We start from the raw sequence: 102452 nt of genomic DNA, 5'->3' as shown, positions 1-102452 counted from the left end.
CCCAACAGGGATCCAAACCCAGTTCTGTTGAATTGAAATCTGGTGCGCTGACCACACAGGATGTGCAAATTTGTAACACATGACATTTTTTGGCGGTTTAAACCGTGCTTTAAACTGTCACGTCAAAAACCTCAAATATTGCTTTACAATATAAAAATTCCAATCAAAAACACACACATTGATTGGATATAATATTAAAAGAGACTATGCTATAGAAATAAATACTTAATATGTTTGTAAAACAGGTTTCTACTTTCTACAGAACTGTTTTGTACACTATACAGTCGGCCTCACTTATCACAAATATACAAAGATATTACGAATTTTCACATACAACTGAGTTTTTCCTTTTCTCTGGAATTTTGTTTTGATTATGTATGCTTATCAAGTAGATATGGATATAACAAATATTTTTGCTGTTTTCTCTGACTTTGTTAAAAACGAGTCTGTCAAAAAGAAAATATAATAATAAAATAGATATTTTATACTCACTAATTATAGTTAAAAATATAACACTTTAATCAACATAAAAGTTTTTCTTTTTTCTTTTGCTGTTTAGTATATGTCAGGTTAAAAAACTATTCAACAACATTGACAATAAGTTTTTGACTGTGTTAACCCATTAAAGACAACTTTGATTTTTAGAAAGAATAAAAACACTGAGGGGAACCACTCCCACCAAATTTAATTGGCAAAGGAAAAAATTAAAATTTCGAATGACAAATTTTCTTACCAACCGGCATCCATGGGTTAATACTGGTTAGTTTCTGAGGTCGAAACCTTACTTATACACCATACCCATTACACATATTTTGAATAAACAGCTTCATTTTGCTTAGTAAATTGAACATAGATAACCAGTAGTTTAGATAAAATTAACCATAAAATTATGTATTATCTGTTCTAGACTCATATGTTAAAAAATTTGAAATTGCAAATTATAATTAATATTTTGTTTTAGTTATTGAATAAATCAGTGTTTGAAAATAAAACATGCTAATATGCAAAAAAGTAAGTTTTTCATCATGTTATACACCTATTGTGTTCAAAACGTTATCCAAAAAGTATTTGTTTAGGTTTTTGATGGTTCAAACCAGTTCTGGGCATCGAAAACTCAACCCTACAAACAGCTGAGCGGAAAGATGTCTTCACACAGCAATCAATGACCATGACTTCGACTCAATCTGTGTGGCACACTGTGTCCAATACTCTTGTTAGGTTTGCTGCACAGAAACCGTAGTATATCCCTGTAGGGAATTAAGGATAATTATACCTTTGCAAATGTGAGTTGTAGGGAAAGTTGTGCATTTACATACTAAAATTTGCATTAATGTGTGAGAAATACGGGTTATACCAGACATTTTATGAACTTTTGTGCTCCACAGACCCATTGTACGAGTTTGATGAGGACCACAGGACTCTTCTCTTATATTCAGTATGTAATATAAATAGGAGTTAATTTTTTTCTTATCCAGTCTCACAGACCACAACAGGATCCAGAACACTTTTAATTTGCAATGTAAATCTTTCAATGCTACACATCAAAAATTGCAGCACTTTGTACCTTGAGTCTAGCATTTTATGCTACTGATTGAAGATAGATTGTGGAAGGTGTAAATGGCAGTATTTCAGACACATGATTCACAGGCCTCTAACATGTTAAAACATGAAGAGAGAACGTAGGCTTTTATGGCCAGAGTATACAGGGATATTCAAACTTTTCTGGCTGTTGTGTCACGATCAAGACTTTTCATAAATAATCATTTTGTCCACTACTGTGGTGGACATCATCAGTGCAGGTGACGGCAAGCAAAGAGACCAAACGAAAGTATGTTAAAAATGGCACACACATACACGTTTTGCAGCATGTACCAATTTGTTAGACCCCCTAGAGAAACCTGTGCAAGGTGTGTGTATGGCGGGTTTAGTAGTAGTAGCAGCAGCTATGCTACAGAGAGAGAGTAAATGTGATAAGTTGGTAATTATGCATTATTGCCAGTTGTTATAATCAATCCTTTCAGTAATCTTGATAAATTTCATTGTATTTATCACTTATCTGTGATCATGCGTAATTCCCAAATGGAGTTGGTAAGTTTGATAAATGTGAAGAATTCACATGGAAATATCACTTTGATTTAAACACTCAATAGTTTTGCCTATACATGATGCATGCACTGCATGTATTTTGCCGTAAAAATTAAAATAAGTGTGAAGGGGATAGAAAAATATATTTTTTTACCGGCCTTGTTAATGATGGCTTTTTTTTTCACATTTATCAATATTTGCGAACATAACAAACATTACAGAACAAATTCATCATCCAGGACTGAAATTCATGCATAATGTTCGGAAAATGTAGATAATTGATTGATGATTCACCATATTTACCAATACGAGCCGGGGATTATATTTAATCGTGGTAGATATAATGGATCTGCAATATTCATCAAACAAAACTGATTGGTGATTATATATAATCACTACATATTTACCACATTTACGGCATAACAGCTGCACTGGGCTGGTGCAATATTTACTGAATTTTAATGAATTATGTATGATTAGTCATGAGGTGTAAAAAAATGAAGTAATGTTTCGATGCAAAATACTCAATGTGTACTGAAATGAATGTGTGAAAACTGTTTTCGAGAATTAACTTCTTGTTACTTATCAAAGCCCAATGATAATAATCTATGCTCCACGCCAACATTTGAAATCAATTACATCACCTAGAATTCCACAATTTTTTCAAAATGATGACAATTACGCCTATCTGTATTCTTTTCTATGTGTTATTTCATGATTGACGATTTTGAGTATTCTTGTACATGTCTGTTTCTGTACTCTTGTGCACGATGGAATCTTTGTGGCGTTGATATTGTACCTCATTTTGCCATATTGGCAATGAATTATATTATGATGAGGATAAAAAGTTTCTCGGAATGAATATAGGTTCAATTTAATAATGAATTCTCAATAGATGCGAGGTGAGATATTTTTATATGTCTATGGAAACTGATGCATTTAAATGAATTGTAGTTAGCTCTGAAGCAGATATTCGAATGTATTTAGTCTTTTTTTTTTTCATGTATTTGTCCTGTATTTATGTGAAAGTCATTATTTAAATATTATGAAGGGTGTTCAAAATGTTTTTAGATATTGTATCGTCAGGCTGATTTCGTGTTCTGTTTTCTTAAATTATGGAACTCTTTATAAATATGTACACATTTTTTTTTCATTCAGCTGCACCATGTTGTGAAACACACTAAACACTAGTCTTTCGGAATGGCATTCAGTACATAGTCATTTTCGCAGATGGCATGATACTTCCAACTTGAAAAAATTCAAGCATTTACCATTTTCACTTCAAAACATAGAAGAAGGATGGCAGCACCAGCAAGAAAACAAAACAAGCGTAACTATGACAACTTGAATATATTAGGTGCCTCACATTCTGGCATATACCAGTTTGTTCGAAATTCCTCAGAGGAATGTGTAGAGGTATATATATTTAAGTAGCGGTAGTATATAGTCATAGTTTTATGTCTCAATTGCTATATATGAGTCTGGAAATCTGATTTGTCCTATTTTGTTCTTAAAATAAGTCTTGAACTTGAAAAATTAGACACATACCCACGTCAATATTCCTTTAGGAACCCTCTAACGTGTATATGAAGCTGTAAAAAGTCCTTGGGGGCGGGGCAGGTAAGACGTGCGTAGTAAGTTTGGTGAAGTGAAATTACAACTGGTTTTTTCCTCAGAAGTCCCATTATCTCGGGAATAGTGTAAGCTGTTGTGATGAAAGAGCAGGAGTTGAGAGTTTCCATTCTTCAGACCACCTTTCTTGTATCAAATAGCTGTTACTGTAAGTTGTTTTACGTGTTATATCCCACTAGATATCATGCTGCCTTTACAGGTGAAATAAGCTGTAATCTTTTCTTTCTTATGCTTCTTGAGAGTGAAATTTGTGCCCCCCTCTAGTCCGGCGCATCAGACCCGCCTGCACTTCCCTAGTTGCGGCCCTGTTTATAGGGATACGCAAGGCCTTATACGCATTTCCAGGGGTTACGTAGATGAAACATTCAAGGGATAAGGAATCAGTGTCGTGAAGCAGTTGTTCCCAACCCCCCTTTCCACGCTTCAAGTACACCTTGGCGTAGGGAGCTTACTTACCCTCCTAGAACTCCGTAGAAGGATCACGTACTTCTACGTACCTTTGAATTTGTATGAGACTTACGTACCCTCAGAAATGCCTATGAAACTTGCGTACCCTTAGAAATGCATAAGCGGTATGTGTCCCCTATAAATATGTGGGGGCAGGAGCGTCGGAAGTGTTTCGAAACTGGGTGCTCGTCTTTAGTTTTATATCGGATATTGTAATTTCTGGATCAATTCTGGGGTGCTCGGATCCATGTCACAAATTACCGTGGGTGCTTGAGCACCCCCGGCTCCGACGCCACTGTGTGGGAGAGGGACTTTTGTATATTCTTGAAATTGGGTGGACGGCCTGTTTACTTCCTAGAAATGCCTAGAGAACTTTCCCTTCCAACCAAGCTATGTATAGGATACTGGTTTACCCCTGAAAATGAGCGCTAGGTGTACTTGCTCACAGAAATGCATAGAAGGCTCTCCCACTAGAAGTGCGTGTCAAATAGGCATACTCCTAGATACAATGCAATAATTTTCCAGCTAGTCAAAGTCAACGGGTGGCGCCGACGTATACTTTGAGCGGGAATTGCGATAGCGGGCAGGGGTTCAAAATTATGCTCCAATCTGGTTTGTTGCTAGAACGGTTGTGAATTGAATTCAGCACGCGTAAAAAATTGTGCCAATATTTTAGCCTCGTCTGAACACCTTTTGAACACCCTACCTTCCGAAAAGATTTCTACTTTTGTGTCCGCGCATTTGTGACTATGATTATTATAATTATTACGTATAAAAAGTAACAGAAAAATAAAACATTAGTTTTTAAAAGAATGGTATGTTTTAACAAATTGTCAGTATTTTCAGAAAGAATTGGGAATGTAGTGCCATCTATATGCTTGTTTGTGAAACTCTTATTTTAAACCTCAACTACAGGGGGTCTTCAACCTTTCAGATACGGTACACAGTGGTCCATATAGAAAATTTAGCGGGAAAAACAAGTTTTCTCAAAAAGAGAAGTACGAATGAATAATGATAGCGATCGGTAATTTTTTTAAATCATTTTAACGCGATTGCCACATTTTCTACTTTGCCGACAGGTAGCGCTAACGCTCTTCCTTCGGCCGCCACTTCAGTGTTTGTGAAGATGTCGACTGCACAACAGAAATCATTTTGTGTTCTAAGCTTCGTGAAGTGTAAGTCAAACAACTAACTGTTCATCGTGCTTTTCGTCGACAATACCCTGGTGTTGAACTTTCTTCAGAAGGCGTTGTCGATTAGGCGATGGTATAAACCAGCGGTTCTCAACCGGTGCTCCGCGGAGCCCTTGGGGCTCCTTGTGCGCTCCCCAGGGGCTCCGCGGCCGCTCGAAGAAAATAACATAAAAAAAAAACAGTCATTTGAAAAAATAATTATGATTACTTTAGAATAATAAAAATAAACCAGTAATTTTGCTGAATAAGTAAAAAATAGGTCTTTGGGGCTCCGCCATAGAAATTATATGCCAAAAAGGGCTCCGCGAGTCAAAACAGGTTGAGAACCGCTGGTATAAACAATTCCGAGACTTTCCAGGTTGTCTGTAAAGGGAAATTCCCTGGCCGTCTCCGCACGTCAGACGAAAATGTGGAGCGAATCCCGCAGAGTTTTGCACGTGTAGTCCACAGAAATCCTGTCACAGTGGATGCAAACATGCTCGCAAAAGTTTGGGACGAATTTGACTACCGTATAGACATATTCCGTGCATCCCAAGGTGGACATATTGAGCACCTTTAATTTGGTTTGTAAAAAAACTTCATGATTAGCTATGAAATTAATCCTTAATCTCAAATCGGGTGATTCTTTTTGAAACACCCTGTATATCTCTCATATTCAGAACGAACTAATTGGAATGAACATTGATACCAAAGTGTTTTTGACAGAATCCCACAGAGAAAATATTTTTTTTTTCGAAGCACTAATATTTGTATGCATAAACCAAGCTTTTTCCTAAGCACAACACTTCCAAAATGAACTGGAAAATCGCAAAATATATATTTTGCATTGGATTGGCGATCAGATATTTCAAGTTACAATTGAATTTCAGACAAAAAATAAGAGAAACCACCAATTATTTAAAATTATACAATGTGCTTAGCAAACGGGGGTATAGCATTATACTGGTGAACCGTTGATCCTAGAGGTATACTTCCAATTAGAAAAAGTATCCGAATAACCTTCTTTGTACTCAGATATGTCATCCATGTCTTCAAGGCGTTATATAGTTGTTAAAATAAAGAGCTTAACTTTTCATACAGTCCCTGCGTGCCCTGAAACTCAATTGAAAAGTTGCCCTGTCTCTCCTGATGCCAAAAAAAAAAAAAAAAAAAAAAAAATCCATGTTTCTAAATGCAATAATGTAATGTTGATCAACGTATTTGATAAACAGTTTTGTTGATTTTTCTCAAAATCAAGCCCAATCCAGCACTAGCACTATGCAAGCCATACGAAAGGTGATTTTAACGACTTTACGATCAAAGGACGTAATATTGCGTGCAAACGCCAGTGGAATAAATTCAAAAACAAGTTCACTCTGTTTTCTTTCCTCTCTCCTGATCATCCCGAAGCTTTGTTGCAACCTTACAATTTTTTTTTTCCTTTTACTTTTTTTTTTTTGTATACCCTGATAGTGATTTTTTCCCCTCATATATGATGTATCTTTCTTATAATAGTGAAAGAGAATATGGGTAGGGTGAGGGTGAAAAAGAAATCTAACTTTGTACCTACATTCTTATCGCCTTTATCTATTATACTGTCTTACTCTTTCATTTTTTTTCCCCTTCCCTTTTTCTGACGTGCGGTTAGGTTAGGACAAGGTTATTATATTTATTACCGATTCGTCAAATAGAAAACATCCGAATTTCTTGCCAATCAGCTTGCAAGCGAAGGGGGTTAAGAATTTATTACAAGAAAAGAGGTGGCAATGGATCACAAAACGCGTTCATCCACACGTAAAACATCCGAAAACATCCAGGTTCACGGGTGGAACAAACTTTTTTCGTACGTCACTTTTTATGCTTTAAACTACTCAAAAGAAGAAGAGAAAAAAAAAGCAAAACATCAAGTAATATTTTAAGAAACACTTTATTCTACGAAGAGCTGCGAAAGCAACGAATCGAAAGGAAAAGAAACCTAAAAACGAATGGCAAAAAGAATTTTGTGGTTTTAACTTAAAAACAACAACCGCGTAATAAGCTACGAGAAAGTAAGTTTTTTACCGCGTTAAAGGGAAAATCCCATTTGAGTGAGTTATCATCACCCTACTTCACCCCTCCCGATGCAAACAAATATCATGAAATAAGCACCCAGATTGATATGGGTTTTTCTCCCGGTACGCAAACCATTTTTGATTTTTTTTTTTCCCCAGCTAATTTCGCGATTTGGACCACTGTGCGGCGTGCCAAATCGAAACTTCCCGCGGGACACTAACTTATGTAATTAGTGACATCTTAATAAAAGGTGGGTCAATGGGGCTCCGCGTTATATATAAACAGGGACAAAAATAATTGGAGACTTTTATTTATTCTTTGAAATTCAAGATTTACAGAAAACTGGATGTTGTGAAGATATTTAAGTTTTGGGATGTTGACTTTTTTTTAAGGAAGGGGGAAAACTCCTCTGCCTCTACCGGGAGTCGAACCCGGGCATATACACGCTCCAATGAAGAAAGATCTCTATCTCCTCTGTAGCTTAGTGGTCATTGCGAGGATCCGGGTTCGAACCTCACCGGCACCACAGTGGTGGTCGGCTGAAGTTGGTTTTCTGTGGTTCCCAACTTCAAGGCGCGAATGCGAGTCGATCTCCCCGTTAAACAGTCTCGCCACATAGAGCAGCAGGCCTACAACGTTACAGATATTCAATCATTACACTTCACTCACTCTTTGAAGTATAGATGGCAGCACTGAAATATCAGATACAACACTAGCTACACTCTCAGACTGTTAGGTACACTCATTTTGTTCCAGACTCTGCCACGAAGCTAGGCTGGAATAGATCTCGGCAACGGGATGAGTCCGGTGGCAGAGCCCCTGGCATTCATTCATTCATGCAGCTTAGTGGTGAGAGCACTCGTCCGTCAAGTGAGGGACCCGGGTTCGACTCCAGAGATGAGTTTTTCCTTCCTCTTAAAAAATTAACATCTTCACAACATCCAGTTTTCTGTAAATCTTTCATTAACAAGTGGAGAGCGACATCATGTTTCATATATTCTGAAATTATCTCTTTTATTAATAATCAATTCTGATTAGTTCTGAGATGTGATTTCTTTTTACTGAATTCTGAGAAAGTTTCTGAATAATCAGTGATTAAATTCATTTATCGATTCTGAGATTAATTTTAATCTAAAATCACTTTTTATAAATGATTCTTTAATTATTTTATTTCGGTAATTCCGAAATTATTTTCTTTCTCTCAGTGCATATTGAAATCATTTCTTCTTTCAATATTCGTTCCTTCATCGATTGTGAAATAATTTTTATCAGAAATTATGAAATTATTTCTCAATTTTTTTTAAACTAATGCTGAAATTATTGTTTTAAAAATTAATGAAATAATTTCTTTCTAAAAGATTCGTTAATCAGGGGGGGTTTGAAATGCATACTTTTATTATACGGGGGGGGGGGATTATAATTTGGCCGTAAAGAGGAGTGACCGCGTCTGAAGAGTGTCCGTTAAGAGGGGTTTTACTGAACATTGTGAATGTGTGCATTTCGTTCCCATATACATGTAAATATTTTGAAAGAATTGAAGGAATCGGAAAATTCGGATGCGGTTTGCGAAAATGTTATTCTCACTAAGGGGGATGTTATTTTATTATTATTTTTTTTTTTATTGAGGGAAAGAAATTAGTTCAAATTTTCGTCGATAGAGCGTTAAAGTACCCATCATTTTCAGCGATTGGCGATTTTTCAGCAATTTTAGTGATAGTTGGCAACTTTACTGGCCTTGGACAGTTTTTTCGTCAAGCTTACTTACATTGACAATTTATTTTGGCAGTATCGTGTATTTTTATGAAAGAAATATGATCACAGTCTAGGTATTTACTGCAAAACCCCACTTTTGCGGGCACCGGTGGGACAAAAAACTTCGTCCGTAAAACAGCGGGGTGATCGTTAATCGGAGGTTTGAAATGTATACTTTTATTATACAGGAGGAAATTATATATAATTTGGCTGTAAAAGAGGGTTGTCCGTTAAGAGGGGTTTTACTGCTTCGTGTTGCGTGTATCGATACATTTCTACTGGAACAACTTTCGCGGGCAGGAGGTTGTGCACCCGTGAAATTGAAAGATACTAGTACGAAACTATAAAACCTCTCTTAACAGACACCCCTCAGATGCGGTGACCCTTCTCTTACGGCCAAATTATAATTTCCCCGTACGATAAAATTATGCGTTTTAAACCCGTGATTAAAATTAAAGGTCACCCCTCCCCCTTTTACGGACGAATTTTTATGTGCCCAACCGGTGTCCGCAAAAGAGAGGTTTTGCTGTATATGAACGTGGTTTGCATAAAATTTATTCTTTTGAAATGGGATTCTTTTTTTTTTGGTACAGAAAAAAAAACCCTCAGACAAAATTTTTGTCGATAGAGGGCGCTGCACGGATATTCGCCAAAAATGATTGTATCGGAACCTTTCCTCGATCTCTTCTGTGCCCGCAACGTTTATCAAACTTCACCAACAGTGCTTTATATACCAATTTCAACATCTCGATGAAAAATGGAAAAAAAATCCTATATAAGCACCATCTATTCCGTTGAAACCATAATGATGGGGTCTCTGAGCACTAGGTTTTCGGGGCACTAGGCTTCAACCTATTTCGAGCTGCGAGTATACTGTGCATGCTCATCTAAGTAGAAGCACGGATACGTGATAACTTTGACATACCGTAAGCCCAAACTCTAATCAACATAGGCATTGTTCCATGAATGGGAGTTTTTAATTGGTGTCTCGATCGAAATTTGGAAAAGAGACATCGAGCATTTTCAAGAGCTTTACTGAGCTTATCGTGCTGTTTACGAGCGACCTGATAAAGATTCCCGATTTGGGTTAGACGTGATTATGTAGTCGTAGTGTTGGCTTTTTAGCAGCTACATTAAACGTGCAAAGAAAACACCTTCGATAACATCGGCAAGTTTCGAGTCCTCTCTTTTGCGGACACCGGTGGAACAAAAAAATTCGTCCGTAAAAGAGGGCATGACCATTTATTAGGGGAAAGAAATGCATACTTTTATTATACGGGAGGGGGAATTATAACTTGGTCGTAAAAGAGGATTGTCCGTTTTAAGAGGGTTTTACTGTATTTAAAACCGTTTTCCCTTATCGGCTATTTTGGACAACCAAAATCGATCACAACCATCGAACACTCTTGAGTGCATCACTGATCTTGAGCAACTGATTGAAGCTGCTGGTGTAATGCGTACTAAAAACGGCTATGCGTAATGTGTAGTGATGTATATTGGCAACTTCTTAGCAACAATATCCTACTTGCAAAGAAAACATATTCAGTAAAACGGACGAGTGTCGCATCAAGCAGCTTATGAGTGTTTCCACCGAGCACCACAGTCAGCAACAGGGTGAAGTGGATTGATCCAAGTCCTGCGTTAATGCGTGTTATTTACGATGGTTCCTGAGCATTTTAGCAGGGGCTCTGGAACTATGCGCCGCGTTCAGTGCCGTCTTAACGCATGGGCCCACCCGGGCACGACCCGGAGGCCCCAAGAGAAGAGGGGGGACTCAGAAAAATAGCGAGTGGTTGAAATTTTTTGAGAATTTGCCAAGTAAGGCCTCAGAAAAATCACTTGGCCCGGGGGCCCATGATGCTCTCCATCCCAGCTCCTCGTACAATAAATTGTTTCTTGAAATGACACTTTGCTTTTTTTTTGAGTAACTTTGAGCACAAAAAGTGATTTATGAAAAAAAAGTCCGTCTTTGTCTCACCGTGTAAATTCTTTTCACATGTTTTACATGTCGTGGGTGAGCGTGTGTGTGTTGTATGATCTATTGCCGTCTCATTTCTTGTAATAAAATTTCAAAATTACATTACGTATGACTCGCATAGTACTAGTGATGTGGATTTGGCTTGATTTTGAGAAAATCAACAGATCTGTTTATCGTTACATTGATCAACAGCTCTCACCTACACAAAATTTAAACAATCCCTTGAACTTAGAACCACTAAATTTAGTATTTTGTTAGGGTATACTAACATTTCATCAGTTACCTTTTAGAAAATTGAAAATCATCTAACAAGACCCTAACGTGCTTCCTAGAAAGGAATTCGTCGTGATCACAAGTAAAAATCGATAGACCATGAATCAAGAGCCTTAACTAGAATTTTTGCCACCCGGAGCAAATATTGCTGTGCCGCCCCCACACCTTCAAAATTACATAATTTTGGAACGGTGTTCTTCGTTCCCACCTAAAACTGCCACCCCCCCCCCCTGAATTTTACCGTCCGGAGCAGTTGCACCCCCCCCCCCACCCCTCTAATTTCGGCCCTGATGAATCCACCAACGATATTCACGAAAGCCAACAAAGATCAGGGCACAACTCGGAGAACTTTCCAAAACATTGGCTTGAAGAACATGAACCTTGAAGTAGAAAGTCTTTTGGAGAAGCCGAGCACGAGCAAGCTTTGCTACGCAGTACTACAGGCATCTTCAACCCGTTGCTCGCGAGCACCAAATTTTGATAACCTTTTGATATTAGCATTCAAAATGATAATAATGACTTCAAACATTGTATATTAGGGTTTTTAAAAATTTGCTTCCCATGTTTTTATGTTGCAATTGTACAAGTCCAAGGCCTTTGAAAGCTACATGTAATTCAAATGAAGAAACAAAAATATAATCAAATATTATTATAAAGTTCAAAAGATAATTGAAATTATCTGTCTCGAGTTGGCTTTCAATCAACCCAATAAAAATTAACTAACGTACGGGATTTAACTGAAATGAATCCAAGAAAAATGTTGTCAGTGGGAGTTACCTCATAAGCAAATGAAAAGTTTTTTATTTTTAATGTTTGAATGGTTTAGACCATAGTTTCCCAACCTTTTTTTGTCCCATCGCCCCCTTCAGAATTTTTTTTCTCCCAGCGCCCCCCAACGCAATCTAACCCATAGAGTCCTACGTTGTATCCGTAGCTTCTACCGCCCCCCCCCCTGGAACATTCCATCGCCCCCAAGGGAGCGTTAACGCCCACGTTGGGAATCACTGGTTTAGACGAAGCGAGCCAATAAATAAACAGATAGTAATGAAAATAATCGAAAATATAAGTTTGTAAATGATTCAGTAAAAAATGGGCAGTACGTCGATTTTGTGAAAACTACCGTAAATTAACATGGTGGCAAAACGGGCGCACTCGATTCCGTAGAGGAATGACGTCACGCTTAACGTCAGCTGTTACCGACTACAGCCATTGCCATCTATTTTGTCGCACCACGGTCATTTTCTGCACACGAGGGCTAATTAGACCGGGACCTACAATTTATTGCCGATTCCGAACGGCAGGGTGGTTTTTTCATACTCGTCGAAGGGTTGGTGCACTAACCCCTCGATGGGGAGACTCCCTGCGGTAGCAATTTTTTTCTGCGATAATGTCGCCGTTTCTGTTGTATTAGTGTGTCAGAAAAGTTTTTCTGACAATGACGTACCGGGTATCGAACTCTCGACACCTCTAAACATCCTTTGGTGCTTTAGGCGAGTATCTTATCGACCTGGGCTACCGCAACCCCATCGCCACCTATAGCTGGAGGAGTTGTTCCAGAGCCTTACGAGACAGCCCTTGTTGTATGGCCTTGATGTGAAGTAGCCGCGAGGAACCAGTGGTTGAAGAAACACTTCCTTCCACAATTCTGATTGATATAAGCATCTAACAAATCCCAATCAATGGAATAAATAGTAAAATATATATGAAGCCAAAAGAAATCCAAATCCAAAAAAAAAACACGGTGTGTGTGTGTGTGTTGGGGGGGGGGGGGGTCACAACTCATTAAAAACTCATAAAAACTTCCAGAACGCGCAATTCATTCACTTGCCGTGAATCAACCCTGAACGACTTTTGAGTGTCTTTCATACACACACACACACACACATACTCCCGAAAACGACCGTGATTCCATTTTTCTACCTCTCATTTATGAGATTTTTCCGTGACCTAAAAAGAAAACGGTCAACAATAAGTATCTCGGGATCCCGGGATCGGGATTCGTCTAAAAAAATCGAATTGCATCTCTCAGCACGTCGTCCAATCAGGTAATCGTTACGAGAGAAATACAATTTCTCTCTACCTCGTCTAGTTTTCTCTCTAAAAATAAGCAGGTACTCTGCGATAGCTTCTTTGTCTTTTTTGCAACCTCTCGGCTAATAACGGTTTATAGACAAAAAGAAAAAAAAAGCGGGGTGGGGGGGCTTGTCAGCGCCCTCTATAGTAATAAGTGGAAGCAAGATAGATGGATAGATGTATGACGCAATCATTCAGCTGTAGTTCGGCCGAGTGCACGGACCATCGACCTAATCTCTCTCTCTTTCTTGTTTTTGTTCTGTGTCCGTGTGTGTGTGTGTCCACCATCTCTCTCTCTCCACGTTGTTAATGACCGAAGGATTTTGTGCAAACAGTCACTGGTGGCAAACTAGAGAGTGATGTAGTACCACGTTTCCAGATAGACGTTGCTTTGATTGGGAGGACACCGGATAAGAGATAAAAAGGTACGTTATTTCAATGTACCGTGTGTCACAATGATATGAACACCGCTGTTTTCTTCTGTTGTAATCAAAGAAATAATTGTCTTCAACTTTTGCATTAATATGTTTTTTCAAGATCTAGCAAGTCTTCTAGCAGGTCATCTAGCAAGGCAACGATAGTGAAAATTAGTGTAGATATTTGCGCAACTTTTTTGAAGTAAAAATAATTCAATTTGACTCTATATGCAATCCATTGTATATTTGAATGTACATGGAATTTTCAAAAAAAACCCGGCTGGCCAAACGCGGTCCGCCATGGAGTTCCACCCGGACCGCGAAAGCCGCTCCGGTAGAAAAGTATCAGTACACACACAACACGATAAATGCCTAGGCTGACCTTATTTCCTTCATAAAAAAATACTGAAAATCGGGATCTATAAGGGATATCGCCAGTTAAAGCCAAAAAAAAAAAACTGTCAAAGGAAATAAAAGTTGGCAATTACAGCCGGAAAAATTGTTAAAGGCGATGTCAATAATAATCTAAAAAAAATTGCCAAAAGTTGTGAATTACCAGCAAAAAAATAGCCAAACGCAACTAAAGTTGTCAGTTACAGCCGAAAAATTTGTCAAAAGCAAGTCGAGTTGTCAATAATAACCTAAAATATTGCCAAAGGTAAGTAAAGTTGTCAATTGCATTCAAAAAAAATTGTCAAAGGCTAGCAAAGTCGTTAATTACAGGAAAAAATTCGTCAAAAGCAAGTAAAGTTGCCAACCATCGCTGAAATTACTAAAAAACCGTCAATGGCGGGAAAACAAAGAGCTACTGCAATGGATCGAAGTATAATTCACGCGACAAATTTGCGATGTGAATGTATTCATATGACCATAATTATCATGGCATAATATTATGTCGTTATGAAAGTAATCTTAATTCTTCATTTCCAAAATTTAAGGAAGATTCGTTGAAACTAAAGGAAAAAACGGGACATTTCACATAAAAAAAGTTGGGAACGGCCAAAATTACGGGTCTTATAGTCACCCCCCTATACGTAGAAATACTGCATATCTGGCCCGCGAACTGAAAATGTTGGTAATTTCAGTACAAAATACGAGTCCAAATACAGGGTGTTCTGTTAATAGACTGACAAGCTCAGACGGTTGTTTGTAGGCATAATAGGAACAAAAATTGCAATGGAAACATGGGGTCGCAAACCACGTTCAGAGGGTGAACATCGCGAAAAACCCATGCAGGTTTCGACGTCACGCTGGAGCAACAAAAAGTACAATAATAACTGCAAAAAGATTTATTTTATTAATTATTACAAGAGTTGTTGGAAGTGTCGGCCGCTGACGTCAATGCACAGTCTACAACGACTTAAAAACGATTCCCGGACACGATCGAAGATACCAGGTAATACTTTTGACGTCTGCCGTAGCGACGACAATCCACACAATGAGATCCTCCGGTGTGTCCACAGCCGTCGCATAAACGCTATTGCTTCTTGCTCGACCGCAAATCAGATTCATATCAGCGTATTCTTCGTTCGTGTAGACCAATGATTCCCAACGTGGGCATTAACGCCCCCTTGGGGGCGATGGAATATTCCAGGGGGGCGGTAGAATCTACGGGTATAACATAGGTGTACACCATATAACTCTGGTGTATATAGGCCATAGTTTCTTAACCTTTTCCCCCCCACCCCCATCGCCCCCTTCTTCAGAAATTTTTTCTCCCATCGCCTCCCAACGCAATCTAACCCATAGGATCCTATGCTATACCCGTAGCTTCTACCACCCCCCCCCCGGAACATTCCATCGCCCCCAACGGGGTGTTAACGCCCACGTTGGGAATCACTGGTGTGGGCCATCACGATACTCATTGAAACAGACAACCAACTGCTACACGTGCTTACTACCGCAATGGCGTTAATTTACGTCGCCCGCAAAGCGTGACCCTACCTCCCATGCGCATGCGTTTCGCGACCCTGCTTACGTCAGATACGGTGAGCGAACCCACGAAGGCATTCAGCGATCAACTGACATCCATCTTTCGTCTCCTCTGGACTCAGAGCGTGCATGCGTTTTTCGCGATTTGAACTCTCTCAACGTGGTTTGCGACACCATTGTTCCAGTGCATTTTTTGTTCCTCTTGATGCCTACTAACAACAACCGTCTGTAATGGCAATAATTTTATATCTAGAAAGAGTTGATTTCCTGTAGGTGTCATTTTTAAGAGCTGCTGAAATTTTACGCGTTTCAGAGATTTATAAAATTGCAAAAAAATTATACAGATGGGATTGAAAATAAAATTCAAGGTAACAAATACTCAACTTTGCAAAACAAGATTTCATCTGTTTAATAAGTAACATTAAAATCAAGGCAAAGTGTATATTTTACCCTTAATTAATCATTTTATCTAATTAAAAAAAGACGCATTAATTAAATTGCTACTGTTTCAATCAAATATACAGGGTGTCCTGTAAGTGCTGATGCGGCCTTTATCTCATCAACCGTTCGTCGTAGAGGTATGATTCCAGTTTATAAAATGCTCAACAAGCGTTCAAAATGTTCCTTGTACCAGTTTTGAGAGTGAAAATACAGTGTGTAAAAAAAAAATTATATGGTTCCCTCCCTTGTCTCCTGACCAATTAGAAAGTTGTTATCCTGTCTCTCCTGATGCCGACAACAACAGAAAAAAATTCCAAGTTTCCAAGTGCAATATTCGCTGAGATATTCGAATTCAAAAATGGGAGAAAAGTTGGGAGTAGACAGCCGTTAGTTTTTGCTGTCCTTTCATAACCTTCCTCCGATTTATGAATTCAAAAATGTCTTAGCGAATATTGCACTTGGATACATGGAATTTTTTCTGTTGGCATCAGGAGAGACAGGGCGAAACAACTTTCTAATTTATTTTTATATTTCGATAACTATAAAAGCCCTACCAACATAAATGACGTATCTGAGTTCTTTCTATACACGTTATTTGGATACTTTTTCTTGTAAGTATGCCTCTAAGATCAACGGTTCGCCAATAAAATGCGGCCTGGGAATCACCCTGCATATTCACTCTGTATTACCAATAAAAAAAACTTAGTTATTACAAAACTAAGTTGTTTGGTGTATATAGGGAATATATTTTTGAACACTACACATTCAAGTGTCTTGAAATTTCATGTGTGTCTCAACACTATGGTGTTACATACTTTAACACGAGGATTTGTTATTAAAACTATTTAAAAAAATTTTATGGCACGAAATATGGGGAAATTTTGGTTATTTTTGAAAAAGCTGAATGTTGTTAAAGTTAAAATTCAAGAAAAAAAAAACTAACAATTAAAACCCTAAAAGCTCCTGTAACAAGATACTGAGAGACACAAAGTTTCAAGACATTTGAATGAGTGATGTTCGAAATAAAGGTTCCTTATCTAACAAAAAACTTAGTTTTGAGGGGCAAAAAAAACCATTTTAGTGGGAAAACATTAGCATGCGTAATGCCTGCCAGTAGTTTATACTAAAACATTTTTTAAAAATATCTTTAGTACAGGTAGAACAAAAACTTCAACACAGACGCAGAAAATCTCATAGTATTGAAAAACTGGAAAATGCGTTTTTTTGGAAAATTTGCGTGCACCAACCCTCCTTAAACAGGGAGAAGAATATAACTAAAGACTTTTATTTATTCTGAAATTATTTTTTATTAATTATCAATTCATGATTAGTTCTGAAAATATTTTAACACTAATTCTAAAGAAGGTTTTTGATTAATAATTACAATGATTAATAAGGACAGCGAAAAGGGGGTTCGAATTATGCAAAATTCTAATTATCCCATTAATTTATACTGGATCCGTAAAATGACTACAAATCACTACCACTTAATCATCAATGTTCATATTAGAATAATAAATCGATATCAGCTGCGCTACATTATTGTAACGTTCTGGAATCGGCATTAATGTAGTTTTATTAGAATTTATTAGAACAAACTGTCTGTATTCTAAAGAAATCTGTTTCCAACACTAATTTTGAGGCGTTTCAGCTGAACAATGTTGAAATTGGCATTGTGAATTATCAAGAACGAAAGCCTTAAAGTTTATAAATTGACATTTTGATATACGGATATTCGTTTCTAAATTGCTCACTATTCATCCAAACAATTTTGATGGACCAATTTAGCATGGATAATATTTTTGCGAATTTAGATCGTGGATTTTGCTGGTTACCGGTCACCAAAACCAGTAATTTCTTTTGAATTTAATCAGTCGTTTCAACACAAAAAAAGCAAATTAAATTCCGAAATACAAAGGGTATTGCTTTAAAGCAAGAATTGCCAATTTTTTACAAGTTTTCATAAAACCTGGCTATCTTTAGGACTGGGCGCGACAATTCCTTACGGATGATTCCCACGAAATTGGCTTAAATTGTGTTCTGCGGCAGTTTACATTGAATATATTTGACACAGAACTTGTTTTTTTCTTGCAGTTTCAAATATGTTTTATCAGTAGTTTACAGCCAGATCCAAATATTTTCTCCAGATTTTTTGTTTTTTTTTCTATTCGTGACATTTGGGAAAACACTGGTTGAAATCCTACAACACCAGTTGCCACCTATCAAATTTTGTGTTGAAAAGGTTAAGAAAAATATAGCCTTCGCTTGAACCTCCTTTTTAAATCGATTAGAATCGTAAACTGATTCACAAAATCCGTGGTGTTTGGTCAGGACAGGATAACTCCAAAATCACATTTCTGAGATACAAACATTTTCATTGTCATTTAAAAATCAGAAATAAAGCATACACACAAATGAAAATATCATACGTCAGCATGTTGTTTAGCTGTACGCACGTATTTGTGCATTTATCTCGCTTGTAATTAATTATAATTAGCAAGATTTGATATCTCCTTGAGATGGGAAGCGGGGTGTGTCCGGTCCTTCAATGTTCAATGTGGTAATGTTTCATCTGAAGACCTTGCTTTGAAAGTGCATCTCGAGCTCTAGTGAAACAAAGACAAATTATAAATCTCTTGCAATTCATAAACTAGACGAAAAAGGAGCAAGAAACAAATTGTTTGGAGCAATGTTTCCAAAATTGGGCAATATCGTCCCCTGGTGGGTGATAGAATGGTCCGGGGGGGGGGCGATAGATGCTACGGGTATAACATAGGGTCCTATGCGTTCGCCCGAGTTGGGGGGGGGGGGGGTGAGAGAAAAAAAATTCTGAAGAAGGGGGCAACATGGAACAAAAAAATTTGGGAAACTGGTAACACATCACTCACTTCACTTCTGAAATACAGATGGCAGCACGGAAACAAAAAATCAAACACAACACTACATAGCACTCAGACTGTTATGAACACACACAGTTACACTTCCGGCACAACTCACTAGGTATTAAATCGTCCATAGATGGTGATAGCTTGAGTTGTGCTCGGTTTTAAAGAAAGAAAGCCAATAGCCCTGTGGTGGTCGAGTGGTCTTAGTGACGGACTCGCATGGCAAGTACCCGGGCTCGAACCCCACCGTCGCCACAGTGGTGGTCGCCTGAAGTTGGTTTTCTGTGGTTCCCAATTTCGAAGCACAAATGCGAGCCGATCTCCCCATTGGAATGTCTCGCCACAGAGAGCAACAGGCCTGCACAACAATACACTTATTCAATCATTACACTCCACTCATAGTTATAAAAGACTGGTGGCAGATGGCTGCACTACACATAACAAGCATTACACAGAAACAAACTTCGCGTCACGTTACACTACACGTACATGCAAATTCCAACATGTACCCATTCCTTATAAATTTTCGCAGAGGAATATGGACGAGGTGAAAGTGTGGGTTTAGTGGTAATACTAGTAGCCAATAGCCCTGAATAATGGAAATCGAACAAATTGTGGAATCATTGACTTTCATCAATTCTGAGTTATCATCTATTTGTGTTCAGGGGAATTATTCTTTTCATTTAATCTAAAATTATTTCTTTCATTAATTCTAGAATTAATCGTTTTTCAATGTTTTCAACTGTTTTCTGAGTAGTGTCAATTGTACTGTATGATCAAAGTGTTTAAAACTTTCAACGGGAGGGATAAAATGTACCATGAGTTATATAATACATCGTCAGTCAACTGCTTCGACAGGGGGACACCAGCGTCGTTTAGTAAGGGACAATTCCAGGTTGTGGTGTCGCAGAGTTTTTAGCGCTGTGAATAAATAGAATTTACGAGCCCCGGAGGTGAGCTATTCTAACACGATTGACGCGTTTAAAAAGAATTACGATAGTCATTGTGGGAGGAATCGAGAAGCTACCCATACGTACATAAGAGACAACCATTGGCGTATGTAGGGGAGGGGAGGATTGGGGTTCTAAACTCCCCCCCCCCCCCTGCGCCAAGATTATAGTGTTATTTTGCAGGGGGAAAAGCAAACCCCTCTCCCAGAAGGAAAAGAAAATATGAACCCCCCTTCTCGTGAAAATTCTGCGTACACCTATGGAGAGACAACCATAATCTTTTTTTTTTATGGGTGTTACAGTGTATCGTACAACCTCTGACAAGGTTCGGTGAATAGTCCTGTAACATTAACGTAGATGAAATGTTAACGAAAGTTACCTTACTGTCCTTCGAAATAGTCACCTCCCATTACTATGCACCGCTGAGATCTCCTATACATGTCCTGGAAACAAGTCTTCTTTTGGGATGGAGTTCAAAAGCCTCGTCACGTTTCGTTGGATGTCAGGAATATCGTCAAATCTCTTTTCTCTCAAAGCGAGTTTGAGTCGTGGGAATAGGAAGAAGTCTGGAGGATTGAGATCTGACGAGTATGGTGGATGTTCAATTTGCACCATCCCTTTTTTTGCCCCAGGAACTGTTTGACGATATTGGCTGTATGAGGGCGAGCGTTGTCGTGAACAAGAAACCATGAACCTTGTTGTGCGTACTGAGGTCGTACCCTGCGTAGACGTTTCATGAAACGGGTCAAAATTTCAATGTACCTTGCAGCATTCATCGTCGTTCCCTCAGGTAGAAATTCCTTGTGGATTTTCCTGTTCATTTTCCTGTTCTCAGTTAAGAACCAACGCACTAAACAAGCGCAAGTCTTTCACGGAACACAAACGACGCTCAACTGAACAACGGTGGCGGCAGATGGTCAACACCTGCCGCTACGCATGTGCAGCGTTTTGCTTCGCCAGTGCTGCCAGATCGGCCGTTCTGACTTCATTCACCGAACTTTATTGTCAGAGGTTGTATATTGTTAGTTATTCGTTTTCTTTGTGATGTATATGCTCCTACATTGGGTTACTGTAGTTTAGTTATTCAGTATTTGACATCCATATTCTTATGCATGGCCCCCAAAAAGGGTGGGCTGACAAGGCTCCAGCCCTGGGGCCCGGGACGATTTTCACCATTTTTTTTTTTTTTTTTGCTTTTTCACGCTACAAATTCATCATAACGGGGCCCGTGAAAGTGTGGTCGTGGGGCCCGCAAAGGATTCCAGCCTAGGGGCCCTGTTCTAGGATACGGGGGGGGGGGGTCCATGTTATTATGGGAATATTTTTTCAGCCACCTCGTTGGGCTTTTTGTCTTTGTTGTAGCCTTTGCATTTGTATAATATAACGCCCCCCCCCCCAAAAAAAATATGAAAAATTAATTCACCCCCCCCCCTTTCTTGAAATAGTGACAATAATCACCATAAAATTTATGAATCTATCGATTTTTTTCTTTCACATAAATACGTTTAAAAAGTGACGCGAATAAAATACTTCACATTATCATATAAATCTAGGAAAAATGTTCATTTTATATTCTTCGAATCATCATAAAATAATGATAATTTGTCGCCTTCGATGCATATAATTAAATATTAAAATTGGCGAGTACAGGCGATCGTTGCCCTCCCCCCACACTTATGCGTAATGGTAATGACCTGCTCGTTATCAATAACCTTTAATGGCCGGTTGTCTGGGTCTCCTTTGATGGAGACACTTGAGTCTGTTTTATGGATGCAAATCACGAGCCGCGGCCATAAATTCTAAGCACATTTCATCTTGGTACATTAACTCCGGTAAGTAGATCCGGGCAATTAGAGAGCCATCTGCATAACTAATGAGCATTTCTGTGAAGAGCCCGCTTCCTTTCCCCCCCCCCCTCCCGACAATCTAAAATTTCTCTTATATTCTACGTGTTTTTTCCAAGAGGGATTAGTATACAGTCGAATTCGGTTGTAACGACAACTCGGATTTAACGTTAATCATAATTAATGGTCCGAGTTGATGCCCATACAGAGTAATGCCATTGAACCTTGCCTATGACGTCAGTGTAAACGCAACGACTCGTATATAACGACACATCTTTTGTCCCTGTGGCTTCCGTTTTCATGACGTTTTTCTCAAGAAATTTCTAGAATTAGGGCTCATCGCATTGAGGGAATGTTTGTCTGTTTGTGATACCTAACGTGGGAAGAAAAAGATTTATTACATGTTTTTGGACGCTCCGACTCGTTCATCGGCATGCCCCGTTTTTGGGACATCCCCGTATAGTTTGACTCTTCCCGACTCTTTTCTCCCCCATCTAAATGTCCTGTTTTTGAACGAAAGCAAACTTTGATTCACAATCTTTACTAGAATCAGGGATGAAGATAATCTTCAAAATTTACAAATTGTGTTGCAATGAATATGACTATACATTTCATCCATTTCACATATGTACCATGTTTCTCTTTCTTTTTTTTAAAGTGAAATGCGTTTTAAATCACTGCAGAATTACTATAGCACCGCATTTCTCGCCAAGGGTTATTAGTAAGTACTATTTGGTTATCTCTCACCAATGATTGGCAACATATTTGGCGAGAATTTGAGACATGCATCATATGCGATCTTCATTGGAGATATGCAATATTCATGATCACAATTTCCTTCATGTTTATCGGTCGGATTTCTCAATGATAACAACTTCACGCACGTACAGCATCTGATTATATTTTCCCGGATAATGTCTTACACGAGCACCAGAGATGGCAAACAGGAAACAATTTAAAGGATACCGCAGATTTATTTGATACAATAGCTATTTATACGTATTCATAAGCAGTGATTTGACAACACTAAAAATAGAGAGCCTCTGACATACGGCTTCTGATACGCACTCACGAGAGAGAGCTCTTCTCCCTAAACTCACTTTTCTCGTCTGCCTAGTTCCGCCTTGGCGGCGCTTTTATGCAGGTCAGGAGATGCTTCGAGAACATTCTCCCATATTCTGGTGAGAACCTATCATTTCCTCTGGTGTCATGACGTCGCCAAATTATCGTCGCCGTAGTAAAACGTGCCAAGTTTGTCGTTACTTTGGCGACATTTACAGAGAAACGCGTTGATGACATTGGAAAAGAGAGAGAGAAAAGGATCGATTGTTCTTGCAGCCTTTTTCCAAGAAGGACATACGCTGGCTTACACAACAAATAGGGTCTCTGCTTCCAAAGTTTCAATCTTAGGCCGGGATTAATTACACTATCAAAGTTTGCTAAAAGATCTTTTACAAAACTTCGAAAAACAACCAATAAGCCTATCTGTTACATTCGCTCAAATGTAACCGATAAGTTTATTGGCTGCATTTTTCAAGTTTTATAAAAGACCTTTTCTAAAACTTTTATAGTGTGATACTAGTCTAAGGCCGGGATTACACTATAAAAGTTTGATAAAAGTTCGTTTATAAAACTTGAAAAATGCAACCAATAGGCGGATCAGTTAAGTCGTAATCGAATGTAACAGATGTGTTTATTGGTTACATATTCCAAGTTCTATAAAATAATTTTTATCAAAGTTTTATAGTGTAATACCAGCCTAAGGCCCACTTATATCTTGCTGGCACGTATATTTTATCGTCTCCAGCCACCTTGTCTTTTGATCAAGTTGTTGTAATTGGCATAATGTTAAGGATTGAACCATTAAAGAGATTAAAAAACACTTAATCAGGTAATATAGACACTATATACAGCACCAATTTCCGAGCAGTCTGTGACGGCACTTTATATCAGGGTTTTTCCAACATAAAATTTCTCGCGGAACCCTTGATAGTTATAAGGCTGTTTCGCGGAACCCTTGATAATAATGAGCTTGTTCTACCCAGAAGTCAAACAAATTTTTGAATTTTTTTTCATTATCTAATTTCAAATTTATTTTTCTAAAATTAGTAACGCAATACACAATATCAAAAATAGTCAAATTTCAATATTTGCCGTCAAGAGGACGAAACCTGTACAGAGGGACCAATTATAAAAATTAATTCAAAAGTTATAATAAAATAAATTATTATTATTTTGCATGAATGTTTTTTTTAACAATAAATTATGTTTCACAATGCATTTTACATGGAAATAGTATTTGATGCAAAAAATTTGATATACGAGGCAACCACAATAATAAGGTAATTCACTTATTCTGCGTAGGTAATTCTTATGTTTGAAAATATACATCAACTAGCTATATAATACCCGGCGCTCTCTCTCTCTGAACGGGTTTTCTTCAACGAGGATTTTTTGGATCACGTGATATCTCCCTCTTTCTTTGAGGGACATGCAGACCGGGTCTAAGTTAACCAATATGGCGACTTCCTGCGCGAATCATGAAATAAACAAATCCAGATTTAAAGAAACGTAGAAATTTTTTTTTCCCTTTTCTTAAGGGGTGCTAAATATTTCGATTCCCCCCCGGAACTTCAAGTTATACATTTCTGCCTGTTTCCGTTCCAAAAAATGCTTAATTAAAGCTGTGGAATTTCTTCGATGTACTTTTTACGGACCCATAATTAATTTTAAAACATCCTAAACTATATGAATATATGCAGTTGAATATTAAAAGACAATACGGAGAGTCATTAATTTTCATGCTAGAGAAGATATAAATAAACGGTTGAAATCAATGTTATTGCATGAATATCTAACTCAAAAGTAGGTCCGACTAATTACTTCATATTCAATCTCTAAGAGAACTCGATACTTCAAAAATCGGGAACTCAATACAATTTTTAAAATTATTGATATGACAGAAAACCCCATTAAATTTCCGCATTTCTGCAGTAAAATCGGCAATTTTAACACTGATTTCTATGGGGAATCACCCTTTGCCTGACCCTCAAAGTAATGCTGATGATGATTCCGACGTCTATTCAAAAAGCCCCATTACTGGGAGGATTGAAAAAAAAATCGCAAACCATCGCTAAAACGACGGTAAAATATGGAAATGTTTCTTTAAAATACCGATATAATATATATATGTGATCTCACTCTAGATATATAATTCTTTTCTTTATCTTTGGAACAGGCTCGAGACGAAACCGTCGACGGGTACGTCCCGGGGACGTACGGGGGGAAAAAAATATGCCTCGTCCAATGTCAACGCAGACGAGGAACGAGCACCTGATGAAGAGCAGTGCTACCAGGAGGTTGCACAGAGTCACCGAACCTGTCGAAAAGCTCCGGCTGCTTTGTCTCCAGAGAGGGTCGACGGGCATTTTAGGTCTCGGAAGGTAAGCATGGATATTCGTTGCACAGAAATTCGCACCAATACGATACACGTCAAGATGAACAATTTTTGTGATAGAGCCAATGGTCAACAAACACTTTATCCAGGAAGACGTGCATTTCCCCTTGCCAAAATATGGCAACCTTGTTCACATCACCAATAACGACAAGGAAATTTCGGAGGAGAAGGGTAATTTTAGGACATGCATGCATGCATGCTCAACCCATGACCCGCGAGCCAGATGTGGTCCTCTCAGACATCTGATGTGGCCCACCATTTCAAATCAAATTTTGTGAAAATGAGCTAAGCTACACGGTTTCAGATCACTTGGGTGACCTCGGTGCAGATGATAGGGTGGCATATTTTCAGATCTCTTAAGTAGCCCGCGGCACAGTTCCTGATTACTTTAGGGACCCTCGGTGCAGTTGATACCCATAACATATTCCCACATCACTCAAGTGTCCCACGGCACATTTACAGACCACGTAAGTGGCCCGTGGCATATTTATAGATCATCGAGTGGCGCGTGACACATTTAAAAGTCACTTAAGAGGCGCGGCGTGTTTACAGATCACCTGAGTTACCGGCGGCGTAATCAGAGATCATCGCGGCACAGTTCGGAGCGCTTAAGCGACCCGCGGCACATAATCTGATCACCTGAGAGACCCGTGGCACACTTGCACAGATCACTCAAGCAACCTGCGGTGCTATTCCAGATTTCTTAATCAAGTGACCCGCGGGACGTCTTCAAGCGGTGAAGTGGTCCGCACTCTCCTGAAGGTAGATTGACATCCTTGATTTAGGACGTTTCACCCCCCACCCCCTTTTTTTTTTGGCCCGAGTGGCTCCAATTGCATGCACGTGGGCACGTGCCGACCAAAAAAGTCATTTGCGACCGACCCTTCGGAAAGAATGTTTGCCTTGGCGTAAACTATCGCCCCTCCCCCAAACGGAGTTCTAGGACACTTCGTATAATACATTCTACCTATTATAAAATCTTCTACATTAAAAAAAATCTTGGCAAACCTCCATATACTTTCCCCCCCCCCCGCCTAGAAAAAGCTCTATAACAATTTCCATAATTATCATCGTGGAAATTATCACTGTATGAAAGAGACAGACGCATAGTGCCCGTCTCCGGCCTTGCCACAATTTTAGAGAGAGATACTGGAATACACAACACAAAACGATCCATTTAACCCAGATAACCCAGGGATTATGCGCGACGGTTCGTTTAATCTCGAGCCTATGAAATATATATGAACTGTGTAATCAAGTGTCTAACACATTTTTCGGGAAAAAGTTTTGTTTCTTACAGTGGCGGGGGCGATACGTACGCCACTGTCTGTCTGCGTTTTGTGTGTGTGTGTATATATATATATACCTCCGTCCATCATGACCGGCTGCGGTCAGGGAACTCGGGTTTATCGTGCTAACCACGCCCCCGTGCTTGGCAAGACGCCATTTGTGTCTTTCCAGAATGGACTCTAACCGCTTGAACCCGCTGGTCACTCTCCCGGAACTCTGTATAATGGTAATTTCTCTCTCTCTCTCTTTTTTTTTTTTTTGGTGTATTTCCTATTTAGGGTGTGGTGCGTGGGAATTTTCTTTTTTTCGGTCTGAATCATTAGCATTTTTGTGGAATACTCGCACGCGGATTATACGTGGGAGGGATCGCGCCGAGGAGAGGATTATGCGCCCGTGTGTCTTTTCTTCCGCGTAGCCTTATGCATTTCCTCCAGAAAATGTGGTGTGAAAATGGAAGGTTTAAGAGCCTGGTGGCGTTGTGATCTCTGATAAACACATTCATTATCATGCGAGTAGAGAAATGGAGTCTATGTATATCGAAGTACAATCAGGCGCCATTTTTGTTGCAGGAGTCGATCGATGATGGTGAACCGAATGTTTTGACACTGATGGAGTCGGGTGTTGTTTCTTCGAATAGTTGATCGCTTACTTTACGAGGCCGAGATATCTCGTTCCAGAGAAAATGGAAGAAATACATCAAAGATTTATCCTCTCATCTTCATTGGGGGGGGGGTAACCCCTATAAATTAGGTTGACCATATTTCCTTGACAGCAAATACGCCAAATTGAGGAACCTAAATCGCCAGTTGTCGCCATAAATGGTACAAGATAAGAAAAGTAGCCAATTATTGCTAAGCCGCTGTGGTGGTCGAGTGGTTATAGTGACGGACTCGCGATGCGAGGATCCGGGTTCGAACCCCACAGTGGTGGTCGGCTGGAGTTGGTTTTCTGTGGTTCCCAACTTCAAGGCGCAAATGCGAGCCGATCTCCCCGTTAAAAAGTCTCGCCACAGAGAGCAACAGTCCTACAACGAATAATCATTCAATCATAACACTTCACTCATAGTTTGAAAAACTGGTGGCAGATGGCAGCACTACACATAACAAGCATTACAGAGAAACAAAAAACTTCACGTCAGGTTTCACTACACGTACACGCACATTCCCGCATGTACCGATTCGTTGGGGGTTCCGTGGGGGGTTGAGGGCGGGGTACATGTGTGGTGTAGCAGTAGTAGGTAGGGCTCGTAGGTAGGGTAAAAAAGGGTTCGGGGATCCATGATGTTCTTAAGTCAGCCACCTCGTTGGGCAATTTGCCTGTTGTGGCGTTGTATTTGTATTTGTATTTGTATTGCCAATGGGAAGAAATGAAGCACTTCGGCGAATCACAGTGCAACTCAATCGGTAGTGAATTGCCCATGGCGATAGACCGGAGATGTGCGTTGTCTGAAAGAAATAAAGAAAGTGTTGCCCTCATTATGAATCCTTATCCTCATTATGAATCAGTATCACGTGAGAGCGCGGAAATAGTAATATATAGTCGTAATTATCATAATATAATTTCTAAGGTTGGGAAAAATAATTATATTCGAGGTTTGAGTGTCCTGGGCTGTATGAAGCCTGATCTATCCATTAAAAAGGTATAAATTGCTGCGAATAGCTTAATGAATTGATGAAAATGAAATTATGTAAGAGCTGAGAACAAAATCAGTTCCGACATTTCCCACTAGAGAGCGTTTTCTACGCCAATTGTTGTGGAAATATTAATTTATTATAAATGGTATGCACAAACTGCTCAAGCTTTACGGCAGGATATCGAAGCAATTTAATTATAGGCATGTTACTGACGTATAAAATTCGAATGTTTCGCCTAAAGATAGGTCGGTTTTCATATTTTTGAACAGAAAATTCACAGCAATTTGTGTCAAGCATTTTGACAAGCTGACTTGAACCGAAGTCAACTTAGTTGTACCGAAGAAAGAAAAGCCTCGACACCGATTAATGATATGTAGGATCTCCTTAATCCTTACAGCGGTAATCCCGAGATATCTCGATTTCTTAATATTCACTCAAAACCGCAACCGTCTTGTCAATCAATTGCCAGTGGGCGGAGTCGGATTTTGCTCGAAGTCTGATAACAGAAGGGGGGAGAGAGAGAAACCATGTTTTTCTTTTCCCCTTAGTGGTAGTATAGTATTGTTCCGAATCCGAATAATGTCTCTCCCAAGCACTCGAGATGGCAAAGCACGAAGCAATTTCACGGACAACACAAATTTATTTTACAGAACAGCTATTACACGTATTCACAAGCAACGGTTTCGACGAAAGACGCTAATGAGATAGAGAGAGAGAGAGAGAATGACCCTATAGATAAGAGAAGATCTCACCTTTAGGATAAAATTCTACAAAATACTCATAGTTCTCTTTTGGTGGCGCGACTTTATAGCCACGGGGAAAGTTTCGAAGGAATTGTACCATTTTCTCGGAAAATCAAATCCTTTCCTTTGGCGACACGATATCGCCAACTTAGCGTATCAGACTTGCCAAGTTTGTCGTCGATTTGGCGAGATTTACATTAATGGTTATTTACATACGTAAAATGACGTAATACATGATAAGTAATGAGTATTTACTTAATTTTCGTAACAGTATTATTGTGTACAGCATGAATAACAGAAAACGGCGTTTCTCCCCCCCCCCCACTTCTTCTTTGTTTATTATTATTATTTTGTGTTTTTTTGGTGGGGGGAGTACTTATCAGATCCAATAAAAAAAATATTATTCTCGAAAATAAGTGACAATTTTTGGAAGGTTTGGTGATTTTCAATGCGGATCAGGGAAATTTCAAAAGCCATTGAAAAGGTAAAGACGAGATTATGAATCAGTGTCGACGGACATCTTTTTGATCCAACGTCATCTTCCACAGAGTGACAACGGACTACTTAAAAATATAAGTTGCTAAAAATATAAGGGCTCTTAACCTTTTTCAGACGCAATCCAAAATAAACAACAAGATCAGCTTCACGACCCGTGCAACTGTTCGTTTTTGGCGAAAATCGCGAGTGACGCAATACGTGCATCTATAACAGGACAAAGTATTTGAACGGGGATCCGGACATTTCACCTTGGTACATTTGGCCCCTGGTACGTTTCGCCCCCGAAACTTTTTCACCCGATATTTCACCTGCCCGGAACGTATGAGTGACTAACTATGCGAGTGACCACATAAGTGGATAAGAGACCATATGAGTGACCACATAAGTGGATAAGAGACCATATGAGTGACCACATAAGTGGATAAGAGACCATATGAGTGACCAATTGAGTATGAAATTGACTGTAGGACAATACAAATTGACTGTAGGTGTGAAATCGACTGTAGTGACCGAATGACTGACCACGTGAGTGACCGTATCTGCGAGTGTGCAATTGATTGTATGAGTGAGTGACCACGTGTGTGACGGTATCTGTGAGTGCAATTGACTGTATGAGTGTGTGACCGTATGTCCAAGTGAATGGTGACCATATGAATGTCCAAGTGAGCGATTGACAGTATGACTGGCCAAGTGATTGACTGCATGAGTGACCGAGTTGGATGGCGCTTACGTCATCAACCACCCTATATGAAGATATGAAATATTCCTAATGGCATCTTATTCGGTGCGTCAAAAACGGAGAAAAAAAAACCTTTCGATAGTTATTGGGCACCTGAACTAACATTCTCCCTATTGGTAAGTCCCCTACAGAGCTACTTTAATGATCTTTAGAGATCATCAATGGATCATGTTTCACGGATCCTTCAAGTGTTCTGGAAATGTGTCCAGCCCGCTTAAGTGCTCTGGAACTGTGCAATGCATCACTCAAGTGATTTGTAATTATGCCACGGATCACTTAAGTAATCTGGGAATGTTCCGCGGGTAACTTGAGTGATGTGGAACCACACTGGGGGGGGGGGCGCTTAAGTGCTCTGAAACTGTGCCACATGTCACTCAAGGGATCTCTAAATGTGCCACGAGCCTACTTCAGCGATCTGAAAACGTGCCACGGGCCTACTTCAGCGATCTGAAAACGTGCCACGGACCACTTGAATACTCTAGAATTGTGCCACGGGTCACTTAAGCGATCTGTGAATGTGCCGCTTAGTTCATTTTCCATAAAATTGGGTTTGAGGGAAGCCCCACATCAGATAACCTTCAGGGCCACACATGGTCCGCGGGTCAAGGGTCTACTATATATGGCTTAAAGTGTGGATCACAATGAATTTCTTAAAGAGAAATTTTGAGTTCTTACCCTTCAAATAGCATTGATATTAACAGAAATTGATAGTAATAACATATATAAAGGCATTTTCCTTCGAAATTTTAATTTTTTTTAAATGCTTTTTACAGTAAAAAATATTTTTTTCCGTCTGGGGTGGGGGGGGGGTGAACCCCCAATGCCTCCCCCTCCCGCGTACGTTTCTGATCCCACCAATATGCGTTCGGAGGTGGGAGGCAGCGCTGACGAAATTTTGCTGACAAGGGGGGGGGGGGTCAAAAATGGCTAAAATTTTTCTGAAGCCGGGTTTTCCTAGGAATAGGTGTTTTGCGCCGCGTGAACCGAACAGTATAAGTTCACGTCGGCAGCAACGTGTTACATAATCAAGCTACGCGTTTGTGTTTTCTTAGCGGGGAGCATCAGATCAGCTATATTATAGTATATGGCGTTTGCATCAGCTACTCTGTCGTTTGCATGCTCCGGTTTGAAAGGAAGGGAACGAAAACACACAAGAGTGAAGAGAATATCGACAAAACCGCGCGGCGCACGACGCATTTGGCTCATCCAGAAGCAGTCGGCCCGACATAAAGCGCTGCCGTGAGGCGTATTGCGCTCTGTAGGAAAACAGTGAGTGGACGGCGTGTCGCGCTGGGCGAATCTCGTTGCGCGCGGCACAGGAAACCTGCTCCTAGGAAAAACCCCCCGGCTTAACGTAATACTTGCTGTAAGAGGATTTGTACGACCCATCTAGGACGCGCACCCCCCCCCCCCCCCGCTAATCAAGTTTGGTCGGTATCCATAGTTATAGAACCCCCCTAGACGTTAATGAATGTGAACGACCCATATCACATATCAGAAGCTCCTGCGAATCAGGCTAGGCTTGTGACCTATAGGTTAAAAGCCCCCGACATAAGGTGATAGAGGAAAGAGTTTTTCCCGAAGCAAATATTTGCTCCCAGAGAAGAGAAAAACACACACACACACCTACATAACCATGTACCGCGGTCATATTTCAGTGAAATGGCCGCACACGCCGAGATGAATTCTTCTTTTTATGGCCAAATTACTTCTTGAACTACGTCTTATGTATGAGTAGGAACAAGGAAGGGCTTTTCCTTAATTGAGCCCCAGGATCACGGAAATCGGACATTCGAGTCACGGAAAGTCGTCGTTTGAATGCCCTTTTACATATTCGTGCGCGGAAGGAGGAAAAGAGTCGCTCTTTTATTTTGCGTTTGAGATAAAGGTCGATGGCCTGTGATGTGTGTGTTTGAACAGCAACTGCATCCCATTTCGTATTCTCTCGCGAGAAAAATGATCAGAAATCATTTCTAGAACTCGGAGTGGTGGTCACTTGGTCCTCCGATTAGCCTTTTGATGAAATAAGGACCTATTTTACTCGGGAAGTAGGTGATCTTTTGGTGTCTGGGTCTTGCAAAGGCCTCCCTGGTTAGGCCAACGGCGTTTTCCCGAGAAAAATACGGGGAATTAGAACCTTAACGCTAGAACTACCGCTTTTCAAACTTTGATCTCCATTTGCGACTTTATTTTTCAAATTTTTGGAGCAGAAACAAAAATTTTAAGTCATTGTGTGCATTAATTTCTTTTACAATAACTTCTACCTAGAACTACCGAACGGTCATTTCGACCGCAGTTGAAAATTTCGTTTCTTAACCAGATTTTAAATATACAAGGTGTTTCAAAAAGAATCATCCGATTTTAAAAAAATCATAACTATCCAGCTTTTAATCCGTTTTGATCGAATAACGGATAGGTAGAAAGTGTGAAATCACGAGTTTCACGCAGTTGCCGACAGGTAGCGCTAACGCTCTTCCTTCGGCGGCCACTTCAGTGTTTGTGAAGATGGCGACTGCAAAACAGAAATCGTTTTGTGTTCTAAGCTTAGCGAAGTGCGAGTCCGTAACGAGGTCGACAATAACCTTTGTGTTGAACTTCCTACCGCTCAGAGCATTAGGCGATGGTATAAACAATTCAGAGACACGGGTTGTCTGTCTAATGGGAAATCCCTGGCCGTCCCCTCATTTCAGACGAAAATGTGAAGCGCATCCTACAGAGTTTCGCACGTAGTCCACAAAAATCCGCTCGCAGTGGATGTAAACATGTTCGGAAAAGTTTAAGGCGAATTTGACTACCGTATATAGACATATGCCGTGCATCCCAAGGTGGACATATTGAGCACCTGTGATTCTGGTTTGTAAAAAAACTTCGATTAGCCATGTAATATAAAATCAGTCTTAAGTATTTATATGTGTTCAATATTTTTCATAATATACGCATTTCATATAGATAACAGCCAAAAATATTGTGAGCGGTGTTATTTTATAAGTCATTAAAACAACGTCCATTCTTCATTTAAAACATTCATGTCAACGTCATTGGAAATAAGGGGAAAAAACGGGACATTTTTTATGAAATGGTTGAGACGACCAAAATTACGGGAACGTCCCAGAAAATACACGCAGGCCAACGTACGTATGCAAGTTTCTAGCCCGCGAACGGCAGAATTACCGCATATCTGGTCCGCGAAAATATGAGAAGTCTGAAAATTGCCCCGAAAAAGTTAACAATTATTACTGAGCCATTGAGGAGGATGCAGAGAGTTATAAGAAGCAAAGTAGTAATGCTGTTAAAAAAAACGAGTACGTTCAATGTATAGAGACTGACGGTGAAGTTCGTTATTCTGCATCTAGCATGTACTTGCAGTGAAACCTACTACACGGACTTGAAGCTTGACCCGGAGCTTTTCGAAACCCCAGACTGTCCTCTTTCCGTCACCTTTGAGCGAAGTGTGACGTCAGTGTTATCACTATAGCCAATCATTGTTCCCCATTCTGTTTTATTTAAAGATCCTCCAAGTGATGGGACATCACATGGTGGCAGTCCCTTTGCTTTTTTTAAAATAGAGCCCTCTATTTTTTATAGACACCTTAAGTGAAGCTAAGGCACTTATTAAGGGGGAGCGGATAATTATAAATAGACATGAGAGTGTGTGCTGAGATGATGATGATGATGGCACAAGGCGTCAGGTGCTTCAAGATGCTGAGAGTCATCCGTTCCGAACGACTACTACTACTACCCCTCAATCGTACATTCACGTCGTACACTTCCCATCTGCAGAATTTCTAACGCATCGGTACACGCCGGAATATGCGTTCTGGGGGGTATTTGTGGCCCTAACGTTATTCATGCTGTCATAATTGTGCTTGTTTCATATTCTCACTGGTGCTGCCATCTGTATTGCATGTTTCGAAATAAAGATGGTAGATGCTGGAATTTGCATGCTGTGTCGGCATCGTGCTGTAGGTCTGCCTACTCTCTGCGGAAAGACTTCTTGAAATGGGAGACCGGCTCGCGCTCGCACACCGTCTCGAATGACTGCGTTGTCTGAATGAGTCCATTATCTGTGAGATCAGAGTGCGAAAGAGTCTCAGAATATGGGTTTGAGCATCGGAACCTACACTTTGGTAACGTACGCAGGGATGGAATCAGTGACAGCGAGGCAGAGACTACTGCTACTACTACTCAACCGTACATGCACCTAGTACGCATTCCTCTGCGGAATTTCTAATGAATCGGTACATTCCGAAATATGTGCTCTGAGTGTGTGTGTGGGGTCTCTAATGTATTTATGTTGTCAGAGTAGTGCTCGTTTCGTGTTCTTGCTCGTGCTGCCGTCTGTCTTTTTCGAATCGCAGTCAACTGAATACAACGCGGAGATTAATTTAGGAAGGAGAATTCAACTGCTCTTTGCGGGAATAAATCAAGGTCTGGTACTGGCTTTATACATGAAATGTAATGTGATTTAAAATGTATGAGATCAGTTAATTGTATGTAATTGTAATTGTAATTGTAATCAGTATGAGATCATGTAGGAATTGACAATTTGGAAGTGCCATTGTATGTATTTGTTTGATGTCTATTCGTGCAGGGTCTTCCGGCGGATGGACGACGACGGCAGCGGTTTCCTGTCGATGGATGAATTCAAGAAAGGACTCGCCGACTGCGGCTTCGGCAACAACCTCGACGAACCAGAGGTCGAGGACATGTTCAAAAAGTTCGACGTCGATGAGTCCGGTTCCATAAGCTTCGACGAATTCCTGAACGCTGTCAGGGTACGTTGACACGTGGAATAGTTGCTTGGAGAATTGTTAACGGAATTATTGATTTGATTAGAGTAGGCCTGTATACAGGATGGTAGTAAGGAAGGTCCCCTAGACCACATTTTACTAGTGAACAGCTGATCCTAGAGGCATACCCTTCCCCCACCCCCTCAGTTGGAAAAAGTATCCAAACAGATATGGCATTCATATTGCAAGGCGTTGTACAGCGCCTTATAATATATTAGTTTTTTTTTGCATTAAAATACAAAAACTAACTTTTTATACTGACACACTGTTCTCAAAAACCCAGTTACAAAATTGCTGTCCTGTATCCTCTGGGGCCAACAAAAATTCCACGTTTCCAAGTGCAATATTCGCTGAGATATTCAAATTCAAAAATCGAAGGAAAGTTTGGAAAGAACAGCAAAAACTGACGGGCACAACGTTTCTTTCCCTTATTTATTCTTTCTTTTCCAATTTTTCTCTAATTTTTGAATTCAAATATGTCAGTGAACATTGCACTTGGATGCGTTGGATTTTTTGTTGGCCTCAGAAGAGACAGGACAAAAACTTTGTAATTGAATTTTTGAGGACAGGGTGTCCGTATAAAAAGTCAGTTTTTGTATTTTAATAACTATACAGCACCTTGCAATATGAATGACGTATCTACACGTTATTTGGATACTGTTTCTAATTGGAAGTATGGCTCTAGGATCAATGATTTCCCTGTAAAATATGGCTTAGAGACTTTCCTATAAGTTTCATACTTGAGAAAGCAGTTACGTATTTGTGACCAGGCTATTTTATAAGATTATCTCGCGGCACCCCTGTCAGATCTCGGGACACTTCGGTAGCAATCTATAAAGTGCGATGACACTATTTTCAAGTATCACTGTCGTATTATTAGTTTCAATGTGATTTTGTTCCCAACATATCTCGCGGCTTATCCCATTCTTCGGGAATCAATGCGTGCAAAGCATTTTCAAAATTTTATTGTCGCGGCACCCTTGGGAATGAGACGCGAATTTTGCATATCTCGCGGAACCCCTGCTTACGAGGCTGATAACTAATCTCGCGCCACCCTAGAGCAAGCTACACACAATTTGGAATTCACTGTTTTTATGCTTCATCATGAAACACGTGGGAGTCCTTGGGAACTTTTTGCAGCCGTCTGTGTGAACCGTCTCTGGGGCCAACTCTTAGCGACTTGAGATTATCCTTAGGTTGAGTCTCTGTTTCAGATACAAACCAGAAAAGATATTTAATGAACCTATGAAACGTTACGGAAGTCGTCGACAGAAACGACATAGCTCTAAAGATACTGTGGCACTCACTAGATTCTCTAATTACCAAAAATATTCATTTATACATTTATGCAAAATAATTGAATGAAAATTGAAAAGAGAAGGCAGGCTGCCGCCCAAGGCCGGAGTTCATAATAAAGTTCTTACCTTTCGGGCTGTTATGCTATGTTTCAGGCTTCTTTGAACCGGACGTTTCGTCCACTACTGCGGTGTGGACATCTTCAGTGCAGTTTTCGACAAGCGAGGGGACGAAACGACCTCCTTGGATGACCGTTGTCCACTGCTTAACCATACGTGCACCTCGTTCATATTCCGCTGCGGAACTTCTAACGGATTGGAACACGTTGGAAAGTGCGTGTGCGTGTAGTGAACCTGGAGTGAAGTTCGGAAGGATCAACCTCGTCGTTGTGACTTCGAGCACGTGACGTGTCGATGTTGATTGGACGTGGCGGTTTCTGTTTGGGTGGGTGGGGATCCGAGTCTTCAAATTTTAATGAAGGGTTCGGAATCCGGATGAGTTGATTTTTTTAAACGTCCTGATCTTGGTATATCGAATTGTCGGGTTCAGCGCTTATCTCGCTCGATTGCAGCCCTTCTTCCTTCCCGTTCAAATTATCTTTGTGCTTAACGATCTCAATAGCTTCACGGTTTAGTCGGGAGTAGAAATGTGTTTCCGAAGTGAGGATATCGGTGTCTTGCAAGTCCATGTCATGACCCTTGAGGAAGGCATGTTCAGCGACATCAGATTTTTCTGTGTGCCTCTCAGGCTACAATGGCGTTGACGCTCGGTAAGGCGATCTCTCAAACACCTAATCTGAAGCCGCCACATCTCATAAACATCGACACGTCACTTGCTCGACGTCCTAACGACAAGGCTGATCCTTCCACGTGTCCAGAAAAAGCATCTGTAGATACTGGTCATCCAAGGAGATCGTTTCATCATCCTCGCTTGTCGAAAAGCTGCACTGAAGGTGTCTACCGCAGTAGTGGGCGAAACGTCTGCTTCAAAGAAGCCTGGAGAACAGCATAACAGCCCAAAAAGGTATGAACTTTATCATGAATGAAAATGAATTTAATTTTTTTTTTAAAACAAAGCGTTGCGCAAACGCAACGTCACAGTCAACATGGATTTAAATTTTATCACACTTCTTTCGGATTTGAATCTGATGCAGATTTTCCATCTCTGTCCTGTCGTTAGGCATCAGACATCAGCGTTCCAAAAGACACCTAGAAATCCATCGATTAGCCTGGTGTGACTGCTCAGCACCTCCTAGAGATAGAAGGCCTCTGCACTGTTTGCCATAAACGTCATTCAGACTACCTAGCAAGTTTGCAACATTTTGAAACACAGCATCCTGTTTAGTTTCTTCTTCTTATTTTGTCGTAGAATCTTCCTGATTGGATCACAAATACCGCATAGTGATTGGATGTGGGGCATAGAAATCGCGAATTCTGAGCCAATCATTTCTTTTGCTCACAACGATGATACTGGCACGAGCAGAGAATTTTTTCCCTGAATATTCTGTGGGGGGGAATGGACTACTTGCTGACGTCACGAGCAGCGTATGGAGGCCTTCTATCTCTAGGAGGTGCTGGACTGCTTCCATGCGTACAGGACCAACACCTCCTAGAGATAGGCCTCCGCAGTCTGCTTGTGACGTCAGTAAGTAGTCCATTTTCCCTCAGAATATTCACGGAAAAAAATAAATCATCGGGGCTCAGAATTGGCGATTTCTATACCCCACATCCAATCACCATGCGGTATTTGTGAGCCAATCAGGAAGATTCTACGCTCAAATAAGAAGAAACGAAATAGGATGCTTTGTTTCAAAATGTGGCAAACTTGCTAGGTAGTCTGAATGACGTTTATGGCAAACAGTGAAGAGGCCTTCTATCTCTAGGAGGAAGGCCGGTGCTGACGGGACTCATAGCTATTCTAACTTTTTTCCCTAGATATATTCTCGTATAAATATATAATCGATTTGGTGTATTCATTTTGGAGAATATGTTATGGAGCAGCGTTTCCCAAGCTTTTTTGCTCTTGTGGAACCCCCTTGAAATAATACCCGTGTTTTATACGGAACACGGATGTTGTTTGGACACAGCCTTCTTTACATTCAGAGAAGGGCGGTTTCTAAAACGTTGCCAGAAATATTTGTTTCGCTGCAATTCGTTTCTATTCCACGTAAAACTCTGTGGTAATGTTTTCTAGAACCGTAAGGTTTCGCGGAACCCCCGGTCGGAAAACGCTGATCAAGAGCGTAAAGCTGGTCGTTCATTGGGAAGCCATCACGAGCGAAATTAAAAGTTGCGTGTATGCGCGTGACCATTATAGTAATCTTGCTCATACACGTGACTTGTTCCACGGCTTGTTTTCGCTCGTAGTAGCTTCCAGTGGACGTCCATCCTAAATTTGTGACAGCAGCTGATCCCGTGATTAGTCCATAAATATCCAAGGATAAAACTGTCCATTCGGAATAGTTACTGATAAAAATGGGGGCGTATCACGGAATCAAAACAATCTGCAAACATACCTAGTAGCATATTTGAGGGGGGCGGGGATTAGGCTATAACCCGGGGGGGGGCAAGTTCGGAGGGGCAGAAAATTTTACGAATGGGTTGTAAAGAAAACCAGCAAAATGAGAGAAGTGCAATAAAATCTGTAAGTATTCTTGGGCTCATAGATGGGTATGAAACCATAAGCTAAGAGGTAACCACAACCCAGATAATCTTTGCCTATAGAGCGAGGGACTAAATCAGTGACCAAGCGAGTGACCTAGAGAGTTTGCAAGCACGGGAGCAACCAAAGAATGACTTAGAAAGCGAGGGACCAGGTCAGTGAGTAATTAAAATAATTACCCAGAACGTGTGCGAATGACCTAGAATATGTGCGAGGAGGTGAATGACAAGCAACGAGCGAGAATGTGAATGACAAACAACGAGCAAGAATGTGAATGACCAAAAGAGTGACCTAGGCAGTGTATGTGAGCATGGGACGGACCAAAAGACTGACCTAGAAAGCAAGGTCAGTAAGCGTCTGAAAGAGTGAAAGCCAGGCCTAGAACGTTTGAATGACCAAAAGAGTTACCTAGAGCGTGAGCAAGGATATGAGTAATGAAAAAAGTGTGAATGGCGAAAAGAGCGACTTAAAGGGTGTGTAGACATGGAAGTGATAAGAGTACGCAAGCATGTGGAATCAATGAGTACGCAAGAATGTGTGATCAAAGAGTACGCAAGCATGTAAGTGACCAAAAGAGTGACTTGCAGACACAGGAGAATTTACGGGGGAGGGGGGGGGATAAGCGGGATACAGCAGAACACACAGGTGCGGATCGGAGGAATTAGTGTCAAAAAAAATCTAGACAATAATGTATGCAGGGCGGTGATATTCATGTAGGCCACAGGTGGTAAAACCATAAATCCGCCTCTGGACATGCCTGGAGGTGTTTTTCTGACTAAGGACTGCGATTATAACTTTCCTTGGGGAAGATAGGTGACACTTTCACAAGAACGGGTGTCAGGAACAGAAATGTCAACCAAATCGACACTACCTATCTTACCAGATGCACACTTTCGAGTAATAATTTGACTTTTAACTATTCGTTCGGGAACGTGATTTTTTGTTTCTTCCGCAGCCACGAATGTCACCGAGCAGAGTGAGGATAGTCCAGAAAGCGTTCGACAAGCTGGACAAAACCGGTGACGGTGTCGTCACTTACCACGACCTGAAGGACGTCTACAACGTCACCTACCACCCACTGTACCAGAACGGGCAGTGCACGGAAAAGGAGCTCTTCCTGCGATTCTTGAGAAACTTCGAAGTTTGTGGGAATCCTGACGGAATCGTGAGTCCTCTTTTCACTTTCTATGACTCCATGTGTCGATAATTAAAGTCGATGTGTTCCGAGCTGTCTGAAGCCTAAAATTATGGAACTTCAAGAGGGAGGGGGGGGGGGGATTTTCGAAGCTCCTTCAAAGATCGGAAATCTCAGGAAAGCTTTGGTGTGGAATCACCTTGTTTGTAATACAGTTTCACCAGCCAAACATCTTCTTGTATGTTCAATGTCAAAAACACTCTTGTGGGGGATACATAGGAACCTATCTATTTTTCTCTGTTTCTTTCTCATCCTTTCATAACTTCCTGATGAATAGTTGCGGCTACGCACAGCTCAGAACAAGGGAACTTCAATCATAGGCACCCTGGACGAAATTTTGTATTATATTGTATATATACAGGGTGTCTCAGAATGTCACCACCAAAATGAGAGGAGCAGTGCACGTCAAGACAAACAATTTTTTGCAATGGAACCTAGAGTCGCAAACCACTCTTTATGTTCAGCGTATGTTATCATTGAACCAGTAGCGCCAAAAAAAAAAAGGGGAGGAAGAATCTTTAAAGTGACCCTGGGTCCGAGAGAGGAGAAAGAATATTTTTCCTACAAACAATTCACATAGTACCGTTAGAGGAAGAAATTTCCCTGTCGCAACTCATGATGTGAGAAAGGTTGTCATGTTTCGGTGTCCGTGTCGCTTTGGATTGCGATATTTTGGCGTTAGACGAAGAAATTTGCAGCTCCTCTTGATGCGTGTGAGTAAATTTGCCATGTTTGGCGTTAGAAGAAAAAAAAAAATTCCCCCGTCCCCTCCTCATGATGTGAGCAGGGTTGCCATCCATATTTTTGGCGTCGGAAGAAGAAATTTCCCCGCCACACTTCATGGTGCAGGGTTGCGATATTTTGGCGTTAGAAGAAGAAATTTCTCGCTCCTCACGATGTAAGTGTATGCAAGGTTGCCATACATTTTGACGTTAGAAGAAGAAATTTCCTTATCGCCGCTCATGATGTAAGCAGGGTTGTCATATTTTGGAGACTTCTGAAGTGGGGTAATGCACACAGTATATCCTCAATAAGTGGGTTGCGACTTTGAGTTCTATTGGAAAAAACTGTTTGTCTCGATCATCCCCCCCCCCCCCATCTTTTTGGGCGGTAGAGTTCTGAATCACCCTTTTCTTTCTTCTACCCTTAGGTTACCAGAGACGAGTTTTTAGACTATTACCACGGAGTAAGCGCCAGCATAGACGAGGATGCCTATTTCGACCTGATGGTGCGGCTGGCCTGGAAGCTATGATCAGGTGGAACTCGATACCCAGAACTGTTGGAACATGTTTTACGTGAAAATATTACCCAATAATTATTGTACTTCCTTGTAATGTACATAATATGAAACATATATATTTGACATGAATCAAAATTTTTAAATTTATGAATTATTACGGATTAATATTATATTACATCAGACCCGATGAGCTGAGCGTGTGCATGTGCATCGTTGACGGCTCACATTCACATACATTTTGTAGATTCATTTCCAAATACTTTACGTTAACTATTGTTATTATTAGAGAAATTATTTAATATCTGGTACGTGACTTTTTTTTCGGTGGGGGTTTCTGGTTATGGTTCGTTTCACATGTAAAAGCTACGGTAGGCCACTTGAAGTTGGTTTTCTGTGATTCCCAACTTCGAGGCGCGAATGCCAGGAAGTTTGTGTAGGACACAACATAAATCTATACTCAGTGATACTTTGAAACACGAACTAACCTCAAATTCATAAGCACAAAGCACGAACTACTCATCAGTAAAGCAAAACAAAAATATCGCTTTCTGCGCATGCGTATAATGCTGGACTCTGATCGTTTTCCCATCTGCGGGCTGTGACTAAAATCATTCACCTTCCCCCCCCCATGCCGTATCTTTCTTCCTTTATTGCAGCGGCCTGAAAGCATTTTTGCCTCTGGTGTTTTAAGTGGTCGAAAGGGACGGTACTGAGCTATATACAGAACCGCAAAAAACATTAATTTCGATTTTTTTTTTGGATTGAAACCGTTCTCCCCCAGATCCTTCAATTTGAAACATAGATGGCAGCACTGGAAAAAAAATCAGACACAACACTAGATACGCACTCAGACTGTTATGATCGTGGTTAACTTTGCAGTGAAGGGTAGAGAGTGTATTCTCGCGCCGCAGAATATAGTTCCCGCATATCGGAGGTTGTTGAGAAGCATATATACAGGGTGTTCTGTTGATGGACCGCAAACTCAGAGGGTTATTAGTAGGGATCAAGAGGAACAAAAATTGCAATGGAAACATGGGGCCGCAAATCACGTTGAGAGGATGAAAATCGCGAAAAACGCATGCAGGTTTCGATGTCACGCTGGAACGACAAAAAGTACAATAATAACTACAAAAAGATTTATTTTATTAATTATTGCAAGAGTTGTTGGAAGTGTCGGCCGCTGACGTCATTGTACAGTCTAAAACGCCGTAAAAACGATTCTCGGACGCACTCGAAGATATCAAATATGCTTTTGATGTCTGCCGCAGCGAATGAGATCCTCCGGTGTGTCCACAGGCGTTGCATAAACTAGTGATTTAAGGTGACCCCATAAGAGGACCCATTTGAGGAGTGCGTACACTGCATCACTCCGTGCTAGGTGGAAGGTTCCCGTCTCCCGTAGTAGTCGATCGATCGGGGCGAAGGTAGTATGGTGCAGACAACGCCTCATCGTATGTTGCTGTTGATACATCCGCTATGCTAAGCGTCCATTGCCATCTGCTCGACCGTAAATCAGATGCATATCAGCGTATTCCTCGTTAATTCCACCAACTATGGTGGAATTGTAGGTGATTTCGGCCAGAGGCGTCAATTGGCCGTCGAGGGCCTATTATGCTCTTAAGACGGTCCTGCATCAAAGCAAGGGTGCCGTGGGTGCGAGCGCCTACTAAATTTCGTGGCACGGATTAGAGCACCTTCCCAGAATTGATAGCATTAATTCTATTATTATAATCATACCATACTCTCCTGCACAAAACTCAATCTAAGCACGAATGGGTCTAAAACACTTCTGACATCGTGGTTTCGGGAATATGGAGTACAGCAGGCTGTTTCGAATGATAAAGTTGTTCGATAGCCAATGTGAATGAGTCAACAGTCGCCGCATTCAGAGTTGGAATATTCCATGTGAGAAAGAAAGAGGGAAGGATGAGTACGTTTTATGTGTAGTTGTTTATTTGATAATTTTTCTCTCTTAAATCACTGAAGGTATTAATTAATACCTCTTAAACTGTAAACCACAGTTTCCCAAACTTTTTATTCCATCGCTCCTTCTTCAGAAATCTTTTTCTCTAATCTCCCCCCCCCCCGACTCACGTGAATCATAGGATCCTGTTATACTCGTAGCTTCTATCGGCACCTTTGACTATTCCATCGCCCTCCGGGGGCGATATTGCCCACTTTGGGAAACACTGCTGTAAACTATAAACAAAACATAGTCGAACGGAGCAGATTGACAACACGAGTGCCAGCAAGGAATGTGCGAGAGGGGAAATTGCGTCCCATCAGGGTTTTCTAGTTTCGGTTCTAAATCTCCCCCCCCCCTTGTATGATTACAGTTGTAGTTATGTCTTGCAGTACACTATGAAAAAAAATCTCCTATTCCAAAAATCGATGAGAAATTCTTCAGTTTAGTGTTCTTAGAGAATTTGGACTGTATAATGAAGTACAAAGAGTTTTAGACTTTGACCGAATGTCTAGAGCCAATAGAGCAGGCACGGATTGTATTTACCATTTACCACATTCATTCATTCATTCATTCATTCAAACCAAGCACAACTCCGGTCTATCGCCATAGGCAATTTACTACCATTTACCACAGCAATGCAAGATTCAGCCAAGGGAAAGGAGGTGATACCACGATGATGTCACTCTCCGCTACCCATATCAAGTTTTTTAACAGCTGGCTGATGCGAAGATATATTTAGGAAAGAGAGAAAATTCATCTGTCCTTTCGGGGAATCCAACCCCCGTCCCCTCACTTTCCGGGTGAACGCCCTAGGCCACTAGACTACAAAGGCAACGAATATCTCAAGCTTCCCTTGGAGCTCTTGGGCACTGAACAGGGCAGATGGATTTTCTCTCTTTCCTAAACATATCTTCGCATAGGCCAGCTGTTAGAAATCTTCGGTAAGGGAGATGATGTTGAAAAATATTCTCGACGCTTTTAGGGCGACTTAATGCGTGTCAATTTGAAGCCGATGAAAAGTAAGTCCCTGCTATAAATATAAGGTATATAATCTTTACTTCTCCTCCTCCCCCTCCCCTATTTTTCATCGCTTTTTAATGTACTTCAATTTCTCTGTTTGTTTATTTCCAATGGACAGAAATCGTTTTTGATTTCATAAACAACATTCAAATTTCTGAAAGTATCAACAATAGTTATCTTTTTTTCCTTCAATCATACTTATTACTAAAATTATTATACAATTTTTTACATGCATGTGCCTTTCTTTCAAATGATAATTGCTCGGAATGGGAGTTTATAACGGGAATTGGCCATATACCCCTTACTGAATCCGCGCATCGATACATTGGTTAAGAGGCTTCCGTTACCATGGAAAAGAGTGATGCGACTTCCTCGTTGCAAAGTTAAACACGAACGGACTATAAAGACACACTTTGTTCCAGAATCTGCCTCGAATGCTGGCTGGAAGATATCTCGGTAACGGGATAAGTCCGGTGGCAGAATGCCTAGCGTTCATTCGTTCTATAGGCCGCTTACTGAAGAATATATAATTAACTTGTTTGTAGTATTTCGGCTGATCGCAGGCAAAAAAAAATTTGCAGCCAAATTGTTGAAAAGGTTTGCCAAATCTACCAGATGTTAGGTGACGCAGGCGTACCAGCACGTGTAGTTTGTAAATTTGATCTTACTTTATTCGCCAAATGAAATATTCCATTGGGATTTGCAGGGGCGGCTCGAGCTTACCGACCGCCTGGGTGCGAAGCACCACAGCCGATCTTCCCGCAGAGAGTATCAGGCCTACAACGATATACTATTCAATCATTACACTTCATGCATAGTTAGAAAAATTGATGGCAGATGGCAGCACTACGCATAACAAACATTACCCAGAAACAAACTTCACGGAAGGTTCACTACACGCACACATTCCAACATGTACCAGTTCGTTGGAAGTTCCACAGAGGAATATGGGCGAGGCGCATGACTGGTTTAGTAGTAGCAGTAGTAGCCAAGGAACCTCGAGATAAACCTGATTTTTTTGTTTTCCAGAAGAAAGCCGCACACCATTGTTTACTGTGCAAAATGCCCGTGACCATCCGTCCCGCTTTTGCAGTAGAAAATTTTTTTTTCTGATTTTTTGGTCCAGCACTATTTTAATAATGCCAGATAACTTAATCCTCAAAACAGCACTTATTTTGGTGAGCCATCATTACTTATTTTGTAAAGATTATGTGTGTGTGTGTATGTGACAAGGCTATTTTTATTAATAAATTTATTTTGAAGGTGATACTCCCTCGTGAGAATAACTGTTATGCAAACCGCTAGCAAATATGCCAATTCCTTCAATTTTTTGGAAATTCTGAAGTAAATAATGAATTTATGGGGCACCCGGTTACAAGGGAAATTTATGATTTTGTTTTCTCCTGAAAATCGGGGCTGAAAGGGACCCCAAAAAAATATTTGTAACCCCCCCCCCCCTTTCCTGGACTCGTCCTGCAAGATAGATACGCAAATCGCAAATCACACAGATTCATTTCCCGGGGGGTAATTTAAGGCACAAAAATTCGGGAACCACTGCCATGCGACATTAGAGAATGTGTGTTGAGAAAAATTCTTACGATTTATTTATTTAAATTAAAATAATAAAAACCAATTCTATATATACAGTCGACGTCGCTTAATGTGATCACTTCTCGGAACACGGGGGTTTCCGATAACAATAACCAAACGCGACAGCTATATCCAAAATAGTCCCGTTTGCAAGTACGATGACCATATATCCCGTTTGGTCGAACGAGATGTATGGTAAACGGACACAACTCTGTTTTTCTTTCCTCCATAACTAGTTGCAAAATGTTCAATATCGTTCCATTTTTTTAATTCTAAAACGCAACTTTCTTATTCTGTTATTGCGAGGCGCTGGAATGTCTAATGTTTTTCTAGGAATTACGATATTCTTTTTTGAATTTGCAATATATGCTTCATGGATCCCTTGAGAGAGAGAGAGAGACTCTCAGAAAAGGAAATTTGAATCTCGTCAACTGAAAGAAACTGATCATAGAAACACAACAAAAGTGCCTTCTTTGTCATACATGTTATACAAATACAACGCCACAACAGGCAAAATGCCCAACGAGGTGGATGAGAAAAAGATGCCCATAAAAATATGGATGTCATATATTTCAAAAATATAGCAACCCAATTGAAAATGCAATTAACAAAAATTGTAAACAATATATACACATGATAAAATATTATACAGTGCCCATAAACAATACTTATAAGTATGGATAGCTTCTCGATTTACCCCAGCATGTTTATCGTATTTGCTTTCACTGTGGCAAAAGGCAAAAGCAGCTCCACACGTACATGGATCACAGTAAATGCTACGGGGCCGCTGTGGTGGTCGAGTGGTAATAGTGACGGACTCGCATCGCGAGGATCCGGGTCCAAACCCCTCTGTCACCGCAGTAGGGGTTTCCAACTTTGAGGCGCAAATGTGGGCCGATCTCCCCCGTTAAAAAAGTCTCGCCGCAGAGAGCAACAGGCCTACAACGGTATAATTATTCGTTCATTACACTTCAATCACTATAAGTTGAGAAAAAACTCATTGTTTAAAAAAACATTTATTGCAGATGGCAGCACTACACATGGCAAGCATTACACAGAAACAAACTTCACGAAAGGTTCACTATGCGTGCACACACATTCCAACATGTACCAATTCGTTAGAAGTTCTGCAGAGGAATGTGGATGAGGTGCATATCTGGTTTTGTAGTAGTCGATTACGATATTAATAACGGAAATGTTTGTCGACAAGGGAGGAAGGAAGAAAATATCTTCTTATATAGTCATTCAGGGACCCTAAAATTTCCCTATTCTTATAAAAGGATATCCGAGAGAAACTGCAGTGTGTCTAGCACTAGCGGTTATTATAGGTGTCCATTCCGAGAGAGCATGTGCGTTAGAGACAAATAGATGTTCGAGAGCTGCTATATTTAATTACGGTTGGCAACTGTTGAGCAGTTGGTATGTTGATGGCGTGGAATGGTAGGTGTTCGAAAGGTTCGTGGTTCGAATTCCACTCATATATAACGCTATCTCCCCCCCCCCCCCCGTTTTACCTTACATCTTCAATTTTTTGAATGATTATATTTATTTTTCACTTGCACTCAAAGCTGTTATCAAACGTCCCGACATTCCTGGAGGTGTGTGTGTGTGTGGGGGGGGGGGGGGTCACGATGCGCTTGCTGCGGGGGACGGCGTATCAGACAATCAACAAACGTTTTATTACTTTTCGCATAGTAAAATGAAAGTATTTGAGGTTTTGTGATTGTATTTAATTGGTAATAATTTTGGTAATAATTTTTCTCAAAAATGATTTTTCCTAAACGCTATCGCGAGTGTAAAACACCGAATCCGAATGTCCTCGTCAGTGGTTCCCTCCACTTCTTGAATAAGCATCGTTTTCCCTCCGTGTATTCGGAGGAAAACCCCAAGAATCTCATCCGAAGAAATTAAGTAAGGGGAAGAAAACAATAGAGGGTTTCGAACCACGAACCTTTCTCCGATGTCGTACCAACTGCTCGACAGTTGCTGGTAGCCGTTTATGATTAAATATGATGATGTTCGAAAATATGCATCTATTTGTCTCTAATGCGCATGCGCTCTCAGAATGGACACCTATAGTAATCCCGAGAACAAGACACGCACACGTCAGTTTCACCTCGGATATCCTTTTATAAGCATGGGGGGATGGTAGGGCCCGAGCTTGATAATCATAGGCTGCAGTTTGGTTAAACCTTTAGCTTCATAATGCGCCAAAAAAAAAAAACTTTCTGCGGGAAAAAATTTTATAGCATAATTCTAAAGTCCCGATAACTTCAAACGAATTTCTTCCCATGTTGTGACGTTGGTCTGTTCCGTTCTTTGCGATAAGTGATAACAATACACGAATGAAAACATTATTCGTGATTATAATAAGTGGCGTCGGCTGTATACACACAGGGTGCCCGGCATTTATCTCATCAACCGTTTGTCGTAGAGGTATGATTTTCATTTTAAAAAATGCTCAACGGGCGTTCAAAAATTACCCTGTACCAGTTTTGTGACAGTGAAAATACGGTGCGTAACAAAATATTTTTAAAAAATGTAAATTTTTATGCGGTCCCCCTGTGCTCCAACTTCCAATTAGAAAGTTGTTTCCTCGTCTCTCCTGATGCCAACAGAAAAAATTCCGCGTTTCTAAGTGCTATATTCACAGGGATATTCGAATTCTACAAACTGATGAAACTTGGGGGGAAAACAGCTCTAAGTGTGGGTAAAACGGTTTTTCTCCGCATTTAGAGCTGTTTTTTTCCCCCAAGTTTCCTTAGTTTTTCGAATTCGAATATCCCTGTGAATATAGCACTTAGAAACGCGGAATTTTTTCTGTTGGCATCAGGAGAGACGGGGAAACGACTTTCTAATTGGAAGTTGGAGCACAGGGGGGACTGTATAAAAATTTAGATTTCTTTTAAATTTTATTTTATTACGAACTGTATTTTCACTCTCAAAACTGGTCCAGGGTAATTTTTGAACGCCCGTTGAGCATTTTTTAAAATGAAAATCACACCTCTACGGCAAACGGTTGATGAGATAAAGGCCGTGCTTGCACTTACAGGACACCCTGTATATATTTATATATAAATTGAATATAACTTATACCTATAATTATCATTATATGGAATCAAATAATGCAATTCTGTTGACTCCGCATTTTTTGTTTATAGTATGAGGCTTTCTGGATCACGTGACATTTCCTCTATCTTTGAGGGACATACAAACCATAGACAAGGTAACCAATATGGCGACTTCCTGCGCGACTCATGAAATAACAAATCTAGATTTAAAAAAACGTAGAAATGAATCGGTTTTTTTTTTGTCTTTTTGATGGGGGCTAGATATTTCGAAAATTTTGTTGAAGTTCAAGTTATCGATCTGCCCGTTTTCGCCTCAATGGGTGGCCTCAATGTTTCGAAAATCCAGAATTCAAGTTTTAAAGTTATTGATGCTTCTACAGTAAAATCGGCAATTTTAACATTGATTTCTATGGGGATCATCCAGCACCTCCTAGAGATAGAAGGTCTCTGCACTGTTTGCCATAAACGTCATTCAGACTATCTAGCAAGTTTGCCACATTTTGAAACACAGCATCCTATTTTGTTTCTTCTTATTTTGGCGTAGAATCTTCCTGATTGGCTCACAAATACCGCATAGTGATTGGATGAGGGGCATAGAAATCACCAATTCTGAGTCCGATCTTCTTTTTTTTTTCTCACAGCAAGAGCAGGGAATTTTTTTCCCCTGAATATTTCTGAGGGAAAATGGACTACTTATTAACGTCACAAGCGGACTGCGGAGGCCTTATATCTCTCGGAGGTGCTGGATCATCCTGTCCCTCAAAGTGATGCTGATGATGATTATGACGTCTATTCAAAAAAAAACCCTCATTTTATCTCATGTACGTATAAGAAAAATTCTGATTGATACTGTATAAAATGCAATAAAAATATTTCTTATTTGTTTTTGTATCTTCAATCTCGTTCCCAGTTACTCAGGTTTATCAACCCTATATCTATCTATACACTATCCTAATGCTGAGTGACAAAAATAAAGTAAAAGTTACTCACTCTAGCCTCAACCACAAATCTCACACGCCGAGTCAAAAAGGACAATCGTCGCTAAACACTGCTGTTTCGTTCGACCGATCCCCCTATCCCCGAAGCAATTTGACTGCTGCGACACCACTGAAGGCGTTTGCCGGAGTTTCCCAAACTTTTTGTTCCATCGCCCCCTTTATCAGAAAATTTTTTCCCTCCCCCCCCCCTCCTCAACCCAAGTGAACCCATAGAAGTTAATATGCTAATCCTAACCTATGTTAAATCCATAGTTTCTATGACCTCCCCCCCTGGACCATTCCATCGCCCACCAGGGGGTGATATTGTCCACTTTGGGAAAAGAGTAACATTTTCTCTGTCAGCAAGTGTATATTAAGACTTTTTTTCACTAGGCAGTGTATAAATATTATTAACCTAATAAATATACTGAAATTACTCGAAATATTTATTTAAGATATTACAACCGTGTATAAGACACACGCGAACATAAAGGACCTCCCAAACGTATACATAGAACGGGAAATATCAGAGTCAAGAACTATTCAAGTCATTAGAAACAGGCAAGTCATTAGAAACAGGCAAGTCATTAGAAACACTCGAGTCGTTCGAAACAGGCAAGTCATTATTCTCGAAATTGGACTCTTCCCTGAGGATCGTGATGATCCCCTCCTGCATCTGCTGGATCAATTCGCCTTCCGTTTTGCCCAGGGTCCTTTCGTTAGTGATGGTCACGCTGCACAGGGCCATCAGCTCGTCCAGACCCGGATCTCGTTCCCCTTCCCCGTCGTCCTCGTCCACCCTGGGACCCACTTCGTCTTCGTCCGTCGTGAACTCCACCTTCAAGTCGAATTCGTCGGTGATTTTCTGCAGCTCCTCCTTCTTCCAGAACAGGTTCGGCAGTCTGACGCCGATGGATATCCTCATCGCGGTTCCCAGTTTCTGCGGGCACACCGTCAGGTACCCGAGTCTCTCGTCTCGGCAGAGACGCAGGTGGTACCCGATCTCTTTCAGGGCATCGACCATCCTCTTGTAGACCGTCTGCAGGTTGGCGCCCTTCTCCGTCGCGATTAGGGTCAGGTGGTCGTCGCCGTTGACCCAAGCGACGAAGGTCATTTTCTCGTTGTAGTATACGCCCCTGCCAGTCGGCCAATAGTGGTTGGAGTTTGCCAGTTCGAGATCGATGTCGCCTTCCTGTAACATGAGGCCCTCGTCCAAGAGCCTCTTATAAGTCATTCTACTCATGTCAGAGAGGGGCTCATAGACCCCCTTGATGTCATCGTCTAAATCGCTCAGCTTCTCTTTGATCACTCGTTCGACTTCCAGATAGGTGTCTTCGTTCATCTGAGGCCCGAACGGCATGCCTTTTAGGTTCCGGGAACAGGTGATCTTGGTGGACAAGACATTGACATTTTCCGGATCGACGTCCTTCAGAGATTCGACGTCACCGTAGTTCACTGACGGGTGCTGGTCGGTCGGTTGGAATCCGAAGTGGATCTCGGCGATGACCGGGTCGAAAATGTCCGCGAACACTCTGTAAGAATCGGCGTCGGGAGCGTGGATTCCGATGGTGTCCGGGGACATGAGCTCGATCCCCGACTTGATGACGTCGTACAGCGTGACGCCGTTCTTCGTCTGGCGGTACTTGTACAAGTCGAATATCTCGGGAGTCAAGGTCCGACCCAGGAGGGATTCTTTCCCCACGTAGTGCTGCAGTTTCTTGAAGGCGGCTTCCAGTTTATCGAGCACTTCCTGATTCGTCATCCTGGCGAACTGCTTCTGTTCGCAGATACTTTCTACGTGCCAAAACGACAACATCACGACGACATGAGAATAACAAATGGGTGAGCGGAAATTAACTTACGACTTTCTTAGGGGAGGGGTTTGATCGAGCCTTTGTAACGACTGTCGCAGTATGGAACTTTTACTTGAGTTCTCAGATTGATTTTCCAGTTGCGAAGAACGGTGCTGATCAACTCGTCTCTATCACGAGAAAAACAATAGGAAATCGTCTTATTGTGATCCGTAGGTTGAGTGACCCACACATCCCAGTTTGACCAGGAAGTTCTTGAAAAATCTTCCTCAATGTCCCGGTTGGTTTGCGATACGGCGCTTGCTGGAGGAGGGAGAAGCCTTGCTTTGCAATGCATTCGTATAAAAAAGAAAACAACAGCAAATTTTTCTAGTCAAAGCCGTCTGCACTCGTATTTGTCCTGCCGCTCATGAAACACTCGGTTTCCTTTGATTTCTGAGATTTCAGTAGCTGTCGTCTGCGTCTTTCGAAGGCAACTCCCGTCGCCGTGTAAATTATTATCTGGTGTGACGTCAGTGTCTCCGTGTAATTGTCCTGAAGTGAGTGTATTTTCTGGGTGTTTGTGCGAGCCTCTGGTCCCCCTCTTGAAGATGACCGATGTCGAACGTAAGTCGAATTATTCGAGATCCAATAATACTCTTCTCGTATTTTACTTTTGCCTTAAATATACTGATACGGTAAATCCTCTCATAGCCACGGAGGAAAGAATAACAGGAGGTGACATCAGGAACGAAAATTGAAGCCGTTGTGGCACACCTATGAGCTGACGAGTAAGCCCAAACAAACCGCTCTTTTCCCTATACTTAACATGTGTTTTGCCGGATCGAATTCTTTTAAAATATTAATAACTAAATAAATTTAAGTACCATGACCATTTAATGCGTCTTCAGGTAATCTACATGATCTAATAAAGGGGAAAAATAAAATATTATCCTTATATAAGGGGTTGTTATATTTTTAATTTATTTTTGAAAAAGGGGAAGATCACTTTTCACTCTCGACTCGTCATAAGTTTTTAGTTCAGTGCCTTCAATTTATTTTAAAAATTTGATGCATCACATTAATGTCTATGGGAATATGATTAATTAAAATAATATGAAGCTGCAATAAAATGCAATTTTCATAATTTTTTTCTTTTAACTGTTTATCTTGCGTTTTTGTTTCGTTCATCATTATCATAGATCCGGGACATTTCGAAAGTGTGCCCGTGGGTGCTCGTCTTAAGCTTTACATGAGGAATTTTTTTTTTCAGAACTGATTCAGAAATCAGTTCTGAAAAACAAAAAGAGGTGCTCGAGCACCTTCTGACAGGGCCGTAGCTAGGATTTTTGCCACCCGGGGCAAACAGCATTTTGCCGCTCCCGTGCCTCAAACATGGCCGGAGATACGGGGGGGGGGGGGGGAGGGCAAAGGTGGAGTCGACTGATCTAATGTATATATGATCTGACATCATCATCATCGTGCCCCCCCCAGCAATAATGACCTTGCCCCCCCCCCCCAGACTTCCAGTTCAATCTCCGCCTATGGCCTCAAAGTACTGGAAGTGCTCGAGCGTCCTCCGCCACTGTGTATTTATGGTTTTGCTGCCTGTAGGCTGTGCAAATTTCGCCACCCTTCTTCCGTTCCACTCTCATATTCTTGAATACGTATTACTGAAATATATGCCTCCCATCCGAACTTTCCGCTATGTAGATGTATTGAGAAAAAAATATTAAAAATAAAAAACTTTTTTCACGAGCCGCGATAAGTCATCTCTCTCTGGCCTATAGTATTTAAGAAAATAATCACTTGACTGGATTTTTTTCCTCTTCATTTTGTACCTATTACTTTGCTTTTAAAGTGGTATGTGTACGAAAATTTGACAAAAAAGTTTCGAATTGAATTTGAAATCTAAAATTGTGTCTGTGTTCGAGTTTTTGCCTGGAATGGAGAAATATTTCTACAATATTTTAATATAAACAGCTGAAAAGCGTTATATATGCTAATGTTTTGCATATATAATGTTTTTCGCAAAAAAAGGCAGATTTTTTTTCAAACACCGCTTGTTCAAGTGTCTTTAAACATTGTATTTCTCTCAACACTGAGGTGTTACATACTTTGGCATAATTTTTTTTAAAATTAAAATGCCGAGAAGAAATTTTGTGGCACAAGATATGGGTAAATTTTGGTTATTTTTGCAAAAGGTTCCATGTTGTTGAAGTTAATATTCGAAAACAAATAACAACTAAAATCGTAAAAGCTCTCGTTCAATTGTATAAATATATCCAAAGAATTTGAGAAAAAAAAATCGAGTTCCTAAAGTGAATAGTAAATTTTTAAATGATTTTTAAAAACGGGGTTGTTTCTCATAGGAAAGCATGGGAAGCCACTGTTTGTTTGGGCTTACTTGGTCCGTTTAATAGAGCGATCACTGGCTTCATCTGACAACCCAGATTCCCCATGCTTTCTCAACGGAGGCGCTGGTCGCGTCACCTCCTGTTATTCTTTCCTCCATGTCTCATAGCCCCCTGGCTTTCGAAAATACACTAAAAATGGCACATGTTCTTTGCACCCCCCCCCCCCCCGGAAAAAGTTTAAATGACTGTCCTCAAGGGCGGCAAAATTTTATAGCCCATCATGAATCCGTCTCTGCCCAGAGAGGGAGGGACTAGGTCAGTGGGTGGCCTACAGAGTTTGCAAGCACGTGAGGGAGCAAAAGAGTGACCTATAACGTATGCGAGCACGTGAGTGAGCAAAAGAGTGACCTACAGAGTGTGAACATCAGAGTGACCTAGAGAGTGTGTGAACATCAGAGTGACCTAGAGAGTGTGTGAACATCAGAGTGACCTAGAGAGTGTGTGAACATCAGAGTGACCTAGAGACTGTGTGAGCATGAGTGTGAACACTCTAGGGAGTACTGAGAAATTTAATTTTCTGGATGTTGAAAAATGCCGAAACTGATATTTGGAAAGGAAAGTGATTCGTCTCCTCCGGGAATCGAACCCTGGTCCCCTTGCATATACCGGGCAAGTGCGCTAACCAATACACCAGAGACACTCGTTCCAATTTCTTCCCGTGTGTCTCTGGTGTATTGGTTAGCGCACTTCCCCGGTACGCACTGATTTGTTACACGTCTGTAAATTATTATTTGGCCGTGAAAGAGGGGTGACCGCATCCGAGGGGATGTCCGTTAAGAGGAATTATATATGTGTCAGTTTGCTTGCAAATGGAGAATACGAATCTGTCTTCCCGAAGTTCGTCTCAGCATCCAGAAAGTCTCTTTTCTTGTGTAATCTAGATCTTATTGTGCCACTTCCAAGCAATCTGGCTCGGTCCGGATGAAAAACCATTTTTCCGGATATAGTTGGTGGCAGGGCCGCAACTCGGAGGGAGTAGGTGGATCTGGTGCCCGGACGCCGGACCAGAGAGGGCACAAATTTCATCCCTTAACCTCTCTGTCAACATTACGGGGGGGGGGCAGTGCCGTCTTAACATGTGGGCCCACCCGGGCGCGGCCCGGGGGCCTCAAGAGAAGAGGGGCATCACAAAAATGAGATACGGTTGAAATTTTCTAGAATTTACCAGGTAGGGCCTCAGAAAAACCACTTGGCCCGGGGGCCCGTGATGCTCTTAAGACGGCCCTGGGGGGGGGGGTGATATTCGTGCTTGCCTCGGCTGAGCAAGCATCTAGTTGCGGCCCTGGCTGGTGGTTATTCCAGTGTGACTGGACTGTGTGTGTGTATAATCATATTTATCAATTTTACAGCTTAAAATATCCGTAACTCTCTGGAGCTCTTGTCTCACGACCGACATACAGGGTGGTCGGAAATAATGTCGTCGATATGCGAGCCTCTATAGCGGCTGCAAAAATCAAATAACGTGAATGAAATTCGAGGTATAGGTGTTTCCAAGTATGTGCTTGAGAGTGAGAAGAGGAGCAAAACTGTTGCTCTCGTGGCTACGGTTACAGCAACAAAATTTCGAAGCATCCAAATGGTAAGGGGCCGTTCAAGTATTACGTCATCATCGATGGGGGGGGGGGGGTTCCTATTTGCTGACTTTTGTTGACATCAACCACCCTTTATGAAAATATGAGTTAGGATTCGGAGGGGCAGAGCTGATGACGAAATTTTTCTGACAAGGGGGGGGGGGGGTCAAAAATGGCTAAAAAATTTGCTTAAAAATTTGCTGGGGGCCCACTTGAACGGCCCCTAACGCTCCCTTCTATGAATTGCAAAATGATAGGCGGCGCGGTAATAAACCATGAGTGGTACTAAAACGGTACCCGTAGTACCATAACCCGGCGCAGGAAGCATAAAGAAGAATATCTCAGCAAGAAGTTGGCACGCTAACAGTCGAGTGCTTCCACAAATCTGCAAGTTCTCCTCCGAGTGGTTAGCGCATCAACCCCTTGCTGAGATCTTTGTCTGCTTCCTGTGCTTGGGTTTATAGTACTGTACTACTGGTACCGTTTTAACGTCACTCATGTTTTTTTACTGTGCCGATCATTGAGCGATGCAGAAAATAGAGCGTTGCCATTTGGATTCTTCGAAATTTTATGGCTATAACCACCCTAGTGGGCTGGGGGCCCACTAAGGTGGAATTGACAGGGTTCTAGCCCGGACTGACTCTTACCTTTTTTTTTGCTTCACACCATAAATTCACTATAGAAGGGGGCCTGTTTTAACCTCTCTTAGGAGCCCCCGTCAAAGATAAGAGTCCTGGGGCATTGGTGTAGGATGTGGGAGGGGCATGGCCGTAACCATAACCGCGAGAGCTAGAGTTTTATTTTCTTCCCATTCTCAACTCGGAAACACCAATATCTCGAATTTTATTCGTTACAACTGATTTTTTTGCGGCCGCTAGGGGCTCGTATAACGACAAAGTTATTTTATGACCACCCTGTATGCCACACTATGATCATTTCGCGCTACCAGAGTCTGTGGGGCAACTGCCCCGAGAGACAAATTTCACAAGGGAAAAAATACCGCCATTCATTGAATTTTACAGTGATGGGGGGGGGGACGGACAAAATCATGCTTTCTCTACCTCACAAAAATCACATATTAGTTATGGTCCTGGGCAGAACCTACAGTTTGGAGCTGATTCCAAACGGTCGCATCGAGTCGACCGTGCTGCATCTGGGGTTCGAACCACCCGACTCAATTCACTGTTGTTGTTCAGCAAGCATCTTCAACCTGTTGCTCGCGAGCAACACGGTGCTCCCTGAAGCACCCAGAGTGCTCGATGCTCGTGTCAAATTTAGCGCTCTCGAGCACTTGATCAACGTCCCTATCAAGTACTTTGTTCAAATTATACATTCAAGGATTGCTTTTTCATGCATACGTATGGTCAAAAACGTCGTAAGGGTGCTCTTCTTTTTTGATGATGGGCACAGCCAGTGCTCGCGACTAGGAAAAGGCTGAAGTCCTCTATTGTTGAGTCATTCATGTGTTGAATCGGCCGTGACTCAACGCATTGAGATCGATGGTCGGACCCAGAATCATATTTTTCGTGTCTCCCGCACTGTGGTCAGAACTTTTTTTCCGAGGTGCTCCCAGTCTCCTTGACCCTGTTAAATCTAACTAGAACTGTAGCTCAGATTTTTCATCATATGATTTTGTTTCCCTCCGCTCCGAAATTGTTTATGTTCAACTAAATACCAACAAAGGTTCGCAATTCGTTTTTTCCCCCACTCTCTAGAAAGTATAAAATATCTATCGCGATACAAGATTTTCATGTAATATAACACTCACACATTTTCCGGTAATTTTTTTTAAGGCGTTGTTATACATTTCTTTTAGCATTTTACGGCGCCGTCACAAATATACAAAAATTATTTTCATGTCTTTAATTAGATTAAAAAATTAATAAATTGAATTTGTAGCTCGTGATTTATGCTTATGCATTTAAATTCGTGAATGTTTGAAGGGGCAAAAAAATTGAGATTTAGGATGACCTGATCCTGAGTTCGGGCTCCGTCAAGGGCGTGGAGATTTTGTAGTTGTGAAACGGTCCTCTGGGCTGGGCAATCGTTTTTCAAGGGATTTCGTGTCTCCAAGAGCGGAGAACTTATTTAATTTTCTTTTTTTAAACATTTTAATAAGCCATGAGCCATGAGGAGGCAAGAACAAAAAAATGAGAAAAAAAGTTTAAAAGTTCCTACCATATGCAATGCATGTTTCCATGCAGAGAAAGTGCCGAAAATTGGAAATCGTCAAATTGGTATATGTAGTGAAAGACATCACTCTACCCATGTTAATACAACAGATTCGGGAAACTGGCGGAATGAAGATATATCAATGAAGGAAAATTCATCTCTTCTGTGAGGGTAAAGAGGAATTTTCCTTTCCTGGAAACGCAGAAATCTCTTCAATCAGCCAGTTTCCCAAATCTGTTGCACATTGGTATATACAGTATATTGAGTGAGGGAAAAACCATGCAGCTTGCATCGATGCAATTTGCATTATATGTAAATCAACATCATATGGAAGGCAAGGGTCTCTGCACTAGGACTTCTAGCATACTTCCTGTATACTCATTTTTTCAATATTGATGGATCGGACACATCCTGCTTCACATCTCATATCACAGCGTTCTTGAACAAGGATGGGTGTATCCAGAAATTTACTTATTTTCCAAGAATTACAAGACTAATGTGATTAAAAAAACAAATTGAGAAATCTGATATAAAAATTGTAAGTGAACAATGTTCGTAGTTAATCTTACCATTGTCTTTGTGTAGACGATTGCGCAGTAATCTTGTCTAGAATCCGGAGTTTAATTAGTCAATCTAGAAGATAACCTAATTGATTATCAGATAAGTAATTGCGCCAGTAATCTGGAATCAATCGAGTAGTGATGATCATTCTTGCGATGCCCATATATTGTAGACATCTTACTTCAAATACCTCAATGACGTTTCTCTGAACTGCATAGAAAAAAACTGGAGCTTTTCAAACTTTTTGCCACAGCAGCTCCTCTGGGCTTCTAAAATCTGCAATCAGCTACCTGTAGCTCAGAAAATTTCTCGCTCCTCTCTATGTTTCTACCACAACAGGGCTTGAAAATTATGACTTTATAACAAGTTTGACATTATGTGAAATCTTTATATCCAATCAGATTCATCAAATGTATCAAATTCTTATGTATAACATGCAAGATTTGCTCATACTGAAAAAATTTCTCTCTGGCGCTAATCAGGGAAGGCACAAATTTGGACCCCAAAGCAGAATATAGCAAAACATATGACATAACGTCACAGAACAATCAGTACTGCTGTAGAAATATTCCAGGAAGAATTTTAAGGCAAAAGAACTTTTTTAAAAAATCACTATTATATGGCAAGTTGGTCGGCTGAAAGGACTCATTGTATAACAACATAAAACACTTTTGTTTTGGGGACACTGGTGTGTGCATTACAACACCAATTGTATCTCTGTTCCCAGAGCTGAGCTCTTGTGCCAACACTTGGAAACTGTGCAGTCCGCCCCCATATGTACACATAGGAACCGAACATTGTCCTGGGGCGATTAGCATTTGAAGATTTACAGCCGATTACAGGAAATGCAGGGAAGTCAGTTGAAATGTATTGTTTTTTCTATAACTGAAAGATAAGGCACAAGAATGGTGTAAGTTCGGATGCGGCCACGTAACCGCATGGTTCACATGCTGGACCAGTGCCACCTTGTTTGTGTCATTCCCATACCACATTTTATAATTTTATAACTGTGCAGAATGGCTGATAGCAAAAAAAAAAAAAATTTTTTTGTTATTATATCTGATCTCTTTCCCCACCATTATCCCAGATAATCAAGGTTCGACTGCATTTCTGCCATCAATGAAAACCCAGTTTGTTAGTAATGTAGCTATCCTTCAATAAGTGTAATTTTTTATTAGATTTCCCCATGTATAATATGCAGTAGATACTCATTTCAAACATGTAAAATGTATAATATGTTTTGTGATTATCTGTGTTCACCTTCCCCCACCATTAGCATGGATAATCTAGGTTTTCTACTGTCTTTAACTCTTTCCCCCACATGTGGATCCTTGCAGGAGTTTTTTTGAGATGTTGGTGTTTTCACAGTGGTAATGGTTGCAAAAGCTTGATTTGTTGAAGGAGTTAATATGTATCAATGCTCACTGTTAAAAGACCATTCAAGTATTAAATCAGTATCGATAGGGGGCATGAGGGGGATTTCCTATTTGCTGACTTTTGATCATAAAGTGGAAGGGGGGAGGTTAGATGATGTCATCAACTATTGTTTATAAGAATATGAAATATTCTTAATGACATCTTACTCGGTACGCCAAAAACAAGAAAAACCTTTCGCTAGTTTGTGGGAACCTGATCTGACATTCTACCTATTGATAAGTCCCCTACAGAACCACTTCAGCGATCTCTAAATGTTTCGCGGATTCAAGCGGAAATGTGTCTAAACCGATTAAGTGCTCTGGAACTGGGCCCGCATCACTCAAGTGATTCATAATTAAGCCGCAGATCATTTAAGTAATCTGGGAATGTGCTGCGGGTAATTGAGTGATGTAGGATTGTACTGGGGGGCTGCTTGTCCTCTAAAATTGTGCCACATGTCACTCAAGGGATCTCAAAATGTGCCATAGATCGCTTAAGTGTTCTGAAATTGTGCCACTGGTCACTTAAGTGATTTGTAAATGCGCTGCTCAGTTCATTTTTATAAAATTAGGTTCGAGGAGGCCGGCTACATCAGATAACCCCTAAGGCCTGATCTGTTCTACCGGTGAAGGGTTTAGCATATATGGCTTAGAGAGGGTGGGTTGCAACGAATTTCTTAAAAAGAAATTTTGAATGCTTAGCCTTCAAATAGCATTAAAACTGACAAATTGATTATAATAACATATGAAGGTATTTTCTTTCAAAACTTCAATTTTGAAAAAAAAAAAATTTTAAAACTACATTTTTGATTGTCGGGGGGCCTGTATATCTCTGATCCTACAAATATGCGTTAGGAGGTAGCGCTGACAAAATTTTGCTGACGGGGGAATACAGACTTTTTTTTTGCTGAAGGTGGTTTAAAAATGGCTAAAAATTTGCTGACATAATACTTGAACAGCCCCCAATCAAAATCCAAGGTTCTGAACCCATAGCTTAATTAGTGTTGCAGTGAAAATCCTACATAACGATAACTGCCTATATAATAATATTAATGTTTGTTCCCTATGCACTTTTCATTATGTTAATACATTCCGTCTATAACGATAAATCCTTTATAACAATATATTTCTCCAGTCCCTATTTCACTTACTCTATACGGATCTTGTCTAGCACATGAGAATTTCTGGAGAGCTTCGAGGAAAGTTTATAGGTCTACTTTTGAGGTATTCAATTTGAAAGTTTTAAATTTATTTTTATCACAAGTTACACTCAAGCATTCATTATTTTATCCATGATGCCATCCATCTGTATTTGTTCAAGATCTTAATTTTTTATGATTCTATTCATTTCAGCTACAAACATGTCTGAATACTGGTTGATCTCTGCCCCAGGAGATAAAACTTGCCAGCAAACATGGGAGAAACTTTGCAATGTCACAAAACCGAATAACTTATCTCAAAACTACAAGTTTAGCATGCCCGATTTGAAGGTATAAAACAATTGGTTTGAAGTGAAAAAGTGGTATAATTCATGATTTTAATTGAGTTTTTTTTCCTGAGGAAAATGAGCAATTGTGATGAACGATGTGTATGTGAATTTTAAATTATTCTTTTCAGGTAGGCACTCTCGATCAACTTGTCGGATTATCTGATGATCTGGCGAAACTAGACACATTTGTGGAAGGGTGAGTATGGTAATTGGAATGCATATTAATCATAATCTGTTGATGTTTTTAGGCAGTTTTGTTTGTACAAAGTTTCTGGGCATTTTTTTTCTCATTTTCACGGAAAATAGTGGATTTATTTTTTAATACAGTGCATCAGGGCTTGATCAATTTCAGTTGTCAGTCACCTGGCGACTGAAAAATTGCTTCTGGCACCTAAACTTTTCCATCTCTTGATTGATAAATTAGAGTCTGAAGACACCACAACATTTTTGGAATTTATCTCAGTGTATGTACAACAACGAAAACAGACTCAAGTCCCATACAATTTTTAAAAGTATTGTTTCAGATTAGTGTTTTCCGTGGATTCCACTAAATTGTTTTCATTTACTACCACTGCATGAATGACATATTTTGTGCTGAGAAGTTGTAATTCATCACTTAAATTTTTTATGGTATGGAAATTATAAAAAAACAAAGATGTTGGGTTTTATAGAAGAGTGGTGTTGAAATTATAATTTGAAGAGAGACAAACATTTCCACAGTAAAGGGAAAGCCATATGTGTGTGAGGTATGCGGAAAAACTTTCTATTATTCATCGAGTTTGAAGAATGGAGAAAAATCACACTTTTGCTATTTTTGTGGTAAGGGATTTCTCTGTCTAAATATGAATTAGAGTGTCATACAGAAATCGCATTGCATTTGTATACATTGATCTTCTGATGCCAGGTGGGGTCTATGGAAAAAACAAGTCTGTTGTCCCCTAGCTTTAAAATGCACTCCCCCTCCCCCCCTGTTTGATAGAGGAAAAAATTGATAATATAAATTGAAGCCTGATAACTATAAAGTTGGAATCCCACAATGACTGGGTCCTGACGCAGGGTAAGATAATTAAGATAAAAGATAATAAAAAGTCTGTTGGGCATAAACTGCAAAATGATATCTGCAACCGCAGCCGGCATCAAGAAAAGACATACTTTTTTGGTAATTTCAAAAGAAGATGCTTGGTGGGGAGAAAAAATTAAGGGAGTGTACAATAGGTTCAGTATGTTAGCTGTAGGACAATTTCTTTTATCTTCACCTCTAGCAAATGAGCAGTCTTTCTTCGCTATACATTTCGAAATGTCTGAACGTTCCCTGTTGTTGGCTAGTTGTACCTCCCGTTCTATCATTATTCTATGGCTTTTGTATTGAAAGCCATAAAAATTATTGCTATCCTGAGTCCGATGCCTGGACCGTCATTGTGGGATCCCGGCTTCAACAAATTTTTCCCCATGTTATGATACTTATCTGTTCCCCCCAAAGCAGAATGTTTTGCGTTGTTCTGCAATGAGCCCTCGGCTGACTGGGAATGTTCTTTGGTAAAATTTCCCATAATAGTGTTTTCTACACCACTTTTCTTAAAATTCTTCCACATTGTTCTGCGCCAGCGCTGATTTTGGCATATTCTACTTTTTTTTTGTTCCTTGTAAAAGTGATAACAATACCCAAATGATAATATCCATGATTCTAATTGGCGGCGCTTACTATATTTTATGTTTGTTTTCATGTTTCTAGAGTGACAAGAAAACTTGCCGCTTATTTATTAGAAGTTTTGGACGATCAAAGAGACAAGGTTGAAGAAAATTTAGAAGTAAATGGAGGTAAGGTAAATATTTTTATCTCGTCAGTTGATTTTAAGCTGTAAAATTTTTCTTTCTTTTTGATTGTTCATTAGGTTTTTGCTTGTATTCTATGTTTGTTGATCACTCTAGCAAGTGTTACAATTGTTTTATGCTTGAAATTTTTTGCAATTTTTTGAAAATATGTCTTTTTTTTTTTTCCCCATCTCCAGTGTCAGTTTCCACTTATTTGACCAAGTTTACCTGGGATATGGCGAAATATCCAGTTCGACAGTCCCTGAGCAATATTGCTGATATTATCAGCAAGGTATGTAAACCTTACTGTGTATGTCTGAAATTTATGATACAGTTCTTGTTTTGGGTGAAATATTATTTTAGCTTACTTTCATAGTTCTTCACAAATAGTTTTGTGAATAGTTTGTTATAATTTTTTATTTCAACATTCCACAGTGCTGGATTGTAAGAGATGTTTCACTTTTTCTGTGATGTGACCAATTTTTAGTTTTCAATTGAGGTTAAAGATGGCGTTGAACTCACGTAAAGTGATTACACAATGTGATTTTATAATTCTTCTTACTGCATTTTACTGGCAAACTGTTTATGCTCAAGGCATATTTGCAATTACAAAAAGTGTCCAATAAGAATGTGTAGAACTCAGATATGCCATTCATGTTGCAAGAGGGTTGTATAGTTATTAAAATATTATCTATATTGTTAAAATCTTAGGTTTCAGTTATCCGAGGTAGGTCTGGTCTATATTAGCTCCAATAATCGGATTCTTGCTGTATGTGGTAGGATCCAAAAGTCTGGTGACTTGACTTAGAATATCTCCCCTAGACAAGTTTAAACTACTGACCCACAACCATCTTAAAGATAATTATTTTAGCTTGATGATACACATTTGCTAGCACTCATATAGCTTTTCTAAATTGCACAGGGTAATTGTTTTCTGGGAGTAGTTATAATTCTTGAAAGCCATCTTTTTCTAATCACTGGTGATGCTTAATTCTGTACAATCTTTTATCCCATCTTCTGACACAGAACAGCATTCCTGCAGATTTTGTTTTACCTTAAACTGCTCCCATTACAAATTGATGACGAACATAGTATGTTGCTGAATCATTTTTTGATCATTCGTGATACAGTGGTAAAAAAAGGGGGGGGGGAGTCCCCCTTGTAAATACAGAAAGCTATGTGTACAAATATTTGCAGAATTTAAGGGTTGTTTCAACTGATCAACCATATAGTCCAGTGTTTCCCCAAAATAGGCAATATCACCCTTTGGGGGGGGGGGGGGAGAAGAACGATAGAATCTGTAGGTTTAGTACAGGGTCCTATAGATTGGCTTGAGTTGGAGGTGATTAGAAGAAAAAAAAATTCAAAGAAGGGGGTGATGAAACTATATGTGGAGTTTAGGGAACTATGATATACTTTAGTATCATTGGGTAGGGACCATTGTAGAATGTATCATTGCCCATGATAAAAATGAATTCCTGAAAATGATTTTAGATGTCTAGATCAGTGTTTCCCCAAAGTGGGCAATAGGCAATGAAATGATCCATGGGGTCGTAGAAGATATGGCCTAGCTGCCAGGTCTCCAGAATTTCTACTCCATCTTCCAGAATCCTAGAAAAATGTCCCCAAATTTCTACCGTGATTGTAAAAAAATCCCTACTTCTTTGGGGGTAAAAATTATTCCAGAAGAGTTTACCTGGAAAAGATTCATTTTTAATGTCTGAAATGATGTCACAAGCATATAATTTCTCGCCTTGCATCAAATCACAAAAAAAAAATATATTTCATTATCTGGGAGAAAAAAAATTTCCAATCAGCTCAACCAGCATTAATTCTTTTGGCATCTAAAATTGGCAAGATGGCCTGTAGCTGCTTTAACTATAATCCTATTCCAGGCCTGGTGGTGATTTTTTTTTTTTTTGACATGATTTTATTTGAGAGTAGTAATGACAGGTAATTTGGCCTAATGATTGGTAACTTGAAGCAAATCTATGATAGTTTGCACGATGTCACATTTTTGTAAAGGGGAAGAACCCTATATATCATTTTACTAGAGTTAATGAAAAATCTCTACATTGATTTACGAAAATCCCTTATTTATATTTATGTGTATAGAGAATTTGGATCCGTGCTAAAATCTTCCTAATTCTCATTCTTTAAAGTTGGCAGCTGTGCTGTGGGTATTCTATAGGATCCTATGGACTGTCTTGAGTTTTGTGGAGGTTGTTGTGATGAGGGGAAAAAATTCCTGAAGAAAGGGGAACGATAAAATGTTTTTTGCATTATACCGGTTTAGATAATGATCTTTGTTTATTGTTCTACCTTTGCAAATAAATGTACATTCATTGCAGGAGTCTATTTATCATAAACAACCTTATATGGGCCAAAGTAGAAAATGAAATCTTTTAAACAGTACAACAAGTCTGTAATGGTACTTACTGTATGGTTTACTTGTTTTTTCACTGATTAAACAAAATTTTCTGGGACATTGTTTTGTGTGATGCTGGGAAAAACAGCATCACAACATCACTCACATTGTGAGTTATTGTAAGAGATGGCTTTCAGCTATGTTTTTAGAAAATGTGAAGCACTAGCAAGTGTATATCAATAACAATTGAGAAATAATATTCTTTTCTTCATGGATTTGCTTCGCGAGAAACTCCATGACCAATTGCCACCAACAAGTGGGGCTAAATTGCAAAATTTCATCCTTTGTTCCAAAACAAAATGTAAAACTTATCTTTTATTTTTATTGCCAGCAAGTTTCGCAGATAGATGCAGAGTTGAAAGCGAAAGCATCAGCTTACAATACCTTGAAAACTACTCTTCAAAACCTTGAAAGAAAAGCAACGTAAGTATGGGGCTTTAATTCAAAGACTTGTGAATGCATGTATTTGATAAGTTTAAGACCAAATTCTCTTATTTGATAGACCAAATTCTGTCATTGAGAGACTGTAGTTGTTGTAGGCTATCATAGTTTAATTATGCAAAGCGATGTAATGTTCCGTATGCAAATTGTTCTATAAAAGTATCAAAGTGATTCTGTGTAAAAACTGCTTTGATTATCCTGTGATTATTTTTCCTTCAAGAATGTATTCTATATATATATTTTTTTCTTTTGCAAATTAAGATCAGCTCTTACCTGTTTATATATTCAATTTTTCTTACTGTGAATTGCTTGCGTAAACTGTTTCAATTAAATAAGAGTGAAGGGAAGTTGATGGCACCCATCAAGATGAACAATATTATGATGGAATTTAGGGTTATATTCCACTCAGAGTAAAGAGTAACTTTGAAACACATTCAACGAGTACAAGTCATTAATTAGGTCCCTGTCTAATTAGCCCTCATGTACAGAAAATGACAGTGGTGCGACAAAAATGATCAAATGATGATTTCTGACAATGGAAACGCCCAACTTTTTATCTCTTGCTCCCAACACAACATGGAGTTGATGTCAACTTTCGCTTTTCTTTTCTTGTGTATTTCTTATTATTATGTCTCTCGCCCTCTCTCTGGGGAGAAATGTGTGCGAGTGTATGCTGACAACTCTCTAGTTGGAGGTTGTCTTATGTAATTCCCGTGCATTTTATTGACGCATTATTGAATCACCCTTCTTACAGAATTAAATGTTGAGTTTAAAAACACAGGTGTGTGTTTGAATTCATGGTATTGACCAGACATCTTTCTGTCCTGCTGTAGAAGTACCACATCAGAAAATGTATGACACACCTGTGGACTCCATATGGGATCTTGTTGTTGCTGTAAGCAAGATAGAAACAACATCGGGAGTCTATGAGAGGAAGTGCCGGTCTTTTTCATTCGATGTGTGAAAGTGTTAAATGATGCCACTTTGAGCATCTACTTGGAGTCTTTCTCTGATCTGAATGGGGATTCAATAATTTATAACTTCATTGGTTTTTTTCACTCTTTAAAGTCCAACTTGGGCATTTAAATTAACATTTTTTTATGACACTTTGAATGAAATGCGGCTCCAAGTTCCATTGTAAATTTTGTTCCTCTGTACTTATCCCTCTTATCTTGTTAACTTATTTTTAAACTAATAAACAAGTTTATAAACACCCTATGTTATATGCATGCGTGGAAAAATTAGCCATTGGTATGCTTGCCCCTTATAATTCTTACAAATCTTGAAAGGTCTCGAGAAAATTTTCATGGAAAAAACCTCTATTATTTCTTGATACTTTTAATAAGCATTTCATATTTTTTTTCTTGATAGACTAAGTTGTTTTGGGCTGAAATATTTATTTTGAATATTTTTCCTATTATGTGCAGAGGCAGTCTGCTAGTGAGATCTCTAGATGATGTTGTCAAAAAAGAGCATTTTGTGCTGGGGTCAGAGTTTTTGACTACCCTTTTAGTCGTCATTCCAAAGTAAGAAAATTTTCTTTCCCCCCCCCCCCCCAATTAAACTACAGTGGATCTCACTTATAACGTTTTTAAAAACCATCATGGAAAACAGTTAATGGGAAACCTCCATGGGTATTAATGAGAGTTGAGACCATGAAAATAAGTCATGCTAAATAGGAAAACGTAAGTGGGATCTACTGTAATTATTTGTCATAGAATCTGCAGATAAGATTTGAAAAAATTCTTATTTTGAGGAAAATTGACGGCTCAATAAGGAGATGGAATTAGCTGCACTTCAGTTTGGATGATCTCCACTATAAAACAGATACTTTGCACTTTAAACAGATACTTTCTACTAAATATACATTTTATAATGGTATAATAAATCCAACCGAGTTTTTGTGATGACTAATTGTCTTACTACTAATAGTTAATTATGGCACAACAAAAGCAAAATTTTTATTTATGGTTAATTAACAATAATTATGTAACAATTTGTTAAATCCAAGTTTTTGTAACAATAAATATCATTAATGGTAATCGTTTGGCATGAACTTAAAAGTGTTGATTAATTAATGATTAATTAACAATGCCACATGGATCTTCTGGAGTGGCAGGATCTTCTGTGAATCAGTGTAAAGATAATCATTTTTGTGACAGCTGTGGTTGCTCCCTACAGTCGCAGCTCCGTTTTGGCACGTTCATGGTTGGGGGACTACCCCCTTAGACCCCTCCAACTAGTAGTCTAATAAGTGCACATCTTACAGAACAACACAAGAATTGATATTAAACTTGATAATATATTATCAATTAATTATGATTATTAATGTAGTGTCAGGAACTAATCAGTTCATTTTGGTTAATTGATTAATTAAAAACTGGCTTTTACTGTTTGGAGTAAACTAATTATAGTAGTTAATTAATTCATTAGCTAATTATTGGATTATAATAATGAAATAATTATAAACAGCAGACTCTTAATTTGGTTGTTGTTAAATTTTAAAGGGATGGAATTCAGGGTATCAAAAAACATGATTTCTATTTAAAAAAATCAAAAATCTGATTTTTTAAATTTAAATCAGATTTTTTTTATTAAAATGAACTGACTGCTTATTAGTTAAAACAAATCTTGTTAAAAATTAAGAATGCATATTTTCATATCACTCAACTGCTTTTATCTCCTAATCGCTCAAATTTAATTAATCATTAATGAATAAACTATAAGCAAAAAATATGAACATCAAAAATCTGTTGTATATGTGTAACATGAAAAGTCATTGAGCTGAAATTATCTTCATGTAATAACATTGTTTTTTTTTATAGAGAAAAGTGTTTTTATTCATGAGCTCCCTCTCCCATTAAAGTGAATGAGTGGTGGCAACTCAGTATCACACATATGATGCAGCCATTCAGTGCATTCACACCAAAGAGGCAGTTTTATGAGGCAGTGCATTCACAACCAAAGTGCCATTGTACAACCAAAGTACATCTGCACAACCAAAGGGCCATTCAGCATCAACTAAACAAAACAAATTCTATTGACAAGATTGTCTCTTGCACAATTAATGGATGTGCTTCCGACTTGTATGATGTTGCTCAATGGTTTGCAAATTTTTCTTTCACAGATTTAATGAGTTTTGGTAAAAAAAAGAGCAAACTCATAATTTTAATATGAAAAGTAAAGTTGAAAGGCCAATCATATTTATGTTGGTACAATATCTATTATTATTTTGAATCAGAAATTAGGGCAAGGCTTTATACAGAAAACTATTCCCCTGTTTTTTAATCATGGGAAGCCTAGTGCCACATTGCAATGCACTGCATATAGTGCAGTTTAGCTCCTTATATTTTTTTGTTTTCCATGCACAAAATCTAGAAATAGGGCAGCTTTCTTTCTGCACTGCTTCTAGGATTTAAGTTCGTCTGTATTTACCTCAAAGATCTTCTATACTTTTAATCACAAACCATACCAGGTCACATTTACTTCAATACCATTGAATTTATGTAAAGAAAAAATGAAATTTAAATTTTGTGATTCAAATCAATGATTTTTAAAAAAAAGTTGTGATTTAAATCGGCATATCTGATGGAATTAACTGCATTTTAGTTTGGATGATATCTACTATAAAACAGGTGAAGTGCAAAGTATCTGTTTTAAAATACAAAGTAACAAATTATAGTTCCATGTACCAAGTGCAAAGCATTCAAATTAAAGTATGCTTAATATTACCCTCTCAATAATTTTTTGAAAGTTTTTTTGAAATTTTTAGTTATTTATTTAAATTTGTAATTTTCAAATTTTTATGTTTCAGATCATCTGCTAAAGAATGGGAAAGCAATTATGAAAACTTGAGCAACCATGTTGTGCCTAGGTCAAGCATGTGAGTATCATTTATGATGCCATGATTGGCTGTTTGCCTTTTGTAAATACTTGGATCAACATTCCAATGTTCATTTAGTGATATTATGTGCATGTGTGTGTAGTGTAAAAGTGCAAAGAATCACTCTTTGTTTTTATTATGTGATATTTTGATCTATGTTAGAACCTCCCTTATACGAAATAACTACTGAACCCCAGTATTTGTTAAGAGCTGTAAAACACTAAAATGAGAGGCTTTGAAGCATTAAGTGGCTAAATATTGTAAAAAATATATATATATATACAGGGTGATTATAAAAAAAACTATCCCGACATATGGGCCCCTACCGTTCACAGAAACTGAATGAAATTTTGGCATAAGGTATTTTGATGTATGCGCTCAAGAATGATATGGAAAACAACAGTGTCACTCTAACAGTTACGGTTACAGTGAGAAAATTTCGAAAATATCAAATGGCAACACCAAGTTTTTTGTATTGGAATGTGATCTCCTGATGTAACAAAAGGTATAACAAATGGTGTGAAGATCACCACAGAACAGGTTACTGCAGAAAGTCCCCCCCCCCCCCCCACACCACTGACCACACAACAACTACAACCTCTTAACCAGACATTTGGGGGAGAAACATGTTGAATGAGCAAAAATATTCAAATACTCTCTCTCAGGCCACATGTAACTTTGAATATCCTCCGTATAAAAAATATTTTGGTGGCTCCAGATATTGAAGGTATTTTAAAAATCAGGGTGGTTGAAGCAATTTACACTATTTTATAAAAAAAATAAAACTTCATTTAGAATTAGATTTGATGATCATTATCTTAATTCTAGCTCATTTGTGATTGGCTGAGTGAAATTTGTATTTTCAGCAAAATCTATGAAGATCATGAGCACTGCCTTTATAATGTGACCATAATAAAGATGCAAATGGACAAAAGTAAAAAAGACGAGGATCCCATACCTAAATTTAAAGAAGCAGCTCGGAATTGCAGGTGAGTGTTTTTCTGATTTTCCATTCTTATCATTTTTTCTCGTGTTTTGATATTTTTTAATTTGAATTCTCAGTCAACACTATTGTCTGTAGCATAGTGGTGTGTATTCCGTCACATGAGATAAAATCCAATTAAACTATTATTGCATAAGTGGTACTCTTAAATTCTTATTTGAAGTAGTTTAAAAAATTATGACGACATCTGATTCCAATCAATTTTTACAGGTTTATCGTAAGGGATTTTGAATACAGTGAAGAAAAGTTGTCTGCTGGTAAAACTGCTCTCACTAAACTCAAAGCTGACAAAACTAAGCAGCTCGTGAGCCACCTTTTGTCATTCATTCATTGTTAATTAAAAGTTATACTGGAGTTTATTTCTTATTATTAAATGGTTTGTTTGTATTGTTTATCCTTGATAATACGCAAAGCTTATCAGTTTCAGTATTCAATTTCCTAAGCATTGTTATTTAATATTTATATCATGTGCAGATTTTATGTTCAACTTTATGTGTTTGGCGGAAAGTTATCAAAAATATGCAGGTATATAGGTAGCACGGGGTATGGCATTTTACTGGCGAGCCGTTGATCCTAGAGGCATACTTCCAGTAGAAATAGAATCTAAATAATGTGTAGTACTCAGATATGTCATTCATGTTGTGTAGTTAACATAAAAAAATTTATTTTTAACATGGACTCCCGGTACTCAAAAACCCAATTAGGAAGTTGTTGTCTTGTCTCTCGATGCCGCTAAAAAAATTCCATGTTTCTGAGTGCAATTTTCGCTGAGATAGTCAAATTCAAAAAACGGTACTGTTGGGGGGGGGGAAACAGCATTAATTGCAGGTAAAACAGTTTTCCTGCATTTATTGCAGTTTTTCCTCCATTTTTCGAATTCAAATGTCTCAGTGAATATTACCTTTAAAAACTGGAATTTTTTTAATGGGAACCTGGCGAGACAGGGCAACAACTTTCTAATTAGGTTTTTTAGTGCAGGGCTGTGACTAGGATTTTTGCTGCCCACACCTTTAAAATTTGTCAATTTTATACGTGTTCTTTGTTCCCACCTAAAAACTTGCTGCCTGGGGCAATTCCCTCTATCTGCCCCCCCCCCTTTAATTCTGGCCCTGGTTTCCATGTTGAAAGTAAATATTTTAATAACTATACAACCCCTGGCAACATGAATGACATATCTGAGTACCACATGTTATTTGGATACTTTTTCTAATTGGAAGTATGCCTCTCTTGGATGAACGGTTCGTCAGTGAAATGACATATGCTCGGTCAATCCAAGTTAAACTGTATTCAGTTTGCATTCACAGGCTACATGCTTCAGAATTTTCAACATAATGTTCCATACTTTGAATTTATAACAAAAATTTAATGTTGTAGAGTCTTCTTTTCCGATGGTTGAAATTGAACTTTGGCGAGGCATTTCATGCATGGATTCATGTTAAAGACCTTCGAGTATTTGTTGAGTCAGTTTTGAGGTGAGTTTTAATTTTTTTTCAATAATTAATTATTTTTAATCAAACGGTGGATTTCATAATGAAAGTTTAGATTTTAAAGGGAAGGTCAAGGCTTTATGAAGGTCATCTGAATAATATTGCCTATAAGGCTCCTGTTGAAACTATATCACCTTTCCTGTTCTGATTTGGATCATATAAAGTTGACACTCGTTATAAGGACCTCCTTTTTTTTCATTGAAAGGGGACATTGTATTAGGAGGTCATTATATCGTTTTTAGAAAATCTTAAAACTTAGCTTCTTCACTTTTTCCAACTATTTTGGAATATCCCTTCCCATGATTCACCGTACAAAGAAGGAAACCCCAACTCTTCTGCTTTCATAATTGAATAACGGTTTTTAATTATGGTGAACAAAGTACTCTTTGGAATATTCAATGTGATTCAGCTGTTTTGCCTTTACGACATCAACTTCTGCCAAGTGTTTCAATTTTAGATCTAAAGATATAGTGCATCATTTATTTAATACAATCCATGTCAAATAATTCGTTTTCAGAATGAAAACATAAGTTCACTTGCTTGTATATTCTCTCATTGAGAAATTATAAAAAATTGTGAAAAATCAGTGAGCTAACGTGTGAGAAAATAAAACAGAATGGTAAGCGGGGAGGGAAAAGAAACACCAGCACCATCCAGTCGAATTGCGTGAGCATAGTGTACGTATTACTGGGAGTATGTGATTTGTGCCATTTAGGGGAAATGCAAAAAACAATGGCAAAAAGGAAAAAATATAAAGTATTAGTTATGATACAATATGCAAGAGGATTGGCAACTCTCACAAGTGTTTCCTGGGGGTGGGAGGAACTTGAAGCATGGGAGGGGATAAAGTTTCTGTCACAGCCAGAATGAATGTGCACCTACAATATGAAAACCTTTAGCTTATTTTTGTCTACAGGTATGGCCTACCAGTGAATTTCCAAGCAATGCTACTCCAGCCAAACAAATCACCAAAGAAACTTCGAGAGGTTCTCAATAAGTTGTACAGCCATTTGGATACTAGTATTGCAGCTGGCCCAGTTGATGTGAGTAGTTGTACACAATATTATTAATTCTGGGCTGGAACAATTCTCTTGCCACCCAACTAAATGAATTACATATGCATTGAGATTTTTTTGTGTGTTTAACTGATAAATTTCGGTCTGAAATCAATTAAGGTATTACTGTTTACTATACGGTAATTACTGATGAGGTTACCACATTTTCTAGTCTTAAAATATTAATACCCAACACTGACCACACTTCATCAGACAAAAATGAGATATTGAACGTATAACTGCCAATGGTTTCTTGTCATTTCCACAATCAATACAAAATTTCACCAAGTAAAAATCACTGATTTGTGATCAAAAATAGGAGAAATGACTGACTTGAGTATTCCTAACATCCCAGACCAGGGAGTGCACAAACGTATCAGTTTTCAGTACAAATATGCAAGATGGTTACTGCTGTTGTGCTTCAAACTGGTGTAGGTTATTTATTATGTTGAATTTCTTAGGAGCAAAGCATGGTATTTCGATCAAGAAAATGATCCTAAATAACGTTTTGTTTTACTTTTTCTTATGTTAAAAGATGTAGCATAATGAAATCAGGAAATATTAAGTCGGGGGATGTTGCTCTGAGGGCCATTGCCATGGGATATTTTGTAAATGGGTTCTGTCGACCCATGGGAAAGTTGTCCCCTAAACTCTGTATAATGTATCTTTTGCCAATACTGATTTTCTAGTTGCCATGGTGACCTGGCACCTAAGATTTGTTCAACCCTGCTATAATCAAATACAAAAAATATCTTTAACATTAGATAATCACTCTCGTTATAACAGACTTTTGCTCACTCAATCTGTATAAGTTTGTGCTATAAATATTTTCAAACTTCTGAAATTTTGATTTATATTTTGAATAGGATATTCCCGGTCTGAACATCGGACAGCAAGAGTATTATCCATACGTATACTTCAAAATCAACATAGATATGCTCGACACAAGTATCCGCAGAAATTGATTGTGTCACGTGTTAGTCATTGATCAGATACTTTGTATCGTTGTATTTCAGCTGCCATTTGTTGCATTCCATTTATCGGAGCTATAATTTAGCGTCAAAAATAGTCGGAAATGTGTTTTGTTTTTTAAAATTCAATTATATTCATATATATATTTATATATATACAGAACTGAAAAATTTAAAAAAAAGTGTATGGCTGTCGTCATCGCATAAATGCCTGGTGATGACCATAAGTATATGGGAAATTCTTGATTTTTTTTCTCTGTCTTGACAGTTGATGATATCATTAATCAAGAAATATCAATGTGAACCAGGTTATAGCGGTGGCGGCAATAAATTATTCCAGTTTGTACATGTTCCTTTGTGCATGTGTCAATGTAAGAAATAGAAATATATATTAATGTAATCAAGAATATATATATTGTGTCATAGGATGTTTTGTTAGATAATTGTGTTAAAATATTTGTTATACATATATATGGAGATTTTTTCGTGGTGTTCACGTGTATGCTTCAAGTCATATCGAGAATCAAGCAATGCACAAAACTGATTCAGTCAGATGTTTTCCTGTGGTGAGATTAGTTCGAAGTATGTTGGTATCTGCACTTTACGAAGAATAAGTTTTACTCATGATTGTGAAAAATTCAGGTTTTGTTGAGAATGCTCTTAAGACATCGGAGCAATCAGTGTGAAATAAATTCTATCTAACACAGCACTAATTTCATATCTCATTCTGTTAAATCTGGGATTTTGATTATCAATGTTAATTTTTTTTCAGTTTTCTTGGATGAAGCATGGAAGTGGGATTCGTGACAATAATCAACATAAATTTATTGAATAGTAATACATATAAATACTCCAGAATTGTTTTTTGTGTGAACAAGTTGATTTTAAAATGTTTTTATTAAGAATAATTGATGTAAATATGATATGTTGGTCAATAAAAAAATGTTTATATGTATTCGCGGAAATACTTTTTGAATGAATATAAATTATTGGTGGAAAAGAACAGTTTTCTGTTGAAGGAGTAAACAAATGCATTGGGAAACAAAATGCTTTTTAACTGCCTTCTAGATTTATCCAGGGTTCAAGGGTGAAAAAAAATGTTTTTGCTTATTTTTTTTGAGATTTTCTAAACATAACAGCACAAGTGTGTTGTTAAAAAATGCCAGTAGAAGCTGTTAAGGTGAGCTTTTGAGGTAAAAAACGATACCATAATTCTCTATATATAATCTGTAGATTTTGCTACTTGGAGGAAAAATATCATTGTATAGCAGCCGACTGCAACATATAATCCATGTAAAAATTGCATTCATCGACATGAAATCTGAAGGATTAGAAAAGGTTATTTGTGGGGGAAAAATTTTTTATACTTGCAATCACACACTACAATAATTAGAAAAGACTTTCTCAAAGCACCTGAACTTTTATGTTCAAGTCAAATCAGTACTTTTCATTTATTGAAAGGGTTAAAGCGTTTGATTGCACACAAATGTTTACAACTCAACAACATACTTTGATTTTTTAAAACACAGTAGACTCTTGGTAATTTAACGCATATCAAACCAAGGTTGTCTGATTACTACTACAGTACACATGCGCACCTCGTACACATTCCTCTATGGAATTTATAACAAATTGGTGTGTGTGTATATATTGTGAACCTAACACAAAGTTTTGTTTCCATTTAATGCTTGTGTGTAGTGCCGCCATCAATTTTTCTGAGTGAAATATGGTTAAATAATTACACCCCCCCTCCATTGTATGTCTGTGGCGAGACTTTTTAACAGGGAGATCAGCTCATATTTGTGTCTTCAAAGTTATGTCGGATTACTAGAAGGTAATTGTAAAATAACAAACTTCTATGCACAGGTATACAGTGACATGTTTGGTTTTCTTCAAGCATAGAAGAGAAAAATAAGTCTAAAGTGTCAAATTACTGGGCAAGTCAAACTATCTCGTGGCCAGATTATCGAGTCTACTGCCTCTTGTAGTAACATACGTTCAGGTTTTTCATTAGAACCAAACTTGAATAAAGCCATCTATTTTATCATACTTTTTCTATACAATTTGCCTCTCTATAAAAATATCCATGGTGATGAATCGTAGTTGGGAGAAGTCTAATGGAAAAGGTCTAACTAGCAAAACCAGATGTAAAAACAATTGTTAACGATAGGCACGTTCTGCACCAAAATTTGTTTTAATCAAAATCTGCAAAAACATTTAACAAATCTTTATCATATACAGTACCTTGGTTAACAAAGATAATACAATTTGGAATCACATTCATTAACCGAAATCTTCATGAACTAAGACACAATTTCCCATGAGTTTCTGGGAAAATGATTTAATTTGTTCCAGGTTATGCCCAAAATTTAAAGATACGTTTTTGAAACACCAAAGAGCAGTATAAAAAAAACTGAACAAAGGCAAAAATGAATAGTTTCAAAGTTGGACGAATGATAAATTACAGGAAGATGAGATACCGAAGATCGTTTTATTTACAAATACAACGCCACAACATACAAAATGCCCAATGATGTAGCTGAGTAAAAGATGCCCATACAAGCACAACCAACACCAGCTATAGTCTACTAAAGGTGATGTTGACACAACCTAGTTGAGTTTGTGGGGGTCCCCATCCATTTGTGGTTTGGTCAGTTCATTTCTGTGTCTGATACAGGGGGAAAATATTATCGTCCAGAGTGTTCAGCTTGATGCTAAGAGTCTTTCACTGAAAGAATATGTGTTCTGAAAGCATAAGGTTCCCCTTTTTTTCAATGAATTTTCTAGCTGAATTTTTCATTGTGTATGAAATGAGAAGGTGCACTTGGAAGAAGATTCTGAGACGGATATGAGTTAATCAGGCTTGAGCAACAGTAATTTCGATGTCGATTGCCATTAAAATTCAGCTCACTATGCGACTATTTTATGTTAGCATGTGCATCCATATCCACTAAAATGTTTTTTAGCTGAGGCAGAAAAACCTCTGGAAAAAAATTTTATTAACTGAAAAATTTACAAGCCAAAGTATCACTGTACTGTGGGTCCTGTTTAAGACGTCATCATCAAAATCAACGTTCCTTCTAGTTTTTATTTTTTGTGTGCAGTATGACAATAAATCACATACAGCAATGGTATATTTGCTCATTTTTACGTGCTCGGATGTGTTTTCTTATATACATGCAAAATCTGAACATTGATCAGGACCAAACTATAAAAACGTTAGAAGCATGTGTGAGAAAACTTCTTAAACAAGATCCACTGTATCAAAGCTACTTTGAGATGGAAGAAAAGTCGTGTACAGTAACATCTCTGTGTTATTCAATTCTGATTAATAAAATAATAAAAACATATACATAAACAAGGTTCTGAAAGGACAGTCAACTAAACAAATAAATATTCAACAGAAGCTAAGAAAACGCTGAACCTATTCCCGGCTGGAGTTTCTCTGCACACCCAGTAATAGTCCTCAGATCACTGACGTCCTGCAAGTTTAAGAGAGTCATCATCTGCTTCTGTGTCAGGGATTGACCAGTAGCCCTAATTAGAATTAGTCATTAAAAAAATTAATTCTTAGTTTGTCTTAGCTATTGGTGAGAAATACCAAGAAAAACTAGATAAATAACAATGGAATACCTGTATTTTTCACACATTTTGACCAGAGCGACTGCTTTCATGTGTAAGAACTTTTTAAACACTTCAATAGCATTCGTTACATCGTGACCATTTTCTTCCAGACATACAAGCTATTAATGAAAATAAATTCAAGGCACGTGTAAACCAGGATAGAGTATAATGCATATATTCACTGAACCTAATGTCTGTTTCTTGATCTAGGCTGTATGCTGGTAAAGTATCACTAGTGGCATCAACCAGTGATTGACCGTTGATGCCATCAATTAAAAAACGTTTCTGTGGAGTAACATACTGTTATCAGAAAAAATACATTTTCTTACCAGCGTTTCTCCAACATTAGTGATTGATATCAGCAACTAGTACTACTTAACCGTCGTACATGCACCTCTTTAAAAATCCTTCAGAAAATTTATGACTAATGGGTACATACTAGAACATGTGTTCTGAGTGTATGTGAGGCCTGGATGTATTTATGTTGTCAGAGTTATGGGTGGTACTGCCATTTTTACTTCATATTTTAAAGTGAAAATGTCAGATGGCTGAATTTCTTTGTTCCCCGAGAATTGTGTTATGTCTGCCTGTACCGCTAACGCAATACAGTACTGATAATCTGGATGTGCGCTACTCCAGCCCATCCAGTAATCTGGCATTTTAGGCAGATTTTCTTTGAGTATTGAAGAATAGAATATGTTTGCACGCAGAAGTTTATTATATTTAAGTGAACTTTTTTAACTAACTTCAATAATCTGGCAATTTTGGTAATCCAGCACACCCTGGTCTGCTATGTGCTGCATTAGCGAGAGTCTACTGTACTTACATAACACTCATCAAGCAACTACCACTAGAAATGAACAATGATTACTCTGCCATCTCTCGTCTCCATCATTGCTTTACAGAATTTTATTCATGAGACATCAGTTCAAAAATCGACAATCTAATCAGGCCAAAAATACAACAAAAAAATCAGCTGCCGGAAAGTCTTGGACTTATAGACAGTGACAAAATCTTCCAATTCAGTTATGCAAACGTGTGTTCTGAGGACACCTAGTGATGACGCTAATAACCAATAATGCGGAAAATGTTGAGAAGAAAATGATTTGCACCGACAACCCTCTGCCCCAAGAAACACTCTTTCAATCAAGGTATAGACCAGTTTTTTTTCAATCGCCGGTCTGCAAAATGTATCATCCAATTTAGTAACTACATAATTTTAGATTTAACAGCTAAAATATCATCTCCATCTTGGTTTTCATTTGCCTCATCTGTCACAGCAAGTCTATGAATCATTTATCTTATTTCTGCTGGTCCGTGAAATTGTTTGACTTTCCACAGGTGCTGAAAAGGTTGAGGAACTCTGGTATATAGTTTTAAATAAATATTTTTCATATAGATACGGTGAAACCTCTCAATCACAGACACCATGGGAAAATTTGCTTCACTAATGGGGAGTGTCTGTTACGAGAGCCTCTACTGTAATATTGTAAACGTGACAAACGGCTATGTCACGAAACCCAAACACTTCAAGGGTCTTCAAAGCAAGGTGTGCGGGTTCCCTTAGAGCTTCCTGGTTGTGGATCGCCGATCTTTTTCAGAAAATGGTTAAAAACATTCAAAAACGACTACTTCTAGAATTGATGAAAAAAATAATTTCGGAATATTAATGAAAGCAATAAGAATAGTTGGAAGAAGTAATTCGGGAACAGATGAAAGAAATAATTCTAGAATACATAATGAATTCTCAATAATACAACTTACATCCTCTAGGAAGCGAGTAATTAGACTGCCACCATCTGATACTGTTCTAAGCAAATTACTGAAAGAGGAAAAAAAATATTTTTAATTAATCGGTTCCTAATATAAAGCTGAATCTCATTAAAGTAAAATGTGTTTGGTTCAGTCAAAGTGAATTTCTCAAAAAGTCTATCAAATAACATGGGTTTACAGAAATTTTGCCCCTGGCACGTTTCATCCCCATTGCATTTTGCTTGAATGAGTGAGCGACCATTTATTCATACAAACTGAGCACAACTCCGGTCTATTGCCATAGGAAATTTTTTCAGTACTGTCATTTATAAATGGAGTGTAATGATTGAATATTTGTACCATTGTAAGCCTGTTTGTGACTGACTGTGCAAATGACCAAGTGATTAAGTGTTTGATCATGAGTGAATGGCAGTATGAGTGATTGAGAAGATGAGTGAGTGACAGTTGTGACTGTAGGATAGCCCAAATGGTTACTCATGTGGTTACTCAACCACTCACTTTTCTTTCTTTCAAACCAAGCACAACTCAGGTCTATCACCATCTATGGGCGATTTACTACCTAGTGAGTTGTGCCGGAAGTGTGTGTACCTAACAGTCTGAGTGCATATGTAGTGTTGTGTTTGATTTTTCAGTGCTGCCATCTACATTTCAGAAGTGAAGTGAGTGATGTGTTATGACTGAATTACATTTGTACTGTTTGTAGGTCTATTGCTCTCTGTGGCGAGACTTTTGAAGGAGAGATCAGCTCACATTTGTGCCTTGAAGTTGGGAAGCGCAGAAAGCCAACTTCAGCCAACCACCACCGTGGCAACGGTGGGGTTCAAACCCGGGACCTCACAACATGAGTCTGTCACTAAAATGACCACTCAACCACTTAATAGGTCACTCATTCGCTCACTCACCTAATCACTTGGTCAGTCACTCATCTGGTCAGGGGAAGCAAAATTTCCAGATCCCGATAACATGAAACAATTTATGAGAATCTCGCTATAACAAGTGATTTGCAATTTTCTTTGTGATTGTGAATTGTCGTTATAACAGACTTTTATTGCAGGTCAGTTACAATTACTTGCAAATCGCACATTACAGTAAGATTCTCATTATACTGTACTTAATACCAGCAAAGATTTGATTAGTTCGGAGCAGGTTCTTGAAACCAGCCTGAGGCTACAATAGAGGACTGATGACAACGTTAGTTGTTCCTTGTGAATTTCGATGCAGATTGATGAAAGCGTGTAAACTTGTACAAAGATGTATACATAGACAACAGGACTAGACCAATTTCCAAAAATTTACATGCCCCGTACGTCAAGAATAAAACTAGAAATATTACATGCCTGAATCAACATTTCAGGGTGGTGTTAGGCATGTGGTTGGAAAAAAAAAATACAGTACATGCCTGGTACAGTCAAGCCCATTGAGATCATGTTGACCTTATGTCCGTGGTCCAGGTGTGGTTGTATTTTTAGCATGATTTTGGTTTGAATGTAGTAACATCATTACTACGTTAACTTGCAAAAATCAATAAACGTTTGAATGTTTTGTGCCTGTACTATAGTTTGGCTCAGCCTATCAAGAAATGTTTTGCTGATTCAGTTTTATTTAGGTATGGCAATGCCATCTCAACAGCATCGTGCACCCATGTCCCTACCAAGTCGGAATTATTGGCCTATAGCAATTAACATACCTACTCTCAACAACCACAGTAAGATCTCTTATTGTCACCCCCGCCTGTGCATTTCAGGTTGGTCTATGCTTGAATGAGCCCATGTGTCAAGATGGCTCTGATATAGTACAGCTAAAATGAGAAAATTAAAAAAATAATAATAATTCAGACCTATTGTATTCGACTCCTCCCTCAGAAAGAGTCTGTCGTACTTTCTGCCAGTCTGCATCTATCACAGATAATGGATAGTCTCGAAACACGACATCAGGCAGGAAAACAACTTTCCGACTCTGAAATTATAAAATATTCTGGATCAATTTTAATAAACATCAAAATCATCATCATCAAGCTAACAGCAAAGGAAATAGAGCTCTCAATACAGCCTGATATATTAAAAAAATTTAGGGGAGGGGGGGGGCCAGGTACAGTAGGTTCTCTAATTCTAATCCGACATACCATATATCAAGGCTGCTCAACCTTTGTGAAGACTGTGTGGGCCACTTCATTGGTTTGTAAACGTGTCACTGCCCACTTAAGTGATTTGGAACAGCATCACAGGTTACTCAAGTGAACTGTAAGTGTGAAACAGGTAACTTAAATGATCTGTAAATGTGCTATGGGCCACTTAAGTGATCTGTAAATATGCTGTGGTGCACTTATGTGATCTGTGAATGTGCAACAGATGTTGCTTCAGTGATTTAGAATTGTGTTATGGATTACTTGAATGACACGTGAATATGCCCCGGGTCAATGTCAATTAATAAATCTGGGAATGTACTGTGGGCCATTTAAGTGATCTGGAACTGTGCTACGAGTTACTTAAAAGGTCTGAATATGCCACAGTTGTCTCTTAAGTATCCCTTATAATTCTCTTTTACATCCCTTAAATATCTGGAACTGTGCTGTGGGTCACTTAAGTGATCTATAAATGTGCTGCTTAGTTTATTTTTACAAACTTAGGTTAAGACTCGAAAGGCCACGTGTTGAGCATATACTGCATTATACTAGTGCGACCACCACCACCCCCCCTCCTTACTTCAGGACCACCAAAACGACAGAAAATTGGAACCCTGTGTATAATCCTACAAAAATGCAACACATTTTAGAGGGGAAAAAAGTATATTTCTAGGCAGGGATGCAACTAAGATTTTTGCAACCCCCACAACTTTAAAATTTGATAATTCTATAACGCCACATTTTGTTTCCCACTTAAAACTGCCACCTTTTAAATTTTGTCACCCAGGGCAGTTGCCTCCTCCCCCACCCCCCCTCTCTAGTTCCAGCCTTGTTTCTAAGATATAACTTTTTTTTTTTACGAGAAATGATCAAAACCTTCCTAATATTTCTTCTTTGCCCATTTACTCACTCTACATTTTACGAGACATCATTGGAATGTTTTCTATTGTATCAATGGCTAAAACATGGACAAAAAGGCAGAATTGTACAAAATGTTCAGTCCGCTGGCCGGATATAAGAGATGGCTACCATACGCGGGTCACTGAATATTGTAATTATCACACTGTATGGATTGATACTTTTGTTTTTGGAAACCCTTTAACATAGGACCATGTAGGGACTCACCTGGGCACTGCCTGTGGGCCTCTTGGTTCATGGGGGGGGGAGGGGGGGAGCTTAGATGACCTTAAGCAATCACCATAAATTGTGTCAATTTGTAGGGGTCTCTGTATTTATAGGGCAGGGGGTCATCAATGATGCTGAAAGATGGTTTTATTTTCATGAGCTCAGTTGAACCCACTTCGGTATAGGGGAGGGGTTGATAAAACACTGGCTGAATTTTTTTCCTCAAAAACTAATGTGTATAAGCCAACCCTCCTGGTACAAGAAAGATTTTCTGAACAAAAAAACTCAGCTTATACATGAGTATATACGGTATATCAGATAGGGTGTACTGAGTTAACAAAACCGTCAGATTACTACTTTACTGCACATGAAATCTGGTCATATATCACCATACTGCAATTTCCAACCAGTGCAGTTGGGCTAGAAATGAAGGTGCCATCTATTGGTGGTTGCCCCAGGCTTGGTAGGTAAAGAAAATTGTTTCTGAAATTTTTTTGTCCAGATTCGAACCCGTGGACCTTGAGTGTAACCTTCATAGTGGAAGACAAGCATCTTGCCACTCAGGCACCATCAGATGACTGTAGTTAGTTGAAAAAGTCCATTTAAATAATATAAACTTATGAGCACAGCGATGCAGTAATATTTTTTTCTTCTATTAGCTTATTCAAAGAAAACTCGCCTAAAAATGCTGGATTACTGGACAGGCCAGATTATCAAGAATCTGCTGTGCATCTTTTCACCCAAAAAAAATAGGAAAGGGGATTTCCAATTTTTCTGGGATTTATTTTTCCCCTCGTGTTGGTAGAAATGCTGACATGAATAAAAAAAATTGCTGTCCCTATTGTATCTGACAATAGGATTCATTTTCAGTTGCTTTCGTTTTCTTACAAAGCTTCTAAAAAACTTTCCTAACCAGGAAGGTTCGAGACTATCTGAATGATGAAGGGAGACCAGACAAATAAATGTGCATGATGAACCACTCTCTAACGAGCTATATATAATTGTTAATGAGCTTATGCATGCAGTAGACGAAATTATTCACCCATTCTCCTGGCCTCCCTTGAACAGCTTCACAAATTTCACCACCACTCATTGCATTTTGACCTTACACTCATATATGAATTGGGGGGTTTCTGTACGAAAAAGCGTCATTGAACAATAACAACAAAAATGATATATTTGCATGCAATCTTGAAAAATATCGAACTTACTCTTGGTATAGCCTGAACATGCAATCCCGAAAAATACTGAGTCTGAGCAACCTGAACGTGAGGATCTGAGGACAACTTTTCTTGCTCGTTGTTGAACAGTAGAAGGATTTGAGCAAGCTTAAAGGAGGGGAAAAAAAGGCACAAATATATCAGTAAAATATAATGATGGGAAATAACTGATATTCAGAACTATTCAAGTTCATGTCAAAATCTCCCCTTGGCAGTGCCGTCTTAATGCGTGGACCTACCCAGGCACAGACCGGAGGCCTCAAGAGAAGAGAAGGGAGGGCCTAAAAAAAATCACTTCGCCTGAGGGCCCATGATACTCTTAAGACAGTCCCGCCACTTGGGCACAATTTTAACATTAAAAATCTTATACATACCACATTTCATACTTGTACACCTGGTACATGCATATTTATGAAAACTTGAATTTGTGGTTACTATTATCCTGTCCATGGGTTCGATTCCCTGCAAAGGCAGCTGAATTTTCTCTCTTTCCAAAAAATTCATCTTCGCAACAGCCAGTTTGTTAAAAAAAACCTTTATGTACAGTATTAGCATTTCAGCTCTGGTACTGTATGAGTTAAACTCACAGAAACCCCACGTTTTATCAAAAAAAAAAAAACCCCACAAACTTACTTGACATACAAGGAGCTTGGTGTCGCCAGTAACAACGGAAAAGCCACAAGTTTGAAGATGAGAGCTCACGGCTCGAGCAAGAAACTTCAGCTGTGCTTGGAATTGGGAAAATAAACAGGTAGGAAGCCGCTAAAGTAACAAACACAAGAAAAAAATCTGCGTGAGAATCTTGCACGATGTGAAATTTATAAGTCTCTAACACATGTGTGGCTAGATTCATCTCAATTAAATTTAATTTCATTTAAAATTGAATTTAGAAATTTTAAATTTAATTAAATGTTGTAATAATCCCATGTGAGGCAGATTTGTTCACTAAAAATTAATTGTGGTTGGCTTCAAATCGGGAAGGGGGTCTTTTTATCGGGACTTAAGTCTAGTACAGGAGTGAAGTGTAGGAAAAAAGCGAAGTGCTCTGGATGACAGCGCTGCCAATTAGGGAAGCTGACACTGTGATGTCACAAAACTTTCATGTGGCATCACAAACATTTGTGTGATAAATATACACTCGTGTGACCTAAGGGGTGAGAAGGTAATAACTCTATCCGACACAAACCGCCCCCCCCCCACTTTATTTTATTACATGGCCTTAATGTCTATTGACACCACCACAAACTATTTGCTTCTCGGAAATTCATCACACAATCAGCTATTCTCAGAATGGGTTTTGAGGAAGAAAGTGTTTCACTTTTTGTGATGGTTTCCTTTCCCTCACAAACTTTTGCTCTTACATAACTATAGAAGTTTCACTTTAAAAGTTAAAAGGAATGAAATGTAGAAACATATAATAGTTCTAACACGCAATCGCGTCTATTCAAAAGTTTTGAAATACAGACGACACCAATTATTAGAATCACACATAATGTTAACATTCGGGTATTGTAATTGCTCCCGCACAGATAAAATAATCAGACACACTGTGTGTCATTCCGTGAAACTCAAAAATTTTCATTTTCTAATAATTAAAACAAATTTCAATAACGATTGTTATTCAATAACTCGACCTCCATCAATAATATTTTTCACTAAACACTTCCAAGAAAGCACAAAAAGGGTTTTTGAACACGAATAATATCTTTTTTTTACAATGATTTTTTTCCTATGATTGAGCAACCTCAAGAGTGGTTCTTTTTGCAGAATGATTGGTGAACTTTTTCATGACTGTGTGACACAGATGGGTAAATGTAAATTTACAGACGGGGGGAGATAAACGGGCTATAGCCCAGAGTGGAAAATTTGAGGAATGAGTGGTCAAGAAAATCAGAGTAGATTGAGAGCAAAACCATAATACAGAACCGAACAGACCAATATCATAACATGGGGGGGGGGGGGGAAATGCTTAAATTTTTATTGGTAATTTAGATACTGTTATCAATTTTTGTTTTCCGTCAAAAGGGTTTTTTTTGCGCATTTTGATGTTAAGGTATAATGAAACTTTTTTTTCCTGTAAGCTATCATTATTAGGCTGCAAGACTATGTAGAAGGCTACAAGGTGTCATCTCTCTCCCCCTCCCCCCCATCTTATTCACAAACATTTCTGTACTTAATGTTATAATTTGTCCATAGCATTGATTCATGTACATGTGGAGTTGGTTCTCTGCCCAATGGCCTTCTTCCAGTGAAGGAAAATGTATCACGGAGGACAAAAAAAAGTGCTTTCACTTCAATTCTTGATCAGTTTCTTTCAGTTGACCAGATTCAAATTTTTTCTCCCAGAGACTTCCTCAAGGGATCCATGAAAAGCATTGTATGTTAAAAAAAAATACTATCATTCAAAATATGCATTAGATAGTTCAGTCTTAACGCCTTACAATGGCTGAATAACCAAAATGCATGATTTTAGCTCCAGTTTTAGAATAAAATAACAAAAATGGAATGATTAAACATGCTTGATGCAACCAACTATGTCAGAGAAAAAAAGATTCAGCCCGTTTCACCAAATGGGATGCACGATCATAGTAGGTTGTAAACAGCGCTTTTTTTTTTAGATATAGTTATCATTTGGTTATTGTTATCAGAAACCATGAGTCTCGATGTGATCACATTAAGTGTGTGGACTGCATTTTAAAACGAGCATGGTTTACGGAATTGCTTAGTTCGAGGTGAGATTTGAGAGGAGCGATTATGGGTATTGACAACGAGGCGTGCAACACTACTGAAAAAATATAGCTTTGAGAGTTCGAGTCAAAACATGTCACAAAGTAGAATCAATCCAAAATACACTTGAACCTTGCTTAGTGTCACTTATTTTCAACAAACAAATTTAACATCAGGGCTTGACGAATTTGAAAATAATTTAGGTGCCAGACCAATTTCTTAGGAGTCAGTCATAGGCTAGTTTTTTTATCCAGTAAAAAAAAATTGTAAATGTTTTTTTCAGCTTTTCAGAGAGAATGGCCTCATTTCCATGTCACAAGACTGATTTACTAACCATACATAGAGAATTTTAGGTGCCAATACAAATTTTATAGGCAAACTGGCACCTGCGATTTGTTGGCATATTTATTAATTAGGTTCTCTTTTGCTATAACCATACCGCTTGCACTTTTTTTTTGCTGGCGAATTTATGGCTCCTGTTTAGCGTTAAATAGCGCATAATTCAGTGTAGCTAATGCCGATAAATGTGTTTGTTTTTAAAAAAAAACAAAGGCGAGTGGAAGGAAAAAAGCTGAAATGCATCAATTTTGTGTCAAAAATGTGTGGTATGCTTATAACGGAGGAGTACCATTAATTACTCCCCTGGAGCCGAAGAACCCAAGTATGCTTTAGCGTGGACTCACCTTTGCATTTAAACAAACAAGTAGGCCGGACTTCCATGAATCGGTAAGAAAAATGACAGAAGGATTTTAATCAGACTAGATTTAACAATTCAATAGTGAACATGTTTGGGCATTTTACATTAACAGTCTAGGACAGGCATCATCAACCTATTGCTCGCAAGCACCTTAGTGCTTGATGCTCGTGTTTGATTTGTGCTCTTGATCAATATCCCACGTAAACACACTGTACAAATCGCATTGAAGGATTGAAATTATCCTGCTTTCATGCATTGGCATGTCAAACTTGCCATAAAGGTGCTCTTCTTTTGATGATGGGTACAGGCAGTGCTCGCGACTAGAAAAAGGTTGAAGATCTGGTCTAGGACGTCCTGAACTGGGGCTGCTTGTAGTACTGAACTATTGTAGGGGGACTACAAGTGAAAATCAAGTGTAAGGAGAGCCATGACAGGTGGTTTGGGGGGAGGAAGGGAGTCACAGAGACAAGTGAAAAATAATTTTCCTACTGTGTGACTATTTTCAAAATCCAGCAGAACCGCCCATAGAGCCAGGCCCTCATGTCTATAGAAGGCTAGGGAGAGGTCTACATAATGAGATCTGGTACTACAATTCTCAAAAATAACTATCAAATATGCAAACTTATATGTTACTTCCAGCTGCATAAAAGGCTCCCAGAGCAGGCGGGGATCAAGAGAAATCGGGGATCCAGAGAGCCAAATAATAAGGGAAAAATTGGTCTGTCCCATAATCCTGCCACGCAATAAGTTGCTTCTCTCAACACATTGTCATGTCTAGCCTGGGGCCCACAATGTTGACACAAGCCTGAATAGAACCAGGACAATAGGGAAGCTAGCTAACTTCTAGCCTGGGGGGGGGGGAATCCAAAAGTGTTTGTCAGGTGGTGGGGAGGTCCTAAGACACATATGGCTCAAAGATTTACAGAAAATTCACGCTATGCAATTTACTAATAGCAAAATTCACATGGAACAATTTACAGACTAGGTCATCACTAGTAAGTGACTGAATGAGTTGGTGAATGAAATGGCAGAAAATTTAGTGAATGAGTAATTGAATGAGTGACAGTATAAGTAATAAATCACCCAAGTGGCACAGTGGTAAGATGCTTGAAGGTCTACGGGTTAGAATCTGGGCCAAGAACATCAGAAACAAGTTACCTATCAAGCCTGGAGCAATCACAGAAAGATGGTGCCTTCATTTCCCACCTAACTCCCTTGTTGGAAATTGCGGTATGGCAATATGACTGGAGTTGGTGTGCAATAAAGTAGTATGAGTGATCAAGTGATTGGGTAAGTCACTGAGTAACCATATCAGTGATCGAGTATGAACCTCTGAATAGTAGAGTGAGCGATTGAGCCAGCCCGACCATGTGAATAAGTAATTGAGAAAGTCAGTCATCACATGAGTGACCAAGTTAGTGAATGACCATATGAGCAACTCATTAACTCACCTGATGAATCACTCACTTGCTCATCCACTAACTCCCTATTTCACTTTGTGAATTTCCTAGTGCTAAAAAGATTGTAATGTTGGAGAATTCCACTGTAAATTTTAGTTTCGGCAAATCGCGTGGCGAGAATTGTTGTTGGTGAATTTTCCGCATATGGGTTCAAAGGGGCCCCATGGGCAAAAACAAGTTAAGTAACACTGGTATAGAAGGTAGGTTACCTGGATTTCAGAGCTCTTAGAAGTGGAACATAGAACTTGACACATATCGTTCATGATAACCTTCACTTCTCCAATCAAAGATGAGGGTGACACCTGGAAAAACACCCAATGAAAACTATAATTAACAATAATTATTTTCAAATCAGAAAGTTAAGAGCGTTTCCAAATGTGCGACATTACCAATGATCTCTGCATCAAAGAAGCAGCTTTACGAAGGTGCAGATCAATTATACGCTGAACATCGAAAGTCACAGCGATGTCATCGTTCCTCAACATAACAGAGAGGCAAGAACATTGCGACACGTCCTCGGTGTCCCCAGTCAGCCAGGGTCTCTTGTGGAAGACTACAGAGCAGATGATGGAGTTCCCCATGACGTACAACTTGGACACTGTGTCTGTGCAAGGCTTCTTACCTTCCATCTCGCTTATCAACAACTTGCCGGACATTTTCAGACATTTGTCCACGTCGTGAACAGGAAGATAATAGTCGCGGGCGAAAGTTGTGGGGACACTGGACGCTTTCGACGGGGCAAAGTCCAGCATCGTGATGTATTTCCGGGACACGACAGGTTTCGGTGAATCACGGCCTTTCCCATATTCATCGCTGGTATGGATAAAATAAGGATGCCGGCTGGACAACCACAAATGCTCGACTTTCGGCCCGCTGATGCTATTCCACGTTGATAACATGGTGATTGAGACTTAAAACTTACACTGAGGACATTCAACCATGCTAATTTTCATATAACTTATTAGCAAATGGTTTCATTATAATTATCACTTTATTATTTGACGTAATTATTAAATTTTAGATGGCAGTATACATCTGTCGTCTGCCCGTAATTTTTGTTTACATACAGAAACGTCAATATTGGTTGATGGATGGAAAATATGGATTATATGTAGCATTTTTTACCTTTTGAAATTTTCTTGAGTTTATAATTGTTCCGATATTTTTCTAAAATTAATTCACGATGAATACTTTTGAGTTTCATTTAATTGATTTTTCTCAAATATATATGAGTTATACCTCATTTATAATGGAATTACACTCCCCTTTCTGGTTCATCAAGAAGCGACATCTATATGTTTTGTTAGAAACTATAAAATTTATGGAGCTAAATTGAAAATTTTTAAAATTTGATTAACTCATAATTTACGATTAAAATTTTTTTTAATGTTATAAAATAATTGTTTTTAAATAATTTAGTTAAATTGAGTGATAAAAATGCATTTTTATATCAGTCACTATTTTGTTAAAGTTTTTTTCTCATAGTATATAAATAAAACGTGTTCAATCAAGTTTGTACTCGCTTCGGCAGTACATATACTAAAATTGGAACGATACAGAGAAGATTAGCATGGCCCCTGCGCAAGGATGACACGCAAAATCGTGAAGCGTTCCACATTTTTTTGGCAACCCCAATTAGGGATTCCCAAAAAGTGTGCCACGGCAGTGAGGTGCCGCAACCAGTGCCGTCTTAACGCACGGCCCGGGGGGGCCTCACGGGAATCAGAACCGGCTGAAATTTTCGAAAATTCGTTAGGAAGGGTCTCTGGAAAATCACTTGGTCCGGGGGCCCACGACGCTCTTAAGACGGCCCTGGCCGCAACTAGGGGGAGCAGGCAGGTCTGGTGCTCCGGACCAGGAGGGGCACAAATTTTTTTTTTTAACCTGCCCCGGTTGACCGAGCATCCAGTTGCGGCCCTTATTTGTGTTTTGTGTGTGTGTGTTTGAAAGGGTTATTTATTATTGTACAAAACAAATGTAAACACGTTTGTGCTTCCCCCCCCCCCCCTCCGGCTCTTTGCCAATGGGCAGTGCTCCTGTTTCCCCAGCCTAGTTACGATCCTGCCTGGAGGAAATCGAGTAATTGGGTCACGGGTTTATGCCTGATTTGTAATTGAGCCCGGACCTCAATTTTGGAGGGCCCAGATTGATAGGATGCATTGTTATGGAAATAACAAACCGAAAATTTTCACAGCGATAAACTGTGCAGAGACACACTCGTCCCAATCTATGAACTCACGGGAAGCGGCGTAGGAGCCGCGGTTGTATGAACACCTCCTTAGAACTAAGTCGAAATCAAAATGTCCTATATAAAGGTCAAATCGAGCATCACCACACAGGGCCGTCTTAAGATGATCATGGGCCCTGGGCTATAATGATTTTTTCCGAGACCCTACCTGGGAAATTCTCGAAAATTTCAACTACTTCTCGTTTTCCGTAGGCCCCCCGCTTCTCTTGAGGGTCCACGGCTGTGCCCAGGTGCGTCCATGCGTTAAGACGGCACTGGCACTCACGGATCAAAAACACTTGCCATGGCGCCCACATCCTGTAGCGGGGACCCCTAGGCTGGAATCTTTTGCGGGCCCCTGGGTCAGACTTTTAACGGGCCCCTTCTGCAGTTAATTTATAGCGTGAAAAAGCAAAAAAATTATGATAACCGTCCCGGGCGCCAGGACTAGAGCCCTGTTGGCCCCCCCCCCCCAATGAACTCAAAATTTATCTTTAATAAATTCATTGCGACCCACCCTTTAAGCCATATAATGATAAATCACATAAAGGTCCTTGGCCCGCGGACCAAATATGGGCCTGGGGTTATTTGATGCGACCTGCCCTCTTCAAACCAAATTTTATAAAAATGAACTAAGCGGCACATTTACAGATCGCTTAGGTGTCCCGTGGTACAATTCCAGAACATTTAAGCGGCCCGTGGCACATTTTCATATCACTTAAATGATCCGGGACACGGTTCTAGAACACTTAAGCGATCCGTGACACATTTAGAGATCCCTTGAGTGACATGTGACGTAGTTTTAGAGCACTCAAGTGGTTCCCCCCAGTGCAGTTCTACATCACTCAAATTACCCGCGGCACATTCTCAGATTATTTAAGTGATGCGTGGCACAGTTCCAGAGCATTTAAGCGGCCCGGATCACTTGGATCCCATTTCCAGATCACTTGCCGCGAAACATTTAGAGATCACTAAAGTGGCTCTGTAAGGCATTTATCAATAGTGGGGGGGGGGGGAATGTTGCTTCAAGTGCCCCCAAACTATATATAGATATATATATATATAGTTTGGGCACAGTTATAGCACAGATATATATACATCAGTGATATTTCCCATTACGATAACAGACCGCGAAGTTTGCGTGAGAGTTGGTTATTCTATCTGGTTCTTGTTAGAATGAGTCATAGATATAGCTATATTGACGGTATGTATGCATGCCGTCAAAAATACGCAAGACCGAGACACGTCGATCCTCTGGTAGCGGAAGCGTTACCATTTTTTTGGCGATATTCTTTCGTTTTCCGATGTTTTTAGAACCGCTCAACAAGAACACTTGATTTCAGTTACTGGCGATGATTTGGCTGGGAAAAGTACAAACAACTGGCAACCCCCTGGATGGGTTTCACTGTTTAAATCCAACGAACATAACTTCCGTCATTCCGGCTGTCGTAGTCGACGAGCGAAGACGTGGAATTACGTTATACATATAATTCGATTTCTTTTTTTCTTTTTTTTTTGCGAATGGAGTCGATTGTTGACCGCAAAAAAGTTCTCGGGAAACTTCAGGTCTGTGGAAGTTTCCAGGGGACTTTCCGTTCCAGGTGGACCATCGAACATTTCAGCAAGCTGGAGTGGAAGAATGGACAATCTTACAGAAGCGAATTATTTGAAATCGAGAAGAGACGCATACAATGGCAACTGTCATTGCATCCAGGAGGGGAAGCAGAATATCCAAAGGGATACGTGCTTTGTTGTCCCATTATCAAAAAAGAAACGTGGAAGGACCTGGAAATCGAATTCAACATTTCTCTTCGCAACACCGATGGTGAGATTTTGTTCAACGCAGAACGCATAAGCAGAAACACTTGCTGTGGAAGAAGCCCTCAGAAAATGATTGAGAGGGAAGTTCTGATTCCTAAACTGGTCGACGACATTTTGATAATCACCATGGAAGCGACGTATTCAGTGACTAGTTTCAAAGGTGTCTCTGGCACTTACCTCTGCTCGGAAAAAACTCCGGCATTAAAAGTGATGAGTGACATGAAGAAGCTGTTGGAAAGTAAAGAAAATACAGACTGCGTCATCTCTGTGGGTGGAGAAGACATCCCGGTTCACTCTGTCATCCTAGGTGCGCGTTCGAAAGTGTTTGCCGCAATGTTCAAACACGACATGCAGGAGAAAAACACACGCCGAGTGGAAGTGACTGATTTTGGAAAAGACACCATGGACTCCTTCATGGAATTCATCTATTCCGGGAGTGTGCTCCTGATGGACTGCGACGTCGCCCTGGAACTCTTACGGGCCAGTGACAAATACCAAGTGAGTGACTTGAAATCGTATTGTTGTAATTACCTGATGTCTGTGCTGGACGATAAGAACGTTTACAAAATCCTCGTTGTAGCCGACACCTACCGCGCTAACAGACTGCGTGGCCAAGCCATCGAATTCTTCTGCGAGAACATGTCTATAGGGGATTTCGAAGCTCGACGTTCGTTTTTCAAGACGCGACCGGAACTGCTTTGTGACATCGTCAAGGGACTGATCGAGACGAAAGCTCCGAAATCGGATGAACAGGGAAACGGTAATCACAAAAGACCGCGCGTTGAATAATTTTCACGTGGAAGTCCTTAAAATTGTGTCCATTTCATCACATTTACTTTACATTACATAACAGCAGGACCGCCTTTACCAGACGCGGGGGTCGGTGCGAATATAATAGGGGTTCAGAGGAGCGTCTCAACAATTTCGGTTCCCAAAAATGTTTAGGACCCCCCCCCCCACTTTGCCGCTATTTTATATATTTGGGCAGGGGGGGAGGAGACAAAAAAAAAATCGGCACCTATTATTTTTTAATATAAACAAATCACAAGACACAAACACATATGTACAATACAAACATACACATAGATACAGACATAAAAACACATAAATACAAATACTTTGTGACCCTCAAGTGACTTCAGTCATAGCCGGATTAACCATTAAGCAAAATAAGCATGTGCTTAGGGAAAAGATTAGGCATCAGGAGAAAAGACACCACAAAAAATTAATAACTAATACTTTTCTTTTCAATGTAAAAAATTTCCCCAGTATTAAACCAATCCGGTAGAAAATTCGAAAATTTCACGAGCACTTGATTGTACTGTTAAAGATCTTTATCGACAGCTTGACTGGGACCACAACTAAGGGAGAGTAGAGGCGAGGGGGCGATGATGCTCGAACACTGGGCAAGAACGGCGCTGAGTTTACCCCTTTTTCCGTTAAAAACTACGGGTAGGGGGGGGGGGTACCAAAATGAATACAGTCGATTCCCCCCGAGCTACAGAGTAAATTTTCGTTCCTGAGTAATAACAGTAATTTGGGGGGGGGGGATTGCCTCCCTGGTTTAAAAAAATACAATAGAAATGGACAAACAAGGTGATATATGCGTATATATATATTGAGTACGTTATCTTTGCCCCCTCCCACCCACTGGAAAAAGTTGAAATGACGGGCCTGGGCCTGAGGGTGATGCAAAAACAGAGAAAAGGTAATTGCGAACAAGAACTCTTACGTTAATGCTCAGTTTTTGGAGTCAGATTTCGCTCAATTTCCATAAAGTAAGGAGAGCCAAGATTAGGCTCTATAGCATCATAGCCCCCCCGTCCGGGCATAACCAAAAATTTCTGCCCGGTCTTTTTCTGCGTAGCTATAAATACTTGCCTAACTTTCCGACCAATTTGAATACTCTTACTCTCCAAATACTGGAGGCTCCCGAGCTGTGGCATCGTAGGCTTCGGGTAAAATTATTTTTCTGAAGCCCACCCCCAAATAAAAATACCTGCTTACCAATTTGCATACTTTCTTTCGAAAATTGTAAACAGATCTAATTGTCATAAGGCCCCAGGCTATGAGTTGATGTTAAAAGGGGGGGGGGGGCACCAAATCACTTGAGTGCTTGCATATGGGTTAATCCGGCCCTGACTTCAGTAAGTCCTTCTAGCAGGTCTATAGGGGGGGGGGGATTATAATTGCATATGGTGCAGACAATAGCTTTTATAAAGATTATACTTGTTTTACATTGTATTTTTGTTTCTATATTTACGATAACACTAAACGTTAAATAATTAAATTAATCATTGTGAAAGCCATACTGTTATACATGCATGATAAAATTAACTTAATGTGAAGATTAGTACAGTACATTTTATGCACACCACACATACATACCAATCTATACATATATACAATTCTGTCTCTCTCTCTCTATTTTCTGTATATACAGTACTTAATGTAAAACTGTTTTTCTATCTGATTACAAAGCATTCGTTGTAATCATTTCATAATCAATATCTTTAACGAATGTCAAAAACTGTGTGATTTATGTATTTTTTATTGTCAAGTTGTTGATTTTCTGTGTAAAATAAGTTTAATTAATACCTTTGGGGGGCAATGTAGGAAGAGCTCTTTTTTATACAGTGTTTTATTAGATTTTGGCACTTTGTACGGTCGATTGTATTGAAAACAGAACCACTACCCGTGGTTCTATTTTGATTTTTTGTTAAATATGTTTCATTTACTTGCGAAAATTTTATAATTCTTTAAAGTGTAGTTTTGTCTTGGAAATATAGTATGGAATTGTATTTTGGTCCTGTCTATTATTATTTGAGTTCTTATTCTGTTATAAATGCTATGTAATTTCCGGATATTTCCATAATATGCTCCTCCCCAAAGGGGCCGTTCAAGTATTTTTTTTTTTTTGAAGCCGAGCACAACTCTGGTCTATCGCCATGGGCAATTTACTACCTAGTGAGTGTTCAAGTATTACGAAAGCAAACTTTTTTCCATTTTTGATCCCCTCCCCTTGTCAGCAAAATTTCTTCATCGGCCCAGCCTCCTAACGCATATTGGTGGGATCAGAGACATATGAGACCCCCACCCTCGACGATCAAAAATTAATTTTTTTAATGCAAAAAATATATATTTTTTTCAAATTGAAATTTTGGTAGAAAATACCTTTATGTGTTATTATAATCCATTTCTGTTAATTTCAATGTTATTTGAAGAACTCAAAATGTCTTTTTATTAAATTCATTGCGACCCCCCCCCCCCACCAACCCATATATAACAAGTCCTTGGCCCGCGGACCAAATGTGGCCCTGGGGGTTCTCTGATGTGCCCTGCACCCCTCAAACCTAATTTTGTAAAAATGAACTAAGTGGCACATTTACAGATAGCTTAAGCGGCGCGTGGCACAATTTCAGAGCATTTAAGCAACCCGTGGCACATTTTTAGCTCACTCAAGTAGAGTCGTGGCACATTCATGGATCCCTTAAGTGACCCGTGACGCAGTTCCCGAACACTTAAGCGATCCGTGCCACATTTACAGATTACTTGAGTGACATGCGGCACAGTTTTAGAGCACTTAAGCGGCACCCAGTGTGGTTCTACATCACTCAAGTTACCTGTGGCCCATTTCCAGATTACTTGATCCGCGACATAATTACGGATAACTTGAGTGACGCGCAGAGCAACCACTTAAGCGGCCTGCGACACATTTCCAGATCACTTGAAGGATGCGCGAAACATTTAGAGATCACTTAAGTGGCTCTGTAGAAGACTTAGGTATAATGTTAGTTCAGGTGCCTACAAACTACCGAAAGGTTTTTCTTGTTTTTAGCGCACTGAGTAAGATGCCATTAAGAATATTTCATAATTTCATAAAGGGTGGTTGATGACGTAAGCAGCATCCAAACCCTCATCGATGTGACGTAATACTTGAATGATCCCAAACACAATTTGCGTAATAAATGATTGAATAAATCCATGCATAAAATAAATCTTTCCAAATTTAATCAATTGTTTTTCAGAATGCACAAGTGAATGCTGAGATATATCCACACAAAAGAATTTAAACGCACATCCAAATGCAAATTAACACAAATATTCATGAAAAAATTCAACCCTGAGTTGAAATTTTGAACTGATGCCAGAGAAAAAAAAAAGTCCTAAGACTACTAAAAAAAATTTAAACTTTATGAATTGAAAGAAGTAATTTCAGCACCGATGGAAGTGCAGAATTAATGAAAGAAATAGTTTCAGAATTGGTGAAAATTGCAAAAACTAACGGAAGAAGTATTTCCAGAATTAAATTAATTAAAATACAGAATATATATTAACGGAGGGGGGGGGGAATCCAGAATTGAGAGAGATGAAAATTTAGAACTAACACACAATTAAATGTAAATTAACAAAAAAATTGATGAAAAATTCAACACAATGTAATTTTAAACTAATGAGGGAAAACTAATGAAAATTTAAACGTTGTGAGTTAAAAATAATAATAATTCCATCACCAATGAAAATTCAGAATGAATGAAAGAAATAATGCCGAAAATGAAATAAATTGTCCGCAATCGGAGGAAAAAATCATCCGGAACTGATGAAAATTTAGAATTAATGGGAAAAAAAGATTCCAGAATTGAGAGGAACATTCAGAATTAATAAAAATGATCATTCCAGATCTGATGAAAATTCAGGAATTTACGGGGGGGGGGGGGGGAATTCCAGAACTGGCGAAAATTCAGGAATTTACGGGGGGAAAAAATTCCGGAACTGGTGAAAATTCAGGAATTTACGGAAGGAAAAATTCCAGAACTGGTGAAAATTCAGGAATTTACGGGGGAAAAAAATTCCGGAACTGGTGAAAATTCAGGAATTTACGGAAGGAAAAATTCCAGAACTGGTGAAAATTCAGGAATTTACGGAAGGAAAAATTCCAGAACTGGTGAATTTACGGAAGGAATAATTTCAGAATTGGGGAAAATTCAGAATTAATGCAAGAAATAACTTCAGAATTGATGAAAGCCTCCAACAATTAAACGTGAGTGCAGTGCCCGTTGCGACCTCACCCCTGTCGCACATCCCTGTGTGGCTCTTGATATTTGCTGTTCATCCAGTTGGTTTTGCATTCATTTTCTATGTGTCAACCTAGACCAGACACACATGCACCTCGTCCAAATTACTCTGCGGAACTTCTAACGAATTGGTACATGTTGGAATGTGTGTGCATGTATACCGAACCTTCCGTGAAGTTTGTTTCTGTGTAATGCTGCCATCTGCAATCAATTTTCTATGAATTTTTCTCAACTCATAACCAGTGAAGTGTAATGAATTAATAATTGTGACGTTGTAGGCCTGCTGCTCTCTGCGGCGAGACTTTTAACGGGGAGATCGGCTCGCATTCGCGCCTCGAAGTTGGGAACTGTAGAAAACCCAACTTCAGCCGACCACCACTGCGGCGACGGTGAGGTTTGAACTCGGATCCTCGCGATGCGAGTCCGTCACTATGACCACTCGACCACCACAGCGGCTTCTATGTGTCACTACCTTATTTCAGTTTTAGAATGATGTTAGCCTTCCATGTCTGAATGATAACTTGTGTACGTACTGTACTATGTGTGTGTGTTGATTTGAAACGAACAATGGCAACGGAAACAAACTAGAGCAGGGAGTATTTAAATTTAACCTTGACCAATCAGCAAAATCACCGACTTTGCGATCCGTGGGCAAAGGTGGATCTACAGTTTTGCTGCCTGTGGGCTACCCAAATTTTGCCGCTTTTCTCCTACTCTAGTTTAGTTTTCTTAACCACCCATTCCTCCAATAAGTTATTCTTTTGGACACACGCATCCTTGCAAACTTTCTTGGTCGAACAAATTCTTGGTCAAACACATCCTTGCACATTTTCTTTGCCAACTCACATCCTTGTCTTGTTCAGTCTTTCGGTCGCTGACCTGGTCCCAGGATTTGTAACTAGATATTTTACCAGCCGGGCAAGCGCGCATTTTGGTGCCCCGTGTGATGAAGAAGGAGTAGTTAAATGTTGAATTCGGTGCCCCCCCCCCCCCCCACTGGGTACCGGACCTGAATGGTAAAGGACAGCGTTAAATGCGGAAAAACCGTTTTACCCGCATTTAACGCTGTTCTTTCCCAAATCTCCATCGTTTTTGAATTCGAATATCTCTGTGAATATCGTATTTAGAAACGAGGATTTTTTTTTGTTGGCATCAGGAGAGACAGACCAACAAATTCTAAATTGGAAGTTAGAGCACAGGGGACCGTATAACAGTTTAGATTTTTTTTTATTTTGTTACACACTGTATTTTCAGTCTCAAAATTGGTATAGGATAATTTTTGAACGCCTGTTGACCCCCCCCCCCCAAATGACAGGCCCTTTCAAAGTGAATTTATCAGGCCCGTAGCCAGAAATTTCGTTCGGGCGGGGAACCAATTTCATTTCGGAGAGAGGACCAAAGTGATCGAAAAATAGATTTGGCCATGTTCTTCCCCTTTTTCGGTCGTTTTCTTACATTTAGAGGGGGGCAGACCCTCAAGTTCCTTCCTCTCTCTCTCTCGCTACGGCCTTGGAATTTATAGTGTAGAAAACCAAAAATAATGAAAATCATCACGGAGCCCTGTCGGTCCCACCCTTGTGAAGGCCATACCAGCGCAGATATATTCTGCCTGGGGTAGAGGGGGCGTTATGACGGAAATGTCAAAACAAAAATACAAATGTATAATACGTCACCAGCGCACATCTTCGACTTTGTGGGAGGGGGGGGGGCATTGTTCATCCAGACATGGCCCTCACAAGAGTGAAGCTGACGGGGATCCAGCCCTGGATCCCGGAACAAATAATTTTTCATTTTTAATGCAATAAATTCACTATAGTGCAAAGTCTGACTTGGGGACCTGCCAAAGATCCTTACCCAGAAACCCTGCTCCAGAATGTGTGGTGCTAAGTTCCCCACAACTCCTGTATTTACTTATGCCTCATCGTATCCGCTCATACCGAAGTTCGGAATAAGTAGATATAGCTGTATAGACTTTTCAAAAGAGAGGGGGGGGGGGGGTGGAGTAGTGACGAATCACTGATTGTGGGCATAGGAGAAGGGGACGTAGTCAGGGTTTTTTTCATATTCAGGGGACTTTTTCATATAGGATACCGCACACACCAACCTGGACAATTTTTGCTACACCCAAGTTGCGTCTGGAACAATCGCCCCCATCGCATCCGACCTTAGTAGTTCGAGCCCTGAGCATGGGTCATCTCCACCCCTCACTTGTATGTATTATGACCTTTGGGTAGGAGCCCTGCTATGCCCCCCCCCCCCGTGTGGACGGGGATGGTGTGGGACCCATCGAGTTTCGATGTGCAAGCGCTATCTGTTGTGAACTCAGGCAAGCGACTTTCCCACAGAGCCTTGCGTGCACGTCCACCATAGGCGGAGATAGACTTGGAAGTCTGGGGGGGGGGGCAAGATGATGATGATGACAATTCATATATGCATATATACATTAGATCAGTCGACTCCACCTTTGACGCTGGGGTGGGGGGCAATGCCCCCACGCCCCCCGTATCTCCGCCCATTGACGTCCATATTTCCGGGTTTCTGAATCGTGTGACACAAAGAGCATAATTAAACAGTTTTGGGAACAATCAATCAATCAGCTACAATTTTGGCAGCAATTAGCAATGTCCAAAATTTACTTTCTCGAAAGTCCCTATCTGTTCTCAAAAAATATGGTCATTGAAGTTGTAACTTGGAAAAAAACAAAACCAGAACAATAACAAATGAAAACCATTCATGTTAATTCGCATTTATAGAATCAAAGACAGTATTAAAGTATGAAGAAAAATTATAAATCAACATTTATTTTATGTTTTCAAATTTTTCTCCCGATGTCTTCCTCTTTGAGTGACTCAATCTAGTCTAGTCTAGTCATGCGTAACAGTTGCCATTAGCAACGGATGTGACGTAAAAAAACAAACGATGGGATTATTGATTTTTTTTTCTTTGTGGGCAGGGATGAAGATGGCAGGGCACCATTTGGTTCCGGTAGAGTGACGGGTGCAGTAAACGAGGTTTTTTATTGATGTGTAAACACTCTCTGGTAGAGTTTGAATCGGACATCAAAATGGAAGATGAATCCGAGTCGTGCCTGGACGCACTTGAGAACGATCGTTACATGGAGGAGCACCATCTCCACGTCTACATGGAGGACGCGATCGCGCAACTGCTGTCACTGAGGCAAGAGAGCACCAGCAACAAGATAAAACCCGTGAAGTTCTTCAAGGAGTACTTCTGTAGCGTCCAGCAGGGGAACCACATCCTCTTTAGGGAGTTCTCCTTCATAAGCGCCACCCCTTACAACAGGCTTTGCGTGCTCAAGGCCGTCATGAGGATCTACAAGCCATTGCTGTTCAGGGTCGAGAAACTCTCCGCCAACGACTACCATTCCCTGCTGGAACTCGTGTGGCCAGATTTCCCATTCAAAGTCATCAAGGACACCTTCGGGAACATGGAGAACAAAAGCCTCGAGGACAACGTCTCGTTCCTAGAGTTTATCCCGGCATTCAGGAAGTCTTTCTGCTTGGATAGCTTCACCTATGAGGAGCAGAGGTTGTACCAACAGCTGTTGCATCATGAGGAGGAGTACGCGAAGATCGACGTAGAAGATAGGGCACATTTCGAAGGTTCCGATAAGTTCATAACTTACTTGTCTGAAGCTGATGTCATTGAATCGGCTCAGGAGAACGAATGCGAGTCCGATGCCTCATCATGGTCACTCCCCGGTAGTTTCAGACCAACTACAGAACTCCATAAGCTGTGTCTGAAGGAATCCAATTCCTTTTCGAACGACGAGACTTTTGACGCTGTCGGAAAGCTTTCTCACTCTTTTTCCAGTTCCAAAGACTCGTCAAAATCGGAGCAGGCGGTCATGGTACTTCGTACCTCGAGTGTTAGGGGTAGACTCAAGCAGTTATCGAACAGTCTGAATTTGTTGCAGCCCGAGAGCAAGGAGAGGCAGGATCCTGAAGGGCAGCACCCTATGTGCCG

At 39.4% G+C, this 102452-nt stretch overlaps 4 protein-coding genes, 1 non-coding gene and 1 pseudogene across 8 annotated transcripts; 4 read left to right on the top strand and 2 right to left on the bottom strand.

Annotated features, from left to right (window-relative positions):
- The first annotated feature begins 13678 nt into the window (after positions 1-13678).
- On the top strand, positions 13679-47649 carry LOC149070067 (calcyphosin-like protein). Its single transcript, XM_089249839.1, has 5 exons — positions 13679-13889; positions 25171-25375; positions 34885-35068; positions 39996-40205; positions 41386-47649. The coding sequence occupies exons 2-5, from the start codon at positions 25227-25229 to the stop codon at positions 41485-41487; spliced, it is 645 nt and encodes a 214-aa protein (XP_089105965.1). The 5' UTR covers positions 13679-13889; positions 25171-25226; the 3' UTR covers positions 41488-47649.
- Positions 47650-50631: 2982 nt separating this feature from the next.
- On the bottom strand, positions 50632-51915 carry LOC149070066 (arginine kinase pseudogene; annotated as a pseudogene).
- A 5515-nt stretch (positions 51916-57430) lies between these two features.
- On the top strand, positions 57431-75549 carry Vha44 (V-type proton ATPase subunit Vha44). 2 transcript variants are annotated; one of them, XM_089249469.1, is made up of 13 exons: positions 57431-57560; positions 61379-61515; positions 61643-61710; positions 63247-63332; positions 63524-63618; positions 66086-66177; positions 67623-67721; positions 70010-70078; positions 70945-71067; positions 71292-71385; positions 72456-72553; positions 73485-73611; positions 74490-75549. In XM_089249469.1, the coding sequence occupies exons 2-13, from the start codon at positions 61387-61389 to the stop codon at positions 74586-74588; spliced, it is 1179 nt and encodes a 392-aa protein (XP_089105595.1). In that variant the 5' UTR covers positions 57431-57560; positions 61379-61386; the 3' UTR covers positions 74589-75549. The 2 variants fall into 2 exon arrangements, with proteins under 2 accessions (XP_089105595.1, XP_089105596.1); XM_089249470.1 differs by lacking the exon at positions 57431-57560 and adding an exon at positions 57589-57655.
- Positions 75550-77572: 2023 nt separating this feature from the next.
- LOC149070064 (uncharacterized) lies at positions 77573-90424 on the bottom strand. Of its 3 annotated transcripts, XM_089249740.1 has the most exons (8): positions 89732-90415; positions 89552-89644; positions 85092-85220; positions 84450-84566; positions 81829-81947; positions 79983-80040; positions 78228-78337; positions 77573-78131 (listed from the first exon to the last, which is right to left on the bottom strand). In XM_089249740.1, the coding sequence occupies exons 1-8, from the start codon at positions 90239-90241 to the stop codon at positions 78002-78004; spliced, it is 1266 nt and encodes a 421-aa protein (XP_089105866.1). In that variant the 5' UTR covers positions 90242-90415; the 3' UTR covers positions 77573-78001. The 3 variants fall into 3 exon arrangements, with proteins under 3 accessions (XP_089105866.1, XP_089105867.1, XP_089105868.1); XM_089249741.1 differs by lacking the exon at positions 84450-84566; XM_089249742.1 differs by lacking the exons at positions 84450-84566; positions 85092-85220 and having other exon boundaries at positions 89732-90424.
- Positions 90425-90857: 433 nt separating this feature from the next.
- On the top strand, positions 90858-90964 carry LOC149070063 (U6 spliceosomal RNA). Its single transcript, XR_016195099.1, has one exon. It is a non-coding gene; the product is annotated as a U6 spliceosomal RNA (small nuclear RNA).
- Positions 90965-93032: 2068 nt separating this feature from the next.
- Positions 93033-94392, top strand: LOC149070062 (speckle-type POZ protein B-like). The gene has a single exon (XM_089249760.1). It carries the CDS (start codon positions 93091-93093, stop codon positions 94177-94179), a length of 1089 nt encoding a protein of 362 aa, XP_089105886.1. The 5' UTR covers positions 93033-93090; the 3' UTR covers positions 94180-94392.
- Positions 94393-102452: the final 8060 nt, after the last annotated feature.

Source organism: Pholcus phalangioides, unplaced genomic scaffold (genome assembly GCF_987345545.1).
Source record: "Pholcus phalangioides strain wild (caught in Gottingen) unplaced genomic scaffold, Ppha-v1.0 ptg000022l_1, whole genome shotgun sequence".
In the NCBI taxonomy this organism is placed as follows: Eukaryota; Metazoa; Arthropoda; class Arachnida; order Araneae; family Pholcidae; genus Pholcus; species Pholcus phalangioides.
The sequence above is the reverse complement of the archived record's forward strand: the minus strand, read 5'-3'. Positions and strand labels throughout refer to the sequence as shown.

Bases quoted from the DNA above. Each gene is read 5' to 3' on its own strand.
- LOC149070067 (XM_089249839.1), top strand. From the start codon at position 25,227: ATGCCTCGTCCAATGTCAACGCAGACGAGGAACGAGCACCTGATGAAG. The intron at 35,069-39,995 runs GTACGTTGACAC...TTTCTTCCGCAG, and splicing joins AATTCCTGAACGCTGTCAGG to CCACGAATGTCACCGAGCAG. The intron at 40,206-41,385 runs GTGAGTCCTCTT...TTCTACCCTTAG, and splicing joins GTGGGAATCCTGACGGAATC to GTTACCAGAGACGAGTTTTT.
- Vha44 (XM_089249469.1), top strand. From the start codon at position 61,387: ATGTCTGAATACTGGTTGATCTCTGCCCCAGGAGATAAAACTTGCCAG. The intron at 71,068-71,291 runs GTGAGTGTTTTT...CAATTTTTACAG, and splicing joins GAAGCAGCTCGGAATTGCAG to GTTTATCGTAAGGGATTTTG. The intron at 72,554-73,484 runs GTGAGTTTTAAT...TTTTGTCTACAG, and splicing joins TTTGTTGAGTCAGTTTTGAG to GTATGGCCTACCAGTGAATT.
- LOC149070064 (XM_089249740.1), bottom strand. From the start codon at position 90,241: ATGTTATCAACGTGGAATAGCATCAGCGGGCCGAAAGTCGAGCATTTG. The intron at 84,567-85,091 runs GTAAGTTTGTGG...CCCTCCTTTAAG, and splicing joins CCAAGCTCCTTGTATGTCAA to CTTGCTCAAATCCTTCTACT. The intron at 81,948-84,449 runs GTAAGTTCGATA...TTATAATTTCAG, and splicing joins ATGTTCAGGCTATACCAAGA to AGTCGGAAAGTTGTTTTCCT.
- LOC149070062 (XM_089249760.1), top strand. From the start codon at position 93,091: ATGGAGTCGATTGTTGACCGCAAAAAAGTTCTCGGGAAACTTCAGGTC.